The sequence below is a fragment of the Carassius auratus genome, chromosome 18, assembly GCF_003368295.1.
Source record: "Carassius auratus strain Wakin chromosome 18, ASM336829v1, whole genome shotgun sequence".
Lineage (NCBI taxonomy): Eukaryota > Metazoa > Chordata > Actinopteri > Cypriniformes > Cyprinidae > Carassius > Carassius auratus.
Window position 1 is genome coordinate 12,681,845 of NC_039260.1, and position 133,614 is coordinate 12,815,458.

At 37.2% G+C, this 133,614-nt stretch overlaps 2 protein-coding genes across 3 annotated transcripts; both read right to left on the bottom strand.

Annotated features, from left to right (window-relative positions):
• Positions 1-25,736: 25,736 nt before the first annotated feature.
• Positions 25,737-53,320, bottom strand: cd82b (CD82 molecule b). Its single transcript, XM_026287696.1, has 9 exons — positions 53,165-53,320; positions 42,469-42,541; positions 40,617-40,689; positions 32,359-32,483; positions 31,217-31,291; positions 28,974-29,072; positions 28,546-28,728; positions 27,744-27,827; positions 25,737-27,452 (listed from the first exon to the last, which is right to left on the bottom strand). The coding sequence occupies exons 2-9, from the start codon at positions 42,529-42,531 to the stop codon at positions 27,375-27,377; spliced, it is 780 nt and encodes a 259-aa protein (XP_026143481.1). The 5' UTR covers positions 42,532-42,541; positions 53,165-53,320; the 3' UTR covers positions 25,737-27,374.
• A 1,298-nt stretch (positions 53,321-54,618) lies between these two features.
• Positions 54,619-117,850, bottom strand: LOC113118484 (tumor protein p53-inducible protein 11-like). Of its 2 annotated transcripts, none has more exons than XM_026287697.1 (8): positions 117,706-117,850; positions 72,684-72,876; positions 70,839-70,976; positions 60,848-60,906; positions 58,958-59,006; positions 58,762-58,858; positions 57,334-57,435; positions 54,619-56,823 (listed from the first exon to the last, which is right to left on the bottom strand). In XM_026287697.1, the coding sequence occupies exons 3-8, from the start codon at positions 70,965-70,967 to the stop codon at positions 56,690-56,692; spliced, it is 570 nt and encodes a 189-aa protein (XP_026143482.1). In that variant the 5' UTR covers positions 70,968-70,976; positions 72,684-72,876; positions 117,706-117,850; the 3' UTR covers positions 54,619-56,689. The 2 variants fall into 2 exon arrangements, with proteins under 2 accessions (XP_026143482.1, XP_026143484.1); XM_026287699.1 differs by lacking the exon at positions 117,706-117,850 and adding an exon at positions 117,231-117,250.
• Positions 117,851-133,614: the final 15,764 nt, after the last annotated feature.

The window sequence follows — 133,614 nt, forward strand, 5'->3', positions numbered from 1 at the left end:
CGCGAGACTCTGCTCCAGGTGAGGGCGCGCACCAAGGCCAAGGCAGATCGCCACCGGTCTTAGCCTCCCATATACGTTGTGGGTCAAAAAGTGTGGCTTTCTACTAACAACATTCCGCTCCGTTCCGTTTCTAATAAGTAAGCTCTCAAATTTATTGGCCCGTTCCCTGTCACCAAGATCATTAGTCCAGTGACAGTCTGCCTCAAACTACCTCCGGCGTACAGGAGGATTCATCCCGCCTTCCATTTATCCAAAATTAAGGCCGTGTTTTATTCACAAATTAACCCACCCACCCCAGTTCCCCCACCGCCGCGACTCGTAGATGGGGAACCCACCTATTCGTTAATCGCATTCTGGACTCGAGGCGGAGGGGACGAAGATTCCAGTACTTGGTGGACTGGGAGGGTTACGGTCCAGAGGAGAGGAGTTGGGAACCTACTAGAGACATACTGGATCACTCACTGATTGACGATTACAATCAACAGGTAGGGTCGTCTGGGAACTCCAGGAGGCATTCCTAGAGGGCAGGGTACTGATTGTTTCATGCGGTCGTCTCCGTTAATTGTCCATTATCACCAGCTGCTCCTCATTACCCATTCCCTACATATTGCCCTGTCTTTCGTCTTGTGTTTGTCAGATCATTGTATGCAGCCCCAGTGTTACTACCTGTTTATCTCATTCCCGTTTCATGTTATTCTCGTCGTTGGATTGTCTCAGAACCCCATCCACTCCTCACCTTGCACGGACTTCACGATTCACCTTCACAGCTCTCCCACCGCAGTTCCTGTGTCACGCTCTCCCGCTGCCCACTCACCACCACTCCCTGGATCACCGTTGAACATTGTCACTCCCTGGATCGCTACCAGACCTACAGAATTCACCCAGCCTCCTGTCTCCGTGTTATTTGTTTGTATGACAGTTCAATTCATCTTTAACTCTCACTTGCTTCCTCACCTCCTTCCACTCGTTACACTATGTGACGTCTGATCAATTTTGAGGATGAGTCAGAATTGTTTAATTGGGAATGAGGTTCTTGTTAACCTCAGAACTCACAATTAGAGCAGAAACCCTACAGACAATTTCTGATCATACCCTATTCTGTTGCTGTCTCTTCTCCACTGTTCTTTCCTCCTCATTCTGTCTTTAATCTCTCAAACATCCATCTTGAAATGATTTGTGGCGAGTGTGCAGATTTGGATGAGCTGGGAGAAATTTCCACTCACCCTGGTGCCATGGCACATGTGCTGAGTTACTGAGCCAAGAAGAGTCCATGCCTGGCAGACGGTTCCTGTGGAGGATCCACTGTCCACTTTCATCACACCGTGCTCCTTCTGATCAGAAGAATTAGGAAAAGATTTGAACAGCGTTCATTTTGGTCATTTATTCAGTGTAAAGTCCTTTTAAGCAGATTTTCTGTCACTTTGGCTCTAGCAGTGCTTTCGTGAACACCTCGTTCATTAAATATTCTGTGTAATCGTGCTCTCTGGTGATCTTTTCTTGTGTGTTTATTTCTGTTTTCTGTTATCACCCTCTCTCCTTTCTCTTTCAGCCTATCGCTGCTCTTTTCACTTTCTTTCATTCATTTTCCTCCCTCTTTCTCTCTGACAGCAGCGGTCAGACAGCCTGTCTTTAATAGAATCCAGATGAGTTAGAAAAACAGGCTGAGGAGAGGGGCCCATTAAAGTGTGGACCCTGTCATCATTCCTCACGTGCTTCTACAGTCCCGCCGGTATGAGCTTTACACTGCACAGTGTGTTTGTGTATCTTCATATGCTTTTTAAATCAGACAGTCATTAAAATTTTGTTAGGATTGATTTACAGTCACTCTGATGTAAATGAAATCTGTTTGATTTTTCTGTCAAGACCCTCTGGAGCCGATCTGAATCATTTCAGAAATGCTGAAAATGCATAAGGAAGAACCCCTTTTTATTAGTAGGGTAAATAAATATATGTTTTCATCGAATGGTTTTGGAGCAAGAATATCTAAAAGATTCAGTGCTATAAAATTGCAAGTCTTGAAAAATATCAGAAAAAATATAAACTAAAATATTTTAAATGGTATGACAGCCATCTTATTTGTTATTTTAGGAGGTCTTAAATTTGGGGATGGAAATATAGGAAATGCAATAGAGCCTAATGTGATTGTTAAACTTCAAAAGGCCCTCTTCTATTAAATAAATAGGAATGCTGCACATTTCTTAATAGAAATGGAGCACTTTTGCAGTTTCAGAACAGTGCACAATCAATGAATACTGCAAATACATGATAAATTATGGCTTATGATTGACTATTGCTGAATTATGACAGGCTTTACTTTATGGTGTTTATATTGTAATATATAGTAGTAAAAGCATAGACATTTTAAAATAAAAGTCCTGGGCCTGGTTTCACAGACAGGGTTTAGACTAAACCAGGATTAGGCCATAGTTCAATTAGGACAGGATTTTTATAAAAGTGCCACGAAAAAAAAAAAAAACATTACTGGTGTGCTTCTTAAGTCAAAACAAAGGTACTGATATATTTTAAGATTAGTCAGTGAAAGTTTATTTCAGTTTAAACAGCTCAGACTAACATTTTTGTCTGCATAGATTTAAGCATTTATTTCAGGCTTGTTTACAATTAAATCCATTATTTGACAAATAATATATATATATATATATATATATATATATATATATATATATATATATATATATATATATATATATATATATATATATATATATATATATATATATATTTCGCTCCTAAATGTTCAGCAGGAGCACCTGTGCACACTGGGAAAAAAGCATCAGGCCTTGTTATAGAAGCCAGTTTCCCCATTAGAGTAAAACAAATGAAGCTATTTATTTTATACATTTTTAAGGCCATTTTATTTATCATAATTCAGCTTTATATATATATATCTCACAATTGCAATATGACTTTTATCTTGAAACAGCAAGTCATATCAACTTTATCTTGCTATTATAGTTTTGTTTCTTTTAACTTAGTTTCTCAAAATTTTCACATAATCACAACATGACTTCATATATCATATATGTGACTTTACATGGGACTTTTTATCTCACAATGTGACTATTACTTATTTTAAACTTTTATCTCTTTCATTATATTTTTTTTTACCCCGAAGGCTAAACATGACTAAATAAGGATGGATTTACAAAATTTATTGTAATCAAATTACTCAGTTAAACTAAAAACAACTGCAAACAAATATATTTATACCAACGTTTTGTGCAATCACTTACCTTACCCAGTGTACTGACTGACTTTCATGCATGTAAAGAAAACAATGTTAACGGCAACAGCAGAATTTTGTATTCCAAGGCTAAATGTGATCGACTGTATACAAAAGAATCAATATTAAATGCTAAACTGAGATTTTAAATAAAAAAAGTGCAGAAAGTGCACAAACCTGGTTGAACTATTGATGGGGATAATGACTTGCCACTGAAGAACTATGTACATTTTCACACTAATATGAGCCAAAGTGAGAGATTGAGAAAAGATAGTGAGAAAGTGAGATGGTGAGTGTGGACGTCTCAGTAAACGGGGCGTTGAATAAAAAACGACTCATTCTTCTTACACTACAAATTACTGACAGAATGTGAGAGAATAAAAGATGACCCATTCCTGTTACAAAGACTAAGCTAGTTTAATTGCGACGGCAGATTTATTGGATTCTACTGTAACTGCGAGAGGTTTATATAGAGACGATATGATGTAAACGGGTTTGCTCTATAAATGAGTGACAGATAAAGGCCCAGCAGCGGTTGGACTAATGTGCCTTTATTGCATTTCTATTTCTCACAAAGTCCACAAACAAGACCTAGCTTGACAAGTGCTGTCAGACAGTTGGGCCACCTCATTTTCCTTGGTGGTAACACAGGCTCACTAGTGTCTGTTCATGTCAGAGTGCCACAATCAATTTGGTTTATTTTGGACACCATTACTCACAATGAAGAGGCAAAGGGACAGATGGGCCGGTGTGGGAGTTCATGAAGTCTGCACCCTGTCACTTTTCTTCTCATTTCCACAGGACGGTCTCTACTTAGCATGCAAAACAGAGACGGAAAGAGTAAGACAGCTGATGAGGGAGTTTTAGCAGGCTTATCCTCAATGAAAACATTATCCTGCAAGTGGCCGCTGCTGCCATAAAAGAAAACACAACAGCAATAAAAAGCTGACATTTCAATTAATGGCCGACTGCTTCTGCTGAGAATTAAAAGGAAATGGTCACAATCTGTCTTCTTCCGAGCCCACCTGTGTCACAAGGCTTTTATAGCAGAGCACAGAATGTTTCCTTAATCACATCCATAGGGAGAGACACATCGACTGCTGGCTCATGCATGCATCATTCTGTCAGATTCAGTGAAGCTACGTGCTTTCTCTTTAACTCCCAGTTGCTAGTTACATTTCAATAGAACAACATAAAATATAGATTTTTTTAAAATTATATATATATATATATATATATATATATATGCATGCTATAGAAGTATAAAAAAGTATGGAAAGTCTATCAAAAAATATAAATTGATCAAAATACAAATGGTAATATTGAAAAATATTATTTCAATTCATTATTTCAGCTCTGATATGCTGATTTGCTGCATTGGTTTGATGCTAAATCTTTTGAACTTTGTATTCATCAAAGAATGATAAAGAATTAAGCAGCAAAAAACAGATACTTTTTTAGAATTGAGCACCAAATCAGCATATTAGATATAATTATTTCAACATACCAAATTTATTCAAATAATTTAATACAATTAATACAAATAATTGTACAGTTAAAAAAAAAAATATATATATGGTAGGCTTGATGCTAATAGCACATGCAGGGTATTCTTTCAGTGTTGGCCAACACATCCTATCCTAGATGGATACCAGGTGCTAAAAGACATGAGAATCTTTTCAATATAAACTGCTTTTGTTTTAATATGGTTGTAATGGAAGAGCTCGGGCCCATAAAGCAATGAGCTCTCTGCTCTGTTGTAGGTTTGCTGAGCTCAGCTTGTAAAAACACTGAGATCTCATTGGCCTATCACTGGGATGCCATAGTCATCTGGTTGATGCCTGCCTGGGTGGCTTTAGTTTACAGGTTCAATAATGTGTTCAGTCATGCAACAAACAACGGATTTCAAGAGCAATTAGGTAGGTTATATGGTGGCTCTTGTGGTTATTTCCATGGCCTTTATGCCTTATGAATGTAATTGCATAGAACTGTGGGTAACTAACTGTAAGTCATTTAAACTAAAGCAACTGAATCACTATAAGGTGTATGAAATTGATTCTTTTTCACTATCAATAACCTTAGAGTTTTCCCCAAATCTTTGTAGCAACATTTTCACTAGTAATCTGCAAAAATCTAGTCCAGGGACTATTCAGGGTGTCTTGTGCTCCAAATCATCAGTTTAGCACTGCAACTCAGGCCAAAAAGACACATGAGAGATGACACTGAGATCGAGGAGACATCTGTGTGTGGGGAAAAGATTTAAGGTGCCACGCGAGTTCTCTGTTGTTAACATTAAGTCAATGGAAAGTAAATCAGAGCTCTGAATTCCCGACTCTCAGGTCCTGTGGAGCACGTCCAAATATAGGAAAGATCTGTTATTTGATTCACTAAAGAGAGAAATTATTCAAAAAATGTAATGCAATTGGATGGTGACCAGCTTACACTATCCTATAGAAAATACATTGGTGTTCACTTTATTGCTTTAATTTGTTCATTTATAGTTGAATTGTGCAACTAGACACTTTAAAAGTACTTTCTCCAATCCCAGTTTAATGTCAGAGACAACCAAGTAAGCCATTTGTAGGCTGTAAATACTGTGGCAATATAAATTGTTTTAAATTTAAGCATCCCAGCCAGCCCCACATAGCAAAACTGGTTATTTGGGAACTATATGTTTGTCCAAGCAATATCAGATGGGTGTAGGGAAACCTGTCATTATTCTGGCAATTCATTTGGGACTCTAGTTGCACAGAAATGACACACTAAGAGAGGATCGGTATGCACTTAAGGAGTGAAGGAATTTAATTCAATAAGAAATTAAATGTTTTACCATTGGAATGTAATTTAATCTTAACTGGCTATCTATGTCCTTAGAGGCATATGTCCAGAGCTGCTTACAGAGCATTATATTGACATAATTGTGTCAATTCCTCCAATCTCATTGTGTGTAAACTATCCCCTTGAGTCTTTTCCTGGTCTCCTCCTCTGCAGCCCTTGAACAAACCAATGAGTGTGTTCAAGGAAATCATTACCACACTCCTTCCTCTCCACACAGAAACCTGATCTGTCCACAATCAGCCTCACGTCTGCTTCTACTTCAAAAATAATTTACATAATCCAGTCTTACCTGAAATAATTTACCTCCGTCTACACATTTACACACATACACTGCTCAAAAAAATACTAAAGAAATCATCAGATCTCAATGGGGAAAATATCATGCTGGATATGGACTGGGTATGTGTTAGGAATGAAAGGATGCCACATCTTTGATGGAAATTATAAACCTAAAGAGGGATGAATTCATAGACACCCCGGAAACCAAAGTGAAAAAATGATGTAGCAGGCTAGTCCATTTTGCTACAACTGCATTGCAGCAACTCAAAATGGTACTCAATGGCCCCCATGTGCTTGTATGCATGCTCCTAATGAGACAACGGATGGTGTCCTGGGGTTTTTCCTCCCATATCTGTACTGGGGCATCACTGAGCCCCTGGACAGTCTGAGGGGCAACCTGGCGGCTTCGGATGGTCCAAACATAATGTCCCAGAGGCATTCTATTGGAATTAGGTCAGCGTGCGTGAAGGCCATTCAATAGTATCAAATTCTTCATCCTCCAGGAACTGTCTGCATAATCTCGCCACATGAGGCCAGGCATTGCCGTGCACCAGGAGGAACCCAGAAACATAGGAAGGACATTGCTAAAACAGTCCATGTGACATCAGGGGTACAACCGTGATTTTACGTCACATGGATTATTTTACCCATGTCCTTGCTACGTTTTTGGGTATTGATTGTGGTGATATCATTGCTGTCTATAGATGGTCAAAGAGCTCTCAGATTCCATCAAAAAATCTTAATTTGTGTTCAGAAGATGAACAAAGGACTTATGAGATCGTAAATACATGAGGATGAGTAATTAATGACAGAATTTTAATTTGGGGGGGAACTATACCTTTAATGGTTTAATGGAAAAAAAAGTTAAAGGTCAATATGCTATGCTTTTGTTTGTCAAGGCCAGTCTGTAAAAAATTCTCTCTCTCTATGAAACCATTTTATATGGAGATATTTCAAAAAGTCCACAGCACAGGCTGAAATAATACTATAACGATTATATATTCATAAATGAGTTCACTGACTAATTAACTGATCCATTAAACATTTGTCTACTCATCGACTCACTGAGGTCAGTAGAAAGTTCAGTGATGATGTTACAACTAAACATTGAGGCCATCGAAAAATGACCGTTGAGGTCTTCGGTATAAGATCACAGATGGGTTCAAAGGTTCAAAGGGTCTATCAGTGAGGTCACAGGTGATTTAATCAAAATTAATTCTGATGAGGTCACTACTGACCTCAACAAGCTAGCTCAGTGATGATGTCATTAACGTGCTCAGAGTCAATTATGATCCAGTTATTAGCCCAGGCAGTTATCAATTCACAACCAAAACAAAAAGTGTGTTACACAATTTTAGGGAGCAATTCTCACTGTTAACTAGCTGCTTATTGGTATTATACTTATAAAGCAGATATTAATGCCTTATTCTATATAACCATGTTTAAGATCCCTTGATCTGACTCCATACCTAAAAAGTTAACACTACCTTAACTATAAATAAGCAGCAAATTAGGAGTTTATTGAAAGAAAACTCTAAATTAAAATTGAATATGTGTTCCCTATTCTAAAGCGTTACTAAAAAAGTGGTGTTGCCGAGAAAATAAATGTGTCTTTTTTTCCTCATTATGTTACACTTTTAGAAGCCCCTTTTAGAACTCCTCCATTTCAGCTCATTAACAGATGTCCCCAAAAAGACTATTGGAATATTCACTGTTAGTCAAAGACCATGAGTCCCTGGTGAATTCAGGTAAATTGGGCCACTTTTTGTCATTGAAATGAATGGCAAAAAGTGACCCAATTTTTCCCAATTTCATCCTATATATAACTCTTCATAAAGAGAATGGATATGTTCAGAATTGCACATTAAAATATTCCTACTGTTGCTGTAGTTTAGAGTGTGTATGTATGCTGTGTGCACAAAATGTGGATTTTTTTTTCTGTATGCATAGATTAGGTGACCTACTAAAGGTAACAAAATATTCAATAGCATACAGGCCACGCTGAACGAAACAGTATCGCATAATGCAATGCACCCGACTCGGTTTTAGATTGGCAGCGTGATGAATAAATTTGATAATATACAGCTCCTCCTTAACTCATTATTTCTTCAGAGTTTCACAGGTTAAGGTGATGGTGTCAAGTGGCAACAATTTAGTATATTACTATTTATTATTACATAATGCAGTAAGCTATTATTCAATAAGATATAATTTTATTCTGAACACAGCCAAAGTTTGCTATCCAACACATGTAGTCGATTGTTATTTGAGTACTCTGCTTATCATTTTGAGTTTTGTGGATTGTTGCAGTAAAGAGTATCTTCTGAAAACTGATACATCTGTAAGCAGTAACACACACAGAGGGACTCCAACAGTAGTGACACGTTCATCACCAGCACACTTGACACACCACAGCTGCTGCAAGCTAAAATCCCAGGGTGCTTTGCAGCAGGCAAGTGCTAAAGGGACACGCATGTTTCTTGGCACCACTCAACGAGCAACATCAACATGATGAACAGAAGAACTAAGCCCCACGTGAACAGAGCCGGCTCTAAACAAAATATTTTTGCAAGTTCATAAAGAGTCTGGAGATTCAGATGTGGGACATGAAGAGACGTGGCGCACCAAAGGCTTCATTTTTGTGCCAATGAATATCATTAGCTATCGCGGCTTCTCTAATCAGTCTCCAGGAATATTCGCCACAAGCAGAGCAGCGAGCTTCCTCCCCACCTCCTTGTCTTCCCTCATTTTCATTTAGACTGTGCCAGCACTAATGCATAAATTTTGAATTCCTTTTATTAAGAGGCTTGATTAAATCTCCCAGGGAAAGTGGCTGTTTTGCATGCAGGCTGTTGCACTTGATACTGATGGCGGAGCCTTAACCTTTGCCTGGGTTCTTGCTTTGGGATCTAAGCAATGTAGACACAACAGAACATCATTTAAAGCTCAAATACACTACACGACTTTTAAAATCAGAACATATTTTGAAACACTATGCCTCATATACTTGCTGATTTGAATGGCTAAATGGTTACAGAAAAAAAAAAAACAGGAATTCAGTAAACAGCTGAGGATAATACATTATCAGACTTTAAAGTTGCTCTGAGGACAACGAACTTGTAGAAAACGGTGCCTTGTTTCTAGCAGATGCATGACAACATGTCTGATATCCACCAACTGGATAGATTCATAATCTGAAGCTGAATAAGTATGTGTCCATCATACACTGGATGACGTTATGTATAATCTGTCAACTCCAGACGTCCAAAATCTGCTGTCTATATCCAGATACATTTGAAAACACATATTTTTCGCCACAATTAGGCCTTCCGTCCACACTGAGAAAAATAAGTATCCTAGGTTGATTTATTCGAAAACACGAACAGTATGCAAAAATGATTATGCATGTTTACTTATGAGTCGGATATTTTTATAAACATATACTTATGTTTATAATGTAGAAATGTATATGTTTATCATTTTATAATATTATAAATTATTTTACTTTGTACAATCTTCATATTGCATCCTTGTAAAGAATATTTGCTGTCCTGCGGCAAAACGTGATGCCAGTTGCGTTTTAGATCATACACAGAATGAGTGTTTTGCTAATAAAATGATTGTGTTAGAAGAATAGCATGAGAACTTTATCTTGTTTGATCTCATTGTGACATTATTACAATTTACGCATTTGTTGCGTTTTCAAACATTTCAGCACAGACAAGAAATGTTTGGAAAATGGTTAAAACGCAAGTGTGAGCAGAGGGCAGCACCAATAGCTTTGGGGTTAGTGGGCGACATACAGTGCAACCGCGCTCATGGTGAACCAAGTTCGTTTCCCATCTTGAGGTCCTTTGCTGAACCTGCACCCCTCTCTTTTCCAGTCAGCTCTCCACCATCCTGTTTCATTAAAAGGCATAAAAAAGCCCTTAAAAAAGGACAGAGAATGTTTTGAAATTAGTGTTTCGAAATGTATCTGGATTAACGCAGACGAAAACTCTGACTTTAGTTAACTTTTACAGATTTTAAACATTTGCAAAATTGCCCTGTGCAGTGTATTACATCCTTTAGAGACACTATTGCATTTTCTCTTCAAAACTCAGATCCAGCTAATTGCTGCCAAAACATTACTTTAAATCATTTTTCTTTTTTTTTTAAATAAGCAGGAAATAAGACTCCATTTTACCATTTATGAAGCTAATACACTGAAAAGGATATACAAAATTACCCCAAGGAGTCCTGGAATTAGCATTGTCAATCATTATCATTAGTCATCTGCTCTAATATCAGTATACAGCAATAAAATAAGAGATATAGCATGGATTATGAGATAATGAGATGTCTCGGGTGCAAAACAAAGCTCAGTGGTGGCACTGGAGTTGAATTGGAATCTATTGTTTGCATCATTAGCATGTAATCGCTTTACATCGTCACACAAAGCAAAGTGGTCTAAAGTTACCCACTGACATTTCGCCATTGTTGGCCATTGCTGCAAAAATGATAGGTGAAAGGCCACAGTACCCACAGCCACCATTGTTCATGACGGAGTGCAAAATATGAAGAAAATGCTTTCTCAAGCAATAATGAGAACCAGACTGTGGAGTTCTGCAGAGAGGTTTGTCTAAAAATGAGATAAGCGCTGACAATAATAGCAAAAATATAATGATGATGTTTTAGGTGGAGCAAGGTTTGATAAAACCGACAGAAAGTTATTTTATCATAGCATTTTTGTTTTTACCTTTTTACATCTCTTTATTCTTTTGTTCCATATATTTCTTCTCTGTTGCTCCTCATGTCTCAGACTAAAACAACAGGCTAATTGGTAATCATATTATTCTAAAGACTATGGATTGAAAAATGTTGTTAGTGTGGGTAGTGTGTATTGTGAACTAATGATAGCAAAACTGCCAAGAGGGAGCATACAATATGCATACATTAGATAGCAAATGAGTCTGCTGTGAATAAACAGAGAGAGATGACATCTGCTTAGCATAGGGAGAAAAATGAAATTCAATTTAGCCAACGAAAATATTTCATCACAGCAAATAAAGCTTCAAATTTGACCGGCTTGGCCCAATACCAGCAAGGAATGACAGGTTTATCTGGATTAATTTGATCATTTGCAGCTGTGTGTGAATAAGGCTTTTTTTTTTTTTTAAATGACAGAAAGAGAATGAAAGAATACGGATCAGATACCATATCGTATGACATTGTACAAATTATATCATACACATTTTCTGCAGAAAATAGCATTGTATAAAAGAATAGTTTATCCATAGTCATTATTTGTATCCTTTAATTCAGTGGTTTTCATGTTGGTTCAAACCTGGATGACTTTCATTCTTCTGTCGAGCACAAGATATTCTGATGAAGGTTCAAACCGCTTTCTTAAAGGCAGTGAGAAGTGAAGGATGACCAGGGGCTGTCATAAAAATACATAAAAACATAATGAAATATGAAACATTTCAGAAGTCATATTATAGAATTATGTAAAAACTCACTGACAAGTCAATACCCATTAAAATCTTGCCTGGAAATTCTATTTCATTGTATGGAAATGAGAAGCTTGGAAATTCTGAAAATATTTTCACTTTTTTGTTCTATGGAAAATAGAAAGTCACAGAGGTTTTGATAGACACGAGGAAGAGTAAATTATTTTTATGTGAAGTAACCAATACATTTTATTGAACACATTTCTCAGCATCAGTGACCTTAAGCCATCATCTTTAGATAACAACCTCAGTTATGAATTAATAAGCATCTTAACAGTCTTCTAGAGTGAACACACACACACAGAAAGCAAACAGGTAAACTCTCTTTCATACTCTCCCACTCTCCTCCCCCACATGTCCATCAACAAAATGAGTTCAGACAGGCAGAGGACAGATGAGATTCAAAATAAAAAAGAGTAACCATTAAATAGGCAAAATAAATGACCACTGTCAGGATTTGGTACATGAAACCCAGTGCACAGGACCGGATGTGCACAACACATTTGTCACAAGTGATAATGTGCAGGTATGCAAAAGTAATGCTAATCATGTTATCTGCTGCACAGAAGAGAAATTGTGCTGTGGCGGAACGATGATAAAGTAGCAGTACAGACTCTGCATTTACATTCAAACCACAGAGGTACAAATGTGAGGAAAAACTCCTGATTCAACAAATTCTTTCTCCTACTTTACAGAGGAAACGTGAGCATTCGTTTCAGAGTTATCAGCAGAGTCAGCTGATTTAATGCCTGACTCAAAAACTGTGGAGATACTGCAAAACCAGAGACCCTTAAGCAGGAAGTGGCCTTGACCATCACTTAATATGGCCTATGATAAACATGTGCCTTATGAAGGATCTTCATATTTGTTTTAGTAATGGAAAATTCTTGGTCTTTCCTGTGTTGTTGACTCAATGCAGTGCACAGCATTGTTCTTCTCTTGCTGTTTTCTCAGTAATTATTTGTGCTCTTTGTAATCAGTTTGCCATTCAGAATTAATCTGAATCGATGTATTTTAACTTCCTTTTCAATTTCTGAATTCAGATTAAGATATTTTAGTAAACAGAATTCAGATATGTAATTCAGATCAGATGACGCTCGGGCCTACAGCAAATCCAGGGCTAACCTCAGGAGGGGCATCAAAAAGTCCAAGTACCGCTACAAGTTAAAGGTAGAGGAAGACTTCTCCAACTCTGACCCCTGAAGCATGTGGCAGGGCATCCAGGTCATCAGCGACTACAAGCCAAGCAACTCCACTCCAATGGTCACAGGCATCTATTTCCTTAACGAGCTAAATTACTTTTATGCTCGCTTCAACAGTTACAGCAAAGAGACGGCCACCAAGATCTCACTCTCAGCAGACCACCAACCCCTCAAACTCACCTCTACAGATGTCTACAATGCACTGAACCGGATCAACGCATGCAAGGCTGCTGGCCCCGACGGCATTCTTTGACGTGTGCTTAGGGCATGTGCAGAGCAGCAAAATGAAGACATTCTCAACCTGTCCCTCACCCAGGCAACTGTGCCAACATGCTTTAAGTCCACATCCATTGTACCAGTGCTGAAACAGTCCTCCCCGATGAGCCTGAATAACTACCTGCTGACCGCAAGGCACTGCAGAGGGTGAAAACTGCCCAACGCATCACAGGGACATCACTTCCTGCTATTGAGGACATCCAGAGAAAACGCTGTCTACTTTGAACTCGCAGTATTATTAAGGACAAAAAGACTGTTCAACCTCCTGCCCTCGAGAGGTGTTTCAGGAGCTTCTGGACAAGGATCAGCAGACTCAGGAACAGCTTTTTCCCTACAGCTGTCTCTTTACTGGAATCTGCCCTCGTTTCTTCAGTAGAACCAAAACAGAGATTTTTAACACAAACGGTTGTGGTCTGTCAGTCTTACAATTGAACTGATTGGGCATCATGGCTAAAACATACAATAAAACAAAAACAAAAAAACATACACAAACAAAACCCAATTAAATCCTGCCGCTCGTGACAATACATTGATGTGTAAAGACACAAAATGATCGGTCTGTGCAATAAACTGAACAGAATTTAATAGTTTTTTTTTTTACCTCTGATTCAAGTAATGTGTGAACTGTTAGAACTCTCCCGAGCGCGTTCTCAAGCAGGCGTGAGGCATCTTCTTCTTCTTGCTTTATGGTGGATCGCAGATTTATAAGTGCATTACCGCCACCTATCTCTAAAGTGAACCATTGACACCCTATCTACAGTCTCAATTAGGACTGTCAATTTGAGGGAGGAGGAAATGCACTTATAAGGGGTTGTTCACATATTGCATCTTTTGCACGCTCAAGTTTGTTATTTCAAATATTAGGCACACGGCAGGAGTGCTCATTTTGAAAGCAACGTGGTCACAAAGCGCACGTTTTGCGACGCACTAATTTTTTTCAGACGCATTCACACCGCATCAAGATAAAAACATTTTCATATTTCAGAATGCCGCAAGTGCACAGCGGGTCATATGACAAGAACCAACCAATCAGCTTCATCCTTTCCCGTAACAACATTGAAACCTCTGACAAGATGGAGGAGCAGCTGATATCAGCTGTACAGGGATAGCCACTTTTAAATAAATTTAGTACCAGAGCTACTGCAAGTGATTTTTAGATCCTTTTATTCTTTGCTGAAACTTCTGCTATTTACGGAAGTTCTAAGCTGTCATGCATTATAATTTTTTTCCTTCTTGTTTTCTCGTTGTAACGACTTAGTTTTCTCATTATCTCAACATAACGAAAGTTGTTTTCCCGTTGTAACGACTTAATTTTCTCTTTATCTCGACATAACAAAAGTCGAGTAACTGTTCTCGCATACAGTAAAGTGGATAGTGTACAACACCCTATCAGTTAAATTCAGTTCTATAGTGCCACCTGCTGGCGCAGTTTTGTAACTTCTTAGAGAAAATGAAGTCGCTATAACAGAAACGACTTTAGTTATGTCGCGATAACGAGAAAATTAAGCCATTATAATGAGAAAACAAGAAGGAAAAAATTATAATGCATGGCCGCTTAGAACTTCCGTAGGTAATGGTGGAGAGCACAGGTCATTATTAGCAACGGCAGATGACTCCGGAGCACAAACGTCTGAACGCTTAAAAATAAAAATAAAAAGCAGCGCGCCTGTGATCCACCATAAAACAAGAAGGAGCCTCACGTGCCTGCTTGAGAATGTGCTCAGGAGGACGCGCTTAGGAGAGTTCGAGCAGTTTGTACATTGCTTAAATCAGAGGTAAAAACAACATAAATACCGTTCAGTTTCTTCACAGAAGAAAGTTTGTGTATTTTTTTTTAAATTATTATTATTTAATGTTTTATCCAAGTTTCTCATTCACATCAATTATAAAACTGACAACCACAATGGTTTGTGTTAAAAATATCTGTTTGTGTTCTATTGAAGAAACAAAGTCACAAAGTCACATCTTGGAAGCAGATAAACATCAAGTTTTAATTCTTGGGTGAACTATCCCTTTAAGATTTGTAAGATTTTTAAAAGAAGTATCTTATGCTTACCAAGGCTGTAGTCATTTGTTTAAAAATACAGTAAAATAGTTATTTTGTGAAATATTGAGTAACATTTTTTTTTAAATACTCTGAAACAAGTGCAAGTTCTCTTACTCTTACAAGTACAAAGTAATATAAATTAACAAGTACATACTATTCTTCTTATGTTTAAGAACGGTTTTTAAAGGAGCCGCAAAGGCAAGCATGTTGATCTTGTGCAGATTGACCGCAAGTATAGCACGTTTAACCTCATGAAATATTTTCAATGTAGGTATGAAATTGATGGAAAGAACTTAACAATTATAGTTACATGTTTGCTAACAAAATATACCAGTAAAATTGTGGTGTGTGTAAAAACTAAATATTTGCGTGGTGTATTTTTGTGTTCATGGATAACGTTGTCTAATTTCAATATACAGTTCATGTGTATGTTTATTAGCCTGGCTCTTTAATTAACATTAACACTGAAGCAGCCTACATTACAAATGGTCCTGGTTGAAGCGTAGCATAAATATGCAATTGGTCAAATTGGTGTCGTTTTGATCAAATAAATTTGAACTGCATTCTCTGGAATCTCCTTAGATGCCTTCATCTGGCCAATTTTTGAAGGCAGCATAGATGTATCCTTCGCTGCCTTTAATATCCCACAATCCTGTGCGTTCCATTCCATGAGAGTTTAGCCCAAAAATAAATATGGCGTCTGAAAGTTGTGGTCGGTGGTCAGTTTGTGTGTAAATGTATGTTTCTGATCAACATTTTTCACTTTTTATGCCATTTCTACCGAGAAAATTAATATTGCAGTAATGAAATATACACCTAGTTATCACCAAAGCTCTCTATATTTTGTGGTAGTTCATTAAACCATTACGCAGCCTCAGAAGCCTGTCCGAAATCAGTTTCATGAGGTGCCTTCGTGCAAAAATGCTGCCTGCAAAGTCATTGCCCGATTAGACAGCAAGGCAGCAAGTCACCTGCCTAAGTTTTCGGATACAGCCATAGACACTGGATTCAACGGAGACAAGTGAAGTCAATTAGAAGCACTTACTTCCTGGGGGTCGGGCGTACTGCGCAGACTCAAACTGATCTTGATGACGTAGATGTCACGTGAGCAACCTGTAAATCTTCTAATCGCTGTGCCAAGAGAAATCAGAATAACCCACCGAATCTTCCAGAGAAGGCGAGCGTGTACAGTAGCAAATTTTGGTAAGTATTCTGATTAATTATCTCCCTTGACTTCATGCCTCTGTGTCCCCCCGATTGTCTCATAGACAGTAAAAGATTGCCTGCGGGCTTCTCCTCCTGTCCATACGGTAATTTCTCTACTGTGCGACATAGAGTCGCTGGTTATGACGCAATCGTTAGCCTATTTTTTACAAAAACTGCTTCTACGGGACCATAACGTAAGATACAAGGTAATGGAGCCTTCTATACATTTTATACATTTTTATACATAATTTATGGACAAATTGAGTCTTTAATTGCCTCAGATGTAAAGTTATTCGCTGTCAAAGTGACGCCAAAATGAATGGGAGTCGATGGAATGCTAACAGCAGGTGGGGGTCCGCTAGCCAATGGCGGCGCCCAGGGGTGCTTCAAAAATATGAAACCCTGCCCCCCTGCTCACGAGCCGCTGAAAATGAATGACTTCCGGCAACTTTGACGCTCTCGCCGGCGGACGGTGTAAACGCACGGTAAACTGTGCATGGGCACTGGCTTGCTCTAGCCTGAAAAATAGATGTTTTTTTAACGCTATTTAAGCAACAACAAAAAAAATTCCCCAGGAACTGCAATTTCACGCCAGAGAGACGTTTCAAAGATCGCCATTGAGTGAAATGGGCTTCCGCAATTAGTTTTTCTTGATTTATTAGCATGCGCAGCATTGTCTGAGAAGAACCAGGGTCTAAACCGCTTAGACTAGTCTTAAAAAGTCAGTCACCAATTTTTTTATTTTTTTTTTATTTTTTTTTGCTTTAGGCTGATCATAACTTTTTAAAGTCAGTTCTAAAAAGACAGAATGCTTTCATTTGAATCCAAAAAGACCGTCTCCATCCTCACTGCAGCATGCAGAGATACCAGGACATCTACTGCTCTGTGGAAGAGTCCATGAGAAAGACACGCAGTGGTCAGCAACGTCCCAACAAACTTGAGCTGGGACTGAAGATCAAGCAGAACCTTTGGGAGACTCTCAATGTCCTTCACTCCTGGAAAAAAGAGCAGCCTGATTGATATGTCTGATTGATATGTCCTGATCACTGAGAGCTTCTCTACAACCAGCAGGAGCTTCACTCCATGAATCCATGTGGACATCAGTGAAGAGCCCATGCCTGGGGAACCCAGAAGAAAGAGTCACAGTTTTCCTGTGCATTGTCATGGTTTTCTAAACTATTTTTAGCGTTTTTCTGAGCAGTTGTTGGACTTCTCTGATTGATATTTCATGCATTGCTTCATGGTTGTTAGGATGTTTAGAGCGGTTGGTTTTAAACAGCTGGGTTAGGGTAGGTTAGGGACGGGGTCCCTCACACGGTTTTGCAGTGATGCTGAGAGCGGAGTTACACCACTGGTTTCTTCACATCTACTGGAAGGATCGCCTATAGTGGATAATCTCAGGTGAGATGCCAGACAGCTCTCTCTCTCTCTCTCTCTCTCTCTCTCTCTCTCTCTCTCTATAATATATTTACTCTACAAAATCTGCAAATCTGTTCAGAATTCATGGCTGGAATTATATGACCTCTGTGCACATGCAAATGGTTAATTCTTTGTTTTTGTTGATCAGGTGGTCTACACAGCGCCAATGCATCTCAAACAAGCCTATCTTCTTTCTTTTAGCCTGGTCTTCTCAAACTCCTCCCCATGGAGATTGGCCTGACACTCTTGGCCAATAAGTGCCCCAATGTCCCTCAGATCATTAAACTGCTGGACTAGCAGGACGACCCACCATCCATTATATCATGGTCATTAGCCGTGTTTCCACTATCGAGCTAGGACCGGGCGTGCTAGTGCGTGCCAGGGCCAGTCGCGTTTCCACTGTCACTTCCGGGGCTTGATCGTGCCTCGCCGGGGCTTCCTTGGGGCCAACAGCCAGGTTTTTTCGGCCCGACGAAATCCTTGGGCCAAAGCGGGCCAGCTGGGGCTAGAGGAGGGGTTACGAACAAAGGCGGAGTTTCTCCGCGTCTGGAGAGCGTCAGCGCGGATCATTTCAGAAAGAAAACAACTTTAACACCAGCTTTTTAAAATCAGTTGAGCTCAAAACTCACTCTCAGTTAGCAGCGAGTGTTTGAAATAACTTGATCCGATGTGGATTACAATCACTAAACAAGGCAGAAATATTTATAAGCGATGTAAAAGACTATGCACGATAAACATTAACATTACCATAGTAAACATGGTAAATATGACCGCTTGGAGAAATCAGACGTCAGCATCTTATTCTCTATCACAATTGTGTATTTATTAAGTAACATTTTATCTGTCGTCTTGTTTCGTGAGTTTAGCTCCACGTTGCATATCATCAAAATATAATAATGATTTTTGTTCGGGAGCTTTTATAAAAATAGAGAGTCTGCGCTGCGGATCATTTCAGAAAGATAACAGCTTTAACACCAGCATTAAACGCTTTATTTAAATAAGTTGAGCTCAAAACTCACTTTCAGTTAGCAGCGAGTGTTTGAAATAACTTGATCCAATGTGGATTATAATCACCATACAAGGCTGAAATATTTATAAGCGATGTAAAAGACTATGCACGCTGGGCATTAACATTAAACATGGAAAATATGGCCGCTTGAAGAAATCAGACGTCAGCTTCTTATTCTCTATCACAATCGTGTATTTACTAACTTATATTATCTGTCACAAGCCTCGTCTCGAGAGTTTAGCTCATGTTGCCTATTATAAAAATATAATAATGTTTTTGTTCGGGATCCTTTATAAAAATAAAGATATCATTCATTCTTAATGTGACGTATAGGCCACTGTGACTACAAATAAACAGAAACAGACTCTACTGAATAAGCAGGCTATTTTCATAAGCGTTAAAAATAAATAAATAAAATATAAAATGTATTTATGTGTGATTAATTTTGAGTCTTGATAAATTAAATCATTATGATCAATGTATCACTAATTCTATAGTTAAAACATCCATGCTTTTGAATTTGAATAACAAAGCATGCAAACAAACGGCCGCTTTTATCATGTTCGTTTTGTGATCGCGCATGTTCCAGTGACTTATTTCTTAGTTTTCTGATAACTTCTCTTTGTTAGTGAAATAATGAGGTTGCATGACGTTGTTCTGAGAGGCGTGTAAAGGGTGGGTTTTAGTGACGAACAGCGGAGCTTCAAGCTCCACTGTGGAAACCCTGCGCTATTCTGGCCTCGGTGCTACTGGCCCGGGGCTATGAGCCCCGCCTGGCCCGCTTTAAGCCCTGGCTCGCACTGGCCCGACAGTGGAAATGCGGCTATTGAGCGGCCCTGGTTTTGCATGGATTTGTTTGGTTTCGTGGACCTCTGTGGTGGAAGCCTTGACGAGGGGAGCGCAAAACATGTTATGCGGCAGGTCACTGATGCTGCTTATATTTGCCATGTTGCGGTGTCTTCCATCAGGACATTAAGCTGGAGAACCTGCTGGTGAACTGGGACACCATGGAGGTGCAATGATTGGGTGCAGCCTTCAAAGTTTTCATGGTATGTGTTCTGCTTTGATTATCTCAGAAATGCAACCTATGTAATAGTCAACATGCAGTGTTAATCAATTAAACATCAGGCAATATCACTGTCCTGCAGGAACAAGAGTGTACTGTCCTCCGGACTTCAACATGAAGGACATGTACCACGCAAAGCTGATGAGGGTTCCTCTCCTGTATAAAATTGTGTGCAAGGAACATACAGCCTCTGGACCAACCTGACCAGTCGCAAGTTGAGATCGTCATCAAAGAACAAAGAAGTACAATTTTATAAATCATGCAGATAAGACCTGTGCTAACAAAGAGAACAGGTGTAAAGTTTAAACTAATATTCAGCCGTCTTTCTTGTCATTTAGCACAGAATGCTTCCCGATGATCTGTGCTTGTCTACAGCCTAATCCACAGAAGAGACCCATACTGGAATACAGTGGTAATGCGAAAGCAAAACATAGGACATGCAACATAGAGGCTCTTCTAATTGACTTACTACTGATATCAATTGATGTTTAAATTTAAACGAGCTTCAACATTTTATGCCAGTACAGCAGCTAAAGTGACTGAAATCAACACAACTGTCCCTGAAGTCTTGAAGACTCATCAAAAGTGCAACAAGCTCTTCACAACTCTACAGTTTGTCTGTCCAGCAGTCTCAGTCTCGTCAGCGGCACCTCTGTGTCTGCCGTAAAAGACCATCTCCATACTTGCTGCAGCATCCAGAGATACCAGGACATCTACTGCTCTGTGGAAGAGTCCATGAGAAAGACACGCAGTGGTCAGCAACATCCCAACAACCTTGAGCTGGGACTAAAGATCAAGCAGAACCTTTGGGAGACTCTCAATGTCCTTCACTCCTGGAAAAAGAGCATGTCCTGATCACTGAGAGCTTCTCTACAGCAGAAGCTTCGCTCCACGAATCCATGTGGACATCAGTGAAGAGCCCATGCCTGAGGAACCCAGAAGAAAGAAGCCCAGACACAAAGGCCCTGTTTACACTAGTGCATTTTAATTTTAAAACGCATAACTTTGTTAACTACCTCACTTATTTACTACAACCGAGACTCTGTTTCAGACCGTTTTAGTTTGAAAACTCTGGGGTTTCGTTTCAGTGTAAACGGAGCCAAACTGAGACTTTTGAAAACGATTCTGTGGCTGCCCATGCTTATTGTTGTACCCATAGAAATGTATTAGGCAGAGTCCCATTTGATTGTTCCAAGCATGCAGATGTGTCCGCGATCTAAATAACAGGGAATCTACCTATACATATCTGTGGTTGTAACTGCATGAATGGTCATGTGACATGCAGTTTTGGTTGTGTAGTGTGGATGGAGATCATTTCTGAAATGCAGTAAAAACGGCAGTGTAGACGAGGATCGTTTTCATTTTCAAACGCCGTCTCAAAACAAAAACACACTAGTGTAAACAGGGCCTGAGTCACCACAGTGTCACCTGGATCACTGCACAGCAGGACCTACATATGTAAATACTGTATTATACATAGTTCTAGTGTAAATGTATAGTTTGTAGAATAAGTTTGAATATTTAGAGTACGTTTTTTTTAGATTATTATATTAGAATATATTATACCGCTTATGAAATTTGTTCTAAATATATGCAAAAGATCACATAAATACTAGTCATTAGAAAATAGCTATTATTACAGGTATACAGTATAATAGCCTATCCATATTGTGGTCTTATGAAGCGAAACGATTGGTCTGTGAAGAAAATAAACATTAACAATATTATTACCTATTATAGCTCAGACAATGGTGAAATCCGATTAACGCAATTATATTATTAAGGCAGTCAGTAATGCATATAAAATGATTAAACTTTATCAGCTCAACTTTTTCATAAACATTCGACTTGTAGCTGCGCTGCGCAGACCGATCAGTGTACATCAAAGAACCGCAAGAGCGACTGGAAGCGTTCTGCTTATCGGTCTCGCGGTACCTTGACGTCACACACCGATGGTCTGCGCAGTTGAACGTAACACACCTAATCAATTCAGATGGGTTCAAGCAGGAACTAGCAGTTTCACTAGGCTATATTAGAAACAATTTATGGTAAATATTAACGCAAAACGTGTATTGATTAATGCAGACTACGCTTTAGACTATCACCTTATTCTGGTTAATGATAACGAGACAACATTATATGTTTTTCGTTAGTTTAAGCATCGTGTATCCCTATTTACAATGTGCTGTCCTTACTGTAAATACAGAATTGCTACAATTGTTCATAATGTTATTGGTGTTTTAGTTGCATTGGTTCAATTAAAAAAGCTCACTGAGACACTCCGGTACATATTTATGGATATTTTTATTAGTTTCAGAAACTAACTGATCTTGAATGTGTTACATAACTGAACAGAAGCATTTTAACTCGACTGTAAAAAAAAAAAAAAAAAAAAAACCTATAGGCTACTAAATTGCTTGATGGTAAGAACTACAAATCCCATGAAGTACTGTATTATCTATACACAATCCTTCAGAAATAATAGTAATATGCCATTATTATCAATGTTGAATCTGTTGTGCTGTGCTTGTTGGACAGAAGAATAAAAAAAAATACAAAATCTTGCCAAATCCAGACATGGTTTAAGGCTGTGTGATACATAAAATATTAGTGAAAACAATCTCTCTCAATGTTTTTGCTAATGTTAAGTTATGTTAAAATATTGCGTGTATCGTGATACGGTTACAAATTTAGTTTATATGTAAATTTCGCTCATGTTTCATGACTATAGAAGTATAAATGAAAGGTAGTAAATTCTTAAATTGTGAATTTTGCCCAAACATGTGCCAAATACCCTATGTTTCAAAAAGGAAATGATAAATGTTTGTTACAAAGTGCCCATGCATATGATATCAAGATGTCATTGTTGTGTGCAAGCTTTAAAGTTCATTCACAGTCAAGGCTCAGCTTTGGCCTGACATCCCTGTGTCATTGACTATAGATCTACATACAATATGACTCAAGTATGCCAGGGAGCCAACATCGGAAAACAGGAAGTTCCAGCAGGATGAGGAAGAGGCCCTCAGGTGGAGGTGACTGTGCTGTGGATGAGTAAAACCATTTCCAGGAAACCACAAGAAGAGGAAGCGGCATACACTTTATTAGCCAACTTCCAGATTCTGCTGCTGATGAGTCAAAGCAGTTAGTTTCCAACCTCTGTTCATCAAACATGGGGGTTCCACAACTAAGAGCTGAAAATGACACCATATTAGATTAAAACATTCCAAATTTGCTCGAAAATGTAGGTACTATACAGGGCCGTATTAAGACGTAATTAAGGTGACATATTTAAGGTGATTTCTCAAATGTAATTCATTAACTTGTCTGTATTTTTCAGACTATAAGTCGTACCAAAGTGTAAGTCGCATATATAAGTCGCACTTGACTATAAGTCGCATTTATTTTAGAACGAAGAACCAAGAGAAATCATTACCATCTGCAGCCGCGAGACTCAAGAGGGCGCTCTATGCTGCTCAGTGTAGACTACAGGAGCTGAGCAGCATAGAGCGCCCTCTCGCGGCTGTAGACGGTAATGTTTAACTTGATTCATTTCTCTTGGTTCATGTCAAATTAATTTTGATAAATGATTCACACCTGACTATAAGTTGCAGGACAAGCCAAACTATGAAAAAAAGTGTGACTTATAGTCTGGAAAATACGGTACATACATGTAGGCATACGAGCAGTGAGCACTATATTCAAATGTCTCAATTCATAATGTACATCAATTCATTGACAGCGTCAATTCACGTTTGCCCAAAAATAATAATAAGGCTCCTCAAAGAATTAGCATATTGTGATAAAAGTTATTATTTTCCATAATGTAATGATAACAATTAAACTTTCATATATTTTAGATTCAATGCACACCAACTGAAATATTTCAGGTCTTTAATTGTTTTAATACTGATGATTTTGGCATACAGCTCAAAACATTAGCATATCATGAAAAGGTTCTCTAAATGAGCTATTAACCTAATCATCTGAATCACCTTATTAACTCTAAACACCTGCAAAAGATTCCTGAGGCTTTTAAAAACTCCCAGCCTGGTTCATTACTCAAAACCACAATCATGGGTAAGACTGCCGACCTGACTGCTGTCCAGAAGGCCATCATTGACACCCTCAAGTGAGATGGTAAGATACAGAAAGAAATTTCAGAACGAATAGGCTGTTCCCAGAGTGCTGTATCAAGGCACCTCAGTGGGAAGTCTGTGGGAAGGAAAAAGTGTGGCAAAAAAAGCTGCACAACGAGAAGAGGTGACCGGACCCTGAGGAAGATTGTGGAGAAAAACAATTATAAAGAGAATAAAACAATTTACGAAAACTATTTTTAAAACTTGTGTCATGTGGTGCCCCCCTAGTTGTTGTGAATGGTTGGTGCCCCTGGGCACTGGCCCAAGCGCCCTTATGGATAATCCGGCTCTGGTCCTATATGTAAAAACCCGTGAGAGCATAAATCACACTCATTTGAAAAGCATTGCAGATTTGCACATAGAAGAAGAAAAAAATAATTTACTGGATATGAAACTGAATTTGGGTCATGGATTTAGATCATATGCTAAAGCAAACCACCAGCTCGTGTTCAGATGCTCTCAATGCAACCACAGAGCCAGATTTCCAAGCAGTGGTTCTGGGGTCACTTGTCCTCCATGACAGACAGACAGCAAAGCGGTTTCTTCATTTCTCTCTGTGGGACCGCAGAGCTTCATATGAGGCATTTTCAAGATTTTCATCGTCTGTCAGACTACATTCTTTTCCTGCTGTAAGAATAGACAACTGGACTTCAATTAGAATCAGGCTAGACCTCTTGTGGGGATATTATAATACATCATAGGCACAAATAACATTCATAATGCATAACCCTTTAATTATAAATACATTAGGAATTAAAGATTCTCTATATTGTCTGTAATTATTAAAATATCCAGATAAAAGAGAAGAATGATTAAATGCAAAACTTCATGGTGTCTTTTTCGACATGGGCTAGCATGAACTTCATGATACAAGTAGAATATTAACGTACTGTACTAGTACTTGCTTAATGTTAGTTTAACTGGAGTGTCAGGAGTTCGAAACCTTGTGTAAACCAACAGCGCCCTCCTCTGGTTACAACTTCCAATGCAGTCTTAACAGCAAGAAATCATCTAATAAAGCTGTTGTATAAACTTCCTATGGTACTTAAACGTTTGGAGTCAGCAGGAATTTAATACTGTAAGAAGTTATTACTTATTATTCCGCAATGATGCATTAAAACAATCAGAAGTGACAGTAAAGTCATCTTCTACATCACAAACTTCTACATTGACACCAAAAATAAACAAATAATCCTGAGAAAAATTTCTAGAAATGGATGAAAATACAGCTTTTCCATTACAGAAATACATAAAAAAAATATTGAAATAGAATATAGGAAAATTGTACAGTACTGACTGGATTTCTAATCAAACAAATGCAGCATTGGTGAACATACGAGACTCTATACACCTAAAAAAACAAACAAAAAAAAGGCAGATCATTACAGTGAAATATTTAATGAAAGGAAGATGATTTCTAGAGGAAAGAAATAAAGTTTGGTCTCTTATGACGTTACACGGAGACTAAAATAATCAAAGATTGAACGACACCCACTCAATGACAAATCACAATAGAAATCACACATACTGTGTCCAAGTTTTCTTTTAATCCAACTTATAACTATTGCATAGACATGTTTTGTACTAAAGTCACTGGAAAACACTACATAAATCACGGCTTCCCAGATAAACAGAAAATTTTGTATAATAATGCAGGAAAAAAGCCCTTCATCTTCACTTTACCTCGGAAATACAAAGTTTTAAACTAGAGTTCTAGGAGACAGTTTCTAGACAAAACAAAAAAACAAAAGGCTTAATAAAAAATATTCATCATCTTGAAATGTGACAACTCCTAAAAAGAAAGAACTAATTTCTTGGTCTCTTCTAGGTATATCTCTACAATACAAATTGCAGTTGTTTTTTTTAAAGGACAGAGCTCGAAAGAATTCTTATCGAAAAGCTAAGTGTTTGGAAATGGCCTTACAGACACGACTTGATCATTCTTCTCTCTCACCTTTCTCAAGAAGAAACTTCGATTGCTTCTTTTCCGAACTAACACTAACACGGCCCAGAGAACAACTACTGATATAAACAACACCAGGCTTACTAAACTCAAAAAGATGACTCCGTTTACATCAGCTTCACTCGAAATAAAACCATAGACACAAAAATATTAAAAAGAAGAAACGCAAAGATTAAAAAGTCTCGCACAACTTCATCACACGAGACCCGTTTTGGTTGAGCTGAAATGGGTCAGTAACAGGAAGACAGATGTTACGTCTGTGGATTTTCAGCTGGAGCTATCTATTGCCTGTTCTAGACGTTCTTCAACAGCTGTTTTACCCACACCAGCACAGCAGGGATCTGTGGGATACGTACCCAACCTAACTCCCCATACACACCCTGATCCACAGAGCGATGCAGGCCGACTCACATGTAAACCACAAGAAACGCTCTAATACGCCCTTCTAGCCTTCAGGCTTGTCATTTACCCTAGCATTCCTCAACCGCAGCCATCTTTACCCACACCACACCTGCCTCCACCCTGAGGGACCCAGCCCCGGCTAATAACACGTCACTTACATGCAGGAAAGCCACCATCAAGTGCTGCCATAACTAGGATGTAGTTATTTAATAAGAATAAACCTCACTGAAGTATGTCAATCGTATTTATATACATAACTGAATTGAAAGTACACAATTCTCATACAAATAAAAAATTCTAATAGGTAAAAAAAAAAAAAAAAAAAAAAAAAAAAAAAAAAAAAAAAAAAAGTGTTGATTTGCCCCTCTAGATTATAAAAATACTGTAAAAGTAGCTAATGCCATTTCAAACTCTCTATTCACTAAAGTGCTCTCAGATACAACTAACAATATAAAGCGTAAATGCAACAGTCAGCGTACAGTATATGTATCTATACACACGAAACATGAAGCTATTCAGGCCCTGCAGAGCACGAACAAGAAAAAAACAAACAAACACTAGATTCTTTAAAAGAAAAAAAAAGATAAAAGAATTCTCAACGGAAATCGTTGATCTTAAACAAGGGGATAATAAAGTGAAGAACGTGTGTGTGTGTGTGTGTGTGTGTGTGTGTCGGGGGGTGATCGATGTCGTCTGGTCTGCTTGGTTTCAGTTGTTGTTGCTGGTGTTGAGAGACGATAACACTGGTGTTTTCTGAGGTGTGACACTGTGACACAGTCACTGAAGGGGGGTTGGCTCTCAGTATTTGGGTACTTTGGTGTAATCCTCCTGTTGGACACTTTTGCAGAGGCACATGGACAGCATCATCCCTAAAAGCTGAAGTAAGCAGAGAAGACAGTGATCATAATCTGGTTCTCCACTTCTCACACACACACACACACACACACAAATGCACGTTTAGCAGCTACCAAGCTAAAACAGGGCAGACTCAATACAGTCTTTTATTGTTTTATATAAAGCTGAAAACACTTACTACAAACAAACCTGTAATATTAGTCAAATTTTGGTTATTGATAAAGCTTCATTCCCAGTAAATTGAATACGAATATTTGTTTGAGTTCATTAAATAACAATTTCCTTAACACAAAAACCATAGCACATATTTACCTCAATCACTGCGATGGCAATGAGGACTCCCAGAATAACTCCATAGTTCCTTAGGAGCCAGTCCTCCACACTAGACACACAACCCTGGACACAGGGAATGGAGAGAGAGGAAAACACGTAAAAAGATATGCAGGGTTTGGAAATGATCCTGAACTGACGGAGCTGTCCAAAGATAACACCAGAAGAGACGAACAGAACAAGCCAAACTCTAACTAGAGGAGAGAGAGTGAGTGAAAGTCTAGAAGCGTCAGTGGTCCAGTTTACAGGAAACATTTTGATTTACAGTAAATTATTCATTCGCTTACTTAAACAATAGGACTGGGTGTATCCTTCAAATATGATACAGTTTTCAAATTAATGAAAGTGTTGGCATTATGGGAAAGGATTCAGCATCGCCCTTTAGTGGCCTGGTATATTGTCCGGTTTATAGACAAATATGCAAATATAAAGGCAAAAAATAAAGTGCTAAATGCTTGAATTTTGGCATGGAGTGAAAGGTCAGCAGGCTGAGAAAAGCTGATATCCAGTTCACAAAGGAAACCCATATGTTGCACTAAAAGCACATGGAAGGAAAGAGAGAATGCAGCGCAGATGGAGAGATGTAACAAACACCAGGTTGCATAAAATATATTTTGAGAAATGTCTCCTTTTTTTTTGTCCATGTAAATCAATGGTCACCAAAATTCTTTGGATAGCCACCCTCACGTCATTCAGAACATGTATGAGTGTTAAGGAATGATGACAGAAACTTCTTATTTGGGTGAACTATGCCTTAATATAGGAATATGCTGTATGTGTGTACCGTAGTGAAGACCGGCCAATCAGCGGACAAAGCTTCACACAGGCCTCTTTCTTTTATATCTGTGCCACTGATGGAATCATTTCTGCAGGAACATGGATATAGAATCTGAGAATTGTTCTTTTGACTCTTTATCAGCAGATTCTCCGTCCAGTTAGACGGTCCAGTCCAACCACAGCACTTCATCTGTGAGAGAGAGGAGGGGAAAGAGCAGGAAAGAATTAGATATTACAGCACCAACAACAACAACAACATCAAAATCACCCGGAAAGAGAAAAAAGCCATGAGAAAAGTCCATAAAAACACAATCATCTGTCATTTCTGGGATGTGCAGCAGATTTTACTGTAAGTTCACTGTAAGAGACTGCGGGAATGATGGAAAAAGTCAGTGAGGGAGGAAATGGCAGACAATAGCTGAAGGAAGAGCTCACCGTTCTCTGGAGGTAGTCCCAGGCGTGCTCCGATGTCTTGTTATGACCGGTGTAGTTCACCAGAACTGTGTTCACAATAGTGGACATCTCGTGTTTCAGCTAAAAATAGACACATGGAGACATGTTAGGATGCATCTGTGAAAAACACACACTGTTATCTGATATTTCAACAACAATCAACATTCTCTATTGAAAACACTACCATTAAAAAGAGTTTGTATTGCAACACCTTACAATAAGGTTTCAGGTTTCATTATTAGTTAACAATGAAAAATACTTCTGCAGCATTGGTTCATTTACAGCATTTGTTCCTTGTATTTGATGTAAGTTTCAACATTTACTAGAACAACATATATTTCTTAACATTAGTAAATGCACTGTGAACTAACATGAACAATTTCATTTTTACTAACGTTGACAAAGATTAATAATCGCTTCTCATTGTTCGTTCATGTTAGCTAGGGCATTATCGAATGTTAAATTAAACTTGATTGTAAAGTGTTACTGACTTTATTTTGCGATATTTTGGGTGTAGCAAAAATATAGCAAAATATAATTTTAATTTAAAATCACTGATTTCTATTTCCATATATAAATGTTTTTAATATTTAAATATTAAGCATATATTTTAATATGTAATTTATCACTGTGATGCCAAAGTTTAATATTTAGCAGCCATTCCTCTAGTCTTCAGTGTCACATGATCTTACAAAAATCATTCTAATATGTTGATTAAGTTTTGCTTCTTAATAATAAACCAGGCAATTTTCCAAGATGTTTTGATAAATAGAAAGTTGAGATTTTTTTAAATTTTTTTTATAAATGTTTTTACTGTCACTTTTGATCATTTTAAATGGCTCCTTGCATAAAAGTAAACTCCTTCTGATTGTCATCTAACTGTGTTTTAAATAGTTTGTGCTGGTTTTGTCATTCTTTACATTTTGAAAGCCTTTGAAGAGCAAATCAGTGTTCAACTGAACATTATCTTGAGAACACCTATGAAGTTCATGCATGTGTAGGGGGGCTGCTGAAGTACAGTGCACTAAGGGGGCTCCGGCAAAGATGAACTAAAACAGCAAAACCGCTTATGCACAGTGTGTGTAAGAGACGGTTCTGAATCTCGCCCTGTTCTGGGCATGCCCTGTGGTGAAGCATATAGAGTACTAACTAAACACAGCAAGTTAAGCTGAGCATTAAAAGCATGTGCTTATGGCTGGCGTTACTTAACTAAAACTGGTTTAAGACTGGCTGACCAAGCACAATTGAATTAAAGTCCTGCATTAGTGGATGTATACATCATTCCTAATACTACAGAAAGGCTGATAAGATGAAGTCCAAGTACTGTTGTGTTTTTAAAGTCAACTTTGGTGTGTTTGTGCATTTTAATTTTGTTTTTAAAGAGGTCGCTGTTGTCAACAAGACATAAAACGAGGGCTCTATAATCGCCCACATCAAAGATGGCACCTTTTTTGTTACACACGGAAACATCTCACTTCCACACACACCATCTTGTGCCATAAGATGACTGTTGTGCAATGAGTTCCACTTCCTCCATTTAAATGAGTTAGGAAGTAGTACTGTATATATAGTAAAATAACAGCAGTGAATGCGTAAATCTTCCTTTGGTGAATCCCAGTTTCTACAGCGTGGCCACCTGTTAACTTGCTCTGACACATTTCCTGTTACTACCTAACCCGGTGGGTTTAAACCAAAGGGTTAAAAGATTACAGAACAGTCACAACAGCTGACTAGAAAAAGTGTTGCAAGCTTGTAATGTGTTGCACAAAACATCCTTTTTAAACAAAGCCTTTTTCTGTGATGCAAACAGCAGAAAAAAACACGTTACCATCAAAACACTTCATACTTCTGGGTCATTTAGGAGAAATGTACAAAATATTTACATATAAAAATGTTGCTTTTTTTTTTTTTTAGCTTAGTTACATATCCACTAGCTAACAAACAGTAGCTATACAGCAACTATACTGAGGCCATTTAAAATGATAGTTCATCCCAAAAAAGTAAACCGTCATCATTTAATAAATATATACTAGCACACCAACAAACACTCTGGGCGTCCCGAGTTCGAGACCTGCCTCATGGACCTTTCCCGATCCCCCCCATCACTTTACTTTCTGTCAATTAACTGTCCCATAATTATAAAGGCAGGACATAAAATAACAAACATTTCTGAAATATTAATAAGTACTAAAATGATATATAAATAGCACTGAAATATCACCTACCCGGTCTCTCTGGAAGTAGATGAGGACTGCGGCCGTCACCTGTGCGATGAGGATGAGGAGGAGGCAGGTGAAGAACTGTAAACAGATGACAGGAAAAGTCAGTTCACTGACAATTACTGGAAACTCAAATAAAAGTGAAACCTAAAAGACTACTACGTCATAGTTTGATTTAAATATCCTTTAATTGATATCTTATAGTCATTAGAAATCCAGACAAAAATGTTCATGTGTTTATTAGACATATTAACAAACTTTCAACACTGCTCAATTACATAAAGAAAATGAAAAGGGTGACAGCTAGTTAACTTTATTTTCTAAATGGGTCAAACAGTTTAACAAAGACCCTTGCTGACCGCTAAGCTTATCCAGTGATCTAGTGGGTGCTAATATAGCCCCCACTTCTTGCACGGACATCCCCTAAATCTCACTGGCTTATCCCTGTCACTCCAGCTCAGTAAATCCAGCAGCATTAACCTCAGAGAGCCATTTCAAACGAACTCTTTATCATGCTAATGAGGCAGGGTTTTCTGAAGCTCCCTCAGCTGACGCTCTGGGCTTGTTGTGACTGTGATTACTGCAGCGTAGCAGCACCTCTCTGCCTGACAGCTTCTGTAAATGGTCCAGTGCACAATGAAGTTGTGCTAAAAAAAATTTATAGTGTCAAACCTCAAGCCATTAACACTTATTTTATAAATACTGTAAAAAAAAAAAAAATAAACACATAATGCAACACATTTTTCTACAACTGAAAATTTAGATGCAAAATATAATTTACATTAATAGCCTAGAGAACAGAAAGAGCTAGGTTTGATGTAGTCAGCATTTAGGCAAAATAAAACAAAATAATAGGCCAGAGCCCAATACAATCTGGCTCTGATGTAGTTAGCAGTAACACACACACTATATTATATTATATTATATTATATTATATTATATTATATTATATTATATTATATTATATTATATATATAAACAAACTTTAATGCAGTCATTAGTAATAATATATAGAAATATGCAAGTTTCAAACAATAAAATAAAATAACCCAAAACATGCTGGCTTTGATGTAGTCTGTAATAATTTTATGAAAATAAATAAATATGCGTTATATCATTTTAATAATAATACTCCATAAATCACTTACCAATCCAAGCAGGCAGCGGACCTCATAAATGGCACCAATGCAGCCAACGAAGCCCATAAGCATTGACAGAGATCCAATCCCAATCAGGATGTAGGCGCCAACTTTCAGCGTTGTGGATGACTCCTCTGCATGAACAACAAAGACAAAAAGCAATAAATCACACTTTCTGACAATGCCAACTTAAAAAAATGAATTATTTTTATAGAATCCCTTTATAGGATTATTATTTGATCTAACACCACAAACACAACAATTAAAGGGGTCATATGATGTGATCCTTTCTCTCTGGAGTGTTACAAGCTCTTCTAAAGATCTAAAAGATCTGTAAAGTTGCAAAGACTAAAGTCTTAAATCCAAAGAGATATTCTTTATTGAATGTAAGACTGCCACGCCCCCCTAAAACAGCTCGACCATTTCATGAACCTAGGAGAGGAGGTCATTCTGACTTTGCTACAATCTGGCACTTCTGAATGAGCTACGTTTTGTTATTGGTTTAAGAGAGACGGTCACACAGTGGAGTCAGCGGTCTTAACCGTCCATGGCTTGTGTATTGCAAACACTTACGAGCTTCACCACAGTGTCTGCCATGCAACTCTGTTCCCCTTTCGGGCTTGAACTAGTGATGGCCGATTCGTGAACGAATCGTTCAATTTAACCGGTTCTTCTTAGTGAACCGGTTAAACCAGTTCACCGAATCAAACTGAATCGTTTAAAACGGTTCACGTCTCCAATAAGCATTAATCCACAAATTACTTAAACTGTTAACTTTTTTAATGTGACTGACACTCTGAGTCAGAATAAACCAATATCCCGGAGTAATTAATTTACTCAAACAGTACACTGACTGAACTGCTGTGAAGAGAGAACTGAAGATGAACACCGAGCTGAGCCAGATAATGAACGAACATGCCCACTGCTGGAGCGGTTCTCGTTCTCGAGTCAAGAACCGGTTGCTTCGGTTTTCGGATCACCAGTACACTCAACCGAAAATCTTTTCTGTCGGACGCGTCTGAATTGAGAACCGATGAACTGATGATACTGCGCATGCGCGATTCAGCGTGAAGCCAACTGACTCACAGCATGTCTGAACCGAAGTGATTCTTTTGGTGATTGATTCTGATTCTGTACTAATGTTATGAGCGCGGGTATTTCGCTTGGATGAAGGGCTATCTGGCGAAACGTAAGTTCATTTAAAAACAAATACATCGCAATGGATTATGTTTTATTAAGTGGATCATGGTTTCTGCGCTGATGACACCTAATTTATTTACTTTATATCTTCAAGACTTAAATCCTCATATGCACATTATTGCTGTTACTGTATTTCGGTGTTGTTGCAAAATTCAAATGTAAACTTTTCATGATTATGAGGTTTTTAACTGACTAAAGTTATGATTACTGACTTTATATATTTTAATGTTTGATAGACGTGACGCCATTACGTCATCGCCAATGACGTCATTACGTCGAGCGTAAAAGAACCGCTGAACCGTTTTTTTCAACCGGTTTATTGAATCGAACCGTCCGAAAGAACCGGTTCGCGGAAAAGAATCGAACTTCCCATCACTAGCTTGAACTGATGGTAAATCTAAGGACATTATTAACTGTCTTAAGATATATTTTGAAAGATGAAGCTCACAATTATAGAAAGGGGTGTTACATTTCCGACAATGCTTGTGGTGTTCAGCCAATCACAATGCACTGGGTCAGCTGGCCAATCAGAGCAGACAGCGCTTGTCAGAAGGAGGGACTATGTAGAAAATTACGTATTTGAGAGAGGCGGGGCATAAAGGACCTACAATAATGTACAGTATTTGAAAAAGAATGTGTTTTTTGAACATTAAAGAATCTCAACATATTACACGTTACATGTTACATCAACATGTTACACCAAACACACAAAACAATGATCTTTATAAAAAAAAAAAAAAAAAAAAAAAAGAAACATCATAAGACCCCTTTAAAACCTCACTAGCAAAACAGCCCTAATTTTATATTTAGGAGATGCTGAAAATGAAATTTTCAGAGCTCATTTCTTTCTCTTCTGCAGCTACAGTCTTGCTTCAGGGCTTGCAGCTCAATTTCAGATGTGTGCAGAGGAAGATGTCACTTTGACATGAAAAATACTGTCCAAAAAAAAAAAGGTGTTGGTGTATCAAGTGGAAATAATTACCATGTCAAAGTGCTTCTCTTATCAAAACATCTTATTAATATTTTCAAACAGTATAGCCAAGTATGCCGACTTAATTGTATGTGTCTAATAATAGTTTTTGCAAAGCTTTCAGACAGATAAGACTGAGTAAGACCAAGTTAAAGAACAAACAGACTTTTATCACTTCTATCAGTATTGCAAAACTCAACAAGTCTTCTATAGTTGCTCAGTATATAAATGTGGTTTTAAGATTAGTCATGTGAATTTTTTTGTCATCATGTCAAAGTCTCGTATTAAAGTGGTAGAGCAGCTGGTGCGGAGCTGTGCTGCCTCCATGGGTAATAAGTTGTTTTTGCGATCCTTAGCTTCACACAAATCAGTAGCATTTGAGTAATTAAAGATTTGAAATTAGCAGTCGAGATCAAAAAGTATTGGCTGCACAAAACAGACAATGAGTGCATAAGCCTCCTGCAGTTCACAGCAGAAATGAGTCTGGCTGCTTGTGGTTGTTCTTGAAGATCCTTTAATAGATAAAGACGACAAAAGAAATATGGCTTGTGGCCCTGCAGAACCATCAAGTCCCCAAAACCATGTGATGCTCAAAGAAACCACAGAAAGTAGAGCTGTCAATTTAACATACTGATTTAGTGCAATTTATTATAGATCTTTTTTAAATGTAAGTGTGTGTGTGTGTGTGTGTGTGTGTGTGTGTATAGACAGACCGACAGATAGATAGATAGAACCACTCATAAGTAAGATCAGAAAGATTGTTAATGTTTTTAAAGTCTCTTATGCTCATTAAAAACTGTAATATTGTGAAATATTACAATAATGGTATTTTATTTTATTCTAATTTATTCCTTGCAAAGACGAAGTTGCATCGGCTTTTACAACAGTGTTACATGACCCTTGTGAAATCATTCTAATATGCTGAATTATTATCAATGTAGAAAACAGTTTTGCTGCCTAAGAGGACCTCAGACAAGTTATCAGTGACCACAGCTCAGTGGTTAAGAAAAGAGCATTTCACAAAATATTAGACCATATACTTATTATTTTTTTTAATTTACCTGTTAGTGATCTCTTAATTATTTAATATATGTTTAAATAATTATTGTATGCATCAAGCTATCACAGGCACTGTGTAAATGAATATTTCAACAGCAAATATATATATATATACACAGAGAGATTATTTAAAATAGAAAATAAAAATAGACCTTTAAATGGTTGTGTATATTGTAAAAAAAAAACAAGTTTCTTTTTTTTATTATTCAGCATATTATGTCATTGAATAATTAAATGTTAGATCTGTCACTCAGAGCCTTTCTTCCAATATTCAGTCCATCAGCACATAAATTAATCCAATTTTAGAAACCAGTTCACAAAACTATGAGGTTATTTTGCCCTGGTACGACCTTAAAAGCAAAACTGTGACATCACGGTTGTGACAGAAAACTATTCTGTTTTAGAAACGGAGAATAATAAATGGTCGGTAGATTACCTCTCAACCCAAGCGAGAATTCAGCGTCACATTTCAAAACATATGCTTCCTGTCTAAACCATTACATCTGTCTGAGGTACATTTCAAATTTCCACAACCTCACTGTGTGTTTGCTCATACAGGAGATTCCACAATGTTCTCAAGGTACTGTTGCAAACACCCCTCTACAGCTGAAAAACTGCAGTCCCAACAACCCCAGCAGTATTTTTTTACTGGAACTATAACCTGTTTTGACCTTTCAAGCACCATTTTTATGCTATGAAAGGTAAATACACCAAAGAATTAAGACATTTTATTTGTCATCTATATTAAAGGGGGGGTGAAATGCTCGTTTTCACTCAATATCCTGTTAATCTTGAGTACCTATAGAGTAGTACTGCATCCTTCATAACTCCAAAAAGTCTTTAGTTTTATTATATTCATAAGAGAAAGATAGTCTGTACCGATTTTTCCCGGAAAAACACGACCGACTGGAGGCGTGACGTGTGGGCGGAGCTAAAGAATCAGAGGCTGAAACTGAACGAGAGCAGCATCAGCAACGACTCACTCCGAGCGGGGCTCGCACCCGGGTCTCCGGCAGGGGAGGCGGACGCACTAACAAGGAGGCAGAGATATTTTAAGCAGTTTTACTCACCGCCTGCGGTTCCAAAACACGATCGTTACCCTTTTTCGTTGGGATTGCATCATCCTTAAGAAATAAACGATACGCAAATCCGTCGTCAAACTGGGCCTTGTTTGTAAAACAATCATCTTCGAAATGCAGGGAACAAACACAAACACTTGCACAACTCCGTTGATGCTCTGTAAAAATAAACTCCATCCACTGGTCCCTTAATGCTGTTTTTTTTTTTTTGGTAATCTGTGCAGGGTTGTCTTGCCCTGGCAACCAAAAACACACTTCTTTTGTGACTTTCGCGACACTCTCGCCCTGATCAGTGAAATGTCTGTGCTGCTCAGCCTCGCTATATATAAGGGAGCGCGCGCTCTTCCGGCAGAAGTGCCTTAGGACCCATATAAGGAAATTCCGCTCCATCTAACGTCACACAGAGCCATACTCAAAAAAAAACTTTCCGAAAATTGTGACAAACCGGTAGGAGTATTTCGGGAACAAAAATACTCCTTCAAAAGTACAACTTAATTTTTGAAACTTTGTCCATGTTTAGTATGGGAATCCTACTCTTTAACAGTGTAAAAAACTCAGTATGCATGAATTGGCATTTCACCCCCCCTTTAAAGATCAAGTACTTGTTTATTTCTTGCATTTAGATTTAACTTTAGAACTGCATATGTTTGGACATATCAGCCTCCAAACAACCAAACACTGATTCATGTCATAACATGTTCTGGTTTTATAACTGTTCAGTTGTATAACTCTTCTGCACAAATGAAAGTGCCATTTGAAACGGAAGTAAAACCTTTATGTAAAGAATAGGGATGAGATCATAATCTGGAAAATGGGAAAACTCATAAGACGTCATGCATTTTATATCCATGCAGTTGTGTGGAAAAACAACCTGGGAGAAAGGGAAGAAAATACAGCTGAGCAGAGAACACAACTTCCCGTTATTTTCGAGCTCAGTAGGGCCCTAAACCACAGACTAACAAAGTCAACAAACAAACTCTTTGTGCAGCGCAGTGTGGGAGCGACCATGACAGGACCCTTAGAGTAAAACACGGGACTACTTGACCTTGTGCTACTGTATCAAAAAGGCAAGGGCAAAGTTGAGGGTCTCCAAGTATGAGGACATCCTAAGATATTCCCTGCTTTCTCTAGAGGAAACAGCTGCATCAGCAGATTTTTTTTTTTAAATATCAATGTTTTTAAAATGGTCATGATAACAGATTCCACCGCTGCGATATCTGGAGACGCTGGACTAGATAAACAGGGGAGGGATGTAAAATATGAGGTGGGATGAAAGAGGAAAGAATGGCGCTGGGACTAGCTTGGCAAACCATTTCAGAGCTGGTGAACTTCACATAAATACTCCCTTGCAGTAATTTAACCCAGCATGTGCTGTATATAGACTTCTTGAGTGAGGGAAATGGTTTGGTGGCTTGGGCTTATGAAAATAATTGAGTTTCAGGACTATTTTCAAACACTGGACTTCAGTCTTCAGTAATGGTGTAAAAGAGACTTTTTGTGATAACTTTTCAGTCTTACAAAAAATATATATTTTTTTTTGGAAGCACTCTACCGGAGCACTCCATGCCCAAACTGGAGCTGACAGGTAAGACTGGTCTACATATCTTCAACAATTATCCTTATAAATATATTAATAAATTATACTACAATAAACTACTGTGAAACACGCAGTCTCTTGTTATTATTGCCTCTACGATCATTACAAGTCCCAGAAACCAGTCAACGCACAATATGCACAGCCTCTGTGTAACATTCTCGAAGTTCTTGATATTCAGTCCCTGTGACATAAACCATACCCATTAGGCAATGAACACTTTAAACACATTGCTTCCTTCCCCACAGCCACAACACAAACAGCCAGATATTAAGCGGGTGCTTTGGTGATGACGTCATCTTCCTGATCGTTATCACAACTGTAAATTATCTCTTAAATTTCCATCTTGTTTGTACTTGTTTGTTCATCTAGACTCAAAGCAGCTTGCTAGGAACTGTATTTCTTCATGGAAGTTTAACGTTTAATGAGCGAATAAAATATTTCAACCCAAAATAAATATCATTTATCTAATTATTTACTCATCTCACAACAACATTTTCCTGCTTATTACTCCGCTCTTTGCCAAATAAGTAAATAATTATCCTTTACTTACCCACAAACCAGTGAGACTTTCTTTTTTAGAATGGGAGTAAATTATGAAAATTGCCATTTGCGGGCCAACTATCCCTTTAAAAAGGTGTAATGTTTAGTTCAGTGCCAAATCTGTGCTAAAATAATTAAATAATAAATCAAGAGGATTTACGCTGGTTTCTCCAGCCTCGTTTTCCTGTTCCTCTCTCTTTCAGCATGCAGTCTACGTGGCTTTGGCGGTCCAGACAGAGGCAGTATTGGTACGAGTTCAATTCTCCATAAATCATGTACAGTTAATCTCTGTTTGGCTTCTGTATCTCATTCATTTAACATTTCTCTCCTCACTTATTTTGCTTTTGCTCTCGGTTTAAACCCTCTCTAGTTTGCTTAACATCTGTGCGAGTGCATGTGTGCATGTATAAACACAGAGAGTGCTGCATAGGAGGGGGTTTGTGGAAAACTTGGTTAATGGCAAAAAAATGAAAGATCCCCACGCCAAACACACAAATAGCAGCTGCTTTCACTGTGCATTCCAGCGTACGTCGAATAAACACCGGTACGAACTCAAGAGGATGGAAAAACATGTAATCAGCACCATATTGCTCTGACTCTCTGATAACGGTTAACGGTCTTCCAAACCACAATTAGTTTGGAGTTAGTAAGAATTTTGAATGTTTTTGAAAGAAGTATCTTATGCTCACCAAGGCTGCATTTATTTGATCAAACATATAGTCAGAACAGTAATATTGTGAAATATTATTACAAATTATACTTTTTTCTATTTTATTACATTTTAAAATGTAATGCATTTCTGTGAGTGATGGTAAATACACACACACACACACACACACACACACATACATGAATATAAATATTTACACACATATACACACACACAGAGGCTGACATTTTTTCGGGATTACTGCGGGTCACCCACAAAATGTCTATTAATCACGGGATTGGGACGGGACAGGGAAAAATGTCGGCGGGAGTGGGTGGGACTGGGAATACACTTTGATCCACAACTTTATACACAAATATAGCCTACTTTTTATATAAATAAACTATAAACTAGGGGTGTGTGCGATATGACGATTTTTGACCGTGGACGATAAAAATTTCTCCAAGATCTGCTCTTGAAGAAATATCGTAGTATCGTGCTCCAGCGCATTCTTTCAGCTGCAGTTCTGGTGTCTCCGTCATACACTGAACAACACCAGATGCATTCACAGCTGGGTTAACTCAGCCCTTGAGTTACTCTCTCATTTACATGTGCTTTTAAAATGTTTGATTCGCACGCTGCTCTTACCTGCGCTCCACCACCGCTCCATCACGAGTACAATTGGATCTCTCCGATTCAGAAGGTTATAATGACGACAGTAACCAAGCAGAGAGTTAAAGGCTAGTTCTCAAGGAGTCTGTCTGTTCATTTTACTGAATATATTCGGGTTGAAGTATGATTTAAACAGATTCAGCACATTCATACACAGTCGCTTTCGCATTAATGCATTCAAACAAATGTAATCTTACAGTGCTACTTCATCTGTATCTGATTTTGAATTAGCAGAAATTCATAAGAAATTCATCGATCTGTAGATAAAATTATATATATATATATATATATATATATATATATATATATATATATATATATATATATACATATATATAAAAGAAAAAAAATAATGTTTAAATTCAGGTAAACCTGTACTAAATCTTTCCATTTCTGACCAGTGGCAGCCTGGAGATGGTAACCTGATTTAATAAGACATACTCTCAGGGACACCATTACATACATCAGAACAGGAAATTAGGTTGGTGTTTTTGTACTTACGCAAAACCGTGATGAAACTTTGGTTATCCAGGATGACCCATAGTCCAAAGCCCATGATTACAGCTCCAAAGATCTGCAGGGCAAAAGAAACAGGCATGAACCAACATAAAGGACATGTGGCTTGTGTGTTTGTCACCTGCTTGACCCTTTTGGTTCCTCAGAACTGACCTTAGTTTAAACTGTGACTGGACTGTGGATAAGAGCACTGTGCTGCAGCCATTAACATACTCTAGATAACTGCTAAAGAGAGACAGGAACTCTCCACTGAACGGAGTTCTCATGCACTCCAGACCCAAAGTTTTAATCTAATAGGTCCAAGCTGTCCTCTAAATGAACTGGATCAGAGAAGTTGAATTTTCTCTTGTCAGTTCCCGTATATCATTCTGACATCTGTGGCTTGTCCTCTATACCAATATCAGAGGGAAGTAGTAAAGCAGCAGGCTGCTGTACAATTAAAGGGTCTTCAGAAGGAAAAATCAGAGAGAGTCGCACACATGCTTTTCATTAGCCTTTGATCCTTTATATCAGAGACACAACAGGTCAAGTTGAAGGTTTCCAAAGAAATGCAACAGAGAGCAAGTCTACTTCCTTACTAAGTGTGAACAATTTCCGAACAGGGATTTCCTACATACACCTCCATCACAGTGCTGGGTATTTTGGTTTTTGCCTAATAATAATGCAAATACATGTACGATGGCATGACAAAATGGTTTTTAAAAAGTAAAATAAAATGTTAATATAATATACTTAATGTCGTTAATATACTCTACTAATAATTATATTAAATAATGTATTTTAATAATTTGTATTTTTATGTACATGTCCACATATACCATGCCCAATAGGGAAATGTGGCAAAAGTTGAATGAAATTAAATGAAATGTATGAGTTCAACTCATTAAGTGAATTATTAAGTGGTTTACTAACCTTTGGTTCTAAAAGCTTAGCTAGCTCATACTCACTGTTGAGCCTCTTGTTACTTATGCATAAATACAGTTATAGTATTAGAAACATGCCTAAATAAATAAACATTTTACAGGAAAACTTAGTTTTCTTTCCATTTTTTACGACAGCAGCATTTTATTTACAAGCACTGAGGTCAAAAACTTTTTACATAAAAACATTTTCTTCTAGACTTTCCAAAAGGCTCAATTTTCACTTCTCCTAAATCTCCTTTTTAACACAGTATATGTATATATATATATTCTTTAATTTTTATTTACCATTGTGTCATACTTAACATATCTTATAGGAAATTAATAATGACACCGTTGTAATTGTTTGTGTGATTATTTGCTTATAGAAGGTTGTGACAGACCCAAACATCACTGCTGCATAGTTGCATTTGTCCAGTTGCCAAATATGTTATTGTGGTGATTACTTCCATTTCAGGCGCTATGGCATTTCTGTGCGGTGTTGGAAATATAAACATGATTCCTGCACAATCTAATGTGTAGTAACTTGTTAACTCACTCTCATGCATTGTGTGCAACACATTTCTTCTCCCTCTTCATGCTTCATCCATTTTCTCCACTGCTAAAGAAACTTTTAAGCCTCTTATAAGTCCTCGTCCATACTCCTAACAATTTTGGACCTTTAGACGTCTTTTAAGGGTTGCTTTCTGAATAACTTTTTTCTTTACTAGGATCTTTTCTTCAATTTTAAGAAGAAACACCCACATTTCTAAGAATTTTCTATGAATTCAGTTACTAGGAGCAACTCTTAGCACTAAGATTTTTCATGGATACGAGCCCAGAGCTAATGACAGGAAGCCACATTGCTACTGTGCTGAACTCAAGGCCATTGTTTGCACTGAGACATGGAATAAAGGTGTAGGAGTGTGTACACTTACAAAGAAGAGGAGGTTGAACAAGAACAGGAAGTACTTGGTGGCGGCAATGCATCCTTTCCCCATGATTGGTGCTCTGTAAATAAGAGAAGAAATCTCATCAAAACTCTGAGAGACTTGAAGAACAACGCCAAAGCTGATGGAGAAATCTCCGAACAACTGACACGGAGCAGGTCAAGTTCTGGACATGACAACAAGAACTAAAGAGTTTCTCTCAGCACATTGCTAAAAACAGTCCGCAGGTGATAATGTGTAAGCTCTCGCTGAAACAAAGTGGAAAAAACCTGCTCTATAAAACACAGCGGTTACTTATTCTGGTCTGGTTGATTAGTTTCAGTTCCATTAATTAATTATATTAATACCACTGCAAAAAAGTTTCATTTTTTTGAGGGTTTCCAGTTAAGTTCTAGCCTGGTAATACCAGACTCTGCTACTTCACTTTGCTTCGTAGACAGAGTCTGGAATGGCATAATAGAGAAGTGTTTTTTCTCTCGCTAGGGGGCGCTTGTCTGAAGTTTAAAATCATTGGTTACCCGTAAGCCAATCAGATACGTTTAGTTATGACGTATGTTATTCGCCTGTACAGCCACATCGAAGTACAGACATCATGCATTGAACTTAAATCTATGATTGAACTTCCACTGTAAACCTGTTGTAAACACATGATGATGCGAGCGAAATACCGAGTGAACATGGCTGTAAACGACTTTTGCAATTTGAAAAAGAGTTGAATGTTCTCCATAACAGAGCAAATTGCATCCCGTGTCTCGTTTCCCATTTCCGCGGTCGTTTCGGTTTTCGATTTCTCTAACCTACAATGTAAAACTCGGCACTAAGCATCTACGTCACGGCTCTCAGCCCGCCCTCTGTTCGTTGATTGGCCCGGCTGTTTCCAGACCGGTGGCAAACAGAAAGCTCTGACGCTGTATCAGACTGAATACAGAAGCGAAATGAAATTGAGCGGAAGTAGGAAGTCTGACGTAGTCAGGCTAGTTAAGTTCCAGTGTAATGTCAAACTTTTTTTTAATGACCAGAAAGTTTAAAGAACAGCATCTTTACTGATCAATTTAATGTATCCTTTCTGAATTAAGGTATTAATTAAAACAAAAAAATCTTACTGAACCCAATTTTTTTTTTTTTTTACACTGCAGTATTGTTATACAGTTTTGTCCTGAGCATTGTGCAATGTAATTCCAATGAGCAAAACATTGCAGTATTTACTTGTTTGTGTCAAATGGAAGACACGTGTAAATCATGTAAGTCTGTAATTAGTGCTGATGTGCCAGCTCAAAGCAAATATGATCAATATGACTCATGACTTAATTTAGGGAGTCATCAAATGGGCAGTTGGTCTCCGCTCATTAAGCATTAGGTAACATTACTGGCAACATTATCTAAGTATTCTATTCATTTTATTCCTTTGTGGTTAATTACACAAGGACATTTTTAAATGAGATTTTGTGAAATACTTTATGATGTCGGACCTTTAAAATGGTCTTTCTAGTGGGACTCCCTAAAGATATTACTCATAAATATCTTCTTATTTCAGTACAAGGCAGTAAACCGCTTAGTCATAAATAAGTTCATCAATTTCTGAAACGGAGAGGGAAAAAAAAAGGAAATATTAAAACATTTCAAAGTTTGACTCTAAAGACATTTTTGCTTACAATAAGCAATTTTGGTACTGTGATGTTTCACTCAAAAATGAAAACCTAAGTTTTTTTGCCATCAGTTACTCGTTAGTCGTTCCAAACCTGTGTAAGTTTCTTTATTATGTTGAACACAAAAGAAGATATTTTGAAGAACCAATCAGTTGTTGGTCCCCATAGGGAAATAAATACTATGGAAGTCAATGGGGTCCTTCAGCTGTTTGATAACCAGCATTTTTCAAAATATCTTTTTTCATGTTCAACAGAAGAAAGAAACTCATGCAGGTTTGGAATCTGACTTACACCAGTCCCTTGAAGTAATCTTGACTCAATTAAATTGCTCTTAAAATATTGGCACTCTCTTTAAAAGCCTCTGTGAACATTTAATGAAGACACTAGGAAAAAAAACAAAAAAAAACATGACAACTACATTTCTCACTGAGAATTAGAAATAAACTTTTTGGTTCTCACACGCGCACACGCACACACACACACACACACAAGTATGGAGTATTATGCAATATATCAGGATATGAAGTCAGAGAGTCACAGAGCCAAGCTTACTTGCCGTCATCTTTTAAAAAGTAAAAAGAAAGTACTCCAGGGAGCTATAAACCAGACTTTTCTGTGCTGAATGCAGCCTTTTTCTGTATTTTATTCATTTACAAAGGGGAGTTCAGAGAAATAACAACATGGCCAATGCATTTCCTCTCTTTCCACTGTAAGCATGTTCACAGCTATGACAAAAATAGTATATGACATGGGATTGGACTTTTCTCTTATTCTTCAACATTCAGCAGTTTAGTCTGAGAAAACAAGCATACATATGGAAGGGGAAGTACAAATGGCAGTAAAGTTTCATCAGGTGTAAAGAGGATTTGGTTTTCTATTCAGCAGTTTCAACTAGTCATATCCAAAAAAGAATAATGCAGCAGCCATCAGCCACAACATTCTAAATACATGAACAAACACACACTTTGGCTTGTATGGAAGCATATGGGTAGCAATATTCAATTTGGAATGTAAAAGGACAATGCAATATGTAAAATGACAATGCATTTCTGTATTTCCATTTACATTTTCCAATACATTTGTGAAATGTTTGGTGCAAAATGAAAATGAAAATTAAATTACATAATTTTCTTTTGACATTTTATACACTAGTTTAATTATGTAAAATGAATACTAATTTTAATGCTTTATAAGTTGCAAAATTAAAATGAAAATTATTACAGAAATTATTAGATGTGTATAACATGTTCAAGCAAAAACTGTGGCAAAATTATCATTAAAATGCTATTTTTCTTAATTGTAATTGTAACTTCACTGTTATGCAAGGAGAGATAACTATTTGCACTGTATTTATCAGTGGGGCAATATATTCATACAATACTATAATCTAGAAATAATTTGCAAGTCACAGCAGCACAAATTATGTGCCCAGCTACATCTGATTCAAATATTATGCTAATTAACAGTGAGCGGTGGTTTCAGACATTACAGTGCTTCACTCGCACTGACTCTTATTCTGTCTGAAAGAATGAAAAGACCGAGCTGAAGGCGGAGCGATTCAACCAATCAGATGAAAGCAGCATTTTCACCCCCAACCAGTGCGAAAGAAACATTGAAGCCATAAACTGAAATGATTAAAACGTAAACGTACAACCGTCTTGTCCATGTTTTCTCACTTGAATCCTCTCGAATCTTGAGTCTCTTGATCTTCTGCAAGCCCCGCCTTGTTCACGCAGTGATTGACGTGGCAGAAGGGGGCGGAGACGTGATCGGCTCGGAATGCATTTTCAGTGTGCACATTGAATTTTGCTACATTCATTGCGGGACTTTGAATGCAATCGTAAGTGTCTTGACTGTGAGTGTTGATGCAATTAAGAAAAATAGCATTTTAATGATAATTTTGCCAGTTTTGGCTTGAACATGTTATACACATCGAATCATTTCTGTAATACATTTTCATTTTAATTTTGCAACTTATAAAGCATTAAAATTTGTATTATTAAAACTAGTGTATGAAATGGCAAATGAAAATTATGTAATTTTATTTTCATTTCGCCCCAAACGTTGCACAAATGTATTGGAAAATTTAAATGTAAATACAGAAATGCATTGCCATTTTACATATTGCATTGTCATTTTGCATATTACATTCCAAATTGAATATTGCTACCCAAATGCTTCCATAGGCTTGTGTGAATGTGTTGATGGTGTAGTTGGGGTTGCAGGAAGTAGTGTTGCCATCTGGAAGCTGAAGTACATTATCTCTGTTCTTTACTAATCTCTACAGTCGCTGTCAGCTGGACTTTAACTCAACTGTGCAGATGTCACCCATTCTCTGGTCAATCACAACATCCCCTCCATAATACAATGATGGCATGCTGCCCCATTCCATACAATGGACAAAGCCGTCCTATCCTAGGCTTTTTAGCACAACACAAAAGAGCATCTGAACACACCCAAGCAAGCTTTACACTGCTGATGTTAGATACTTCCTATAGATCACATGACCAGCAATTTAATCCAGGATAATCACTATAGACTTCCCCCAGCAAGTGTTCTTTGACTATTATTTATTTGACAAAGAACTTCACAGTACTTCAGCATGCTTTTTACACATGTATAGGGTGTTAAACATACACAAAAATTATTAAAATGTTTTGTTGGTATGTTGTCAGTCAATCCATCAGTGCAGTAATGTTGAATTTTGAACAGTCGGTGCTTAAATATCCATCTAAAAGTTTAATTTCAATATCCTTATATGATTTTTTAAGAAAAATAAATATAGACAATTCAAATATGTAAAAAAGAATGACCCCAAACTTTTAAATGGTAGTACATCTATTTTAGCAGTTGATATCAAATTACACTTGAGTTCAATTGGCTTTGTTAAAGAAATTAGTAGCATACATGATGTTATAACAGACTAAATATTAAATAAATGCCCTTTAATATGCTTGATTTAAATACCACAAGTAAACAAGGATTTCCTGCACACGCCTACATCAATTAATATGGCAAATACATATTAAAAAAAAAAAAAAAAATTATATATATATATATATATATATATATATAAAATATATAATTTTTTTTTCCTGTATTTTGTATTTCCGTATTTTATCATACATTATTGGGACCTAGGTGCATCACATTAATAGTACTTACAGTAATTATAGTAGTATTTATAGTACACAACATAATTCAAAAAGTTGGACACTGAAGACAAAATAACTACAGAGGAAACTATATTTGTTTATTAAATTATGGTGTGAGTGAACTATTTTTATGCTCTCACTGCAGCATGTGATCTCTCTCAATAACTGTCATTTAGATTTTTTTGTACTATCATTAGTTTGTTTCTAGTTTGAGAGCCAGTGATTTACATGTCTGGAACACGTGCTTGACAGAAAACATAAAAAAGGTGCAGCAAAATTACTGATGCTGTCTTCAGGGAAAGGAGGAAGCAGAGCCTTTAATTAACCAGATAAAAACATTAAATGCTATTATCATAAAATCTTTAGATTGAAGGCCTAGAGCACGCCTAACACGGAGGAGTTTTAAGTTATCCCTCCTTACATTCTTAAGTTCAAATGTCATCCATAAAAATAAAAAAAGTCATTACTACAACACACACTACAACTACAACATTACTAAGTCAGGCTTCTTGAGTTAGTAATTTAGACTGATCAAAAATAACCAAATTATGGGCCAAGTAATAATTCACCGCTTCCAACACTATTTTTGCATAACCCTATGATTTTCCCACCAGCCAACATCTTTTATACTCCCAGGGCATTCCTATGGCAACCATAATTGAGACAGCGTCAATGCTCCACTTTGGGAGGTGGGGGGCTGCAGTCTCACGCCCCAGTTACCCATGAGTCTCCCCCCCCACCCCTCCACCGAGAAGAAGGTCAAGCCATAGCTAAATGAGAGCTGGGTCTTCAACAGCCACATCACAAGCATTACAATCACAGGGGGAAACAATTATCTACTATACTGTACCATCAGGCTAAATGTTCTGTGCTATATTTGTCAACTTGTGTTGGTTAGCATCCATTGTCTACAAAAAAAAAAAAAAAGTTTCCCTCTCACCATTTCAGGGATTGGAGAGTATGCTCAAAGTTTTTCCCCTCTGTATTGCTGCACTTTTAATTGTATTGCCCGTTTACAAAGAATCACTTTTTTTTTTCACTTTGGACAAATCATGTACATTTATCATATTGCATTAAGTGAAATAAGTTATCTAAAGCATCACATGCAACCTCTGCCTGACAGAAATACTCTTCATGTGTGTGTGAAGGGCTTTGACACTTGAACACTTTCACTGGTAATTAGGTTGCAGACTAGGGCCGGTCCGAACATCATTTTTTGAGCTTCAAAGCTTCAATAGTAATCAACACCGAATATTCGAAGCTTCGGAGGGAGAGGCTTAACACATTCTTGTTATGAGCTTCTCCTCCTTCTATTCAGAGAATGGCAGATTTTGTTTACTAACATAACGTACACACATACTAAAGCGCAGAAGACGCTCGCTGGGTTTTCAGCTGCAGCTGCTCTGAGAATCACTGCATTAGCATTTAACCATTTCATTTGAGAAAACTACTGTCATACACAGCAGTTCCTCACAGCAGCCCGTCAAAATAAAAGTATAGTTTAACATTAAGAAACGTCAGAATATATTACAATTTAGCAGTCATAAGACTTAATGCTACTACTGCTAATGCGGATGAATAAATCTTTATTTTTAAAAGAAGAAAATCACATTTGTTTTCTTTTTTAATTCTAACAGTAAACCTCTGTTGTACAGCACTTTGTTTGCCAAAAAATAAAAGGGTTTAATTTACATTTGATTAGGATAAATTAAATGAATGTTTTATGCCTTTATCTTATTACCAGAAAAAAAATAAGAACATCTTATAGGGCTTATTATCATTCAAAAAATACCTTATACAAAAAAAAGAATAGGTTTAAAATACAAATCTGTGGTTCTTAATTTTTTTATTAATTCACAATTTGTAATCGGATGTTTACTGTAAACTTTTTTTAGAAATATCAATAGTATTTGTTATGAAAATAAATAAAAATAAAAAAATAATAACAATAATAAAATTGAATCGAATCAAATCAAATCAAGAGCTTGAGAATTGAAATCGAATTGAGTCGGGACATCTGAATCAATACCCAGCCCTATCGGCCAATAGCAATGCACTGGGCCAGCTGGCCAATCAGAGCAGACTGTGCTTGTCACAAGAAGGGATTTTGTAGAAAATTATGCGTTTGAGAGAGGCGGGGCATTTAGGACCTACAATAGTGTACAGTATTCGAAAAATAATGTTTTTTGATCATTAAAGCATGTCAACATTTTCGGTTACACCAAATACACAAAATAATGATCTTAAAAAAAAAAAAAAAAGCATCATATGACCCCTTTTAAACATTACATCATAACACTAGGGTTTCCCAAACAAGGCTTGATGTAAGAACTAAGAACTGTAGTGGGTTTGCAGGTTGATAAAAAGCTAATAATTCATTAAATAAATAAAAAATATCAAATAAATGTACCCCTTTAAACAGAAATATGTACTCGGTTTGTAATGGTGTCGGAGAGTGTCGTTCAGAAACCAAAAAACTTTGTGTAAACACAACCCAGTAGGTGCAATGGAACGGGGGATCAATCAAACTCCGGTGAGAGACACGCAATCGAAAAAAAGTGTGAAAACACCGTAAAATGATTGCTCTGTTAGTGCAGTTCATTTAAATTGATCGTGAACACTGCCGTCTGAACCTTGGTGCAAACCAAGTGGAAAGATCTCAGTGTGTGACGGAGGAATTCCTGGCACTATTTTTACTCCTTTACACATTATATAAGCTCTTTGTGACTTATAAGCTGGTAAAAATACAATACCACCTTATGTACACACATACAACAAGCTGATTTAGCCCAGCACATAACAGTTTTGGATGTTTGGAAGGGTTGCAAAATATATTCCATAATTGCTGCCCAATCACGGACCAGTTGCATTAATTTAGCTACTATTGCTAAGACTGTGTCGTAAGAACTAGTCTGACCAACAAGCTCTCAGCCAAGTGGTAATGAGTCTTATTTTTCAGACCAAACTACTTTTTATGTAACTGACTTACAAAAGTTATCACTACTCCTAAAGAAGAAGAAAAAAATCAGAGGACTAACTTGTAAGACTAGTCTAAGCCTATATGCAGGTTGTGACCTTTTGTTTCGTATCTTTAGGTTAGTTGTTGAAAATTACAGTGTGAATGCTAAATGAACCAGGACTCTATCATTTTCTTTTTTGATCTGTACCAAAAGAACCGGCCTACAAGATTGAACACACCCTTAATGAGTCCTGCATACGTCACCAGAGAAAAGATTGATTAAATGTTAAAATATATATATCAATAAATAAATGACTTACAAATGAAACATTAGCACAGATTGATTTTTCGAGGATAAAATCTAGAACATGGATTTAGAGAATAGATATGGTGAATTTTCGTTTCATGTCAGCTTTAAACACCTTCTATATAAATATGAAGCAGAACATTTGTTTATTGAAAAAAAAACATCAAATGCAGTGTGTACTGATATATGAAAGCTAAGTAACAACAAGGAATGCTGTTGCACATTAAATCTTTTTTTTTTTTTTAGAAAGCAGCCAAACCTAAATTTTCCTTTGGAAAAAGAACTGCCTATTAAGTTTCCGCTGCAGGCCTGTCTTGGCAAAGCAGCTCTTAAACACATAGTGGCATCCCATTTTTAGCTGGCTCCAAGGAGTTTTCCAGCTAGGAAAAGTCAGAGTAAAATAAGGGGAACATCTGTATCCTGGCCCTCTCTCTCTCTCTTTCTCTCTCTCTCTCTCTCTCTCTGTGGGCTCATTCCAGTCAAGAGACACGTCCTGGGAGGTCTGCCAGCCCTTAACCTTTTATGGACCTGAAGAAGCATCCACTGCTTAGCCCCAACTCAGTTCTGACCTATTTCCACATCTGTGCTTTCATTACAGACAGATGTGCAGTCCTGACAGCAGAGCAGTGACCCTCATATCCTAGAATGTGTTTACTAAATTGTTTTTCGTTCAGGTCAAGTATAGTACCGTGGCAGAACAACTATTTGAATCTTGCTAAACAGGTTTCCTAAAATCAATATGTTTATAGCTAATTACCTGAATAATAACACATTCTGTTTAATGGCAGGACACATTTAACTATATTAACTATCCTTACGTTTTGAGATTTGTCACCACTAGGGCTACTGGTTCATTCTAGACTTGCTGGGACTTTGGAAGTTGGGAATTATGATGCAAGGTGCATTCAAGTCAGCTCGATGCAAGATGGCGACCTACCTTTTCTACAACAAATTCAGCATGAATTTAAAACTGTTTCTACAAAATGATGAAGAAAGATTATGTTTTTTGTTCAATTTACACTACCATTCAAATGTTTGGGATCAGGAAGACTTGTAATGTTTTTTTAAAAAGTAAGTCTCTTCTACTCATCAAGACTGCATTAATCGGATCAAAAATACAGAAAGAAAAAAAAATTAATCTTGCAAAATGTTATTACAATACACAATAATTGATTTTATTGTAATATCCTTTAAAATGTTATTTATTTCTGTGATAAAAAGCTGAATTTCCTTTTTTTTCAGCTATTACTATAGTATAAAATATGCTGATTTGTTATTAAAATGATCAAATGTTGGCAACACTTGTGCTACCAAATTGTTTTTTTTTTGTTTTTTTTTCTTTTTGGAAACTGCGATACTTTTTTCAGGATTTTTTTGACGAATAAAAAGAACAGTATTTATTCAAAATATAAATATTTGCTATTACTTTTGGTCAATTTAATACATCCTTGCTGAATAAAAGTTGTAATTTTATAAAAATAAAAAAAAATTGAATGACCGCAAATTTCTGAATGGTGCATATAGTTATAAAATATTTTTATTTTAAATAGATGCTCTTCTTTTTAACTTTTTATTCATCAAAGAATCCTGAAAAAAAAAATTTCACAGGTTCCAATAATTATAAAGCAGCACAACAATTTCCAGCACTGATAATAAATCATCTTATTACAATGATTTCTGAAGGATCATGTGACACTGAAGACTGGAGTAATGATGCTGAAAATTCGTTGAATCATAATTTCATTAAATTGGATTTTAATTATTTTTTTTACTTCATAATTTCACAATATTACATTTGTTCCTGTATTTTTTATCAAATAAATGCAGCCTTGATGAGCATAAGAAACTCCTGAGTAAAAAAAAAAGCAATATATAAATTGTAGTACAACACTTACATTTTATAGATGCAATTTAGTTTTACTGTAAATTGGGGAAAATAACTTAATCTGTTAACTTAATCCAGATTACATGTAATCAATTACTATATTAGCCAGCTTTGTATAAATTATTTTCCATATACTTTTACTGAATTCCATTCCATGACATATCGAAATCACAATGTTAAAGTTCCCTCATATTTGCAGGTGTCCCAGGACCGTGGGAACACTCAAAGCTAATACAAAGAGTCGCGCCTACACTCCACGCGACTGCTAACAATTACAATGCTGCTTTTTTAAAAGCCACGAGCCACTCCCGCTGCTCACGGCATCAACGCAGACAACTTGTTGATCAACACGGGCTTCCGAGTTTCTACACAAGCCTGATCAACATTAAAACTAGTTAAACCACAGCTGCGATGCATTGACCGGAGGAGGGTTAAATCGCGTCAAATTCAGCTGTTTGTGATTGTTCACAGGAACGCAGTGAGAACGGCACCAGCTGCCAGTGCCACATCAGCGAACATTTTAAACTATATACAAAGAACAAAAACACACTTAAAATACAACATAACTAGTTTACTATGGTAGAAAACGCGATACAAAGCTACTCTAGACCTCGTTTACTAGTAAGTTTAGTTTACTGCCACTAACGTTACTTCAGGCTAGCAGACAGTTAAATCACTTTTAATAGCTTCTGTAACCTACTAACAGCTTAGATACAAGTGAAAATAATGTACCTCTTTTGTGTCGAGTCGTAAGGAAGATCCCGTTGAGCTGCTGTCAGTGAGTTCGTTGTCGTGCTAGAAAGACTGAACAAACAGACTAGAGGAGCAACAGAAGCACCCTCTTTAACCCTTTACTGCCCCGCCCGGCTGAACCCACACAGTCTGGGCTGAACACAGTTAACATGGTGACTAGAGTTTCCGCCAAACTCAGACCAATGCCATAACCGCTAGTTATTGTCCCTGCTGTAAAATCATTTATACATTAAAAGGATATTCTTCAAAGATTGTTTTCAGGATGGGTCTGTCAGTTAAATTACATATTTTTATGACAGAAGGGAAAAATGCCATGTTTCCTCCCTTTTTATTGTCTTGATTTTCCGAAGAAAGTCAATATACCACATCCTAAAACATGTATTGGATTTTGTGTTTTATAGCTTTATGGAACGGAAATATGGTAATAAAAAGCATTATTTTATGTATCACACACACACATATGGGCTTAATCTGCAAGATGAACATTAAAGTTATGCAACTCTAAGCTATAATAAGTTTCAGATTTAGATCCATGCATGAAAGTGTTTTTAGAATAGCTGTGCATGAGCTCATTTTCAAGTCTAGCTACACCTGTCTGAGCCTCTTGGGTTATAGGGTTAGTCTTTTTTTTTTTTTTTACCTGTGAAGTGTTAATACCGAACACATTTTCATTTTCAATAAAAGTGTCTCCCCAAAATTTGTATTTCACATACAACATTAACGTAGTTTCTATCACTATATAAGAGCTGGACCTGATCAACGCAAACAATCAATAATGGAGTCACGTATTGTTTTGACAATCCTGCCATCCACTGGTCAAATGCGAAAATGTTTATTATTATTATTATTATTATTATTATTATTATTCATAAATTGTGCGATCGACTTGAGCAGGATTATTCGTTCAAAAAGAGCAAAAATTTGACTAAAAGGGTAAAGATTAAATGAAAACTCAAGGCATTACAACTATTTTCAAATACATTTAAAGTTTCTGGAGCTGCACTTTCTGAAAATTTGAAACGGTAATTAATAAATCTAATTGTCTGCTGAGAAAAAAAGTTGGAAGCAGCTGGTTTAGCTGGTCTCTCAGCCTCACCAGCTGAGGAGTGGCCAAAACCCCTCTAAAACCAGCCTGTTGACCAGCTAAGACCAGGCTGGATGTCCAGCTAAAACCAGCTGTTTTTAGAACTAAGTATAAGTACTAATATAAGTGCTCAAGAGGGTACAATATTCTAAGGGGAAAAACAGTTCCTAGTATGCCTTTAATATGTGACAATGTTCCAAGGTCATACTGTTTAATTCAATAGCTCCAGGCCAGTTTCGATTTCTACTGTTGTATATGCTGACAAAATCTAAAGCTGGAGGGAGGTTAAAGCTCATTATTAAAGCATATATTATCTAAACATAAAAAAAAGAAAGAAATTGAATGGCAGTTGCAATAATTGTACATTTCCTTTATTCCAAAAAGATAACGATGCAAGTCCATAACAATAACATCTTTCAATAAAATATTCACACACACATTTAAAAAGTACATTAACATCCCTTCAGAGGCGTTATGTATACCACTGGCAGACAACTGAAGGATATGACTTCTAATCGCATGGCAACACAATTCTCATCAGGAGACGTGAATAACAAATGATTCATGTTTGGCATTTGCCATCATCATATTTAACTGGGCGAGTGTTAAGAGGGATGAGAGCTCGCGTTTTAATGAGAGAAACAGAACATACAGTAACAGCCATGTCTATACTGAATAACTAGGACTGATTTGGTTCTGTCAAAGAAAAAATATCTACAGGACAGCGAGAGGAAAGGGTTGTACTGGGATTTGAACTATGAGCTGTTTAGATTTAAGACTACAGAAAGAGATGAAATCAAACTGGATTGTAAAAGAAACAGTCTCTTCCAGAGCTGGTCCTTGGTACTTCATGACCTTTTTTGAGCCATGTATAGCAGAGCTTTGGAATTGGGTAATTGAGTTCAATGCAAACCTAATTAAACCCTGCAAGTAACTGCTACTTTTGTCCTCATATTGTACATAAACACACACTTTTTTTCTATCACATATGAAAACAACCAGCAGCACTGTAGCCTCAATATGAAACATTTAACAACAGATATTTACCGTATAAGTTCTTGCTAAACATATTCCTTACTTCCATATAGCCAATCGACTTTTTTTCCCCAATATCTATATAACTTCAAGTTATTCTAACGTTATAAAGTGTTTTCAATTCTATTATGCTTTTAATGGGAGTTGTCACTGTTGTACTAATGGACACAGTCTAAAATAATAGCAAATCCACAAGGAAAAGTCTAACTACATGCACACGGCTCATTTTGATTTCGCAGTTTGTACAAGATACAAGATCATTTCTGGACTGAAAAACTCAGACAATAAGCATGCAAGTTATACAACAAACCTAAAAAAAAAAAAAGAAAGAAAAAAAATTGAAATTAACTAATGCAAAAACGTTTGGGCAGGCAAATAAATAAGCGTAATCAACAGAAAAATATGTACAGATCATTTGAAGAATACAAACACCTGGCAGTGTGCTGACATGAGGAATGCCTGTGCAGTTCAGCATTAAAAGGCAATATTAGGGGGAAAAACAGTGTGGGGAAAATACTGCTACATTGCTTCTTAAAATGAATGAAACATGTCCTTGTGCTACACAACCATGTTCTGTGGCAATACTAGACAAAAAAAGGTGTTTCTGACATTTTAATGAAACAAACTTGACACTAAGAAAAAAAATGGATAGAGTTGTTATCTTTAATATGAATGATTAGTTCAAACCCATTTCCTGAAGTTCCTGAAACAGTCCATGCACCAACAAACTGAACAAATGAACCGGTTGCATCTGTCATCAATAAAGTACAATTATGCTTTTCTTAACCATTCCCATCATTCAACGTAGAGCAGGTTGTTCCTAGTTTAGTAATATAGCAGTGATACAAAACACACCAATCAGGAAGAATGTTTTTACTGCTCAAATACTGAATGACTGCATGTAAAAACACACAATCTAGTGTTTGCTAGCCACCTTCACGCACGTCACATGACTAGGAGCTCACTGGCATTATTACATGAATGATTTACAGTTTTGTTGATACCTTAGCTAGCAGTCCAAGCTCGGCTACGGAGTGCAATACTTTACACGATAAACGGTGAATGAGGAGGGCTACACTGCGACTGCACTAGCTGAAATAAAAAAAAATCTATTCATTGGACCATATTGTGAGTGTTTCCCAAGAAGAAGAAAAAAACAAACAGAAAGAGATGGAGTTGCTCACACTAAAGGCAAACCCCTGTGTTGTGTGTAAGCTGGAATTAAAATAAAGGCTTTGGGATTGGCGTAGGCCTTGCGGTAAGACTCAACGCCGGGTGAACAGGTTGATGTTGTGGTTCAACGCTTCTGATGGAAACTCCAGCCCAGTGGCCCGTCACTCAACTCCCCAAGCACCAGGTGTGTCAGGACGTTGCTCGCGGGGCTCTCAGATCTTCTTGGGCCGGCGTCCCAGATGGTAGTAGTAGGACAGTGTGACAGTGAGGAAGAATATGCGACTGAGGAGGAGGAGGATGGCAGCATTTGGTAAAGAGTCCAGTTCCACCAGAGTGATGGAGGTCACTGCAACATAGTGAAGCGGAGATATACGGGACAGTTTAGAGGAAACACATGGTAAAATGTATTCTAAATATCACAATGACTAATTCGATTTTAGGTCCGTGCTTAGAATAAACAGATGATATTTTCCACTGGTGAGGAGTCTAATATCTTTATCCTTATAGTTATCGGTTTTGGTGTGAATTTTTTTTTTTTTTTTTTTTTTTTGCTTACCAAAGCTGCATTTATTTAATCAAAATACAGTAAAATATAGTATTGTGAAATAATATTTTGATTTGAAATAACCTATAATTAGTACTTATAATAATATTTTATATTAATTAGAAATTAATTTTACTTAAAATGTTTTAACCAATTGCATATATGCAATAAGCCATAGACAATGTATGTACTTGAATGGATCTGTTTATAGACCATAACCACTAGAGGGCAGTGGCATCATGATAGTACACGGTCCATCTAGAGATGACAAGACACTGCGAGCATTAGACTCTAGACTCTTACAATACAAACCTAAAAACTGGATGGCAAAGTAGCAGGCCTCACTAAGTAACGTCCACTGGATGATAACCTTCTCAGCAGTGTACAAGCCATTCCACATGATCAGAGAAAGACCTGTCAAAAAGAAAGCAAATGAATGAGGAAGTACGTGTACACTATCATTCAAAAGTTTAGGGTCAGTAAGATCTTGTTGACTTCTATTGTATGAAACTGACCAAAAGTGACAGTCAAGGCATTTATAATGCTGCAAAAGATTCTTTTGAAGTTTATATTCATCAAAGAATCCAGAAAAAAAGTATTATGGTTTCCAAATAAATATTAAGCAGCACGACTGTTTTCAACATTGATAATGAGAAGAAATATGTCTTAAGCGACGCTTCATGCTTTCTGAAGGATCATGTGTCACTAAAGACTGAAGTAATGGCTGCTGAAATTCAGCATTGCCATGAGGAATAAATTACATTTGCAAATATATGAACACATAAAACTTTCTGATCAAATAAATGCAGCCTCGGTAAGAATAACAGACTTTTGACCCCAAACTTTTGAACAGGAGAGCAAGTAAACAAGAACATCTAAGCTAAACATTACAATGTGCCACCACATTTATTGACCTGCATCAAGTATACAAACTATCAGGATTGTAGGTTATATATATATTAAAGACAAATTACTCTTTAAATACTATATTTTCCCTACAAGTAATTTCAAATCACTTTAGTTCATTTTCCAAGTTTAAACCAATGAATAGCCTAAATGTAGTGAATTTTAGACATGTAAAATAAAAAGAGAAAATGTTGAGTGAGATGACACAAATGTTCACTGTTCCAGTGAACTACACTTAATTAAAGGTAACTTATCACCAAGGGGCTTGAGACATAAAATGTTCACCTGGAGACACCAGAGAACAGCGGCTGACACATGCTGACAGATTTAATTACCAGGAGAATTAAATGAGTGATATATATATATATATATATATATATATATATATATATATATATATATATATATAATTATATAAAAAAAACATCTCATCCATTTAATTTCTGAGGGCAAGATTTGAAAAGGGAGCAGGTATAGAGAGGAATAATTGCAATACTAATTCGTGCAAATTCGTTGTCTGCAGTGGGCCAGAAAGAGGCCGATTTAATGTGCAATTAAATGAATGAGCAGCGGAGAGCGTGCCGGCCCTCAGGGAATATTTCCTCCTCGCTTCTCTTCACAATCCACTGGCTGACTGGCCATTAACTCACATAACAAACACAAAAACACATCCTAAGAGCCCCTCGAGAAGAAGAGTAAAAAGACACATAGAGGAGTTTGTTTATAGCCCATCAATAGACGCGCTTACCACATGACAACCTCTAATTAAGAGTGTAAGAGATCATTATGTTACGTTGCATTATTAAAACACAGAATGAAATGAATATGACTTACTGAGAATGGCCCCTCCATAGAGACGTATAGAGATGCTGGTGGCTGTCTGTTCTTGATCAAATACAACTTCATACAGCTGGTTAGGGAAGGCTAGAGCCTATAAATCACACATTTCAAATCAATTACTGATAGACTCGTTATGATACTAAAGATAAAGATTATGATACTGTATGAATCTTAAAGTACTGATACTTACCATAAGGGCCATGACTGTGAAAACCACAGCGGAGAAGAGGATCCACAATCTCAAGAAAGGAAAAACATCAAGAGTCAGTTAGAAAAGACGGCAAACTCTGGCAAACTTAATCTTCTAAGCAATGAGATCTAGTACATGGGTTCAAAAGTCTGAGGTGAATTATCTGGGATTGCATTTAAACCTGCTTAAAGAAACACCTGAATGTAAAATGAATAAATTATATTTTAGATTCTGACCAATTTTAGATCACTAATCAGATTGGGACATCTTTGGATCATCTTAAATCATGCTGGAGAACATAATCAGCAGGTTTTATTCAGAGCTGCTGTTGTTATAATAAAAGAGAGACAAACCACATACTAAGGCATTCTGAAATCCATGTTCATTTTGACTCTAATTGTTATGCTGATTGCAGATAATATACACAGCATCTTTCAAAAATTAGGGGTTGGTAAAAATACATACTTTTATTCAGCAGGGATCTATTGAATTGATCAAAAGTTAGACATTTAAAATATTACAAAAACTTATGTTTCAAATAAATGCTGTTCTTTTGAACTTTCTATTTATCAATACATCGTTAAAAAACTAACCACGGTTTCTATAAATATATTCAACTGTTTCTAGTAGTAGCAGCTGTAATAGTATAGTTTTTAAAGCCATGTCGGCAACTAAGGCTATTTTCATGGGTACAATGAATACAGTAAAATAAAAACTTAACAAAAAGAAAAAAAACACAGCAGTTAGGATAACATTTTATCATTTATGTATGACAAAAATAAAAAAATAAATCGCTTTCTGGTAAAATTTTACGAAACAAAGTGAGTTTATTAAATAGAAATGCCATCTACTGTATTTTCCGGACTATAAGTTGCACTTTTTTTTCATAGTTTGGCTGGTCCTGCAACTAGTCAGGTGCAACTTATTTATCAAAATTAATTTGACATGAACCGAGAGAAATGAACCAAGAGAAAACATTACTGTCTCCAGCCGCGAGAGGGCGCTCTATGCTGCTTTTTTTCTATGTTTTTTTCCTCATCATGACATATTTTTGGACTGATGCGACTTATACTCAGGTGCGACTTATATTCCGAAAAATACGTACTTGTATTAAAAGCAGGACAGTCCAATAAATATGCTTCACAACTGTTTACAACAATAAGAACAATTATATTTCTTGAAGACTTAATCAGCATATTAGAATGATTTCTGAAGGATCATGTGACACTGAAGTCTGGAGTAATGATGCTGAAAATTCTAATTTGCCATCACAGAAATGAATGACATTTTACAATATATTCAAATAGAAAACAGTTCTTTTGTAATGATATTTCACAATATGTTTTTACATAAGTTTTGATCAGCAGCCTATGTGAGCAGAAGATACTTCTTTTAAAAAACACTATAGAAATATTACCTACTTCAAACTCTTGGACAGTGGAGTAATTTAACATTTAAAAATGCATTTAATAGTGGTTTTAGATTTTTGGACCCCACTGTATATATTGTAGAAATGTGCTATGTTCTTGAATGCTGTAAAATTCTAATTGAGCTATAGAGACTTAACAAGTAACTCAGGTAATGCACATAAACTAAACGCTAATAATATCGCAGGGGATTCTTCTCACATAAACCATTTGCTTTAGTATCTAGAAACAGACAAGATGATATGCATAACTTAAACAGCGGGCTGAATTTATACAATTATCGAGCCGAGGTTTCAGCTGGTTCATCTGTGGCCTGTCAAAATAGCTGTGCTTTAATTAAAGGCCTGCTATTTTCTGCATTGGTGACCCGAGGCAGAACGTAATAAATGAGGTTTATATGAGCAAACTCCCCCGAGCACTGCGGTGTAGAGCGTGGCAGAACAGCACAGGGATGTTGTCTCACCTCAGTCCCACAGGCTCTCGAACCGCAAACTTGATCTCATTCCCCAGCATCTGACTGATCTGAGAGAGAAAAAGAGGAAGTGAGGAAAGGAGAAAGAGAAAGACACAAGGGAGACAAACACCACGCTCAGAATAATAAAAACAGGTAGTGACAATTCGGACAGAAACTTCCATTCATTCCCAAGCATGACAAATTGGTGCACGGCCGGTTGTCCACAGTTTTGTGGTGCGAATCATGAAGACATCTTTCATTTAAGTGAAGAAACCTGTCGGTAGCAAATTAGCGAATGCTGCCACCCACACTGTGTCTCTGATGAGTTCCACAGATTCACACATATTCAGGTTTATGGCTGTCATTCAATGCATCCACCTACTTCTTCATAGCTGTTAAACAAAGATGGCAACACTACAAGGAACTCAACGTGTTGGCAAACACAATTGTTTAATCACCTTTTTGGGAGGTGAGACTGTTCTATCATTAGAAGCATATCACGGGTGCCCATATGGCTGCTCAAAACAGTTGAAAAAAAAAAGAAAAGAAAAGAGCATTTATTGCTCCTAGGAGCATTTTGGTTTCTAAGGAAATCTTTTAGTTTAGAACCAAGTAACTAATCTGATTTTAACTATTTAATTTCCAGAGTAAAGAAAGATGCATGAAGCACAATTCACAAAGAAGAAACTCCTATGTGAAGATTCCTATTGGAATCACTCGATTTTACACAATATTTAATAGTCAGAGTAATAGAGTACTAGTCAATGTGGTGGATTTTCTCTAAAGTAAAAGTGTACATTCTCCAAGTAAAAAGGACATTATAACTGAAATATTCTAAATTACTTTCATCCAGTGAAATTTTCATTCAAAGTACACTATTGTTCAAAAGTTTGGAGTCTGTAAGGTCTGTAAGGGGTCAAACAGGATTTTTGATGAATATTAAGTTTAAAACTAATTAGAATAATTAGAAATCTTTGGTAGAATTATAAATGACTTTACTGTCACTTTTGACTAACTGTGCTCTCACTGATTACAAGTATTGATTTATTTTTTTATTGATAAAAAAAAAAAATCTTACTGACCTCAAATGACCGTGTATATGCTCAGCAAAACAGTCTGGGTAAAAATGAATGTAAATCTCAGAATTTCTTTTATATTTGGTTTGTGGCCTGAATGTTAAGACAGAGGTTAGTATCAGAGGCGTTTCCAGCTTTTTTTTTTACAGGCTATGGTCATGCAGCAGTCATCATCAGAGAAAACACCCTCTCCATGAAGAGCTAAGAGCTCTAGTTAGCCTAGAACCAACTATAACGGCTGCGCTGCGCATGTTCAGTGCTTTCTTATAAAATTTAGAATGATGTTTCAGAATTGTAATTTAAAGGACGTTTAAATAAAACGATGCAGACAAAAAAAGCTTCACATTTCAAATCAAAAGCTTCAAATATGAAAGCTTCCCGCAAAATGTGGGACAGTTGGTCCCCCTTTGGTAAGATTAAGCGGGTTTTTGATTTACACACGGTTTAATGTTTGTCGATGATCACTTTATTTTATATTTGAGTGAGTGAGCAATCTTCTTTCACTTGTTCAGCTTCTTCTCCTGTGTTTTTATCCGGAGGAGATTCGGTACTGGAAGATGCCAGTACAAGTGCTAACGTATAACGTTAGCCTATGGTAGTAATAACCAGCTAGTTAAACAAATAGGCCTACAGTGAAAGCCAGCCAGATGATGATCTTCAGACTTTAAGGATAAAAATCTTTCCGAAAAATTCCCAAAGTCTTGTTTTCTTCATTTTTCTTAAATTTTTGCTTTCCTGCTCGCTGACTGTCTCAGATGTTAACTCGCACTCTTGTGGTTGACTGTGCTAGCTCCTCCCCTACCTGCTGCATATTCAACAGAGAGGAAGAAACGGAGTAGCCCATAGGCTACCGACAGCAAAGAAATGTATTCTATAGGCCCCTTGGTTAGTAGACCAGCACCCCAGAATCACGATTGATTGCTCTTCTATAAATCTGTGCAAGAAAGAACCATTTTTAATTTGAGCCACATCTCCAGGTTTGCTGATTGATGACATTATAAATGCTGTGAGGGATATGAGCGGGAAATTGTGTTTCATTTATTCTCAGTGGTGCTCAGCGAATGCAGATAAAACAGCACACCTCCAGAATCCCACTCACTTTGCAGACAACCACAGAGTCAGTGCATCTGCATGGGCTTCCTTAAAAAGACTGAGAAATGAGACAGAATGGGAGCGCAACAGGGAGATAAGAAAGAGAAAAGCATTGTAAGAGACAGAATGGAGGCAGAGAGGTGGCTAAATAAGAATGCAGAGATAAAGAGAGAATGTACACTATGAGGACTGTGATCGCACAGGTCCCTGTGGATCCTGCCACAGTGATACAGCAGATGCTACAGCTGGGCTTCATACTAGGAAGTGCTAATGACTCGAAAATAAATTAGATTTGGTGACTGCCAGAATGCAGATGCCCAGAGCTGCCCAGACAATCAACACAATAGCACCAAAAGTAAACAAGAGACATAATAGGAATTGTTTTGTTACATCCAATACTGCTGTCACATAGCACGTATTTCAACTCATCCTCTGCTAAGGGACTGTTCAAGTTAATGAAATGACAGCACGATCCGATCCCACACTATCTTTCGAAGAGCAGACAGACAGGCTCATTTTATGGTTGAGAGTGTGAACATTGCTGAAAGAGCACAGGGTAAAATCATGATAGATGGTACATGACAGGACAGGAAGTTATTAAACTTTACACAGAATCTCAAAATCATTTTCCATTTTGAATAAATTAAAGTTAAAATAATTAGAAATTGTGCCAAAAATTAGAGACATTGTGACACTGATGGCCAGATTTTATTCTTCCACTGAAGCATTTCAAACTATTCTGGAATGCATGACGGTCAGGGGAATGGGTTGTTCAAAAGAAAACGGATTCTGAAATTAGATTACATCATTATTTTGATCATCACTTTGGTTTTGATCTGGGTCAGACCTTATGTACGCGCTGTTTAAAACCATTTAGCAGGATTGGGATACTGCAATCCAAAAAACCAAGGTGATCCTGATCTGAACAGAAAGGGAGGATTTTTTAGGAACAAAATGTTAATTGTTGAGGGGGATCATGAGCAGGGACAGACTGGGAGTAAAAATCGGCCCTGGATTTTCTCCCAAATAGGCCCACCACTGCTATCTTACAGTATTACAGCAATCCTATCACATTTATGGCAAATAACATAAAACCCATGATGACCCTGCTGACAAAAACAATAGAAACCATCAGAGAAATTTGAATGATTTGCACTACAAATACCATCGAAAACATTACAATCAACTTTTAAACATTAAAACCATTAAATAATGGTTTCGTGTGGTGAGGACATATTACATTAGGATTTAGTGACTTTAAAGGGGTCATATAATGCAATTAAAAATGTCCCTTTCTCTTTGGAGTGTTACCAGCTCATGCATAAAGAAGATCTTTAAAGTTACAAAAACTAAAGTCTCCAATCCAAAGGGATATTCTTAATAAAAGTTAAAGAGTCAATCATGCCTACCTAAAAATGCTCATTATACTGTCTTTTTAGACATTGGGTTGCGAATTGTGCCACGTAAACATAAAACCATGTCTGCATTTGTGATCGGAGAAACATCAAACAGCATGCGGTACTCTACATTCCTCAAAACTCACATTTAAAATTATCAGTGGCAAATATGAAAACGTACTTACAGACTGTGAGTCAGAAATTACCATCCTTGCAAAGGATACAAACAGCATTTAGGGTGAGTGCTTGATTGTCAGGTGCTGGAGCCACCTTCTGTAGAACTTAATGGCACTAGAGCTGGTGTCCTCAAACGTTAGTCTGGAGCCTTACAGTGGTTCTCCAACTCAGAAAGTCATAACAGTGTTAGAAGAATGTTGTCTGTGGTATATTTTCACGCAAAACAATAATAAATGCCGCAAATATCCCCACAAATTTTGTCATTTAGAAAAAAAAACAGAAAAAAAATCTGCGAATGCCTGGAGGGACTGATTACAATTTCCATTGAAACCAATACAATTTTCATTATAACCAGTAAAGCCTCTACAAATTATGTGATGGTTTCTTATTTTTTTCAACAGAGGATTTACATTTATTATTGTCTGAGCAAAAATACTTGAACTCTACATAAAAAGAACAGAATGCAAAATGTATAAGACAATGATAATCATAAACCTAGAATCTAGAAAACTTGAAACAACAGAATTCTTAAATTTGCGTATTCATATGTCTATCTGTATGTGCGTGTGTGTGTGTGTGTGTGTGTGTGTTGTTAATCGGTGCAATCACCTTATAGGCTACTTCATTTTCTCTATTTTCTTTATATCTCTCAAATAAACATTGTAGAATCACTGCTGTCTCTTTATGAATGAATGGAATATTCATGATAAATAGCAGTGGAAACTTGAACTGGGATTTTATAGTGCTATAAGTTACATGCTGTTTTTTTTTATATTTATTTTTTTTTATATATTGTTATACTGATAATATGCATTAAAGGGGGGGGGGGTGAAATGCTATTTCATGCATACTGAGTTTTTTACACTGTTAAAGAGCTGGATTCCCATGTTAAACATGGACAAAGTTTCAAAAATTAAGTTGTACGTTTGACGGAGTATTTCTGTTCCGAAAATACTACTTCCGGTTTGTCACAAGTTTCGCAAAGTTTTTTTCGAGTATGGCTCTGTGTGAAGTTAGATGGAGTGGAATTTCCTTATATGGGTCCTAGGTCACGTCTGCCGGAAGAGCGCGTGCTCCCGTATAGCAGAGCACTGAGAGCACAACAGACTTGACTGATCAGAGCGAGAGCGTCACGAAATGTCACAAAAGGAGTGTGTTTTTGGTTGCCAGGGCAAGACAACCCAGCACAGATTACCAAAAGAGAAACAGCATTAAGGGACCAGTGGATGGAGTTTATTTTTACAGAGCATCAACGGAGTTGTGCAAGTGTTTGTGTTTGTTCCCCTGCATTTCGAAGATGCTTGTTTTACAAACAAGGCCCAGTTTGACGACGGATTTGCGTATCGTTTATTTCTTAAGGATGACGCAATCCCAAAGAAAAAGGGTCACGATCGTGTGTTGGAACCGCAGGCGGTGAGTAAAACTGCTTCAAATATCTCTGCCTCCTTGTTAGTGCGTCCGCCTCCCCTGCCGGAGACCCGGGTTCGAGCCCTGCTCGGAGCGAGTCGTTGCTGCTGCTGTTGCTGCTCGCGTTCAATTTCAGCCTCTGAATCTGATTCTGGATCATAAATATATGCTGAATCTGACTGTTAGCCATGGTTTGTTTTGGATGGTTTTTTCTTCACAGTAATGTCACAGCTTCCAAACGCTCTCAACGCAAAAGCCTACTGGCGCTCGTGATTCTTTAGCTCCGCCCACACGTCACGCCTCCAGCCATTCGTGTTTTTCCGGGAAAAATCGGGACAGATTATCTTTCTCTTATGAATATAATAAAACTAAAGACTTTTTGGAGTTATGAAGGATGCAGTACTACTCTATAGGTACTCAAGATTAACAGGATGTTGAGTGAAAACGAGCATTTCACCCCCCTTTAAGAAATCTAAGATGAAAAACTGCAGGCAGATATACCATGGAGTAATCAGTGAACTTATAATAACTGGAGGACTAACCCAAACCAGGGAAGCAATGTAATTACCTGCATTACCAAAAATAAAAAAAGATCCCCATTAGTAAAAGCCTGCTCATATGGAAAACACTATAGTCTGTATCTGCTTTAAAAAATACTTTCTTAATAATTTTAAACATTTATCTTAAACATGATTTTAAACATGAGCTAGACAAACAGGTTACAAACAGTACATCACTGTTGGACAGAATTCTTGTATGTACAAAACTGCTCCTTTTAGGAAATGTAAAAATACTGTAGTCGATATAGGTAACACAAGTTGCTATTGTGGTTTTACGTGTGGTCAGACACTTTCATGTTCCATTATATAATTAATATTTTACCATGCTTAATTTTATTCAAGCTTAAATGGAGTTTTTCACCAGAGAATGTTCTGTGCACCACTAGAATGGCTTTGACTGAGGCATCCTATAACAGTATCTTTTTATCAACTTTCAGGTTAAAAGTGTTTTTTGTTTGTCTGTTTGTTTTACAGCTATGTGGACGCAAACGCTATTTAAGACTGGGCTATGGCAAGATGGCAAATGCTAGATTAAGATACTCTTCTCCGCTTCAAAAATACATAAAACATAAGTTAATTCAAACAACCAGTTGCCGTTGAATTTTTAAACAAGCAGAGACCGTCTCTAAACTCTCCATGTGGTACTTAATTCAAGATAAGGTTTTGCTGACAGTTTCAGAGTTTAATGCCGAGCTTTTTTAATACTTTTCATGTGTTAAATATTTGCCAAACCAAAAGAGAGACATACAGTTTGACCATATTTCACAAAGAAAAGTGGTAACTGTCTTTTACAAAAAAAAACTGAGGCCAAATTTAAAATTATTTGCAAACTACAAAGATTACAAGAAGCTACACAGAGTCACATCACTCGACAGAAACTGCAGCTTTCAGGTCAGAGGTGATCAACTGTAGTCATAATAGATTAAACTAAACTAAATTAAATCCAATCCCGTTTTTGCTGTTGTATTTCATTACGATTCACTGCAGCAAAGATTTTAAGCTCTAATGTGTACTTTACCAACTGGCTAACTGCAAATTGCATTTTATCTGGTGGATGGTTCTGTGACGGGCATCTTATCTGAACTTATTTGAGGCAGCCGAGACCTTTCTAAACTAGCCCAAATATTTCAATATGCTGGCTGCATTGGCCCCTGCAAAAAATTCTCAGCGAGTGCCGACATCCTGATTAGAGGCTACTGCAGGTCAGACTCTGAACGCAGAAGATAAAAGCAAGGCATAGCAATGAGAGTGATCTCATGGGAGCTATTACCAAAGCCCAGGTCCACTTTTGTGAAAGACATGTAAACAAAAGTTGCTCTTATGAAGATGAGGTCAAAACTGAGCTCAATGTATTCGTTATCACATCTCTACACTGCTCTGTCTCTTTCTACTGTTGTCAAAACTATTGCTACTTACAGATGCTGCTTTCATTCAGATGCTTTGCGGGTCATTTACACCAAAAGACCATGCACAAATAAAAACAGTGCTTCACTAGGTGTGTATCATGTGATTGTGCATGTGTTCGGACATGTTTGTCTGTTTGGTCTCTGTTGTGCAATTACTGAATCATGCATCTGTACAGTCATTCTAGCATGCGTGGTTTTCACAGGAACAGACCCTTCTCCAGGAAGCAGACCTGAATCATGAGCGTGAGACGCATTTAGCAAGACTAATAATGCCGAGTAGTGTGGCACAGGGCAGAGAGAAGGCAGGAAGAGGAAGAAATAAACAATGTTGTTTTGGTGGGAATAATCCGGTCTGTGTGACCGCTTGCTCCTTCATCCTTCATCAAGCACCGGCACATGCGTGAAGGAAATGTTTGCAATGCAGGGAAAGGAAAGCAACAGAAACTCTACTGTAAATCTGTCATTGGAGGGATGTGACTCATCTTAACGACTAATCTTATTACCAACAAAACAAATCGATATTCAAAAATGCTCTTTATTAAAAGAACAGTAAACGCAGAAAATAAATATTGATGTTCCAGAAAGATATTTTGATTAAGGTTAGCTTGACTAGAGGTTCATTTAAACCACAAGTAGCTTGTAGCTTAGCAAACACTTGATGGATCTACAGCTGTGCAAATCTTTCATTCCAATCTCTGCAAATGAAAGATGCCTAAATCATACAATTCCTTTTCAAATTATACTGAATAGCCACAGTGTGTTTACCAGAAATACTTCTAAATGGCCTTGTTATTTCCTACAAAGCCCTTACATCAGTAAAATAACCACAGAGTTGAATCAGACGTGTTGAAAGGGGAAGCACAGGACGGGGTCCTTACCACAGCTCCCCTAATGTAAAAAAGTAACCCTAACGTCTCCAAACAAACTAAGACACTTCACTCTTTACTGTATACAGGAAACTCAACCCATGGAGAAAACAACAGCCGTTTCCCCATGTCACGCTCGCTTTCCTGTGGGTGTGCAGCTTGAGGATGACTGAAAAGTAAAATGGAGTGCTTCCTTCTTTTATTTTTAGTTGCAAATGGGTTCATCGTTCTCTCTCACAAAACAGATCAACAATTTTCTAGCTCAGCGGCGAGGACAAGCAACCTCAGATAAGGGTACAAGCATTTTTGACAAGCGCTTTCTGAACATGACTTTTATACAGTATGGACGAATTTCATATCCACTAGAGATGCTGGATTACTTTGGGCACTAAGTGCAGATCTAATCTCTGGATAAAGCTATCCAAGTACAAGCAAAACAAGAACAAATGAAATCAGAACAGGTTTTACCTGCTTTATAGCAATAGCAGTAATCAGATAACAATACATATGACATTTTTGTGACAAGAACATTGTTTTCAAGAGCTGCCGTTTTATAATGAAATGATTCTTGAGGTGCACATGCAATGTTAGTAGTTTTTTTTTTTTTTTACATCAAAAATGCCATAATTTATAAATAAAATATGCCTTTAGGAACACTCTGTTTAAATTGATATTAGTTTTTAAGACTTAAATGTTTTCAGCATTGACTGGGTACCATTTTTTGCATATGAAATAAGTATGTAGACCCATTACAGCTGCCAAGATGAACTAATCATGGAAAATCTTTGATCAAGGCGTCATACTCTCATTTACTCTCATTGCATAAAAGTTTCCAGCTCTGAGCATTTTTAGTCGATCACAGTATCATTTGTGTTGCAATTATCAACCTATTGCAACACAAATGATTTCATCATAACAAACACATTGCAGCTACAATACTGTATATCTCATTGAGCAGTGTAGACAGCATCATTTATCAAAACAGAGGTTTTGTTGTGCAGAACTCAAGTCGTTCACACTGAACTAGAACTGACTGATAGCTCCAGTGATTAAAAAGGAAACGTTTTTTAATAAATTTCTATATATAATTTGATCAGAATTTAAATAACAGGTCATTTTGATTAAAGATTTTGCAACAAGAATGTCTGACTGTAAAAAAAAAATATAATAATACTGCAGGTTACAGATTACTTATTAGAACTAACACGCATACAAATGTGTGTGTGTGTGTGCAAGTAAAATAAGATTAAAAACATTATTTTGACAATTGCAAATGCACTTCCCTGGTGATAAGTAAATATTTTTCTCTTATGGCAAATAGATTATTTAAGCTGATTTGCTTTCAAAAACTGCAGGGCACAAAATCTTTTGTTCACAAAACAAATGATTAATTGTGTTTTGTTGCTGTAATTCAAAGAATATTTAATGTATCATGAGTTCTCGAAGGAAAAAAATGCATTCTAAAACGGATCCACAGATGCACTGAGACAGACAAGTCATGACAGATGTTTTCTTTAGCAGACAGTTTGTATCCATCTGCTAGAAATGTTGCATGTCAGTTACATCAGCAACAGTCAGGTGGTTCTTACAATCTGACATTGGCATATATTATTATCTACTGGCAAATAACATTTTATTGATTCAACCAGGACAATTTTTACATAATTTGGAATTTTTGGACAGGAATTTTGTAAAACCCAGGGAACATACTGCTCAAGAAGTAATCGGTAAAATGAACCCAAAATAGAATCAGGCTACATTAAAAAAAGAACAATTTTAAAAAGGCTAAACATCTAAATGAACCTTCATAAAAGTACAACCGAGAGAAAGCACATCAGATGAGCAAAAGATTGCATCATGTTTTTCTACAACTCTTATCACACACACTGACAATATGATTATGAATGCAAAACATTAATATATGTGTCAGCATGTGTAAGTTGTTATGCAAGTCACATGGAGCTTGGCAGAAGAAATAAATAAGGACGCAATAATGCAAGATACTGTACAAAGACTAACCTTTGACCTATGCACTTCTCCATCATCATCCTCTCCACCGACCCCCAGGATCTTGCGTGTTTTGAGTCGGCTCACCAGATCGGTCTGACTGTGTTTCTTCATCAGAGGTGGATGAGGTTTAGTGGCCATTCCAACAGTCTACAGACGAGAAGAGGAGTGTGAGAGCAAGATCAGATCTGATTTGTCACTACATGTTCACACATGTACTGTTTGTGTGGCCACACACACTCCTGTGCAATGGGAATGGAGTTCTCATTCTTCTATTTATGAGATAAAATCTTTACTATGCACAATTCTCAAGAGCACCAGGCTGTCCTGACATAGCAGTGAACCCCCAATGAGGCAGCAGATTACTCAAGGGAACCAATTATATCTCTAAAAGGCAGCAAAAAGACATTACATAAGACAAAATAAGTCTTGACAAGTTGCACCGTTCTATTCAAATTAGGATAGGCTTCTATGAGAGAACTTGTGGGCACAAGCCACTGTGATTTTATATCTAGAAACTATGGCCTGTAATTTCCGGTTATTTGGACATTATTTCTCAGAATTGTGACACGCGAGGCCTTCAGATAGGCTGGTTGCTCAGACACTAGGGGTGGAACGCTACATTCGTACCGAACTGTCATGCATGTGGCCTTACAACGAATGTAGACAATTCACCCCCAATCCAGAAGGGGGCCCCCGCAGCAATACAATACATAAAACAATAAAATTGTAAAATAAAATTCCATAACTTTTTAAAAAGGTTTTTAAGACTGGAAATTTTTGTTTTACTATTGCATGGCATTTCCATGTTATTCATGATCTTACAGAGCCTAAAAGCAACTAATGCATGCTGTCAATCACTTAAACTGCTGACCAATCAATGTGTTTGCACGAATGCTCTGTTGCCTCTCCCTCCTGTAATCACATGCCAAATCCGTTACCCCCGTTTTGTTCCGGGACCTCGCAATTTACAAATTAAGCACTTCATACAAGGAATGAATTGTCATATGGCAGAAATGTGTCAAATGGCAGAAAGCTACATCCTATTTGTCTTCTTTATTTTACAAAAGCAAAATGTTTTTGTTTTTTGTTTTTCTTTGGAAACGCAGCGCTATTTTGGTCTCTGTGCTACTGGCCCGAGGCTATTAGCCCTGCCCGGACCATTTTAAGCACTGGCTCGCATGGTCCGACAGTGAAAAACCGGCTAATAATTAAACTGTTGTTGTTGTATCAGACACTTGCACTTAACATTAGGCTATTTGGAAAACAAGCTCAAATTGAGTTAAGGTTTTTGCCAGTGATTGAGGAGATCTGTTTTGTGTCTCAACAGAACGGCCTATGCACAGGATATTTAAAACATAAAAAAGTATTTTGGCTAGATGGCAAAAAACCTACTTCTCCAGTCTTCAAACACACAAAAACATTAGCCTTAACAGACGTAGTGATTGTGTAAAGAAAATTCAGTACTATTCAAACAGTTATCTGTTTACCCTTGCTTTGCGAATAAGCGGAGATCTGTCTCCTCCAGGTCAATCTGAGTGGAGGTTTCGAGGTTTCGAGTTTCGAGGTTTCGCTTAGAGCTTGAGGATCCAATGGCATTATAAAGTTTTACTGACAAGCTCTTTGGTTAAATATTTGTAAACCCCCCGATTTAAAATGATAATAATGAATTATAATAGATATATGAATTTGGGATAGCTTCAAAACCTAGGTATGCACCGAACCATGACATCTGTGTACCGTTCCACCCCTAACAGACACAAGTGTAGTCTTACTGGAAAAAGGACGTGAATGTCAGAAGTAGACCGTGCTTGGCCTGCAGGAACATCTCATGTGAATGAAAAAGGTGCAGGTTACCTGTAAGTGTAAATGGACTGTCTTGCAGTGTGTGTGCTGAAGTCACCAGCTTTGGTGTACTGGACAGCAGAAGTACAGATGGCAGGTGCTCCCTCAGCAGAGGGAGAGAGGAGAGTGGAGTCACAATCGATGAGGAAGAGGATGAAATACACCAGAGGCTCCAGCACTACTGAGCCTGGAGAAGGTCAGGAAGCTGCAAGAGCAAAAAGAAGGGCAGACTTTAAAAGGACAGCATCGTCAATGAGCTCTTCAAATGGCAGAATGTAGTAGTCTACAAAAAAAAAAAGTGAAGATGTGGTTAAAGATGTAGTTAGACCACCAGATATTTAAAACATAGAATTCTAAATTACAGATGATGCATAAATTAATAAACGAATCAAGCGCCGCAATACATTTTTAATCCTTTTTGGCCACTCTGTCTAAGACTGATGAAGCAAACCTACTGAAATCAACAGATCATGGATAAACAGATTACTAATTTAAAAGTTTAAAATATAATTTAAAAACAGTGTATAATAAATCCATGAATCAGGAATAATGTTTTAAGTTGTCTGCTGTCTAATGTATGCACACAGAACAGAGTATATATAATAAAGCTATACACTGCTGTTTAAAAGATTTGGGGTTACAATATTTTTCATTAATTTGATCAGAAGTGACATTTCTTACAAAAGAAAATTTTTTTTAAAAATAAATAAAATATATATATATATATATTTCAAATACATGATGTTCACGCCATTTCAAGATCTTATGAATTAATAATCCAGAAAACAATAATGGTTTCCACAAAAATAGTAAGTTGCACAAATGTTTTCAACAATTTCAGCAAATAATGTGAAATGTTTTTTTGAGCACCAAGTCATCACATTACAATGATTTCTGAAGGATCGTGTGGCACTGAAGACTGGAGTAATTACTGCTGAAAATTTAGCTTTGCCATCACAGGAATATATGTATTTTTTAAATATAGCCTATTAGGATAGAAACGTTTTTTTTTTTTTTTTATAATATTTCACAATATTAAAGATTTACTGAGATTTTGATCAAATATGTGCAGCATTGTGTTTATATATAATACAAATAATATATAATAACAATATACTTATATATTAGGGCCGGGACTTTAACGTGTTAATTGAGATTAATTAATTACACAAAAAATAACGCGTTAATTAAGATTAATTAATTACACAAAAAAATTTCCCCGCGTTTTTTATAACTTATTTTTGCACCGCGGTACGTTTCTGACTGGATGAGTTTCGGTGGACCGATTATACTGGAGCACCAACTAGCGTTCGCATATCACCGCAGCAGCACATCGAGCCTCGAGGATCACCTCAACGCAAAACATATAGCAGCTTTTTTTTTCTCCCAAATTCAGTTTTATTTTTATCATTATGAAAATGAATAAATAAATAATTTCTCTGATAAATATTCCTAATTTGAATAATTGTATTATTAGTATAATAGTATCATTACATTAAGATATTTCTCTTACAGTTTCAAGTTAAACCAAACTTTTATTTTAATGGGTTGCTGTGGACCTTTAATGACGACAGATTTTCTCAAAATAAATGGTAAAATGCTCATGAAGTGACTTTCAGATCAGTTCTACAGATTATGTTCACGTGTTCGTGTACTCCTATATTGAGGCAGAGGCTGAAAACGTGCACGCTTGGTATTGGAACAGCAAAGACAAAATATCTTTCTCTACTGTGGATTCAAGACATTTGCAAATATGATTAAAAGATGAATATGTGACAAAACTACAGAATGTCACTTTTTATTATTAGGTCTTTTGACACACTTGTTTCAGCAATTAAAAAGGACAGCACTTTTAAAGTTCATCTCACTATTTGATGTGAGCATAAGTATTGGAACAGTTGAATTCAAGGCAGATGTAAAAGATTAAAAGCTAATATTTAGTTGCAGACCCCCCTTGCATGCAATCAGAGCAGTGAGTCTGCAACCCATAGACATCACCAGACTCTTGGTCTTATGATTTGAAATGGTTTTCTCCATCCTTTAGTGCAGCCAGTTCCAACCGTTGCTTGTTTTGGGGAGTTTCTGTCTTTCGTCTCTTCTTCAGATGGTGAAATTAATAGTTCAATCGGATTTTAATCTGGAGATTGATTTGGGCAATCTAAGACTTTACATTTCTTTGCCCTGATAAAGTGTTTGACTGAACTGGCAGGGTGATTTGGGTCATTGTCCGGATCCAACATGAAGTGCTTTCTAATGAGTTGGGTGGCATTTTCTTGAATATTGGTAGCCAAGATGATTCTGTACCCTTCCAAATTCATTCTGCTACTGCCATCATACATTAAGTCATCATTAAACTCAAGAGGTAATGTTCTAGAGACAGCCATGCATGCCCATGCCATGACATCACCTCCACCAAGCTTTACAGATGAGCTTGTATGCTTAGGATAATTTGCAGTGTCATTTTTTCTCCACACTTTTGCTTTCCAATCACTTAGCTAAAGGTTAATCTTTGTCTCGTCGGTCCATCAACTCGGTTCCAAAACTCTGTAGCTCGCATTTGTGAAGAATCTTGCCTTTCTTTTTTTGGTGCGGATCAGAGGTTTGCATCTTGCTGTGTAGCTTCTGTAATTCTGTGTCAAATTCTCCTGTCAATCCTGGTGGATTGACAGAGCATCACCCCAGCTTTCTGGAGCTTGTTGGTGATTTTACAGACATGTATTTTAGGGTTCATTTTCAGTTTTTATGATTTGTCTGTCATCAACTACTGTTGTTTTTCTCAGCCGCCCGTAGTTTCCAAACTCTTGATTTCTCCATGCCCTTTGGTTTTCCTATAGTCCTAATTTAATTTCCTCTTTTCTTTTAGCATCCAAATTGCTTGCTTTTCTTTCAGAGTCGGCTTCCTCGTCTTCATCCTGGTTTGTGTGTGTCATCATCAAATGTAAGACTTAGAATGCAGAAGCAATGGATATAACTGATAAGACACATTCCCTGCTTTTAATATCTGAAGAATTAATGCAGCAACTGTTCAAATACTTATGCTCACATCAGATGAGTGCTGATCTGAAAAGTGCTTATCTTCTTAGCTGGTAAAACATCTTTGTGTTGAATCACCCATTAATAAAATGTGACATTCTGTAGTTTAGTCTGATATTAATCTTTTAATCAGATTTACAGATTTCTTGACTCCATAGCAAACAGAACAGTTTTGTATTTACTCCAATACTTATGGAGGGCACTGTAGGCAGTAAACAAAAATGTGTATCTGCACCATTCATTTTTTGCAACTTAATAGTCACAGACACTAGTCCATATAATATTTTAAGTGTACTGACCTGCTTCTGATTTATTCACCCCAAATTTGTCAAATTCCATGACATTCCAAATTAAAATCCATTTTTATACTGTCTTCCACAATTTCGTCTGCATTTTTATATCATAGATCCCCAAATATGAGCCTTTAAAAAACCCATATCAGATGATCATAACACACAGGGAGGGAAAAACTTCAAATGAGAGATGATGAAAAATTTGGGGCTAAATCCTGGTAGGAATAGTGGAAGATTTGTGTTGCCTTATTTATAAGTACATAAATGTATAATCTGCTAGGGCTGTAAATCTGAATTAATGAGCACAGATTCTCTCTTATAAGTGTGCTCTGCTGCCGTCAGCAGCGACTCTAGAGAGTTGTTTCACAGATTGATCATGTCCTTCTGATAACTAACGAATGATCACATAGCAAGACCTTCTAAACGCTGGGCTGCTCATAACTGACGAAGGGCAAAAGAATCGTGAAACATGCTCATCTGTCAACTTGTGGTGATACATTGTGACTGAAGACTTCAAATCCACAACAACAGTCACACTAAAGCTGCCAACTGTGTTGAACTGGTGATGCCTGTGAATCATTACTTCCTTAACTGTGCGATTCAGCATGTGTGTGACTTTAGCATCGCCAATAAGCGGGCATGCTTCAATCAATGTGCTGCAAATCACATACACGAGCCAGACGTTGCCATTCAAAAGCGTGGTTTCAATGCATTTCTCGACACGAGGCTGCTGGAGTGATGCTGATGCAGTTGCCTAGCAACCCCACAGATTGCGCATTTGGCACCCTCCCTCATTATTGAAAGTATATATTCTGTGATGAGGCTCTGTTCAACTTGACGCCTCACCCCATTGTTACCCTTCTGGCGGTCAAATCACGCCTTTGACGCAATTTAAAGATCTCGCAGCCATGTGTGAGTCTTGTCGGCTTTGAAGGCTCCATGTGATGAAATTTAAAAATGCAGCTACTGTGTATAGAATTCAGAAGCTAATGACATATGGAGGAAAGAAGCAAAGGCTTCATTGTTCATTACAGAAATCCCAAGCCTATGTTTCCACAAAGGCACTTCAAGAAGACTTCAGCCTTAGGTTGTGAATTTATAAGGGGTAATAAAATATTAATAAATGTTTTAAACAGCAACACAGTGGAACTGTGGGGAAAACAGACAAGTGTGCGCTTGTGTGAATGAATGAAAGAAATTCAGCTGCAGGACAACAACATTTCTCCTTAGCATCTGTGTCTTAGGGATATTAAACATGTATACAATCCCTAGCCTGAATATGTTAGGAACTGTATAACTGTACTTACACCATAGACAGTTTCATCAATAAACTTGAAGAACTGCCAGTCAAGCTGAATGAATTAAAGAAGTAAGCAATCATCATTAGCATTAATTAGCCTTCTGGTGTATGCATATTATTGCATGTGTAAGTCTGAGTCTAATAATCTTCCACAGCCCTTGCATTTTATATGTCTAATATGATAAACTGAGAGCCATTGCTGGTACAGTCATACAAGTATACACCTATGAACATACAAATGAATGCAATTAACAGTTTAATATTTTTTTTTATTCTTCATGTCATGTCATTATATCGACATTATTTCGAACATTTATCAAACTCTTCATATCGTTTTATTGAGGAAAGTTATATTGCGAATAATTATCGCTATCGAATTATCACCTAGCCCTATGACTACAATATTTTCTGTGACAAACAGCTGAAAAATAAATGCATAGCTAATCAATTTATAATGTCTAAGAGTGGCAAGGCCACCTTTGTGAGCAAAAAAACATTTATTCTGAAGAAGCCAAGTGACTACATCAATCTCAGCGCATACTGTCCTGTGGGATCTGTGGCTTATCGGCTTTGCATTCAATAATAATCCATCTTCAGAAAAGTCATTAAATTATCAGAACTTGGCTGACTTAAGTACACACCTCAAATAAAGACTTTGCAGAGGCTGAATGGTCCTCGTAATTAAAAAGTCTTTTATCAAAGCGCAGCCTAAATGCATTTCATAAGCAATATAATTGAAATCCACACATTTGAACAAACAGCCACAACCTGATGTACTGTTGCTGGTCCATTAGTCCTAAACACTGGGACAAAACATGGTGCTTTTATTTCCTGAAAGCATCTGTCATAGTTGTGCCCCTGATGTGGCTGTTTAGTGTTGCAAATGCATCTCTCTCATTGCTCAGTGAGCTTGTGTTCTCCATTAACATTAAGGCTGAAATTATTTCTAGTTAAGATTAAAGCCCATGGTGGAGGTCTGGACATTTCCAACCATTAGCAATCAGGACAGCAAAAATGACAGCAAAAACCTTTGGCTCATCTACCTTCTACTATCCCAACCCATAGAATATGAAAATAAATGTGCTGTACCTTATAATCGCACTGCTTTTTTCCCCCTTGTTTTCCAGTGCATGTCTAAAGATTTTTTAAATAAAGATACACTTACTTGAGACAAAAAAAAAGATAAAATAAGAAGTCTTGTTTTATGAAAAATGTATCAAAATGAAGGGATATTCATTTTTTTGCATAACTTTATGACTTTCTGCTCCAATTTAAAGGGATAGTTCACCCAAAAAATGAAAATTAGATGTTTATCTGCTTACCCCAAGGGCATCAAAGAAAAAAAAAAAATCGGTCTGTGCAAGAAACCGAATAGTATTTATATAGGTTTTTTTTTATTTTTTACCTCTGATTCATGCAATGTCCCAACTGTTAGAACTCTGAGCACGTTCTCAGCAGCAGGCGCATGAGGCGTCGTCTTCTTGCTTCATGGCGGATCGCAGACTTATACGTGCATTACCTCCACCTATCTCTCAAATGGACCATTGACTCTCCAAATTGAGATTGTAGATAAAGTGTCAATGGTCCATTTTCAGAGATAGGTGGAGGTAATGCACTTATAAGTCAGCGATCCACCATAAAGCAATATAAATATATTTCAGTTTCTTGCACAGACCGATCGTTTTGTCTTTAAACATCAATGTATCGTCACGAGCTGCAGTGTTTAATTTGGTTAAGTTTAGTGTATGTTTTTTTTTTATTATTATTATTATTGTTATTGTATGTTTTAGCCATGATTACCATCCACTTATATTATAAAAGTCATAGACTGCAACGGTTTGAGTTAAAAATCTTGGTTTTTGTTCTACTGAAAAAACAAAGTCACCAACATCTTGGATGCCCTGGGGGTAAGCAGAAAAACATCAAAATTTCATTTTTGGATGAACTATCCCTTTACGACATATTAGGCCTTACTGTTTTGAAAGGATGGCCCCACAGAACTAACAGAAACCCTGTATATACATAGAACATATACAGGGTTATATATGCTGTATATGCTTATTTCGGTTTACATTCCCCAGAACAACAGCAACAGGAATGAACTGTACCAGCCATCAGTGAGCAGCAGACAGCACACCCTGATGCTTTTCTCATCATAGCTGGGGATTTCAATCATGCTGACTTAAAGAGTGTGTTTCCAAAAATACACCAATACATTAACTTTCCAACACGAGGTAATAACATTTTGGACTTTGTTTACACCACACAGAGAGGAGCTTACCTTTCCCATCCCCCACCTTGGTGCCAAAACCATCACTGTCCGGACCAATCAGAAGCCGTGGATGACTGGAGAGGTCTAAAGACACAGAACGCTGCCTTCAGAGCTGGAGATGAGGTGGGCCTCATGAAAGAGGCTAAGAGACAGCACTCCGGGAGGATAACATCTCTCTGCTGAACGAGCAGAACACTTTCTTCACTTGCTTTGAGCAACAAAACAGCACCACTGCACTGAAGACTCCACCTCCTCCCGGCGACCAGGTGATTATGCTGACCCCAGACAGTGTGAGGAGATCCTTCAGCAGGATCAATGCACGCAAAGCTCTGGTCCTGACAACATCCCTGAGCGTGTACCGAGAGACTGTGCAGCAGAACTCACTGATGTCTTCACAGACATTTTCAACATCTCACTTAGTCAGGCTGTTGTTCCCACATGTTTCAAAACTACCACCATCATTCCAGTTCTGAAGAAGCCATCTCCATCCTGCTTCAATGACTACCGTCCTGTTTCACTTACTCCCATCCTCATGAAGTGCTTTTAACAGCTAGTTCTGTCCTCCCCCCCTCCCTGGACCCCTTCCAGTTTGCATATCGGTCCAACAGGTCGACCGATGATGCCATCTCCACTGCCGTCCCCTCAGCACTCACACATCTGGACAAAAAGGACTCATACGTCAGAATGCTGTTCATAGACTTCAGTTCAACATTCAACACAATCCTCCCTCAACAGCTCATTCACAAACTGGTCCAGCTGGGGCTCGACACTCCGCTGTGCAACTGGCTGTTGGACTTCTGACTGGAAGACCTCAGGCAGTAAAGGTCGACAGCAACACATCCAGCACCACCACACTGAACACTGGGGCCCCCCAAGGATGTGTGCTGAACCCCCTCCTCTTCACTCTGCTGACCCACGACTACACACCATCACAAAGCTCCAACCTCTTCATTACGTTTGCAGATGACACGACTGTGGTGGGTCTCATTAGCAACAAAGATGAGAAACTACAGGAGAGAGGTGAGCCGCCTGGGCGGAAGGTGCAGTGACAAGAATCTCTCTCTGAACGTGGAAAGATGAAGGAGATTGGTGTTGACTTCAGAAGAGCACACACTCAGCATGTTCCTCTGACCATCAACGATGCGTCTGTGGAGAGAGTGAGCAGCACAAAGTTCCTGGGTGTGCACATCACAGAGGACCTTTATGGAACCCGTCTCTCTCGTAAGCCCTCTCCATCGCAGGTGATTTCACCCACCCGTCATACAGCTTCTTCAGTCTGCTCCCATCAGGGAGGAGACTGCGGAGTCTCCAGGCCAGGACCAACAGACTGAAGGACAGCTTCATCCATCAGGTTGTCAGGAAGATGATTTTGCACTTTTATCTGCACTGTTTGTTCACTTCAATGATTTGCATTAGATTTTTATTTAGTTTTTTTACATTCCCTTATTGTATAGTTGTTTCTTATATTTTATATTTGATCTAGATTTTTAGACTCTACTGTTAATGTTAATCTGTATGCACTGGGGGTCTGAGAGTAACGCAATTTCGATTCTCTGTATGCAAAGCCATTTCTGTTCAGATTTACAAATCTGGAACACATTGGAGGAGTTGACCTTGGCACTGGTCATCCTATGTAACATCAAAGTAAAACCATGTTGAACAATACTATAATAAATCACCGTCAGTGATCCAAATCACCGTCAGAGTCCATTAGGTTGCTCCTACAGTAATTGCTGCTATCATTTCACTCTCTTCACTAAGACAGGGAATGCTGTGAGAAAAGGGCAAATAAGCTGCAGGCTAAAGTGAACAGGCCACTAATTGACAGCCTGTGACAAGAGGACATTAACAGTGCAAGGAATCTCCTCTTGATGCTGGACACACAAGTTGGGACAGGAGTTATTAAACCTGATGCCAGACAAATCTCAAACTGCATTTCAGTTCAACAGGAAATAGGAGAAAACACATTTGACCTCTTTGAAACTACACTACAGGAACTTTTATTGAAATTGGTGCTTCAGATCATGCTTCTTAGTATCTGTACTGAAGATCTCCTTGAATGGTTACTGCAACACAGCATTCATTTCTCTTAGTAAAGCATAAGATTTCGACTTCTGTTAAAGTTGGACCATTGGATGAAATGTAAATAAACATCTTGGGTCAAAAATATATAAGTGGATTAATATAAATAAAGAGGTGCTCAGTTTACAGTTCTGTGTGAAAGTTACAGTCGCGGACATTTATTAACTATGGTATGCAATGTATATATCAGATTGACACACAAAAGCATATTTTACTCTGTATTTACATTGCAAACGTTTTGTGGAGTTTTGGCTTGCCATGCCACTCGCTTGGACTGAATAAACTTTCACTGCCAGTGCAGCAGCAGAAGAGACCTACTTAAACCAGACACCACACCTGTTCAATCTCTCATCTCCATCCATTGTATGTTAAAGTGCATCAGTCAATTATGGTGTGGTTTGTTATGGTTAGCTTTACTAAATATTTATATACAGGTGCATCTCAATAAATTAGAATGCCGTGGAAAAGTTCATTTATTTCAGTAATTCAACTCAAATAGTGAAATAAATTCAATGCACACAGACTGAAGTAGTTTTAAGTCTTTTGTTCTTTTAAATGCGATGATTTTGGCTCAAATTTAACAAAAACCCAGCAATTCACTATATAGCGTATATATTATGATTATATATAACTGATTTAAGAGAGATGTCTGGATTATATCAGCCTTTATTTTTAATGCATTCTGTGAAATTTAATCCAGCTACTCTACACCAGTAGAATCAAATATCTCTGCACTCATTTTTAAAGGTCAATTTTGGAGGCAACTCTCTGCCAAGAAGAGACAGAATAAGGAGAAAGAGATGCACCACTTGCAGAAAAAAATTAATGGGAGAAAGCATAATGCTTAACCAGATAAGGTATGACATATGAAATAATAAGCATAAATACAAATATATATATATCATTCAGAATTGGACCAAACTGAGCAAAAATTTGAGATTAAGTTCAGTTACTGATATTTCTAATATATAATTTTGATATATGTAACGTTTATGAAATTACATGAATTTAGCTTTTAAATCAATGTAAATGTACATAAATACTGTATCCATTATAATTAAATTTTTCCTAATAATACGTCATTTTTATTGTGGCAGGTCAGAAGATATAATGCATAGCAAATACACAATACAATGATAATTGAAGTGCTGCCAAACGATTAATCGCATTCCAAAATGAACGTTTTTGTTAACATAATATATATCTTTGTAGTGTTTATATTTATTATGTATATTTAAGAAAAATAGGTTGTTTATTTATTAAATATATGTATACATAATATAAAATATAAGAATATGAATATATAAATGTATATACATGTAAATCTTTTTAAAACAATAAACTGTATATATTTTTTTTCTATATATATAATAAATATACACAGTATACAAACATATTAAAGACTTTTATTTTTATTTTGTGATTAATCATTTGACAACACTAGATGATTGGAAGATCATATTTATCAACACAAAGATGTATATCTACAGTGGCCCAGTACGACGAAATCTCCACAACAGATTAAGTAAACTTAAGTTGCTTCAGTCCAGTAAGTGTTCATCTTGAGACATTATTAAAAGTGTAGAAGGAATTCTTATGTTTAGTTTATAAAAATCATTAAAGATTTCACAGCAAAAAGACAAATGTACCATAAGTTGGAGGTGGACATTTAAAGCACCTTTTAGTTGGTAAAAAATTATAATTTATGTTGATAAATTAGAGGCCTTGCAATTTTGCGTATACTTCAGATATGATACAATAGGCATTATAGTATAAATAGTATATATTACAATGCAAGCCTTTGTTACTATATGTTCTATGTTGTACTTAAATTCAAACTTACCATTCATAATCTTGGAAATAAAACCCAAGATGTCTGTTAGTCCGTACCATATGTAGTCCGTGTTATTTTTTAAGTTATGACACATGTATTTTATGTACTGATTGGGCAACATCTTTTTCAGACTCTTCAAAATTGTGCAAATTCTATGGTGTTTTACTAGCATTACGGTTTCCATAGGGGTAAGATGTTATACATGTATGAATTAATTATTCATTTAACCAACATTTAAATCATTACCTGCTTTGAAATAAATGCTGTTAACGAAATCGTTGGAACAACTGCAGTCAGCTCAGTGTATGAATAAAACTGTTTTTATAAAATTACACCAAGCGAATAACTGCCCAAGGCAAATGAAGTCATATGCATATTCAAAGCAAAAAATCAGATCTCAGAATGAGCACTTTTTCGCTGAGTGTAACAAAACAGTTCTGCAATTGTGCATTTATAAAAGTAAAACTCTCCATAAAATATAATTAAAATCCCCTTATGTGAGATATTTAAAAGTGGGCTATTCAACCTATTTTTAGACATGAACTTCAGGACGTACTACAGCAGAAATCATCTAATAACAATCCATTTCGATGCTGGAAAAGATTTGCACAAGCTTACCATATACTGTATACTTAATTAAAGCTATAGCCTCACAATGTCCAGTTTCAGCAATCAGAGCTTTGCTAATGATGCATTGATTTTCTAAACACTCTGCCTCTCATACTCTTTCTGAACATTTCATAGTAAAATGCACAAATGCGAGTGACACACCAAGAACTACACATGCAATGACATGAATGATGTAATCATCACTAGCACGGATTTCACGATCATATAGTACAGTCAGCGACCATTAAAAAGGCAACAGAAGTAATGAACTGAAGGGTGTTTCCTTCTACCTGGACCTTCATTTCCCAAAAGTGCTGTGTCAGCACAGTCGTGATGGGTTTTGAAGCTTTGTGCTTGAGGAGTCTATTTACACCATTTCATGGTCTGTCACAAGAGCTTACTGTGAGTGACAGGCCAAAAAAGTGGAACGTTCTTGTTGATGAAACCAGCTGAGACATTGGCTCCCTCGGGAGAGCTCAGCAGCAAACACAACCTATATTTACACAGAAACACAACCGAGAGACTGAATGGCACTGCGTTGTATTGGTACACCTGCACAACAAAACATTTTACAAGCAGGAAGTAAACAATAGATGAATAATTCAAATGAGATATCAAAGCCAGCTGGGTTATGCAGCTGTATCAATTTCTTATTTTTAAATAAACATTACGTGTCCAGCTTCAGGATGTCCTTTACACTTAAAAAAAAAAAAATTTGCTATGTTTTCTGAGATGCTGGTTGGTTTTCATTCTCATAGGTCCTGTTTACATTCACTTTGGGTAATCAGATTGCAGGTGGTCAGTCGAGACCAACTGACATTTACAAAGGGATATTGGCGTGCATCTCAAATACTTCTCGTGCCCATCTGTGACTGGATTTCACAAATAATACAAGAATGTTTAAAAATAATAATAATTTTGCCCAGTAAATGAAATATTAAACACTAAAATACTTAAATTAGTCATAAATGTACAAATAATTTTTTTAGTTTTTTTTTTAATAAAGGCAGTACAACATTAAACTGAGTATCAAAAATAAATAATAATAATAATACGATTTGCTAAAGATAAGCTACTTTTGATAAATTTCAAAGATGAACTTTTAGAGCTATTCAATAGAAGAACGACTCACAAAGAGTAATTCTTTCATGAATTTGAGTATTTTAGTGTTCCATTCACTTGCAATAAACCGCTGAGCAGAACTGAACATGAAAATCTATTATTTTCTGAATTTTTTTATCTGCTTCTTAATTCCCACCCTCAACAATCATAAAACACCAGTGAGTTTACCTGAACTTGCATACTTCAAGAAAGGAATGCAGGACATTGTAACTGTGAATTATTTGTTATTATGTAAATGTAGAAGCTGATTAGAATCTCAGCACCATCTGTGTTAGATTTAGCACATGCCCTCAGCTATCAGTTGTGCACTGATTCATTTCTCACTCCCGGAGGAACTCATTGTACCTCAGCTGCCTGCATGAAGCTATCTTTGTACAATGACAAAAACAAAATTAATGCAGATCATATGCAAAGTTGATCTATATCACACTGAGCCAAACACTCAGGAGGTGGACGTGCTAAAAATCTCTTGCAGTCAGTCAACAGGTCTTGTATAAGATCATCCACTGACATTAGATGTCTCACCTTTGGCTGGTAAATAATACAGAAGCTGCAGTTTAGTTTAATCAACAGACCAGAAGTATGTCCCTAGAGGAATGATGACAGTAGACCTCATCTTACCAGAAACTTGTACATCCATCCACAATTTTTACAGAGGTGCTAGAAAATGGCAACCTGTCAGCATTATAAACAAAAAGTTTATACACCAAGTCAATGGAGCAAAGTTATTTATTTATTTTGTTTGGGCAAAACAGTTAACAGTTAAAAACGTAACTTAAAAAAAAAATTAAACGTAAAAAAATGTAAATTAAACTTATTTTTTTTATTTTGTCCCACAGCAGAATAACAATCATTACCGAATTGAAACAACATGAGGGAATGTAAATTACATTGATATTATTATTATTGGTTGAACGATCAGTATCAAGTACTAAATTAGCTGGAAAAACTTAAATGTGCATTTTTTTTATATTTATTGTTAGATGTCAAACCAATGCAAGAAAAATACTGTAATGGGATCATAAAGAGGAAAAATAAATTGCAATGTTTAGAAGAGTGAGTGTATGGGTTCCAGCAGAACATTCTATCTCTGAGCTGTTACCACATAATCTATCATTTAGTAATTTTAAAATGTAAATAAAAGTGATAATGTTACAAAATATTTTAAAAGTCCATTTAATAGTTCTTAAGCCATGTCCAAAATCGCACCCTAAACCCACACGGTCTTCCTCTGAGTCCAAACTTTCATGATTTAATGGCGCTTTGACTTTCTGGTAGAAGTCTGCAATGGAGCTCGCCTCAGCGCAGGCTTGGCAGAAGTGTGCATCAAAGGCACATAGAGGCCCCAAAAGGGAAACTAAAATGACAAAAGGGACACCCTAAGGTCTCATGAACTTTGTAAAGGTCTTTGCACATGGAGTCTGAAATTTTCACATGTAAAAAAATACGTACAAAATCAACGTTGTATCAATTCATGTTTGTGATGAATATTTTTTTTTTTTTTAAACACGGAAAAACACTATAATAAATTTTTGTAATGTAGAATAAAACAGGGGTTACAAACTACGCAATATTGCGTTCATAATCGAATGCGATTAATCTGCTATTATGAACGTGATATTGCGTAGCTTGTCAGCAAACTATGGCTCAGTTTAATAAATGTTGCTCCATCTAAATGCATGTGAAGAAAATTTACTACTAATCACAGAAACGGCTTTACTGACAAGATGTGCATGACAATCGCATGCGATTTATCATGCAGCCCTGATTTAAAGAGGTTATTATGTAAATAAAAACAGCATATTTTCATTTATTGCAAAATATAAATTATTTTAGTTTGAGAGTGCAGAGAGACTGACAATAGTCACAGAACACACTTCATCAATTGTGTTAAAAATACAAAAGTATCACATTATAAAAAAAATATATAATAAAAAACGTATGCTTTAAATCAGCTTTAAATAAAAATTGCTTTATTTATTTTTTTCATCTACCAACCACCATGAACAGCAGGCTAAAAGGTAAATTTCAGGCCCTCAGCCGTTACATAAGCATAAACTGATTACTTGTAGTTTCAAAATTGATTTATGCCGTAGAACAAAATGTGAAGTTTTATGGAAGTAATTTTAACCACAGACCTTATTTTACTCATAAATCAAAAAACACTTTTCTAGTAACTCCTAAGGGAACCCAAGGTTATAAAATACTCTTCAGGGTTTTAGGAATACAAATGAACAGCTCTCTCTTTCTCTCTCTCTCTCTCTATATACCGGACACGGTGACTGTCTAGACTTGACGCGAACCACAAAGCAACGACTAAAAAAATAATTTGAACTTTTTGTCAGTACATCATAAATAGAACGCGGCAGATGTTTACTGTCAGAGATTTGTGGTGTCACGCCGCACCGCATCCAGTGTAGACAGCAGCACTGATTATACTGAGTTCAATTGACTTATCTATATATAATGAATCTCTAGATCAGTGGTTCTATAGTGTTTTGTGGCATCGCGCCACGCACATCCAGTGTAGACACGGTTCTAAGCATTCACACATTGGTCACACCCCCTAACACCACCCCCACTCTACCCGCTTATGTCATCAACCATCGCAATGTTTCACTGTAGAAATCGTCCGATGCCAAATTTGTAAACATCGCCCAACCCTAGTGTGAAGAGCCACCAGCAGAGCCCATGTCATTTGTGCTCTAAACACTCAAAGACAGGACATTTTCAGACGAGATGATTCCGTTTTTTTTGGAATGGTTCGAGTGTCATAATAATAATACTCTATCTCAAGCCATTTCGCCCTTCACCAAGCGGAGGATGCGAGGACAAGCACACAGAAACCTCTCTCCCAAGACATTCAAAAGAAGTCGGCCCCCTGAGTGGCAGCAGCTTGCTGACAGCTCATTAAGCCTCTGTTCGTGCAAATGTGATGAAAGTGTGAAGGAAAAGCCACTCAAACATCTTGTCCATCCCAGCATATGGCTGATCTTTTGAACAAATGTAATTCAGCTGTTCAAGTAAACAACAACTGACACCGGATCTCCTCACAGCACAAAAACAGTCACTGCACTAGAAAGATGTTCAATGATTGCCTGCACATCCTGAAATCGCAAAACACGGCCCTTGAGCCATAAAAGCACCTCAAGGAACTCTACTTACTCATTCCTTGTCATCGAGCAAATCACATATTCATCTAAAGTGACTCCCAGCACACTAAACACAGTGGGTCAAATGACTTGCTCAGGGGCACAACAGCAATAGAGCCGGAACTCTCCAGGTTCTTACCAACTCCTTGTTGCATGTTCATTGACACAATTCACTGTGACTGTATTCGAGAAAATTGGGCAGCCAGCAGGTGATGTATATTGACAGGATTGTGTGTCATTCAAAGCAAAGCTAAGCAAATTTATTTATATGGCACATTTACAAACAACAGACATTGCCCAAAGTGCTTTACAATAAAATAATAAAAAAAAGAAAAAAAGAAAGATCCCTTATATAAGGGAGAGCAAAACCAGATAGCACTTCCTAAACAAACAGGATAATAATTTGATCCTAAATTTAACAGGCAGCCAATGTCAAGACACCAATACATATGGGCCCTCTTTCTTGCTCCCATTGCAAACTTCACAGCAGCTCTTTAAACTAGCTGCTGGCAGACTAATACAATCTGAGGAAGACTAATATATAAAAAATTACCATAATCTAGATGAAATAAGGGAATGAACCACAATTTCCAAATTTTCCTGGAAAGGAAATGCTTAATTTTGGAAATGTATCTCAAATAAATAAAAAAAGCTTCCTTTAATGAGGTCACTGAAAATTTAGTGATTAATCTTAAATTGCCCCTAGACTCTTAACAAGATCATAAAGCTTTGAGGACATTGAACCTAGCATAACAGCAAAGGTTGGTGACAAAAGGAGGGACCTACAATCTAAACCTCTGTCTTACTCCCATTTAATTGAAGAAAGTTGTTAAAGAGCCAGAGCTTAATGTCAGTATAGCTTTCAAGTACTTTCTCTAAAGAACATGATTCCCCTAGACTCAATGGAAAATAAAACTGAAGATCATCCGATCATCCATAATTACAATTGTAAGAAATATAACATTTTTGAAAAATAGTGCCCAAAGGAAGCATATACAAAGAGAACAGCAGCAGCCCCAAAAGTGATCCCTGCAGAATGCCACATCGTAAATGATGTGGTAGAAAAGTGTATGACTTTCTTCTTTTAGACAAATACAATCAGAATGATGTAAAAAAAACCAATCCTAGCTCTTTCAAGATTTATTATGGCAGTAAATAGCTGTTGATATTCAAATGTCCAATAAAATGCATCCGTCCATCATAAAAAAGTACTCCACATGGCAGGGGTGGGGGGTGTTTTCCTCTCTCCTCTGTTCTGAAAATAAAAGTTTAAAAACCTTAAACTGTATACCATACTGAAGATAGCTTTTTACAAATACAGCAGACATCAGCGTTGTTTCGGCACATAAACAAGTTGTTCTTCATTCTCTGATGCCTTTTTACAAGGTGAAGTCTTATTATACACTAAAATAATCATTCAAATATACTTAACGATATCCCTTTCACATCAGGCTTTCTCTTAAAAACCATTAGTAAATATCAGGCAAAGTTTAATAGGTGCCGATCCAGGACCCTTTCTGACACTGTGAATGTGTGAATGATACAGTAAAGTGAACCAGGGCATTCACAGCGGCACTACAGGAGAGAGGAAAGCACACCTCATGTGTCACAGCCTAATGTCTTTCACAGCTTGTGAAATTACAGCAAGACGGCCTGAAATAGAACTAGACTAAGCACAGCTGTTAAGTGCCTGAAACCTTTGATTTCTCTATTGAGCCAATCATTTAGGCTGCTCTTTGGGTACTTCAAACCTAATAAAATTCATAAAATTGTGTGAAAAGAAAAGCATGAAAAACAAAACATTCTTCTAGAGTGGGCAGGTTTTCACAGTCCTCAGCTCAGCACATCAATAATTGTGTTTATTCCATCAGCAGGAGTCTTCACCAATGACATTTGGTCTCCTATAGCAGCTGTGAACAGTTTCAGGCTACTTGGACTGAAGTTCTAAGCCTGGCATTAGGCATGGGCCGGTATGAGATTCTGATGGTATGATAAACTTAGATAAAAAAAAAAAATTTGGGGGTAAAAGACAGCAACTTTTTTTCCCCACTGAACACAATACATTTAATTTTTAAGAAACAGAGAGCATTTTGGAACAGTAAACATGTCAGACTTAATAATAAAAATAAATACATTTAAATGATTCTTCTTAATTGCATAAAGTGCAGTCACTCAAGTGAGCCTAAACCTACAACTCAACAATAATCAGAACATAAATCAATAATTTTCTGTAATAAAAAAAAAAAAAATGTTTTTAATTAAATGGAAATAAAAATGCAGTCACTTAAGTGAGCCTAAACCTGTAGCTCAATAATCCAAAACATAGATCAAAACATAATTTCTGTTAAGTAATTAAATCTGCAGCTCAACAAGGTTTTTGAAGACATGCTCATTTTCTACACATTACACTTTCAATCCAAGTTATGATGCAAGAATTTTCACCTTTCTTTGATTAAAGCTGCGGTAGGTAACTTTTGACGCTCTAGTGGTTAATAAACGAAACTGCTTGCGTCTTGCGGAAGAACATTGTAGCCGGATCTACTTCTCTCTGTTTATGTCTATGAAGAATCACAAAGGTACTCGGTTACTCCGCCGCGGTACCCCCAAAGCAATCTAAAATAGTCAGAATATAAACACTTATTATAGGTGCACCCTAGTGATTCAGGACAAGCTAGAAACACGGTGTGGAAAATGGTGTACTTATTATATACATTTTTCTACATTTTGAACACAAACAAAGTTACGGACCGCAGCTCTGATTGGTTGTTTCTTACCGGGAGCGGATGACTTTCTTCAAATGGCAATAGGACCACTGGGAGGAGCCAGAGAAGCTTGATTTTTTTCACAGATTATCTGTCTCATATTCTACTGTCAGGACATAATGACAGGTTTAACAAATACGTAAAAAATATAATTTTACAAAAGTTACCTACTGCAGCTTTAAGTTTGGAGAATTAAGGTACAAGGATGTGTGCACATACTGTACAGTAGGCCTGTTGTGATAATTAACCGGCTAATCGCAATTATTTGATCTAACTGCGGTTGTCTAAAACAATTTTCAACGTAACAATATCATTTGAAGCCATTCCATATCTTAATATGAGGGACGGAATTTAATTTTCATTGTTAAATTTAAGTTTAGAGAAATTGATCTTCCTTCTGCTGCAGCTATCAGTTATTCACAGCTCAGCATTCAAACAGCAAGTCATGTTCAGTTATGATAGTCAGCTCGGTAAAACTCTCTCTCCAAGATTATATATTCCCATCATAATACTTGATGTGTAGATAAAGGTCTGGGGATTCGCACAAAATTACATCTTGCTGAAGTTTATTTCATTTCTCTTTTATGTGCAGGGACTTATGTTGCTTCAAGCACAACATTCTGCACCATAGAAGTGCATAAGTGCTGCATGTTGCTTCACATTTCTGCACCATGGATGTGCATAACAGTTAAGTGACACTATGTTTGAAGTGTTTCACATTATCAAAGTTTGGCACACAGAAAGATTATAAGAAGCCTTACTTTTTCTCATGATTTCCATCTTATTTTCATGAATGTATTCTGTAAGAATACAAATAGTTAACAGAATAAAAAGGTTTAAATTGTATAATGTGCACCAAATTTGTTTTTTCAAGATATTGTTTCTGTTGCTAATTTATAGTCAACTAGTTTAATTTCATAGCATATATGGTAAATATACCTATTAAGCTCACGTACGCATTAAGCACACTTCCATATTTGAGCTCAGATTATAAAAAGAAAAAATTATTTATTATCCTACTTGATGTCTTAACCAATTGACATGTTTGTTACCACCTCCTATAGTTTCAAATCAATCAGATCATTGCACACTGAGATATGGGTCTCTGTGTGTATACACTGTCTGGCAGCCATTTTGAAATCTTTCTGTAAACTTTTACCAAAAGAGGAGCCACATAAATATGCGTATTTAAGATGTTCAAGCCTTTATTTTGAATACGTTTCACTACTTAATGTAAAATTAAGAGATTAATGTTTGGAATTGTGCATATTATAACCAAGAACTTGGATGTGGGAAATAATTACATTAGATCCAAAAGATAGTTTTAGTTAGGGGTGTGCCGGTTTCAGAATTGGTGATGACGGTTATGACACGAGTCAAATGTGACGGTTCATAACATAACCGTCCGGGGGGGGGGGGGGGGGTGTGAAGGCGGATAGCGTGTTTCATTTTGTTTCATATTGTCTCGCCACTATGCTAGTGGATCTGCCGTAGAGTCAATTGGTTGATCTTGGAGATAGCGGGTTAACTCCGTGTCAGCGCGCGCTCTGATCGGTAAAGGGGCAGAGATTTCAGACCTCCGTTTATTAAGGAGATCTGTCACAAAACTCATCATCCGCGCAAAAAAAAAAAAAAAAAGGATGTTCTGGAAAGGATGCAGCAAAAATATTTAATGCTAGAGTATGAGGCATAGGCCTACGCTGAGTTTCATTTACGATGAGATGCGCTCTAGTTCACAGTGCAGTGCAAGTGAACGCGGCGCGCTGGTGCTTCCATGTCACGGTTATCATTGTCTGCTATATTTGCTTTTTATTTATTAAAATACATGCAATTGGTTGATGAAACATCTATTAAAATTAAGATAAAATTTGTTCAAAACGAAATTCGTTTTTAAGAAAGGTTTTCTACAAAGCAAAATTTAAAGTGGTAAATATCATGTCTGACAATTTACAAAACTTCATTAAGTGGTAAAAACCATGTCTCCCGATATATTGCGCATCTGATGATCCTATCTAAAAAATGAAAATAATTTTTGATAAAAAAATGTTTGTAAAATATTTTAGTGACACGGTTTTGGCGGTTATAAAGTTCTAATGACGGTGTTCAACTATAACCGCCGGTCTCACGGTCATATACTAACCGTCACACCCCTAGTTTTAGTAAAAAAAAAAACGCAGATGCAACAGAACACAGTTAGCTGACTAGCGGAGTAAGATTGTGTGCTATGCTAGCATATTATTTCACCGGCATTACTGGCTTGTGGTTTTACGTCCATAACATTATAAATTGACAGTTTATTACTGGTCTGTCATTTTACAGTGCTGTAATTTTTTTAAGATTTCATATTATTTCAAGGTGAGTTTAAAGGGTACACTACTATGAAAATCAAACAGCTTCAGTGAGAAATCAATAAGAAAATGTATAATTTCATAGATATTTTGTTAAAAAGAGTTGTTCATATTAAAATATGTATGAACTTTATACATGGCCTAGACTATTTATTTAGCAGCATCCTCTCATTTTAATAAATATTACATGAAATTAATTAAGCTCCAATTAAGCTCAGTGTGCTCTCTTTAAGCAATGAGTTTCTATGTAAACACTTCATAAAAATACTTTAAATACTGCTCATCTGATCAATTACAGAGAGCGTTCACTCACTTCTGACAGTGCATTTAAATAGAGCTGCGTTTACCAAGAGTAGCCTATAATAAGAAAGCATTTATGTTTTTGCAAAAGGCAGCCCAGAACAAACATAGGCTATACGTCTGAGTTATTTCACAAGTTTGTTCAGTACATTTATTTAAATTTGAATGTTAAAATAAAATTGCTCATTACTCCGTTATGTATTGTTCATATAAATCATACACTCTCTGAATAAAAAGGTTGCATTTTATGCATGCAACAGCCTATTACTGGCAGTCCCTTATGACAATGAACCATGGTAAAGTGAACATAGTTTAACTACAGTATTTGTAGATTTCCTTGGTTACCACTACAGTAAACTTTTTAATCATGTGTAAACAAAAATATAACCTAAAAAGTTGCAATTAAGGCGTATTGAATGTTAAAATGCATTTTAAATATAAAGTTTAGTAGGTATTTTTACCCATTGTACTCATAATAATTAAATGCATTCCATAATCTAAAAGTTCAGTTTGGAAGTATCGTATCGGTTTTGATATCGATGATACTGGGCATTAAATGTATCGGTATCGTATCACCCATCCCTAGCATCAACGTCTGTAAATCATTGGACTGTAAATCAATGGAAAATCAGGGCAAAAATCATGTAGTGTATTACAAGGCTAAATAGACTATAGATAAGTTGACATCCATTTAAAAAGAAGTTTCATAATGAAGCTAGTTTCTGTGTACATCCACATGAATGAAAATTATTATTCGTTTCATTCGATTTTGTATTTGTGTTACTTAGCTGAACGTGGACTAGTATAGATTTTGAAATGTGCTTAAAGGTGTAGTACACCATGAATCCATTTTCCAAACCGTGTTTTTAGCCTGTCCCGAATCACTAGGGTACACCTATAATAAGTGTTTATATTCAGACTATTTTAGATTGCTTCGGGGGTACTGTGGCGGAGTAACCCAGTACCTTCGTGATTCTTCATAGAAATAAACAGAGAGAAGTAGTTCCGGCTACAATGTTCTTCCGCAAGACGCAAGCAGTTCTGTTTATTAACCGCTAGAGCGTCAAAAGTTCCCTACTGCAGCTTTAAATGACACTTCACTATGAATATATAACTGATAGAACAGGATACCTTGTTGCATGAATATAGTGTTGTTGTTGTTTTTTTGTGTAAATAATTACTAAATTAAAAATGGCTGCCAAAATGAATACTGCTGTATGGTTAATTAATAGTAATCTTAACGCTAAAATGTAAAGTTTTCATTATTTTAATAATCTAAAGAACCTTTTTCTATTATAAAAAACCTTTTGAGCAATGGTAAGGTTCCATGGGTGTTGAAGGTTCTTCATGGATGCCAATAAAAAAACTTTTTTTTATTTTTTTTAATCATGAATGTTACCAGTTGCAAAAAAAAATGTAAATGTGCAAGACCCATTATTTTAGTTAAACAACAGAAGGTTAAGATCTTTTCATTTCATATAAAACTGTATTGTATTCACAACAAAAAAGCCTGAATTTCCAGTTTCCCATGTAGCAGGGGCTTAGCAGTTGCAATCAAACTGCCACACTGGGAAACATTCTTGACATAAGACATTGCATTCAGTGGTGTAGTCCTAAAGAAAAAAGTGGTTTACTATTAGCCAGTATTGAATTCTGTGTTATGTTCCACAGTAGAAATAAATTCATACAGGTTTGGAGTGACTTGATGTTGAGTAAATGGTCATTTTAATTTTTGGGTGAACTATCCTTTTAAGAACTTTAAGAAAATACCATTTAATAACATGTTTTTACTCAAAACTCTTTCTTCGCTTCTTACACAGAATAAGGCACGCAACATATTTCATAGTATTCTACGCAGTGATAAAGGCTAGGTTGATTAGCAGAGCATAATAGATATACTATGATATAATAAAAAAAATTATAATAAGAACTCCGATAATCTATACATTGTTGTAGTTGTGTGTTTATTAGTCACATTGAGTCAATTAAAGATTTAAATCTTCTGTCTATTCAGCAACTGCTTTAGGGATATCCTGGGTTTCTTCTGTGGGGTACATTTGGAGTTTTCGCTTGAGTGCACCCTCTGACCTTTGGATGGAGATTTATTACTGATCACAGGACCGTGCTTCACTGAAAGATTTCCATGACAATCTCAGCTTCTGTCTAATCGCGATTTCGATTTATCATGCAGCCCTAATTTTTTTTTTGTTTTTTTTTACATTAAGTAACTTTTTAGCAGTGATATCACGCCCCTACAGCTTTATTAGTCATTATCTTGAATTGGTGTGGAGGGTGGAGCTGCACAGAGAACTTCAGAAATACATGGAAGACAAGCAAGTGATCAAAACCCCCTCACCATTCTGCCAGCACCGTCTGCTGTCACCAATAAGTTTGCAGAGCCAATTAAAAAAGATTTGTTCCTGAGGTTTAGGTTAGAGCTGAGATCATGCATAAACAAGTGTGTTCATCTCCAAACAAATCTGCACAGTTAATACGAAACCAAAATGGACACCATTTACATCCTTAAAAAGACAGTCTACTCAAAAATTTGAATTATGTCATCATTTACTTACTGTCATGTCTTTCCAAATATTTATGCATTTCTTTCTTCTGCCAAACACGTGAGATATTTTGAAGAACAGTTTTGGTTCCTAATGACTTCCATTGTATTTTTTATCCATACATTGGAATTAAATAGAAACTGAAACTGTTTAGTTACCAACATTCTTCAAAATATCTTCTTTCTACAGAGGAAAGAAAGTTATACAGGTCTGAAACAACATGCGGGCAAGTAAACAACATATTTTTTGGATGGACAATCCCTTTAAAGCATATTGTATGCAAAATCCCCTGGTTCCTGGTCTGTCAATGGATAATGGACATTGCTAACCAATAACCAAAAAGCAATTAAAGGCAGGGTTTTAGTAAACTTGCAACCCCCCCAGACTTTACTTCTTTTTGTGTTTCACTCATGAAGTAAACTGAGTTGCAACAAACAATTCATGTTGACTTTTATGACTAATTAAAGGTGAATGTTCTCTGTATTTTATGACAATTTTTTTTCACTGTAAAGCACACTAGTACTGTACATCATTCTGTTAATTAAGCATGTATATATTGTACACTCCTTTACTAATAGCATACAGTACAAGATCACAACAGATTTCACTGATTCAAAGGGCAATGTGTATCACTGTCCTCTCAACCTTTCGCATCCCACCATTTTTAAAAGCCAGTATTATTTCCATAATCACTCCCGGTTCAGGCTCACATTTATGGTCATTTTTCTACAACTGAAAAATCATGAACAGTGACGAACTGTAGCCTTATTCTGTTGTGCAAAATTTTTTTCAGGCAAAAAATAAGGTGTATGGAGGCATTTTGCTAATTATAGCATTTACCTACCTCTGGGATTCTAATTTCAGTGATTCTTGACTTCATAATTCTAGTATATATGCAGTACATGAATTGGGACATAGTGTCAGCTACTCAAAACTCTGAACCCATTCGAAAGTTTGAAAACAGTATTTCCCCTGACAATGCCATCATTTCAGCCTTGTCCCAAGCACTACACCTTTTTTCTTTTGTTGTTCAATATAACCAACCAAAGAATAACACTTCAGTCTTTCTTATTCCATTTCTTCCTCACTCACACTTTATCTCTCTCTCAAACACACACACACACACAGCGTCACTCGGCAAGAAGGTGAAAACAAGTGTTTTCACAGTTGTCTAAAGAATCACCACCAAGGATTTGCTTGGTATATAAAACACACAAAAATAAATAAATTATATATGGAAAAAGAAAAAAATATATGTGTAGAAAATCCATTGAAATGACTATTAGTCCAGACATTTACATATCTGGTGATGTATATCCTCTTAAATTAAAGATGCTGTGACTTACCAGATTTCAGGTAGAACTTAAAAAAACAGCATAACACTGTTTCAACCATAAAAGCATTTCATTTCCAGTGCTTTATAATGGTTTACATGTTGCAATTCATATCCCATAAATGGCACTGTATTTTCAGGGCAAAACAAACACATCGCAAATGTCTTCAGTACATTTCATAATCTAATTTGCGAGTTTTCCAATTGCCGATTATGTTAATCAGTCAGTGAGTGTTCTTCCCCTCATGCTCATCTGGGTTTCTATTTGTACCTTTCTAGAGAAAGCAATAAACAGCACATTAAGAAGAATGGCTTCAACTGAATCTGGATCTATAAATGAGAATTTCTAACGGGACAGATTAAATCACTGCCCCCTGACTCAAATTTGCTCTTTTTGTATGAAATTATATTGATGGAAGTAAACTTTGCTGAAGGCTATTACGGTGCTCCAATTTGTTAAATAGAAGAATCATAAGAAGCTGTTTTCTCAAGGGGATGCTGAACGTCAGCAGCACACAATCTAATGCTTGAGTGCTTTCCAATGACCATTCATCCTCAACAATAAGGGCTTTTTGGCTAGAGGCAGCTAATAGAAGATATACTGTAAAGGGTTAAGCCAGAAAGCATTATATGGGAGACTCGACTGTCTACTGAAACAGCTTTATAATAAGTTAGAAATGGGATTTTCAATGACGGCTCCCATCAGCACATCACCACTGTCTCCAATGTTCCTTCTCATTCGACTTCCTCGCTCTCCTCGCCTGTCAGTCTTGCTTCAACTCTTGACAGAGTACATCTTCACTGTAATAAAGGTCTAGTTTGAAGGGTTATTCAGCAGGATTTATACCTGCATTATGTAACCGGATCATGGATTTCAATCATTCAGTCAGCAGGTGGCCAGGTTGTTGGCATACATTTGCATTAATTTACATACATTTGGCTTCAATTCTCTCAAAATTATTTGGATAGAGCTGGTAGAAATTTGTTGTCATTATGACCATTTAAGGCATTAATTAAAAAAAATTAAAACACTCCTATCACCCCTAAATAAATTGTTAAATTTTTACAGTCAGCATGAACAGGAAATTGCAACCAACTTTTTTCTATTGTGAAAAGACTTATTAAAGGTGCTGTATGTAAGATTTTGTCTCTACTAATGCATAAAAATACCATAATATGTTTGCAAATATTTAAGAAACATGCTAAGTTAACATACTTGTTTATCTGAAAAACAATACTACAGTCAGTAATTCTCGATTAAAAACTTGCGTTCTGGGCTGGAATGTTGGTCTTTGTTCTGATTTGTGAAACCCGTCCACTTGCAGTTACCCCAATTGTATTTCAGCACCCCGAAATCATCATCATCAAGTGCGCTCGTTCCTGTTGGTGTTGTCAATCTGACAATCTGCGTGTGCGTCAAGTCTCAGGAGTAGGGGCCGGGTGAAAAAAACCCTCTCCAATATTTTGAATCTGGACTGCAATACCTCAAATTTGTCAACTGGGATATTCATATGGAAATGGTTATAGCCTATATATTCAGAAGACCATGGCACTCTTACACCACACATCATATTCTCACGCAGTGAAAAAAATGCATCATGGAGCCAAGAGGACAATGACAACATGGCATGAGTGTGAGTAAGTGCAGTGTTAATTTCGTCAACGAAGACGAGGATGACATATTTTCGTTAACACACATTTTTTATGTGACGAAGACAAGACGTTGACGAGCTAAAACTAATATATGATGATACAAACTATAACAAAATTTATGCAGCATCTTCGTTAATAAGACAAGACGGGACTATTATGTTATTTGAGGACTACCGGACATTTAAAATACATCATATAGGTTACTGTCCTACAAAATGTGGGTCCCTGTCATTGGATTGCAATCGGATAACGGTGTTTGCATATTTACTCTCAGTATGGTAGCAGCAGTGGATGGATAGACTACCAAAAGGCAAACTAGCGATCTGAAACAATGGCCTCAGCACCCAAAGTGGTGAGGTGACCAGAAGTCCCGTTTTACCCAGGAGTCACAATTTGTCAAATAACTTAAAGAATAGACAGAATCGCGCTGATAGAAGTGCTCTCTCTATCATGCTCCACTAATTCAGTTCTCATATACGGTGCACAATCAGTTCTCAGGGTTCAAATACACACACAGCAGTCCAAATGTCTATTGTGTAGATCTTCACACGTAAAAACAGTCGGTTATCGATTAAGTGAACTTAAACAGGTGGGTGAAAACCACAGACTGTATACAAACTGTCAAAACTGAACAGGTGTCAGTATTACATGCATGCCTTCCATCTTAAAGGGACATTATTCCTAATTAAGTATCTATCTGTGTCATTACTGTTAACCAACAAAACATGTTAAATAAATATGTAGAGTGAACCTACAGTATCTGGAAAATTTGATTAATTTGTATCTCTTCTATATAACAACTATAATTTTTATAAATTGATCCCTTTTCACTACTTTTCAAGGGATAGTTCATCCAAAAATTAAAATTGTCATAATTTATTCAAGTTTTTCCAAATTCAATCCTTGAGTTGGTCTAAAGAGAGAAGAATTAATAACTATTGTTGTTTGAAAATTACATATAAAATAAATACATTTTGGTTACTGCAGTTTGACTAAAATGATTACTAAAAGTAATGACAGTTTGTTCAAAAATGCAATAACTTTTTGTCAACTAAAACTATAAAAAGACTCAAATGACTAAAATATGACTAATACTATTAAGCATTTTTGTCTCTAGATAAAGAATAAGACTAAATCAAAAATGCCTGTCAAAATTAACACTGAGTTAGTGACGACAGAAATTTAATCTTGGGTGAACTATTTCTTTGAACTTGCACTACACATACAAGCACATCAGCAACTGGAGGAGATGTCAGCCTGCTTTGTGATTACATTTTTGTTCAATTTTGTCATGTTCAACCAACCGAGATAACCAAATTAGTCTGAGTAAGCAAACATTGTTTGGCCTTGAATTAAAATAAATGAATTAAAATACATTTCTAAAGAAAACAAAGGACAGGAAACTCCCTCCACCCATTCCAGGCCTCTCTGCAAGCAAACCCAAAATAACAGATTGTAAACCGAGTGAATTAAGGCCACTGTATTGTGGCATGCAGAACACAAACAGGCAGAATGTCTGAAGTGTGCAGGAGCAGGAAGCTCACTCCATGAGGGATGAAACAGGAAACTGTAACACACACAACATCCCCCATGTACCCTGCAGGTATACTACCATTTAAAAGTTTGGGGTCAGTAAGTACAGTAAAAACAGTAATTTTGTGAAATATTATAAAAATTTTAAATGTCTGTTGTCTATTTACGGTAATATATTTTAAAATGTAATTATTCCTGTGAACTTTCACCAGCTGTTACTCCAGTGTCACATGTGCTCAGAAACATTTCAAAACAATTGTGTTTCTTAGCATTTTTTAATGAATAGAAAGTTCAAAAGAAGACCTTTTTTCAAAATAAAAATGTTTTTAGCACTATAAATGTATTTACTGACATCTTTGGTCAATTTAATATGTCCTTGCTAAAGTTTACATATCTTTTAAAAAACGAGTGTAGCTACTGTACGCTTCAAAAGTTAAATAAATCCAATGAGAAATGAAACAAGAAATATATTGGTTTGAATGAAAGCAATTAAATTTCAGTTCTCTGTGAAACTTGAAAGTGAAACTTTCATATGTATTTTAGATTCATTACATGTAAAGTAAGACATTTCAAAACCTTACAGCTCATGAAAGTCAAAATCCAGTATCTCAATATATTACAATATTTATATTTGAGTTTCATTAAATTACCATAAATTCTGGGTATCTCTTGTTCTTTAAAACCACGAAAATGGGGAAGACTGCTGACTTGGGAATGGTCCAGAAGACAATCATTGGTCATTGTCGAAGTCAAAAAGGGTCATTACTGAATGGAGTGGCTGTTCACAGAGTGCTGTATCAAAGCACATTTACTGCAAAGTTAACTGGATGGAAGAAATTGGGTAGGAAAAGGTGCACAAGCAACAGGGATGACCGCAAGCTTGAGAATACTGAGAAAAAGCTGATTAAAACACTTGGGAGAGTTTCACAAGGAGTCAGTCCATCAAGAGTCACCAAGCTCAGATATCTTCAGGATAAGGGCAACCAAGCCACTTCTGAAACAGAAACAACATCTTAAGCATCTTACCTGGGCTAAAGAGAAAAAGAACTGGACTGTTGCTCAGTGGTCAAAAGTACTCTTTCAGATAAAAGTAAATTTTGTATTTCATTTGAAAATCAATGTCTGGAGTCTGAAGGAAGACTATAGAGGCACAGAACCCAAGCTGCTTGAAGTCCAGTCACATTCAGTGATGGTTTGGGGTGCCGTGACATCTGCTGGTGTTGGTCGATTATGTTTTATCAAGTCAAGTCAATGCAGCTATCTAACAGGAGATTTTGCAGCACTTTATGCTTCCATGTTCCATCTGCTGATAAGCTTTTTGGAGATGATGATTTGCTTTTCCAGCAGGACTTTAGCACCTGCCCACAGTGCCAAAACCACTTCAAAGTGGTTTGCTGACCATGATATTACTGTGCTTGATTGCCCACCCAACATGCCTGACCTGAACCCCATATGGAATCTATGGTATATTTTCATGAGATAGAGGAGAAACAGTCAATCCAACAATGTAGATGAGCTGAAGGCTGTAATTTTTTGTGATGCACCTGTATTATTATTGTAGTTTAGATTTTTATTAGTAGTAGCTCATACAAAACAGCAAGAATAAATTTTCTTTATCTCATGTACAGAATTTCTCCAAAGTGTTGTTCATTTGTAAAACTGAACTATCAAAGTGAAAAAGGAAAATCAGTGTGAGATGTCAGTGGGGTAAGCTACACTGCACATCAACAGGTGTGCTAAAATCCCATTTGCTATATCTATCTTCAAGCCCAATTATCCAGAAGCTCATAAATAGAATAGATGAATAGAGCAAGAGCACTGGAGTGAACAGATGCGAAAGATAAAACATGGACTAGTAGACCGGCTAATTTTGGAGATTTACTGTACTTATCTCTCTCTTCCATCACAGCACCCACAAACACTGCCATGAAAGTTCAGTGATGAATTAAACCATAGACCACCACTGAGACAAATGTGAAAGAGATTTGTGTTCCAACTGCCAATGAAACACGACACCGGCACACATACAACACAATGTTCTACAATGAACGTACATTCATTGCTGCCACAAAGCCTTAGTTGCGTAAAAACAGTGCTTCTATTTGAAACTCTTGTCAGTTTTGCCCATGGCCTGAAAGCCACCATCAATGCGTCTTTTATAAGGGTCTGACTGTAAACTGCTCCAGTCATGAGCAGAGCATATACCGAACCCTCATACAACCAAATTATGATGAATTTAGCAGAATATTCTGCAGCCATCCTCAAAAGACCAGAAAAGATTCCCATGTCAGCCACTGCTGCTCACAAAACAGATGACAGATTCGTTTCCTGCATGGAATCTGTGCTCACAGATATTCTCTGAAAGCTTTGAAGATTTCCTCAGAACTTTTAAATGTCTTAAATGTCATGATTACAATATTCTACATATCCTCCCACCATATTTCAACTGTATTTTTGCAGAAGCTTTTGTAAACATATTTTTACAATATCTAATATCAATTTGGATTTGCTAGGATTGTGAAAACTGGCCATTACATACTATAATTGTGCCCGACTGATTGCTAAAAGTTTGCTAAAACATCTATTGGTTAACATTATGCAATAGTTTGTTTAAGTGTAAGTTGTTTCATAAAAGATGTCTTATTTTTTTCATTTAGATTAACATTCACCAGTGGATCACTCACAATATGACCAGGAACGAACATCAGGAAACTGCACTTTTCATCGTTTAAAAAAATAAGGTTCAGAGTTTGAAAGAAATCTCTTGTGTTTGAAAAGGCTGCATTTATTTGATTAAAACTACAGTAAAAACAGAAAATTTTTGAAAAATGTTAAGATTTAAAAAAGCTGTTTTCTACTATACATTTCAATTTTTTTATTAAATTATTAAATTAAAATACATTTTCTCTCACCATCGCTCCAGTCTTCAGTGTCACGTGATCTTTCAATTTAGAAATCATTCTAATATACTGTTTTGGTACTCTAGAAACATTTATTATTATTATTATTACTATAAACATCGTCATTGATGTTGAAAACATTTGTGAGATTTAATAGAATACAGAAATTTCAAAAGAGCAGCGTTAATTTTAAATATAAATATATTATATATAAATAATTATAAAAGAAACATTTCAAGAAAATCTTAATTATCATACAAGAGATGCAGGTACTGTCAGGATCCTGCCCTGACAGCCCTGTCCATCTTGTCTCTGTTCCATGTTTCTCTGTTTGTTTTGTGTCTAAGCACATGGTTCTGTCTTTGTTTGTGTCTGCCACGTGCTCCCCTTGTCCCACCTCCTTGTTACCCCTGGTCACGCCCCCTTGTTTAGCCCTTGTCTGCTTGATTGTTTTCACCTGATCCTCATGTGTACTTTCCTATATATTGGGGTTTCTTTCCTTGTGTCTCTGCTGGTTCGTTTTGGTGTTTACCCATCTCTTAGCCTAGAATTTATCCCTTTGAGCTTGATAATTATTTTGATATCTTCTCTAGTTGTTTATATCCTTTTTGGTCCTTAGCTTTGTCTAGTTTAAAAGAAAAGGAAGTCTTTTTGTGTATTCTAATCTAGTTTTGTTTCTCATTCGATTTAAACTTTCATTTATTCTTGCTTAAGTGATTCCAGTTTTGGATTGAGTTTTGTTCTTACTCTTGGATTATAGCTTTGGTTTTCTTTTGCTTTGTTCTAATTTTGTCTTCAATTGTCTGTGTCATTTTGAGCTTGTTTTTGTGTATTGTCCTGTCTTGGCCCCACTCGGATTTCCTGACCACTGTACCCCACTGCCTGGAAGCAGCTCACCTCTCTCACGTGTCAAGTCTCTGGTCTTGTGAGTCTCTACCTGGCGACTAGTCTGGTGACGTTGCAGTTTCACTTGAAGCTACGAGTTTCCTGTGTCTACCTGACCCTTCCTCTGGTGTTGCCTACTCCGTGCTTGGGCCTGTGGTCATCTTGGACTGTCTCAGTGGTCATCCCTCCTGCCCGTATTGTTGTCTGCCCAGCCCATCTGTTTGAACTGTTTCACTGCAAATTCCCCAGCTGTTCCAGTCTTTGTCTTGTTAATAAAATACCCTTGTCTGCTCATTCTGCATTTGGGTCCCATTTCTTGCAAATCCCTGACAGAACGAACCAGCCACACTCGGGACCCAGCAATGAGCATCCCTATTGTTCCTCCCAGTACCGCTAAGGGGAGACTGGCACTCCAACAGGCAGTGGCATCACTCCGCCAGCAGGGCCAGGAGGTTGTTTCATTCACCCAGTTTTTCTGGACCATGGCAAGGGGCTTGGAGTATCCGGACTCTACTCTAAAGGAGGCTTTTAATCTCTGCTTGGATGATCCCCTACCACAATGGGAGATGGAGCAACTAAGAGGCATAGATTATTGGACCTTTTCTAAATATTTGCACCATCGCAAGGACTGGCAGATTCTTACACCCCCAGAGTCAGTCTGCAGGGACCATGCCACCCTCCCTCCCACGCCGAGTCAAATTCAAGACCCTATCCCATCTCCTACGTTGAAGCGTAGAATGAGGAGGAAGAGAGCTGCCCAGAACGCCGCATCCGTTGCAGAGCCGGTTGAATCTGCCCTTGCAGTGCCAGAGCCGGTCGTGCCCACGCCAGAGCCGGTCGTGCCCACGCCAGTCAGTCCAGAGTTGATTCGAAGAAGTAATACCATGTTCCCAGAGCTTGCTGTTGAGATGTCACCCCCTGAGCCCATGTCAGCTCCAATCTCTGAGCCCATTCCAGTGTCTGTGCCAGCTCCAGAGTCTGCGCTGGTCCAGGAGCCTCTAGAGTCCATCACTACAGCCCAGGAGGTCCCGTCAGAGTCCAGCCCAGTGTCTGTCCTTACAGCCCAGGAGGGCCCGTCAGAGTCCAGCCCAGTGTCTGTCCTTACAGCCCAGGAGGGCACGCCAGAGTCCAGCCCAATGGCGGTCTCCGAAGCCCTGGAGAGTGCTTCCAAGTCCGTATCGGAATCCATTCTTGCATCTCCAAAATTATTTTCCCAAGGATGCACCCTCTCTGCTCCTGTGGTCATGGCACCTGAGTTTGTCCCAAGGCACTTCATGCATCAAGAGTTGGCCCCAGAGGCCATAAAGGCTACCTCCAAGGTTCCTCCAGTAAAACAAGTCCACCTCCCTAGAAGGACCACCAACAAGATCCCTATCCCATCCAACCCTTTAGCTAGTCCTTCTGGATCCCATAAGCCAGAACCTCCCTGGTCCTCAAACTATTCTCCAGGATTATTTTCCTCCCTCCCAGTCCCACCCCTTAGGGTTCCGGGCTACCTTGGAGTTCCAAGCTTTGTTCCCAACCCACCCCCCCAGTTGGTACCTCCCTGTACTGTTTTGCCCAGTGTGGACGCCTGGGGGCGTCCATTAGGGGGAGGGTACTGTCAGGATCCTGCCCTGACAGCCCTGTCCATCTTGTCTCTGTTCCATGTTTCTCTGTTTGTTTTGTGTCTAAGCACATGGTTCTGTCTTTGTTTGTGTCTGCCACGTGCTCCCCTTGTCCCACCTCCTTGTTACCCCTGGTCACGCCCCCTTGTTTAGCCCTTGTCTGCTTGATTTTTTTCACCTGATCCTCATGTGTACTTTCCTATATATTGGGGTTTCTTTCCTTGTGTCTCTGCTGGTTCATTTTGGTGTTTACCCATCTCTTAGCCTAGAATTTATCCCTTTGAGCTTGATAATTATTTTGATATCTTCTCTAGTTGTTTATATCCTTTTTGGTCCTTAGCTTTGTCTAGTTTAAAAGAAAAGGAAGTCTTTTTGTGTATTCTAATCTAGTTTTGTTTCTCATTCGATTTAAACTTTAATTTATTCTTGCTTAAGTGATTCCAGTTTTGGATTGAGTTTTGTTCTTACTCTTGGATTATAGCTTTGGTTTTCTTTTGCTTTGTTCTAATTTTGTCTTCAATTGTCTGTGTCATTTTGAGCTTGTTTTTGTGTATTGTCCTGTCTTGGCCCCACTCGGATTTCCTGACCACTGTACCCCACTGCCTGGAAGCAGCTCACCTCTCTCACGTGTCAAGTCTCTGGTCTTGTGAGTCTCTACCTGGCGACTAGTCTGGTGACGTTGCAGTTTCACTTGAAGCTACGAGTTTCCTGTGTCTACCTGACCCTTCCTCTGGTGTTGCCTACTCCGTGCTTGGGCCTGTGGTCATCTTGGACTGTCTCAGTGGTCATCCCTCCTGCCCGTATTGTTGTCTGCCCAGCCCATCTGTTTGAACTGTTTCACTGCAAATTCCCCAGCTGTTCCAGTCTTTGTCTTGTTAATAAAATACCCTTGTCTGCTCATTCTGCATTTGGGTCCCATTTCTTGCAGATCCCTGACAGGTACTTTACATACATTTACAACTGGCGCATGTAAAATTACAAACACTATCAAAGATTCATTGAAATAAAAGAGCCAAGGCACTGTGAGGTCTGAAACTCAGTACAGCTTGAATTTAACACAACTGTTCAACAGAGAGGTAAAAATATATTTTATCAAGCAGTGGAATAGTGTTTGACTGCTGCTCTGTCTACTTATCTTGAAGAGTTGTTTCCACTCCAAGCATGGATTAAAGAACTGCTGTAACTATTTCAATTGAAGTGGAATTACAAAAAGTACATTCCACAGTAAAAAAAAGAACAGAAAACACTTTTGAAGTACCTCTGAATCTCAAAAACATAAGGGCTAAATGTACTTCCTAAATGTAAAAGAAATTTTAAAATTTAGAAACATATTAGAAACAGTTCTTAATCTCCTAAACAGATTTTTTGGAAACTCCTGTGTAGAGTACATTTAACTTGAAAATCACTCCTAAAAATTATATCAGTATGTCCCCGAGCCCAGTAGTGCTTTGCTTATTGGTATCCGTTTGCCTCACACAAGTGAGAAGGGTCTACTGGGTAGTATTAGAAGAAAGCACAATCATTCTCACCAGTAAAGACAATAAACCATAGCTGAGCCAGCGCTAGCATACTGAGAACAACAACAGTTACAAGAAAGCATGACCATCTCTAACAGAGTAGAAGAGCAACCTTTCTAATTTAAGATGGTCATGTGCTACAATGTGTTGCATAAACACATTCAGTGACCTTACCTGTTTCCATTCTGTATAGTCTGCACAACAGAATACAAGAGGCAGTTAAAGTGCACATAGCTCAACTTAGAAATGGAGCACAGTGTTTATTTAACAGTGTGAGACATGTAAGAGTTAATAGATTGAACGTTTGAATCCAGTAAATTACACTTTATGATAATAAATCAAACAAATAACTAAAAAAAAAAATCATATTTCCTCAAATTAAGGTAATTTAAGACTTAACAGACATAGAAATCACTATGATTAAATTTATTTTTGTATAAATATTATTAACTGAAAAGTGAAAAAAAGAACTAAAATGATTTATTAGGCATCACAACAAAATATACATTATCAAATATGTACATTCAAATAAAATGCTTTTTTATAAAAAATATTTATTTACTATATTTTACTATATTTTTATTTATGAAATTATTTATTATAAAAGTAAATGAATAAATATAATAATAATAATAATAATAAATTCATATTTCATGATTTTAAAGATTATAGTCAGTGTTGGATGACAGCAAAAATAAATGTAAAAATAAAAAAATAAGCATGCACCACTGAATATTTAAAAAGGTCAAGATGGGCAATGATTTGTAAAAATAATTAATAAACAAAAAAAAAATAGGCTGATATATATGTGGAGTATACTGTGCATCCCTAGCCACATGTGAGAACTAATTTTCCATTTTAAGAAAAGTTCATTCATTCTAAGCTATAACTTTAGCATGCTGGATATTAAAGTTTAATTTCAAATAGTTTAAATCATTTTCAGCACTGACTGACAGTACAGATGCTGCTGACTGCTTAAGCAGTTTTGAACTCTAATATTGCTCTACACAGATGTCAGCTTGTCTGCATCATGCCAAACAAAAGCAGATTGTGTAGACAGAGCATAAATCAAAGCGATGAAAAATCAAACCACTCAATGAATTCGATCCCAAATGGCACCCTCTGTAACCTGATAAGGCCAAGCATGAGCTTCAGGGGCTTAGATACTCAAGGCAGATACTTATTCACCTATTTAGAATTATTTAGCCCCAAAATAAAGTGCAACACATTTTTTTTCTTCTTACTTTAACCATACGGAACCTTGGATAAAATCAAAGGGATTGTTTTCAGTCTTGCAACAATGCAGTCTCTAAAGAGCCTGGGCTGCCTAGGCGTAGTAATCCAATCTGTTAGAAATCCAGGGGAGGACATCTGTTCATTTTGTGGCACAGCGGTGCCCTGCTGACATAACAGAGTTGGAGGAAATTAAACTAGAAGCTTAACTAGACCCAAAATCTGAGGGCCCGAACAGTAAAAACACAGTATCCATTTCTCAGAACAATCCACTTTTGTGACAGATACTTGACATAACAATAAACACCCATATACTTTTATATTTATTGTATAAATTGTCACCACTTTTATTGCTGTAGCCTATATATCAGCATTCAATTTTCTGTTCTGAAAGTGGTTTAAGAAAAACAGCATTATAAACAAGTTACAAGCTTTCAAAATAAATGATCGTATATTTGTAGCTTTCAAGTTCATTGCCACCAAAATCATGTATTGAACAGTGGAGGTTTGCATCTAATCATGTAAGATACAATAAAATTCTGGGCAATATTGATACGTTGATGTAGTCAATATTACAATTTTATAGGCCTACTATACTGTCTAAAAAAACAAGAATACACAAATAAAATTATGTTTTAGGCATCACAATATTATAATTTGCATACAGTAATTCTGAGACCAGTTAAAACTCTTATATTTATTTATGTGATTATTCATGTAAACCCTCATTGCCTCATCAGTTACATTTAAGTGAACGTAAACAGTTGAAAATGAAAATACTTATTACTGTTACTGGATCCATGCAGCTCTTAAAGCGACAACAGGTAATATTCCTTCCTTCGTATGTGTGCTTAATACTAATCAAACAACAAATAACAGAAAATTACTCAGTGCACTTTAACTGAAGGACTTCAGTTGCTTTAATAAGAAACTAAGCAAGTTAATATTCTTACAGTGAAAACTTTGTTACTAAAATGTATAAAATTTCTGTAGTAGGCTATTAGCTGAATACTTTAGACTTACATAAAAAAATTATCACTGTTTCATTTGTATCTTTTTTCTATTATATTTGACCTTTGCTTTTTGTTTTTATTGTATTACTGGCTGTTTATTTTTTAAACATTGTGAGTGTTTTTTTTTTTACTTCTATAAGTTACCCTAGTATTGTGCTATAGTATTGAGAACTGTGAAATTTAGCTGGTATCTAAAGTGTATAGCTATGTCAAAGCAAACTTATTTACAGAATATAGCTGCAAGCAGCAATAACGGGGGCAAGCACTACAGAAGCAAGCAAGTGTGCTCACCCCATTTTTGTTTGTAAGATTTCATAGATTTCATATCGCAATATATATCGCAGAAAAATAAAGTATCGCAATGTAATTTTTTCCCAATATCGTGCAGCCCTAGCATTGACGTTTAGCTATCGACCTATGTTTTCGAACTTCTGACGGTGGTTTCGTCTCGATCAGACAAGCGGTTTCGAAGATATAGCCAAATATTTTTTAAGCGCTAAATCACAACGCTACACAAACCGTAAGGTGAAGCCTAGCATATTTGGTATCATAGAATTCGGTAAGGTTTCAGGAGTCTAATTAGATGAGTCTCGTGAAGCTAGCTGTTTCGAAACTTCTCACACTCCTTCAGGACATTGTGCTGATGACCCATACCATGTTTCGTAACAATCCGTTGATGCGTTCTGAAAATACAGCATTTTAGCACAAAATTCAAAATGGCCGACAGTCAAAATGGCCAAAATGGTAAAATTGGATATCAGTCGACTTGGTGTGTTGCCCTGAATCTAACAAGACCAATGTTATGATTTTTGGACAAACTGTTTAGAAGTTATAAGAAAAAATAGCAGAAACGCAGCAAGTAGCCTCAGGTCATGCTTGTTATGAAATGTACCAAATTTGGTCTGAATACGATTAATCGTTGCAGAGATACAGCCATACGACTGTTTTTGTAAGCGCTATGTAAAATTTGTTTGAGCGTTTATCGAAAACGGTTTGACGAATCAATTTAAGTTGCATAACTTTTGGTCAGCACTGACTGAAGATGACCTAGTTCAATTTTCGTGTGAATCAGACAAACCATCTAGGTACAAGTTCGAAAAAGTAGGAATTTCAAATAATTCAAAATGAAGGCCATATTTCTATGATGGAAAATGACTTCATAGGGTGCAATCGAATTGACATGAGCTCAGAAATCAGAGGAAAAAAGAATTTTGTTGATAGGCCTTACGGTGAAAAGTTATTAACAAAATTAAAGTGAAATTTTGGACAGTTGGTGGCGCTAGAGGGAATGTCTTAGACCCACCAAAAATGGTTTCATTAATGTTGGCACTGTCCTCTATCAGAATGTCAAACCATTACAACTTTCCTGCAATCTGTTCTATGGGCTGCCATAAACTCCCAGTCGGAAGAATAATAAGAAGAAGAAGAACGGGAACAAATACAATAGGGTCCTACGCACCTTTAGTGCTTGGCCCCTAAAAAGCATGTTTGAAACATACTGCTTTCTTAAAATTAATCACTCATATAAAGTATTGAGTTTTGAAGTTTGAAAGATTTTTTCATAATCAAGCAGCCCTATGTTGGGTCAAACATTTAACCCAACCAGCTGGGGTTAAAATAACTCAGCATGGGTTCTGTCCAGTACTTAACCGGCATTGGACTGCCCAGCATTTTTTCGAGTAAAGACTTTGAGGAATGTCTTGACTTGTGTTTCTCGAATGCTCCTCATCACAAGTGCAACCAGATGAGATACTGAACAGGTTTTTCCATTTCCAACAAGCCTGGTTGGATAACATATATAAATAAAAAAATGAAAAAAGCTAGTGCAAAGATATTAATAACAGAAATTGAGAATAGATTCCTGGAGGCATAAAGTATTGTGTCGACTAAAGTCTGTTAAGCATGCCAAGATATCATGCATGCACAATCTATGACTGAAGGGAAACATTATTTAAGAATAAACAACTCAATTGTCCATCCCAACAGATTGTTATCTTTAGAAACTCTAAAATAACAGGTTAATGTAAAATAAAGGGGAAAAGCTACAGTACTTAGCACTACTGTTAACATTATTGTAGCCTAAATCATTTTTCACTGCAGCATCTTCAACCAAATTGTCTATCATCATGGAATCATGGGATACAGCAATTTAAGAAATATGGTATTGTCACGGTTTCACACAACAGTGCTTGATAAATCAACCCTGTGACAGAATAAGACAGGACAGAAAGCAGGTCACCATCTGCTTGTCTTACCCAGAGTACTGCACTCTTGTGAAATCGCAGCAGAGCTGTTTTTCCTCATTGCAATGACATTAAATCATCATCACCACCATCGATATGATTAGAAAAACAAAATGATCATATTAAGGAGAACCCCTCAGCCTCAACGAAAGAAAACAGATAAAAGCTGCAAGTAGCCTGATGGATAATGACAGTCTGTTTACAGATAAAATCACAGCACTGCCACCCAGAAATGTCATCTATTATGGAGATATTTCTTGAAACTAGGGCTTGCACCGAATAAACGACAACTAGCCAACTTCAATGCTCTGCTGATGCCAACTACCGTATTTTCCGGACTATAAGTTGCACTTTTTTTCATAGTTTGGCTGGTTCTGCGACCTATAGTCCGGTGCGACTTATTTATCAAAATTAATTTGACTTGAACCAAGAGAAATGAACCAAGAGAAAACATTACTGTCTACAGCTGCCAGAGGGCGCTCTATGCTGCTCAGTGACCCTGTAGTCTACACTGAAAACATAGAGCGCCCTCTCGTGGCTGTAGACGGTAATGTTTTCTCTTGGTTCTTGGTTCTTAATAAATGTGACTTATAGTCCGGTGCGACTTATATACGTTTTTTTCCTTGTCATGACGTATTTTTGGACTGATGCGACTTATACTCAGGTGCGACTTATAGTCCGAAAAATACGGTAGTCGCTGATCCTAAAGAGGGCGCAACAGGATAAGATAACAAATAAATACATGCTCCAAAACGCTTCACAAAAGGTGAGTGATTATATTACTAGCTCAAATTTTAAGAGAATGCATGTTTTACACAGCTTACTGTACAGGTAAGGTAATCAGTGTTCTAATCTTATGCGCTGCTGCACTGTAACACACAAATAGGCAATAGACAGTAGCTCTTACATCATGCGAAGATCACGAGCACACAAGAATCATTCAGCAAAGAAATGTATCAACACTGTTCTGTGATTTCTCAATAAAATAGCTTAGAAACTGAAAAGCTCTAGCATATATTTTTTTAGTAAATCCCACAGCTTCACTACTAGTAGAGAGACGCTGCCAGGTAGAATCAATTCACACACGTAATCGCTCACTAATGCATTCATATGAACGTAATCTTTACTGTGCTACTTTATCTGTATCTGAAGCAGAAATCTGTGAGAACTATAACGACCCAAAGAACTGATAAAAATTAGCTGTTATAGGAGCAATAGCCATTTGGCAGCACTGTGTCATATGCCATAGTTGTGCACAAGGTGTTTGCCACAGCTCTATACTTATTTGTTCAATAATGACGTCATCAGCGACTAGTCGACTTCGGCTCGACTTTCATCACATAAAGATCAACCCAAAAAAATCAGAAGTCATTCAACCCCTACTTGAAACTCACTGTAATCACTCTTTGCACACAAGAAGGTGGTGTTTTCTTCCATATTTCCACCCCATAGACGGGCAAAACTACACATTAGGGCTGTCAAAATTGCTCAAAATTGACGTTCGAATATTCCCTCTAAAAAATACACGAATATTCGAACTATTCGAACATCTGGTGGCGCATGTTGTCAATGACGCACATTACGTCAATAACAGGACAAAATAATAAAAAGATACATAACTACTTGTATAGATAGTCTAATAAACATATATGATAACGTATTACCTACACAAAAACAAGGAAATCAACTAATGGCCAAGACTGCAGACCTCAAGCTCTCTCACCCTCACGTTCTCTGCGCATAACGGTTTAAATGAACAAACAAATTTTTGTGCAAGCAGTTTAAGGTCGCGACTGTTGTCCCAAATATAGCAGGCTTCATTCAGTGATTGAAACAAATACTATTAATATTAATTTAAGTTTTACAGCATATAGAATTGACATTGAATGCTCTGAGTGAGCTGTTTGATAAATAATCAAACCTCGCTTCCATTGCTTGACAGAACTCCCCGAAGCCTGCCCCATCCACGATACTGATCGGTCTCTTGTCCTGACAAATGAACGAAATTATTTTATCCATTATGGCCTCTTGTCATTTTGCAGACAAAGAGCTAGCGGCGAGCGATGCAAAGTAACGTTAAGTGTCCAGGTGTGACTGTTTAGCTTTACTACCGCGGGCCTTTTTTTTCACATTTTGTTTTTTATTCGAATATTAATTTTCACCTTCGAAATTCGTTTTTTAAAAACTATTTGAATACATATTCGAATTTAGAATATTCGTTGACAGCCCTACTACACATTTACATTAAGTAATTAAAGGGTAACTAAACACCTGGTCAGAGCCTGACTCCACCCACTGGCAATATTTGAAAAATGCTGAAAAGTGGGCAGAGCACAGCGGAGATAGAGGGGACGAACCGAAGGCGGGGCTGAGCGGGTGGGGCCTGACCCTAGGACCCGCAGTGACGGATTAATTGACAGCTGCTGTCAGAGTCACTAAAATGGAGATTGACTGTAGTGACGCAAGTAGCTTTTGCAACAGAGCATTCATCTGATGTAGAGGACTTTTCTTGCCCACCTTCACCTGAAGTAGAGGATGTCGAGGTGTCTGTGGACACAGGGCCAGGGCCTGAGCCATATCAATTCGAGCCGCTGGCTCAAACTGCTGTCTTAACTCCAGCATAGCGACCGGCACTGCATCACTTTTCAGCGCGAGCTGTGTGGAGAAGCCCATTTTTACCCACTTGTATTGGAGAGCAATCCCGCGTAAAATGCTGTTTGCACACTCCAGCTCTAGACTGGAACTTGCGGTCTTCCAGACCAAGTGCATGCAACCTCTGGGGCATAATTTTCAAGTCTGCTGGAAAACTATGCAGTCCAGCAGTGCTTTTACAACCAGCAACACTACATCTACGTAGCATCCTGACCACTGTACTAAATACAGATAAATCTACGCCAACTTGAAGCTATCCTAACTGATGCAATACTATACTACTAACTAACTATGCTTCTAACAATACTAACGTTACACAAACAACTATGCTAATTAACTACATAGGCTACACTAAATAACTATATAAATGCTATGTTAATAGATGCTATAATAGTCTATCCTGGTCGTTTGCGCTACTCGCAATTTCAACTCCTGCTCACTACAGTGATTTTGAAGGAACAAGGGACGAGGTGAGCTGGAAACTGCTTACGTCACCTGCCACTGCAAACATCCAATAGGAAAAATCAACTGCAGTAGTGACAGTTCAACCTGAAGAGGGAAGCACTCAGACGTTTTTACACCATATATTGTAGAATTAAAACACTTTATACTCAAATTTCAAAAAAGTTACTTGAATCAATGAACAGCACTAATAAAGTCCCATTCTTACAGATCATTAACTAAAAAAAAGTTGGTTTAGGGTTTAGTTACTCTTTAAGCAGACACATTCTGGTCTCATGAGACAACTGAAATGGCCGAAGGGTCCTGTGTACATATGATCCGGATTTCCATTTAGATTACTATGCCCTTTCAAGCCCCCTATCGCAAAGAAAGCAATTGGTCAGTATTTGCACTTTATATAAAATACACAGTATCCTCCTCCTTTGAGTAATAAATTCCTACATTCACCACCCACACCGGTCTCCAGAAGGAAGATCAGGAAAACACATTACAAGCAACTACAACCGCTATGCTTTCATTACCAAAAATGGCAGCAGCACAAAAAGTACTAGGGACTTTGGATCAAAGCAAAACTTTAGCAAGGCATGCCTTTGAATCACTATTCACACCAGCTGCTTGAGGAATCACCTCAGGCGGGGCGACCACGATGGTTCTTTGAGTTGAGCAGTTATGTGACAAACCACACAAAAAAAAATGGTGAAAAAAGGACTTTTATGCACTATTTCAATGGTGTGATCATGACAGGAAACAAGGACATAAAACAGCCAGACATTACAAAAACATTTCCTAGCACCTGTCGTTGTTTCATTAAAAAGCAGCACAAGTAACACGTCAGAGAGGGAGCAGAGATTTCCAAGAATTCTTTTACGATGCCAAGAATATGATTACAGTAAGTCTATTGATAGTATGAACAACACCAAAGCTCAAATGCTGGTAGTTTGAGGTGTGGAAAAGTTACATTGTCTTTGTTGTCACATGTGTGTCTTTTCAAAAAGCTTCTTGCATTGAAATAAGTATAAAAAAGCTTTTAATATTATAATTAAAGATTCAGCGCATGCTGTGCAAAGACAGTGTAAAGAAAAATATATATATAATAAAAAATGAATAAATTATGTGAGTAAAACTTCCAGTGCTGCAGACTTACTCTATAATGCCATACTGATTTAATTGTTTTTTTTTTTTAAGTCTAGAATATTCACATGATATCATTATGAATCTCTGTACTGTTGCCAAGTAATCATCAACAGATTAAAGTCAGAGCATTACAATTACTGCTAAAAATAATTTCCTGTACAATTATAAAGATGGACCTACAGAAGGGTAAAAGTCTAAATTAAACATTTCAACAACCGTGAAATGGTGTCTTTTGTGTCAATCAGTGTGTTGTTATAGCCATGTTTCTTCATATAACAACAATCAACTAACTTTTCTTTAAGAGTTTTTTCCTTTTCTGCTTCTTCTCCAGATCTGTTTTCAACATCCATGCTTTATTAGCAATAATGCAATAATTTTAATCTGGAAAGAAAATGTCTTGGTAATTATTTATATTAAGCCATATAGATAATGTCATTTAGTATTTAAACTAGAAAATTAAATGAAACTTCATAACGGGTTTTAACTTAAACTGTCAAAACTGTTATCATGATTATTATTAAAAACTGATTATTTTAGGCACATCTGATGTACACTATATCCCCATTTAGTTTGACATGCTCGCTATTTCCTAAACTACACTTTAAAAGTCAACTTTTCCGTATGAAAAAGATACATATTTCGCGGAAATACCGACCAGAAAGAGAAAAAAAATCATTATTACAAGCTGTGCGCACTTATAAACTGCAATGTAAGGGTATCTCTCACCAACCAGCCTCCTCCAGAGCCGCGCGCAACGCACCGTTTGGTAAGAACGACGATTATTTATTAACGTAAAAAATGTGATTCAAGCCTCTCAGTAAGTGGGATAATGCAAAACACAAATCTTGCCAAGCCATTCTTACGTTTTAACGGATGTGCTTCTAAAAACAAACGTACATAACTGTTAAACAAGCGTGCGTTTTGTGAAACAGTAAGCTGTCACTCGAATTGTTTGTGTTCTCCATATTACTTTATAAAACACATGTTGAGCAGCATCAAGCGTGGTCTGTGGTCTTCAGAGTGAATTAAAAGAAACTTCCTAAATCAGAAAAAGCGTATTCTTTACTGCAGGATACCATTCCTGCGACACCGAGTCCGATTCACTGTTATAAGACTACTCCTGTGTATAACTATGTGAGGTTGAAAGGCGTTGCGACCGCGCAAAGATATTGAATGTCTAATAAATTCATATTTTTCTCACCAGTGTGGTTGAAAGAAGCTTCTGGTTTTCTGCTGCGCTATTCTCGGTATGCCGTCCGATTTTTCTCTTGATAAACTTACATTGCAGTGCTCTTTGGGTTTGCAAACAACCAAGACTCTGACGGATCTATAAATGTACCGTAATGTCACACATACAATATCAGCGCAGCTCTGTCTACCGTAATAGACACAGCGCGCTCGTGGACACGTGACAGACAGATTGCTCACAGAAATACGAATGAATGGAGCCACGCTGCTACAAGACAGTAGCTAAACACGATACTAGCATTCGTTTAATATTTCTGAAATATCTTTGTATCTTTACAGTCTAAGAAGTGGTTTTATAACGTTTTCATAGCTGAAAGAAGATTTAAAAAGGTGTTAACTTTCAAACAAGGATGACTGAGAGGAAACAAATACTGAAGTAGCCTATTAAATCATTCAAAACACATCGGTCGACCAGCGATCATAATATTTAGAGGGGGAAGTGTCCCTTGTGTCTATAGAGGTTGTAGCACTGCTTACAAATGCATTTCAGACTCCTTCATAAATATGAGTGTTGATATTAAGATATTATGTTGCAAAAGTTTCATACGTTTAGGCAACAAATAGCTTGCCTGCTGCTATTAGAGAGGCAATCATGCAATCAGATTGTTTCTTCAAAGATGGCAAATAGGTGGATGTGGTTAATCTTTACACATTGATCTAAAGATAACTGATGGTTTCAGGTGGTGAGAAGTAGGTACCATATATGATCTGTTCATCTAAATAACCTTGTGTCTAAAATACCTCACTCTGATAGTTTACAACACATTTGCTCATGAGAACTGCTTCAGCTGTGTGACTGTAGTAAGAAAATCCTCCATGTGTAAAAGCATGCATTGGCTGTATAGTTTGAACATGAAAGCAGCCCACATAGAATTCTGAAGTAATCTCATGAGACAACAACCCACACACTCTTTAAACAGAAATGTCTTGCCAACATAATGTTTAATATTTAAACGTCATACAGTAGCAAAAAGGTTACTCACACTCAGCTTTCAGTGTCCTTGTTTTCCCAGTGAGGCATGAACTTGAATAATATTATATAAGCATGCCACTATCATTCATTGTGAGTTCTACTGATAAGCGTTTGTGAGTTTTACCCAAGAATTCTTATAAAAATTGACTGTTTGCTAGCAAGAGCATGTTGGGAAAAAGATTATGATATGAAAAAATATATATATAGTTTACCTAACGGTAGAAACAGTTTAACCCTATTTAACTTCTGAATCTATTTAAGGGAAGTAATCAAATGTCCGGCAGCTCAGTATTGTATTGAAACATTTTTGGATCAAAATCACAAAATCTGTCCTGTTTGTAATAAGTGGTCGGTTACATGCTACCCAGCCTCTCTTGGTTTTGATTTGTGTCATAACTAGGATTTCCAGTATGTGTTGACTCATTCATTACTCAGGGCAATTAAAATGATTATAAGGATCATACGACTTTAATGAGAACAGTAATTTGCACATTCTGGATACTGAATACTGCAGTGTTGAGGGCCATTACATTTAAATGCCTATTGTTTTGTATTGTGAAAAAATTGCACAGACAATTATGAAGTAATTTATCAGACACCTAAAGGAAGAACACTGTATCAATCTGAGCTGCGATTTTCATCTCAGGATGAACTTTTGCAGCATCGAGACTAATCAAAGTATTCAGTTTTCAGCCTACTAAATAATAGCTTCTTTTTGCAAATTTCTGTGTCATTTATTTTGGATTTCAATTGACGTATTGGATTTTGCATCAAGATAAATCACAGTCTGCTATAAACCAGACCTTATTTTAATGAAGTACAATTGAGTTTATATGACTGTCCTTAAATTAGGCCTATAAAAGCTGTGCGAATGCAGCATTCATATACTAAATAAATATGATTCATCAGATCTCTAATAACAGTTTCAAGGCTTTTCACTTAATGCAATTCAACTTTGCGTATACAGAAGTTAATCAGATTGTCAAGATGTCTGTCAGCAGAATTTTTTTTGTTACACATTTTTACAGACAGCATATAATACCAAGATAATTCCACATCATTTTAGCAGTAGTCTTGGAAAAAAGGGCCTCTGTAAGAAATTAAATCAATAGTTTCCTTTGATGAAACTGCTCCAACTAGCTCTGAAAATGAAAAAGAGGACAAGTGTTAAATGTGTTGATACTGCAGTTGTTAAAAAGGCACATTACAAATCTGAAGGAAAATAAAAAAAATTTCGTTAATCATCTAAAATCTTTGCATCTCTAAGGATAGAGGCATTCATAAATGCCAGACGCAGGCTTTTGGAAATAAGGGGATGTGCATATCAATGCATTCTCACAGCCCTTCATCACATCTTTGCTGTGTAGCTCCTCCAATGTTGTTTTTTCAAGAGCACTGCATTGCAGCAATGAAATCTGTTTTATTCTAGCATCACTGCAGCATTCATTCACAATGTTATATCAATGTTAACATAGTTATAGTTGTTCTTGTGCATGAACAAGCATGAAACCATAATGATTCAACAGAGCTAACAAGACTGCAGAAAGCAAATGTTTAATTCTACCACCTACACACATCTGTATGGATTACCCATAGATCTGAACTCAGAGATGCCAGTTAGATCTATCAGAACATGTTGAGAAGGAGCTTTGTTTATTTTGTTGCTCTGCTTTTAAGGATGGCATTGATTTCAGAGCGGTCATTAGAGGGGAGTTTGTTCCTTTACATTGACTAAACCTGAAAGGGGCAGCGAGATCCCTATAAAGGCTCATGGCTTACAAACTTAGTCAACCCAGTCCAAAACTGAACCAACATGACCTAATCATGATCAAATCAAAGACACTGGCTGTTACTGTGCACTATACTGACCTCCTTTTAAACCCCTTTCAGTTCTCCACTCATCTGGAACTGACTGACTTACAGTAATTCAGTATTAAACTGACTTGAGATGAGCTAATGTTAGTTTTGAGTTTGATAATAATATTAAAGACATGATAAACATTACAAGAACACAGAACAAACCATTTTCGCTCAGGAATTGCTTTATTTATTTATTGTTTTATTTTGATTGTCATTTCATCATCATCATCACCAAATGACTTTCATTGTATGGATAAAAACATGAAAAAATATTATTTTATGAATGTGAGTAAATAAGTAAATTGATAAATGGAATTTCCTTTTTTTTTTGAAATTGAGGTTTATACCTCATAAATCAGCTTTCTATTGATGTATTTTTTTTTGTTAGGATCTGACAATATTTGGTTGAGATTTGAAAATCTGGAATCTGAAGGTGCAAAAAAAATTAAATATTGAGAAAATTGCCTATAAAGTTGTCCAAATTAAGTTCTTAGCAATGTATATTACTAATCAAACATTTTTTTTAAATATATTTATGGTAAGAAATTTACAAAATATCTTCATAAAACATTATCTTTACTTAATATCCTTATGATTTTTGGCATAAAAGAAAAATCAGTAATATTGCAAAAATATACCCCAGCGACTTAAGACTGGTTTAGTGCTCCAGGGTCACATATAGTCTAATTTTAATTTGTGTATTGAAAATGTAGATAGCCACTTTCAAGTTGTGCGAAACTAAGCCAGTTATAAACTTGCCTTTTATACAAACTCTGTTCTCCACAAAATTGCTAAGTGAAGCTGCTAATGAATAATTTTTTCTTACTTCCATTTAAAAGAAAAAAAAAAACTGGTTTGTTATCATAAATTGTGACAGTATTATGACAGCACCAGGGCTTTAAAGAAAGTCTGTACAGCCTTCAGTGTGACAGAAATCATGTTTAAATGCTGAAAGAACTTCAAATAGCATTCAAAAAGCATTAGTAGCTTTTCGGGTTCACAAGTGAAAATGAAAAGCTCTGAAGCTTATAATTACCTACGTAACTCAAGATCAAATGGTACAATAAAAAGCACTGAAAGCATTGTGTGTCAATAAATCAACTTTTGATAAGATATGAGAGTGCAGCTACTCTTGGCTCCTTTTAGACAACTTTTGGATTATAACTCCATGGACTCTTAGGAGCTAAAACCCTTAAGGAATTGTAGAAGCACAACAGCTCGTCTCTGGCCAGAGCCCATCTAATATATAGTAAGGCACATACCGTACCAGCACATCAGTGAGCAGCAGACAGCACACCCTGATGCTTTTCTCATCATAGCTGGGGATTTCAACCATGCTGACTTAAAGAGTGAGTTTCCAAAAATACATCAACACATTAACTTTCCAATACGAGGTAACATTTTGGACTTTGTTTACACCACACAGAGAGGAGCTTACCTTTCCCATCCCCCACCTTGGTGCCTCAGACCACATCACTGTCATACTAGTGCCTGCATACAGACCGCTCATTAATGTCACCAAAACTCATACTCCGGGAGGATAGCCCATCAATTCAGAGACAGCAGAGACACTAGGAGCCTGTGGCAGGGGATACAGACCATTACGGACTACAAGCCCCCACCACGGACCTGTGACAGCAACATCTCTCTGCTGAATGAGCTGAACACCTTCTTCGCTTGCTTTGAGCAACAAAACAGCACCACTGCACTGAAGACTCCACCTCCTCCCGGCGACCAGGTGATGATGCTGACCCCAGACAGTGTGAGGAGATCCTTCAGCAGGATCAATGCACGCAAAGCTCCAGGTCCTGACAACATCCCTGGGCATGTACTGAGAGACTGTGCAGCAGAACTCACTGATGTCTTCACAGACATTTCAACATCTCACTTAGTCAGGCTGTTGTTCCCATATGTTTCAAAACTACCACCATCATTCCAGTTCTGAAGAAGCCATCTCCATCCTGCTTCAATGACTACCGTCCTGTTTCACTTACTCCCATCCTCATGAAGTGCTTTCGGCTAGTCATGCACCACATCAAGTCTGTCCTCCCCCCCTCTCTGGACCCCTTCCAGTTTGCATATCGGTCCAACAGGTCGACCGATGATGCCATCACCACTGCCATCCACTCAGCAGTCACACATCTGACAAAAAGGACTTATATGTCAGAATGCTGTTCATAGACTTTAGTTTAGCATTCAACACAATCATCCCTCAACAGCTCATTTACAAACTGGTCCAGCTGGGGCTTGACACTTTGCTGTGCAACTGGCTGTTGGTATTTACTGTCTGGAAGACCTCAGGCAGTATGGGTCGGCAACAACACATTCAGCACCACCACACTGAACACTGGGGCCCCCCAAGGATGTGTGCTGAGCCCCCTCCTCTTCACTCTGCTGACCCACGACTACACACCGTCACAAAGCTCCAACCTCTTCATTAAGTTTGCTGATGACACGACAAAGATGAGACAAACTACAGGAGAGAGGTGAGCTGCCTGGCCAGATGGTGCAATGACAACAATCTCTCTCTGAACGTGGAGAAGATGAAGGAGATTGTTGTTGACTTCAGAAGAGCACACACTCAGCACATTCCTCTGACCATCAATGGTTCATCTGTGGAGAGAGTGAGCTGCACAAAGTTCCTGGGTGTGCACATCACAGAGGACCTCTCCTGGACTGAAAACACAGCAGCACTGGCCAAGAAATCACAGAAGCATCTTTACTTCCTCCGCAAACTGAGAAGAGCCAGAGCCCCACCCCCCATCATGCACACCTTCTACAGAGGCACCATCGAGAGCATCCTGACGAGCTGCATCACTCTGTGGTATGGCGCCTGCAACGCGTCCTGCCGAAAGACTCTGCAACACATAGTGAGAGCAGCTGAGTAGATCATTGGTGTCTCCCTCCCCTCCCTCCAGGACATTTATGGAACCCGTCTCACCCGCAAAGCCCTCTGCATCACAGGTGATCCCACCCACTCATCACGCAGCTTCTTCAGCCTGCTACCATCAGGGAGGAGACTGCAGAGTCTCCAGGCCAGGACCAGCAGACTGAAGGACAGCTTCATCCACCAGGCTGTCAGGAAGCTGAGCTCGCTCCCGAACTCCCCCCCCCCCCTCCATCTTCTGCCCCAGGCACCACTGAACTATGAAAGCACCCCCAGATCCCACATCCCCAGGTCCTTCGTCGCTAAATTTACAATTTCTTTTATAATATTGCAGAAATAATTAATTACACATTTGCGAAGATGGTATTTTAAACACAAAATTCTGCATTTTACTTGCTAGCAGCACCATTTAACTAATTGCACTGAAAGTGTGTAGAACAGTACTTAAATTAACCCACTGCCAATCTTTTCAGCACAAACACAGCTAATTTATGTAACAAAAATATTATGTAAAGTCACCTTAGTCACCAATATCAGAACTATTTTTTTCATATTGTGAAGAGTAAAAAAAATAGAAATAATAATAAATTAGGGTTCTACCCACTGTTTGTTGATTATATAGAGACAAATCAGAATATGAAGTTTATATACAGTCAGGTCCATAAATATTGGGACATCGACACAATTCTAATCTTTTTGGCTCTATACACCACCACAATGGATTTGAAATGAAACGAACAAGATGTGCTTTAACTGCAGACTTTCAGCTTTAATTTGAGGGTATTTACATCCAAATCAGGTGAACGGTGTAGGAATTACAACAGTTTGTATATGTACATCCCACTTTTTAAGGGACCAAAAGTAATGGGACAGATTAACAATCATAAATCAAACTTTCATTTTTTAATACTTGGTTGCAAATCATTTGCAGTCAATTACAGCCTGAAGTCTGGAGATCAATTAGACATCAGCGTACGCTGGGTTTCATCCCTGGTGATGCTCTGCCAGGCCTCTACTGCAACTGTCTTCAGTTCCTGCTTGTTCTTGGGGCATTTTCCCTTCAGTTTTGTCTTCAGCAAGTGAAATGCATGCTCAATCGGATTTAGGTCAGGTGATTGACTTGGCCATTGCATAACATTCCACTTCTTTCCCTTAAAAATCTCTTTGGTTGCTTTCCAAACACCAAACTACCCTGAAGACCATGGAAAACAACTGTGGTGGATGATCGAAGAATTCTTTCCCTGGTGAAGAAAACCCCCTTCACAACAGTTGGCCAGATCAAGAACACTCTCCAAGAGGTAGGTGTATATGTGTGTCAAAGTCAACAATCAAGAGAAGACTTCACCATGTGAATACAGAGGGTTCACCACAAGATGTAAACCATTGGTGAGTCTCTAAAACAGGAAGGCCAGATTAGAGTTTGCCAAACAACATCTAAATAAGCCTTCACAGTTCTGGAACAACATCCTATGGACAGATGAGACAAAGATCAACTTGTACCTGAGTGATGGAAAGAGAAGAGCATGGAGAAGGAAAGGAACTGCTCATGATCCAAAGCATAACACCTCATCAGTGAAGCATGGTGGTGGTAGTGTCATGGCGTGGGCATGTATGGCTGTCAATGGAACTGGTTATCTTGTATTTATTGATGATGTGGCTGCTGACAAAAGCATTAGGATGAATTCTGAAGTGTTTCGGGCAATATTATCTGCTCATATTCAGCCAAATGCTTCAGAAATCATTGGTCAGTGCTTCACAGTGCAGATGGACAATGACCCGAAGCATACTGCGAAAGCAACCAAAGAGATTTTTAAGGGAAAGAAGTGGAATGTTATGCAATGGCCAAGTCAATCACCTGACCTAAATCCGATTGAGCATGCATTTCACTTGCTGAAGACAAAACTGAAGGGAAAATGCCCCAAGAACAAGCAGGAACTGAAGACAGTTGCAGTAGAGGCCTGGCAGAGCATCACCAGGGATGAAACCCAGCGTACGCTGATGTCTAATTGATCTCCAGACTTCAGGCTGTAATTGATTGCAAAGGATTTGCAACCAAGTATTAAAAAATGAAAGTTTGATTTATGATTGTTAATCTGTCCCATTACTTTTGGTCCCTTAAAAAGTGGGATGTACATATACAAACTGTTGTAATTCCTACACCGTTCACCTGATTTGGATGTAAATACCCTCAAATTAAAGCTGAAAGTCTGCAGTTAAAGCACATCTTGTTAGTTTAATTTCAAATCCATTGTGGTGGTGTATAGAGCCAAAAAGATTAGAATTGTGTCGATGTCCCAATATTTATGGACCTGACTGTATATATATGATACACACACACACACACACACACACACACACACAAACCTGATTCCAAAAAAGTTGGGACACTGTACAAATTGTGAATAAAAAAGGAATGGAATAATTTACAAATCTCATTGAACTTACAGTATATTTTATTCACAATAGAGTATAGATAACATATCAAATGTTGAAAGTGAGACAATTTGAAATGTCATGGCAAATATTGGCTCATTTTGGATTTCATGAGAGCTAATCATTCAAAAACACTTTGGACAGGTAGCAATAAGAGGCCGGAAAAGTTAAATGTACATATAAGGAACAGCTCGAGGACCAACTTGCAACTTATTAGGTCAATTGGCAACATGATTGGGTATGACATGATGGAGAAGAATTTTAAAACTGGGCAAATGTGCCATCTTTGGGCATGTTTTGGCAGTTTTGAAACCAAAAGCAGTAAAAACTTATAAAAAAATAAAGTAATGTTTGTGGGATTTAGCAATGAGGTTTAAAAGGTTGGATGACATGTGACACTCTCTATGCTGTCACTTTAGTTATGAAGTCTCGCATTAGCCTGAGTGTTAAAATGCCCTGGTGCTCCCGCTCTGTCGAGACCGTCCTTACATCTTAATACCCAGGTCACGAATCCATTGAGTCCAAGAAATGTCAGGTTTTTACTGGAAGCTTTAACACCTGACATTTTTATTGCAGGTAAAAAAAGATTCCTTTTAAGCCAGCGTTGAAAAAATCTCTAAAAGGAAGCTCAAAAAGGCTAAGAGTGTCAGCTCACAGTGGGGGAAACTGAATGTCATTGTCTACCAGAATCATCTCGTCCATCAAGTTCTCACACATCTGATGGAACTCAAGCATCATATATTCATTGCTGGAATCACTGTCACTTATTAAAATAGTCATGATGGTGTTTGTTTGACTTTTACCACTTACTTTTGCTCAGAGATCAATTTATCCATGGTTCTGTATTTAGATTGGTGCCTGTGAGTGTGTGTATAGGTGCCTGTGAGTTTCCTTCTTATGTTGAACGTAAAATAAGATATTTTGAAGAATGCTGGTAATTGAACAGTTGATGGTCTTCATTGACTTACATAATATATCTTTCCTTTCAGTGGAAGTCAATGAGGTCCTACAAATTCTTCACAATATTTTCTTTTGTGTTCAAAATAAGAAAGAAAGTGATATTCAGCCAAGTATGGTGACCCATACTCAGAATTCATGCTCTGCATTTAACCCATCCAAAGTGCACACAAACAGATCAGTGAACACACACACACACACTGTGAGCACACACCCGGAGCAGTGGGCAGCCATTTATGCTGCGGCGCCCGGGGAGCAGTTGGGGGTACGGTACCTTGCTCAAGGGCACCTAAGTCATGGTATTGAGGGTGGAGAGAGCACTGTACATGCACTCCCCCCACCCACAATACCTGCCGGCCTGAGACTCAAACTCACAACCTTTGAGTCTGACTCTCTAACCATTAGGCCACAACCTCCCCTAAACAAAGAAAGAAACACACTCAGGTTTGGAGCCCCCTGAGGGTGAGTAAATGATGATAGAATTTACATTTTCAGGTGGACTATTCCTTAACCCTAGCTTATCATCATCCTGAAGACCCCCCCCCCCCCTTAACCCTGCTGTGGTGCAATGTTTTGCAGTGTTAAATACAGAGGTTGTTTCCACCATAGGATCAAATATTTAAAAGGTCTGAACTGTGAGATATAAAGTCACAAATTTAAATGCTATCTCACAAACAATGTATAAAAATTTAACAAGGTGGCTAATTTGTATGAATTCATATGACCTCGTATGATTTTGTACACATTCCGACAAATTTGCCAGTTCATAAAATACGTTTTTTCACAAATTGTAAAAATTTTCACAAATAAGCCATCTCATCAGAAATGAATTGCTGTGAGATTGGGTTAAAAATACATTAAAAACTAAAAAAAAAAACTAAAATCTGAGTTGTGAGATGTGAGCTCAGTGTTCTCTAAAAACATGTCAGACTTGTGAAATATAAACTCAAAACTGAGATACATATAAACTCAGAATGCAGGAAAGAGATTAAGATCCTTTTGCCTGGGGTTTAGAATGACCCAGGATGAATGAAAAACTAAAGTGAAATGTGAAGATTCAGCCCCAAAAAGGGGTTTTCGGTCTTCATGACTGAACCCTCCTCTGGTTTAATTGTTCTCGGAAATTACTGGGATAAAAGCTCCAATTAGAGGGCAATTAAATCAGTAGGTAGTGTGATCTGTGGTGACAAATCGCATTTAGCCCTTGTGCTTCGGTCTAGCAGGTGGCTTCATCGAGCAGAGTTGTCAGCTCTAATGAGAAACGCTGGATAGATTGGAGGTTTTAGAAATCATCGACCATGGCGATGCCGCACACAACAGCAGGAGCATAGTGCTCTCTTTCAATACATAAAGCACTGAGACGTGTGGGAGGAAGGAGGAACAAGAGTGGGAGTATTAACTTTAGACAACAGGGAAAATGAGGATAGCTCTGAAGAGAAGAAGGACAGGAGGAGGGAAAGAGCGAGAGCGAAATTGTAGCTTTCAGGCTGAAATGTTTTGTTCTGCTAAATGAGGCTGAAATTAAAGCAGCCTTTGATGCCAGTTAGAGTGAATGAATGTATGAATGAAAGAGATCTGTGCAGAGAAAAACAGTCTGGCATGGAAAACAACAGCTTAAGATGTATGGAGAGGTGATGGCAAGCATATAATAGATGGAGAGGTAATGTTTTTAGAAACACAGCAGAGCTTGTAACGTAACAGAAATACGATTCAATACTAGACAAACAGCCATCATGTGTCCATAACTGAAATAATGTAAATTTATTAACAAAACAAACAGCTCACCAAAAAAATGAAAATTTTGTCACCATTTACTCACCCCCATGTTGTCCCAAACCCGTATAACTTTTTGAGGATCATAAAAAATATATTTTGAAAAAATGTCTACGCACGAACAACAAAAACAACTTAATGCAACAATATTCGAGGTCGGTAAGATTGGTGAAAGAAAGTATGCTCACCCAGGCTACAGAAAAACAGTGAAATATTATTACTTAAAGGATTTTGTCATTAATCACTTAACCCCATGTCATTCCAAAACCATAAAAGCTCCCTCCGTTTGTCTTCGGAACACAGTTTAAGATATTTTGGAAGAAAACCTGGAGGCTTGAGACTGTCCGATAGACTGCCAAGTAAATAACGGTGTCAAGGTCCATAAAAGGTATGAAAAGTCATTGTCAGAATACTCCATCTGCCATCAGACGTGCAATTAGGGTTATATGAAGTGACGGGAACACTTTTTGTAAGCGAAGAAAACAAAAATAACCCAGACCTTGACACTGTTATTTACTTGGCAGTCTATGGGACAGTCTCTAGCCTCCAGGATTTCATCCAAAATATCTTAAGTTGTGTTCTGAAGACGGTGCTTTTACGGGTTTGGAACGACATGGGGGTAAGTGATTAACAACAAAATGTTCATTTTAGGGTGGAGTATCCCTTTAAAGGTGCTGTATGTAGGATTGACACCTAGTGGTTGACTTCAGTGTTGCAGTCCAAATTCTAAATATTGGATAGAGGGTTTTTTTCACCCGGCACCTACTCCTCAGACTTGCACACATGCAGGTTGCCAAATTGTTGACACAAATGGGAACAAGCACACTTAACGATTAATGAAATGAAATATGCTGTGTTTTTTTGCCAACTGGCAACCAGGGGTGCCGAAACCCAATTGGGTAAACTGGCAGTGGGAGGGTTTCACAAACCAAAACAAAGACACTTTCAAAGGAGAATAACAGACTGTAGCATTTTTTTTTTTTCAGATAACAAGTGTATAAACTTTTTTTTAAGAATACTTAAATGTATTTGCAGAATATTTGAAAGGTAATGTTTTATGAAAAATGTTCATGGTTCATATTAATGTCTGTCACTTTTGATCAATTTAATGCATACTAGCTGAACAGAAGTATTAAATTATTTATAAAAATGGCTTCAAGCATTTGAATGGTAGTTTAGATTAGACAGACAGACAGACAGAAAGACAGATATGCTGACTGCTGACAATGCTGACTGACTTACTGAGGCATATTCAAGTTTACATTACTCACTTAAAAGCACAGCCATGACAGACTGAAGGAAACCGGTCCATGACTAGAATAAATCAGGGGCAAAGGCAGGTAAAATGAAGCGATGTTGCGTGACACAGGCAGTCAGAGCTGCATTTGTGTGGGCATTTGTGTCAGTCGTTTCTGTATGAGACAGGCGAGCTGTAGGCGAGATATATATACATGTATAGGAGGTACAAAGAATTCTGTGACACCAATTACAAGATGTCTCATTTCATGGAATGGATTGACATATAAAGGAAGGTGACAGCAGTCACTGTTATAAAATCCCTTCGAACAGCAGCAATAAGACATGAAAATGAATGTGCTGTTGTTGAGGCTGAAACTTAAATGAAAGACCTCATAAAATATCTTGACAAGTGCTTGTATTTGTTATTCAATCATATGTTTTCTTCAGTTGAATCATGTTTTTAGCCAATAGGCTTTTTTACATTACAGTAAAAAAAACGAAATGCATGTTCAATAAAGCATTTGTAAGTGCCTCAGAGAAAAATATATGTCTTTCTCAGTCTGTTTTATCATCTTAAATGATCATCATCATGTTGATGCCTAACTGATAAAACAGATTAAAAAAGCCACAAGTGTCAAATTTCTTTCATTTTTCCAAAACTAAAAATGTTCATTGGGATAGTTCACCTAAAAATGAATATTTTGTCACTATTTACTCACCTCATGTCATTTTTAAACCTGTATGATTTTCACTCTTCTGCCAAACACAATGGGAAATTCACTTCAGTATCTTTTTTTGCATACATTGTTTGCAACACAGTTGGAAAATGTTCATCCACACATCATTATGGTGACCTATGTTTAATCATGAGGTATTTAAACAATTACACACTCAAGGAAAAATCTCTAGAGCGTGCTTAAGATGTTATGAAGTTATAATAACCCAATCTCTCAACAACAATTGCTTTGAGACTCCTAGACTCCTAATGTGACTGCAATAATGTGGTGACGTCCTCCAGAGCAAGATTAATGAAAGCAGCCAGAGAAGGCTATAGCCAGCAGCAGGGAAATGTGCACTGCCACAGGAAGGCCAATATCTAGTCGTTGAAACAGTTATATTCCCTCATGCAGAGTTAAATGTCACTGATGAGCGACACGATTTCTCAATGCTCCCTTGTCTCTGGGGTAGACAAAGACCATGTGATCTTGCACTGTTGAGCATTTCCCAACAGCCTCGTAGTCTCCAAAGAAATGACACGGATGAGATCAAACCGGATTCTCATGGCAAGTAACGTTTTGGGAGTCACAGAGGATTTGTGGGATAAATGCACAGACAGAGCACATTTTTTTGCTGCTTAGGCCCCAATCACCTAATATAAATGTGATAATGACTACTACATGGCTACTCATCCCAAAAAGAAATAAGTGGAAATGAAATCTTAATCTGACGTTTCAAGCCCTGGGCATTGTTCATTTCCAATGGCGGTAATTTTATGACCAAGAACAGTACAAGTGTGACTATTTTTTAAGTACCATTTAGCCTTTTTAATCATGTTCACAATTTTTATTTTGTGTTCAAACAGCATTTTGATAACTTTCCAATAATGTGAAACATTAATATATATATATATATATATATATATATATATATATATATATATATATATATATATATATTTGCCTAAAATGATGAAGGGATAGTTCACCCAAAAATGCACAGTATCACATACATAAAGCAGCACCATAAGCGTTTATGCTGTTTAAGTTGTTTACAATTTAAACTGAACATAAACAATGTATCTGTGAACATACATGGCATTCATTGTTTACATTTGTGATACTCTCCAAAATGGAGCTATAGAGTGATGCAGAGGAGATTAATTGTTGAATAAAGTCGTTATTTTAGTTTTCTTTGTGCACAAAAAGTATTCTCGGAGCTTTGAAAAATAACGGTTGAACTACTAACTAAGTCCAAAAAGCATTAAACATGCTCAGGAGCTTGTGCTGTATGTACATTTGTTTTGAGTAGCTTACGTCTATTTCGATTACAATAGCCAGAATGTCAGTCTTAACTGTGAGATCTGTTCCATCCATCCTAATTGTGGTCTCACTGAGTGACAGCTTAATTAAAGGACTGACATACTCTGTCAAACCCTCAGAGAGGAAACAACATTGTCGTTAGTATGCTTTATGTGTTGACTGTGCGTGAATTCCCTCAAGTGAATATTTCCACTTAAATGAATTTGCTGCCAAAGGGAGCTGGTTATGTCACTTTTCATTTTAAGCTGGAATTCTTAAGACTGAAAGTGAAAGTTGTGACATGTGCCAAGTATGGTAGCCCGTACTCAGATTTGGTGCTCTGCATTTAACCCATCCAAGTGCACACACACAGCAGTGAGATGTGAACACACACCCAGAGCAGTGGGCAGCTATATCCAGTGCCCAGGGAGCAACTCTAAACCCCTCCTTGCTCAAGGACACTTCAGTCATGGGTATTGAGGGCGGAAGAGAGCACTGTTCATTCACTCCACCAAACTACAACTCCTGCCAGCACCGAGACTCGAACCTGCAACCTTCGGGTTACAAGTCCAACTCTCTAACCATGCCCCTAATTCTTCTTGAATTTCAAGTTGGTGAAACAGCTTAAAAATATACAAGTGTCGGTCATATGAGGTTGATGTCCTTCGAGTGTACCAGAAAATTAAAATAATAAACAGTTTGATAATACATAATTTTAATACTTTATTTACTTTATTTAATTCCTTTAAAAAAGGAAAATAAAGCAAAAAACAAGATGCCTTTTCTTTTTTTCCCCTCTTCAGTGTTTTTTAGGCAGTGTTGGCGAGTAACATGTTTCCGTTGCATGTAACGGAATTATGTAATTTCATTACAAAATAAATGTAATCTGTTACAGTTACTAAGAAAAAATGTTTTTTTTATTTATTTTTTATTTTTTTTATTGCATTGACTGCTTTAAAATATGAGACACCAATGTTTCAGGAGTTTACGAGACAGAGGACACATGCAGTCAATAACTGTTTTATTGCCTATTTGTGTTTATGTATATGCTTTATTTTTTAAGATTAACACTTTTTTTATCTCAAGGTAAATATAGATGCTAAAGTCTGATTTTGTGGTGGCTGTGCTTTAAATTAAATAATTATAATCTTAAAGACAAGAGGGATTTTGAAAGTCTGACACTATCCAGTGTTGAGTCATACTGTAAAGTTAAGCCTGCCTGCTTTAAATGTTTGAAAATGATCAATATTTGAAAACAATTGTTAAAAATGTAGAAAATTAGGCCTAATCAAATGTAATCATTTACATTACTTTAATAACATATTTGAAATAGTTACACTAAGATTACATTTTAAATAAGGTAACTTCTAATCCGTAACCGATTACATTTCCGAAGCAATCTTCCCAACACTGTTTTTAGGTGATGCATTCTGGGGTCAAGTAGGTGGAAAGGCATTTAATATACAGTATACACTGTGTTCCGAGTGAAGTCACACTGAGGACAGTGTCAAAAGCCTTGTCCTCTGAGAGAGCTCTTGGAATATGTACATTAGCCAGCTGGTCGTGTCCTCTGTCCCTGGCCATCTGTGCTAAGGGCTGAAATGAACATCCTCATGGGAACAACAATAATAAGTGAAGAAAATGATGAGGCAATGTACCCAGAGAATTCAAAGTCAAATCACTCAGAAATAAGATCTGCCTTAATGGCACAAATAAAAGTCT

Coding starts and splice junctions, on each gene's coding strand:
- cd82b (XM_026287696.1), bottom strand. CDS start 42,531: ATGGGGAAAGGATGCATTGCCGCCACCAAGTACTTCCTGTTCTTGTTC. Junction 29,073..31,216: donor TCTACTTCCAGAGAGACCGG/GTAGGTGATATT, acceptor GTCTATTTTTAG/CTGAAACACGAGATGTCCAC. Junction 27,828..28,545: donor ATTGGCCGGTCTTCACTACG/GTACACACATAC, acceptor CCCTGTGTCCAG/GGTTGTGTGTCTAGTGTGGA.
- LOC113118484 (XM_026287697.1), bottom strand. CDS start 70,967: ATGGCCACTAAACCTCATCCACCTCTGATGAAGAAACACAGTCAGACC. Junction 58,859..58,957: donor TCACAGTCATGGCCCTTATG/GTAAGTATCAGT, acceptor TGTGATTTATAG/GCTCTAGCCTTCCCTAACCA. Junction 57,436..58,761: donor CTATGGAGGGGCCATTCTCA/GTAAGTCATATT, acceptor TCTTTTTGACAG/GTCTTTCTCTGATCATGTGG.